Genomic DNA, 128,049 nt, shown 5'->3' with positions numbered 1-128,049 from the left:
CTCTGCCCCACCCTCTGGAGCAAAACTACCTGGCTCCTGGCCTATATGACCTTAACACCATTCAGGAAATACTGGTGACGAGGGCTCAGGAGGGGCCACCTGGAGGCTGGTGACCTTGACACTCTCTGCAGCCCGTGTTTTGTGCAGCTCAGTTGTTTGCTGACGGGTGTAGGAGTCCCCACCAAATGAAGACCTGGGCCGTCTGGGTGGAGCTGCTAGGGTCATTCATCAGAACTGTCACTGGCGCCGCCTCTCCTACAGCCAGTGCAGGGCCAGCATCCCAGCTGGGAAGCGAAAGCTGCTCCCTTCACCACGGCCAAGTCCACTTAGGGAAAGGTAGGAGAGATTGTGCCATCTCTCCCAGATGCTGCAAGGGGAAACAAGACTTACTCTGTTGGGTTATGAAGCGATAGATACCTGTGATTTTAATTACTTTGGGCAAAAAGAATTTGATATTATATCAAGTCAGCACTGACAGTTTTTGCATTCAGCCTACAAAAACAGCTTGTACAAGCTGTGCTGCTATGACTTATGTTGGTTCCAGACAATGGAGCATTCTGAAAAGAAAGCAGACAGGATGGTGAGAAGGCTCGAGTCAGCTAAGGAGCAGGAAGAAGAGATGGCTGCGTGCCAGAGGGAAGAAGTGATGGGGAGGCAGATTTGGGCTAGAAGGAAAGAAGAATGTTTGAGAGTTTGACCTATACTGAAAATGGAAGTGGCTTAGTGGTCAAGAAGCTTTGATCGCTGGGGGTGATCAGGAGAAGGTGGATGACCATCCCCCAGGAATGGCAAGTGGGGCTGGTGATGGCCCAGCTGTGCCAGGAGGACGAGCAGCCCCTCAAGTCCCCCACCCTTCCCTCAGCAGCCCTGCTTGCTCACATTTTCTTACTGGGTTTCCCCATAGGATTTCCTTTGAAGAAAGAGACCTGCTCAAAAAAAAAGTTTTAAAACCACTTAGCTAGTTGACCTTTATGGCTATTACCAACTCTGAGATTCTATAGTATTAAATCCTATTTGATGTTTTCTAAGAAATCAGGCTACTCATTGATCCGTTCTCCCGAAGTCTGAGGGGGAAGGCAGGAGTGGCCGAGGGGCTTGGAGAGTGTGGGTTGAAGAGGGAGGGAGGGCGGGACACAGGGGCCCTCCACCCTGTCTAACTCCCACTTACCTGGGAGCTTTTTAATAAGCTCCCCCCAAATCAACTAAGTCAGAGTTGCTGGGGATGGTGTCTGGGGACAGGTGTTCATAAAGCCAGAGAGGTTGAGAGCAGTGAGGGTGTTCTTTTCCATACCTTGAGCCAAATGTGCCAGACAACACAGTGGTTCTGCAACTTGCCCTGCGTCAGAAACCCTGGAAGATTGTTCAGACACAGGTGGCTGTGCCAACCCAGAGTGTCAGACTCAGCAGGTCTGTGACCTCCAGAGTGTCTGATTCAGCAGGTCTGTGACCAGGCCAAAAATGTGTGTTCCTAACAAGTCCCCGGGTGATGCTGACAGTGCTGACCTGGGACCACACTGAGAAGCACCGCTCTAACAAAGGGAAGCACTTCAGACATTGAAAAGGGCATCCTGCCGGCAGTGACTCGGCTCACAGTACAGACCCTTAATGTGACACAATAGTGGCACTTGACCTCTGTGGTCCTCCTTCCAAAAATACATTAACTTGGTCTAATCATGAGGGAAACATCAGACAAATACCAACCGAGAGACAGTCGACAGCATACCTGTCCAGTCCTCCTCAAAACCGTCAAGGTCATCAGAACAGGGGGGTCCAAGGAACCGTCACAGCCAAGAGGAGCTTAAGGAGACGTGACAACTAAATGTCATGTGGTGTCCTGCCTGGCGTCCTGGGACAGAAAGAGGACATCAGAGAACCGTCGAGGAAGAAGGTATCAATGTGGATTCACCACACTCGTACACTCTGGTAGCAGTGTGGGCCGGGCGTGGAGATGGGAACTCTGGGTAACAACTCTGAACTCATTACAACTCGAGATCTGAAACTGTCCTAAGACAAACACAGGTTATTAAAAAGAGAGAGAGAGAGAGAGAGAGAATTTCCTGGTGGTTATAGTGTAAACCATCCCTGATGGTGGTTATAGAGCTTTGTCCCTGAAGAGCATCAAGGAAGAATGATCAAATAATTGCATTTTTAGTTTGAATGAAGCCTTGTCCTGGATAAAGGATGAAGAAGTATACAATGTATCTTTAATCCCTTTGATATATGTGACTGTGTGGCTTTAAATAGATACATGTGTACACATATATAATATATGATACATAAATACACATGCATCTCTCAGCGTCTTTACAGCTGGTCAGAAAGACAAGTGGCTGCCTCCCCTCGCTTCTCACCCAGCAGCCATGCGATGGGAACAGTCCCAGAGGAGAGGGGCATCCGTCGTAACGACTTAAAGTTCCCAGGGAAATTCTCAGGCTTTGCCTGCACTAATCTAGAAACCTTCACAACAGCTCTCTCCCTCTCTCTTCCCTCTTTTTTGCCATTCCAGGAGAGTCACTCAAGCTGGTCTGGAGGAGGGAGAGCAGAGTCCTTCCCAGGCAATATCCCGCTGCTGGCTGTGGTTACGGATTACCTCATTTCACTGGCTTCGAGAGTGAACCTTGCCCCATTCCCACGTGCTCAGTTAAGTTTCCGTGTGTCCTCGGGACACGGTGGGCTCTCAGAGTTTGTGTGGGGAACAACCCCCCACTCTCTGGATGCGTGTGTGTCCAGCAGCCAGTACTCACGCTCCTCCCTCAACTTGGCTTCAGGTGCCCCTGCCTCTGGGTGTTGGTTGCTGACAGTCCCTGCCACAGTCCCTGGCAAGGTTCAAGGTCATAAGCAGCAATCACACTTGGAAAGGAGATAATGAAAATTCAAGGGCGAACCGAGCAGCCACACACAGTTACAGGCCACCGGTCTGAACTGTTCATCTTTTCAGGTGACATAACCGCGTGTGTAGGAGTTAACTGAGGAAGCAAGCGACTCCGGGGACTGGCAATGGTCTAAATGCTAGCTTGAGGGAGGTTGGGTACCTGATTCATCTTCCATCCAAGCGGGGCTTGCTCCCAGGACACAAGACTGCAGGGTTAAATGTGAAACCCCAAATTTGAAGCAAAGGGCTCTCACCACCTGGACTTTCCTCTCCCTAAATTGAGCAGCAATGCTGGAATTAGTGATGACTGAAATTTAAAGGCTCCTCTGGGGCACTAGGCACCATTCTAATGAACTAATTTCATCCTCACCGAGGCACAGAGAAGGTAAGCAATTTGCCCAAGCTCACACAGCTTGGGGTGAAGTCAGGATTTTAATCTGGGTTTTCTGGCTCCAGAGCCATGCTCTAGACCATCAGGCTGTCCTGCCTGTCTTCGAGAGGACACCAGGAGGAGTCCCACTCATGCTGAAGTTCGAATGACATTGTTTCTAAATCAGTGAAAAGACACCTTAAATCAAAGGGCTGAGGCACTGTTGCTGACGTGCTACTCTTGAAACCCTCTCGGGTCGCGGAGGAGCCCTCCTGCTGGTGGACCAGTGTCCTCTGGCCTGGCCAGCGGCCCTGTTGCCGTGGAGCCTGATGGGCGCCGGTGTGTCTTTGCCTGCATCACCGGCCTGGTGCGTCATGTGTGGCCCCAGGCGGCTGTGGCCTGGCTTTTCCCGGGGAAGAGCTCATCGACGGGTCTGCCGCAGATGACACAGGCCCCCTGCCCGCTGTGCTCCTGATGACAGACACGCTTCCACAGCGAGCACCGCGGAGCCTTGACAACGAGGTTGTTTTGGGGGAAGAAAGCCCTCCAGTCGCCAGACTTGGGACAAACCCAGCCTCACGTCACTGCTCGTCGCCACAAACGGCTCTGTGCCTGAGGACGGTCTTCTGCTCGCGCTCTGATCTTGATTTCCTGCAGAACAGCTCTCTCGGGTTACAGCCTGTTGGCAAGCACAGCGAGCACCACCGCTTCCTGTTGCTGAATTGTCCCCACCACCCCGCAGACATCTCCAGCTGTCAGCTGCGGCCGACGACAGCCGGGTCCTCCTGCGGCTTTTTGTCTTCAGCTCAGGTTAAAGCACGGGAAGCAGAGCCCTTGACCGACTCGACAGACAATTCTTAATTCACTTGGTTGAATTTCTGCATGACTTGGAATCTTTTCTGAAAAGAGAGTGGAAATACACGCCCCCATTCCTAAGGCCTAAACAATCAGCGGTGACAAGACTGAAGATGTGAAGATTTTAAAGCAATAAGGTGCTTTCTAGTTTCTCTTCTGCTTGTCGACAGCAGAGGAGGGAAGGGATCATCAATGGGCTGTGAGTGGCAGATGGTGCCCCCACGGGAAAACTACAAGGACAGCGATGGGTCGGTCAGACTCAGCGGGGCTTGTGCATGCTATGAAGGTCACAACATTTGAACAGTTCCAACAATTTGTGCTCACTGTTGAATGGAGTCCATTAGCTTCGTTAACTGTTGAATATTAGTTACACATTGCCTCTGTGTGCCAGACACTGAACCAGGCCTACTCTCTTAAGATCTTATTCCAAAATGATTACAACGTATAATAAGCATTTATAAAAGTACAATATGTTTATCCAGCTATTTGGAAAACGCATTAAAGCAGAGGAAACAATGTCACTCAGAGAGAACCACCATGAACAGGGGAGACAGTGCTCCCGCTTTTTGTTGACCGTGTGTGTGCACTTAGAGCAAAGCTGACGTTATTTATACAGTTTGTTATTCACTTTTTTCTTTTGCTTAATTTTTGTTTTTACATACTCTTCATGAGTAAACTTACTGTTGATTATGTAATGTTTATCTTATTTGAAACACATAGTCTCTTTCTTCTGTGAACGTGCTGCCTGGATAGCACATTTCTTTGTTTCTAAGTCGGAGCCTGTCTCCACCACACTGACCAAGGTTCTCGGGGAAAGTTAACCTCCCTCATGTTTTGCGATGGCTCTATGGTTCTCCTGGAGACGTAAACACACACAGACACACCAGGAAACACACACACGCACACACCCTGGAGCCTGACACAGGCCAAACCCGGGATGTGGGCTTGTGGTCTTCGGTCCCAGTCGAAGGCCCTCACGGCGCCTTCAGGAGCTGGCCCTGTCCTGCCGTGTGCACTGATGGGTGCAGGACGTGGTCCTGACAGTCCCCTCACAGCCATTCCCCCCCCCGGAAGACCTCCTCTCCTCTCTCCCCAGAGGGCAGCTCTAATTGGTTCCTGCTGGGTCCTAACATCCCACAGAGAAGCTTGGGTTCTCCTCATGGCCACTTGGAAACACAAAGATGCTCTTAACTGAGACAGGAAGGGTGGGAGTTTCCTGAGCGGATGGAAAGCCGGGCCTGGATCTGGAGACTTCTGTGTCCGTGAGGAGGTGCAGAGAGTGAAACTACCTTTTTGATGCTTTTGAGTCTCCTCAGATGATGGAATGAGGTACAGACTGTTCTCCTGATGGCTTATATTTTCATGCGATGGATGTGGCATAATTCACCAAACCATTGCCCTCGGGACAAAATCTAAACTACACACGGCCTACAGGCCTGTCCCCTCCAGCTCCTGCTGCCCCCTGAACCCTGTTCCAGCCCTGGGAGCCCCCAGGTTCTTGGGCCAGCTTCTTGCTCTGGGCCTTTGCATACGCTGCTCATTCTGCTGGGACAGTCTTTCCTCTGCCATCCCGTCTTCTGATCACCTGCACACATGCGCACAGTTCAGTCTAAGGTCACTTCCTCTGTTAGGTTCCCTCTACTAGGAGCTCCTGGAGGAAATGTTGTAAGTACTTGACCGGAGCGTGAGACAGGCTCCTGCTGTTTCCGTTGTGCCTTCATTAAGTAGTGAGATGCACATTTTTCATCTATTCTTTTTATTCATTTATATTTACACTAATATGAATTGTCTCGTGTCCTTTGCCCACTTGGTTCTGCAATCTTCATGTTTCCTGATCAATTTTTATAGGCTCTTTGGGTTTTAGTGATGTTAGATTGGCATCACTATGTTCCCTGTAGGTTCCCCTCTATTGAGATGTCTGTGTGTTCATCTCACGTCCTTCAACGTTTTCGTGTGCTCGTGTCTGACACGCTCCCCCTGGGGACACTGACCCTATACTCGCAGAGCCGGCACACCAGGATCCAGGACACATTCCACTGTTTGTTCTTGGCTCATATCCGATTAGATTCCTTCTCCTGTGTGATTGTGATTATGGGTCTGCGTTTACACGCGTGTCCTTGGGCTCAGCCGGTGGGCACTAATCATAGTGGTGGGGGGTCCTCTTCTGCCATTTGTTGAATACACTTTCCTTGCCCTTTTATTTAAGGTGTCTTGTCACTAATTTAGAAACAATGTCATTCGAACTTCAGCATGTCCGCCTGCGCGGGGCCAGGTCCTTTGTCGTCACTCTAGGTTTTAGGGAAAGACTTTCGGGGGCAGAGTACCTTCCTCTGTGTTTGTCCACCCATCATTCCCGGGCTTGGTCTGTGGGTGCAGCAGCGATGCCTCTTGGGGCTAAACTCAGAGGCTCCAGGGCAAAGTCTGAGCTGGGACCTGAAACTGGTGAGGCCCAGGGCATGTGCGTGAAGACCCACCCAGCTAATTCAGTCGTGTTCATGAACGTCATTAGCAGAGCAGAGCTTTAGTTTGTCCGGCGTTGGATCTGAAAACACACAGCCCCACACAGGTGTCCACACAAGGCTGGTGCCGCGTGAGCAGGACATCCACAGCCGTCCTGGTGCCCAGAGACACTGGGCTCCTCGGTGCTGGGTTCTTCTTTGACACAACAGTACATGGTGTACGAAGGGGATGCCGGTCTTAACCAAGATGGTCGATGAAGTGTTTCCTTTACAGGAAACCACCAGCCACGGACTCAGAAAGGTGGGTGGGAGAAGATCTCTAGATTTAGGTAATTTGCTGTCTCTCTCTCTTCCTTGCCTCCTCGCGTCCTTGCTTTCTTGCTCGCTGGCTTTCGATTCAATCACACAACACCATAGTTCTTGCAAGTTGGTCCCTGAGAAAACCAGTTACAGAATCTCACATCTCAAGATGGGAAGCATTGTCAATATCAATACGCTGCATTTTCCATAAATCACGATGCAGAAACAAAGGGAGTAACAGGATCTTGCTGCTTCAGGAAGGGCTTGTAATTTATATCAAAGTGCTACAGGATTTAAACAGAAGCGTTGAGAGTCTCCCCACACCTCGCTCAGAAATGGGGATCTGTGTTTTAAAATGAATTAGTTCAATCTTTATCTTGAATTCAAATATAGCTTTTTTCTGCTCCTGAATCTTAGACAAATCTAATTAGCATTCCTTTTCTTTGTTTTTTTTTTCAGTCGATTACAATTTCTGCTTCTGGGTGTGTGTGTTGTGGAGCTGGGGGTGTTACACGTGTTTAAAATGTCTAAGGTGTTGCAGCTTTATTTGCGAGTCATGGACAGCGGCTGACGGGACTCATGAGCTTGGAGGAGAGGCTGCTGGTCCCCCGCCCTCGCTGCCCCGCGGCGTCCCTCACACCGTCGCTCTGTCGGTTCACTGGTTGTGTATTGTCCGTTGCTTGTCTCCGTCTCCATCAGGAGCGGGGGATTGTCTGTTCCAGGCATTGATGGCTTCCATGTGCCTGATGCCGGATCTGGGACATAATTATCACTCAAGAAATACTCGTTGAACTCAATTTAATCAACTCGGCCCTGAATAGTGCAGGTTTCTGGTGAGGAGGAGCCTTGGGCTCAGCGACACCATTCCCACCTCGTTCTTCACTCTTTTCTCTGTCTACCTTGTTTCTCTCGGTGTCGACTCTGCCCTCTGTGCACAGAGGCAGGCTCCTCCGTGGTCCCTAAAGGCTCTAGCTCTAGGCTTCTTATCCAAAGATGGCAGGAGGGACATAGCGGCTTCGTCTTCACTCCCAGCAAAGGCCTGAGAGCCGCTCTGAACCTGCTTAGGTCACAGACACTGTGGCCAGTGGGACAGACACGCTGATGGCTCAGCCTGGGCCACGTGCCCCTGTCTGACCGCCAGGATGGAATTAGCCTTTCAGGAGCCACCTGGGCCCACAAACGGAAATTGCAGGGCCATGGCAGAGGGGGACACGGGAATGGACGTCCACACTGCTCAACAAGGAGCAAAGACACATTAGCCGAGGGGGGCTCACCATGACAAGCAGACAGAACGTGGGAAATCCCTCTGTTCCTCTATTTTATGCCACTGGAGCTGAGGTTACGCTCAGCTGTGTGGTTACGTCGAGCTCATCTTCTCATTTTTGGGCCAATTTGAGATTTCCTAAGAGTTGGAGGAATCCTCTGAAAGGATTCGGGAGAGCAGCAGACGGAAAGCCGACCTTGTGGCCTCTTCACTCTGTCCGCTGAGAGAAGCTGCTGAGTCTTGAGAGAAGCAGTCACGTCACCCTTTTCCTTCTTGTTCTGCGCCAAGTGCAGCAGTCACTGCTCCTTCCTCTCCAGACTTGTTGTCTGAGTTACAGAGCAGAGAGAGGCTCCAGGGCGTGGCCTGTGGCCGTGAACAAGGCAGCACCTGAGTGGCTCCTGGCAGGGCCGAGCCTGTGGCCGCCCACAAAGGACGGGCTCGCTGTGGCAGCTGGCCGCCCCCCTTGCCCCTCCTCTCCCGTGTGTACCAACTCAGTGTTCAACCCCAGGGAGAATACGGTTAAATCTGGCCGCCCGTAATTCTCTAACAGGGTGGGCTGCAACAGGTGTGCATGGGGAGATGGTGCAACCTGCCTGGATTCAAGCTCTGCCTTCACTGCTTTGCAGCTGTGTGACAAGGACGAGGGACACAAGGCTTCCCTGCCTCAGTTCATTCATCTGGGAGGGGAGCGAACAGTAGGATTGTGTTAGGGCTCAAGGATAGAATATATGTAAAGTTCTTAGACTGCCCCTGGTTCATAATAAGTTAAAATGTTAGCGCCTTCCCCTCCTTCTGTTCCTATCCCCTCACCTTCCCCCAGCTCCCTGTCCCTTTTTCCAGATCTGGATTTTCAACATCTTAGTTGTACAAACTGTCACCGTGTCAGGGGCCTTTTCTGAGCTCCCGTTTGAAATAACTCAGGAGTTACTTTCTCTCACACCCTCTGTCCTGTCTCTACACCCACCTCAATTGCAGTTACATATTTATTTGCTTTTGTTTACTGTTCATTATCTTTGTCCATGAGTAGAATTAAAATTCCATGATAGCAACGTCCCGGGCCCCTTCATCCGTCGCTGCATGTGTTATGTGTCTCTGTACAAAACAGGTAGCCAATAAATATTCAGGAATAAAAACCTGAGTCCTTGAACACCTGGGGAACTGCAAAGAGAAGCCGAAGTTCTTTAGTGACTAGTAATTCGGTAACACACTGGGGCCGAGGCTGGGCGCCTCCCTGGGGGTGGGCGTGGGGGTGGGGAAGGAAGTGATCTTTCTACCTAAAGAGGAGCCGTGCAACTTGGGCATCTCTGATTTCCAGGCCTCAGCTGCAGAAGCAGGTGGACATGCCAAGCAGGAGGTGGAGATGGCCGTTGAACGGCTGGGAGAGACTGTAGACCAGCTTGGTGGAGGGTCTTGTTCAGCCGCACAAGGATGCTTCCTTCTAGGGATCTCCAGAAATATTTGGAAGATGCCTCTCAGGGGTTGAAGGTCCGCCGCCCCAGGCTGTGGGAAGGACCAGGCGAACCTGAGCTGGGGTTGTTCTGTGGAGGCAACTTGAGCCACACTATTAATATTGTCCCGGCCAGGACTCATCCCCGTGTGCAGGGCCCAGAGAGGGGAAAATGCTGCATCAAAGGGCCACGACCGGTTCACTGATGGAGCCTCACCAACAGGGAGGAAGACCAGGCTTGTCAAAGCTCCCGTCGTCACGGTGTGGCCTCCACAGGCCGCAGGGAGTGTTGGTGGGGAAAGTGGATCATTTCCCATCATACCGAACCTTTTAAAAAATCACATTTCCAGCATTAGCCAACAGTAAAGAATGCTGAACATGTTTATCTCATATTGTCTGGACAATGGGGAAAGAGCAGGCTGGTAAGCACATTTAGCAAGCTGGGAAAATGTTCACACTGACGCTTTTAGCGAGAGAGCGGTTACCAGAGACTCAGGAAGTCACACCTGTGCTCTTCTTACCCCTGACTAGTTTCACTTTAAGAACTTACAACAGGAGCGTATAAAAGTGGGGACAGCCCTCTTTGTCCCCCACTGCTGGGCCCATCCTGTTCCTTGGAGGCGACCACTGTTGAACAGGCCTGTGGCACCCTGTCTATACGCACTTCTGTACCCGCCCCATCACTTGCTATGATCACCTTTTTACTGATAGCCATCCTCTTACTGACAGTTGTTTCCAATATTTCTTGACTACAAACAATGCTGCAATGAGAGGACTTGTGCGAACATCTTTGGACATGTTTCAGGGTATATCTGCCGACTGAATTCCTAGGTGTGTAAGTGCTGGGTCGAAGTTATGTTTACTGTAAATTTCTGGGGCCCAGTTCTGATTGCATTTCTGCTGTTGAGGATGGATGTGGGCACCCTGACTCCTTTGACCTGAGTTTGGACCAGAGGATCTTTAAAGGCGCTTCTAGCTCTAACTTAGTTTAAGTCTAAGATTCTTGGGCTCCTCTAGATTTTGGCTGCTTTAGGCTGACATCTGTGCTGTGATTTTGAGAATGATTCTCGATTTAGAAGCAAGCCAGAGAGAGAAGAAATATTAAAAGCAATGAGTGAGTGCAGCTGAAACTGAACAAGTGTTTTCCGTAAATATCAAGAATGGACAGAACTGAGCCGAGATGGACTAAGACCCTCAGCTATCTGAAAAGGATCGAGCTAGAAGCAGTGTTTTCACCATGAGCAGAGGGCACAGGTGATTGAACTGAAAGAGTTCTTGACAGTTAAAGAAATTAGAGTTCTCTGCTGGATGGAGGGCAGAGAGTTGGCCCCAACCCAACTCATAACCTTTGAGTGTTAGGCCTGTGGCTGCATCATCAGCGGTTTCCTAAGAGAACATGGCCAAACCTGCCCCATCCTTGGCCGCCGATCCCTTCAGGAAAACCCAGGGTGCTGCTGCAGGGTTGTAGGTAAGCTGGTAGTGGAGCCCTGCCTTTGAGTCAGGACTCAGTCTCAGCTTTCCCCCGGTTTGAGGTTTAGTTGCTGGAGCTGGTTCTCTAAAGTCCTATTCAAGGACCTATAAAAATTTTTCCATACAATATGTTATCTTGGAAAGGTTGTCTCATCTTAGTTGAGAGACTCATAAGCAATTTCCTTAAGATTCCACTTCAAGTTTAATGGAAGACATTGTTCTTCATTTCCTTTCTAGGAATCACGGTCAGCCCTAGGGAATGGTCACCAGGTTTCCATCCGTAATTCAGAAACCATCAAGATGTCCAGACCCTGAGACAGAGGTTTTGGGGTGTTCCCACGTGAAAGCCAGAGGATCATCTTAGGACAATTCACTCTAATCACTGGTAAAGCTTCTCCTTAACACAACTTTGAACTTCCCAGTTTAATCAGTAGTGCTGAACCCCCATCCATATTACTGAGATTTCTTAACTTCTATGAAGTGGACATTTGAGGAGTGCCCGTATATCACTAGACATAGTGGGAAGGAATACAGAAATTCGAACATTTTTATTTAAACAAGATATGTAAACATACATGTAAGTACAGATGAGACTTTCTCCAAAACAGGAACCCAAGAATAACTTCAACGAATGCTTTGAAGATGCAATCCTGACCTGCAAACCAGCTCTTCTCTTTCGGGCTTAAAGGTGCTCATCTATGATATTAAAGGCTACATGTATTTCTCCAGCATAAATCTGTAGTGTCACCAACCCAGAAAGGTTGGGAAGAAGAAGCAGTTAGATATGCACGTGATGTTGTAGGGCTGATGGTGGGCCATGTCCCATCCGGAATCCCCAAATGATCCATAAATTATTACACGAGAGTGAATTATTATTTTTTTTCAAAGATTGGCCCTGAGCTAACATCTGTTGCCAATCTTTTTTTTTTCTTCTTCTCCTCAAAGCCCCCCAGTACATAGTTGTATATTCTAGTTTTAGGTCCTTCTGACTCTTCTGTGTGGCACACCGCCTCAGCGTGTCTTGATGAGCAGTGTTAGGTCCATGCCCAGGATCTGAACCGGTGAAACCCCTGGGCCACTGAAGTGGAGCGTGTGAACTTAATGATTTGGCCACGGGGCCAGCCCCAGAGAGTGAACTGTTTTTTCTGTTTTCAGCCAGACTCTTGTCCCAGTGCTGACTCTCCGAGCACGTTGCGTGGAAGTGATTAGAGCCCGTCTAAGTGACAGAACACGCTCCTTGTTTCTGTGGCTGATGCAGCAAGTGACCCCCGGAATCTAGCTTTCGTCCTTCCTCACGGCGGGCATCTGGCTGGGTCCGTGGCTCTGCAGGGAAGGACACCGTTTCTCAGCCTCTCTTGCAGGAGGCGGGTCCAGGTGATGAACGTCTGAGTGACGGGATATAAGGGAGCTGCCGCCTGGGTGGACGCTTCTGGAAGCTTCACCTAAAAGACCAGTGGCGTGAGGTCTGAGCCCCTCCTTGTCTTCTTTTCCTTCTCTTGCTACTTTTAGGTCTGGTGACAGGACAAACCTCTTGGGCCAGACCTTTAGGACCGTAGCTTTGGGACAGCACAAGAGAGAGCTGGGGCCCTGAGAACTTGGGGTCAGAGCTGCCATTCGAGACCCGGGTTCCTACTTCCAGACTTTCATATGAGAAAAATGAACATCTATCTTTTTTCTTATTTTTTTGTTTTTTGTGAGGAAGAGTGTTGCTGAGCTAACAGCCATGCCCATCTTCCTCTGTTTTACGTGGGACGCTGCCACAGCGTGGCTGGATGAGCAGTGCTAGGTCTGCGCCTGGGATCCAAACCTGCGGACCCCAGGTCTCTGAAGCAGAGTGTGAACTTAAGCACTACACCACCCAGCCGGCCCCTACTTCTATCTTTTTTTAAACCACTGTTAATTTAAAGCCAATTCCCATTACTCACCACCTATTCCTTTGATGGGCATTGGCTTAATTTTCCTTGATGAAAAACCTGACACTTTATTTTCTGAAATCAGTGTCAAGCTATATGATCTGACGCATGGTTCAGCAAACGCACAAGAGTGTTTCAGATTGAGAATACCCTGGAAAAGTCCAGAGTGGAGGCTTGCCATCTGTTTACATCACACACATGTCAATATTTGGGTGGTGATGTTTTGCTTGGGAGGACCACAATCATTCACGATCCTGGACTAAGCGGAATGTGATGGGGCATCCTGACGTCAGAGCTTTGTGGGTTTTCCTCAGCTTCCCACGTCAGCCAGCGGTCCTCCCCACCGAGGTCTCCAAGGGCTTGGCTGTCAGTCCTCCAACCACGCTTCTGGCTGGGATCCATAATCAGTGCCTACGCTCACCCTCCATCCCACCTCTAATTTACCTGTTTTTTTCTTTTCCAAATCATTTTCATGCCAATAATCCTTGAAAGAAGGGGAAAAAAATGAAGCATAACCTGACAATGAGAAGGAGCCCTAACTCTGGAGAAATCAGAGGCGATAACAATGTGACTGGACTGTTGTGTCACTGATTTACTTGAGCAAAGTGTGTTTTTAATTTATTTATGTCCGCTGAGTGCATCACAATAATACTTTGTTGGCTTTTTTCAAAAGCATCAGACAAGGTAGGTGTTACTGCTCCCTCATCCTCTCTTCCCTAGAAGGACTTTAAACCCCCAAGCAGCTAAATTGTCTGGAGACTTTTGCAGACGGCAGGAGTGGCCTCCAGCCGCTCTGCCTTCCTACAGAGCCCCAGCTCGCCCATGATTTTGCTCCAGTGACGTCCCCATCCAGAAAGTTTCCTTATTTCTATGTCAAATCCGCCCCACATACCCTCGGAGCTCCTTTCCTGTGATTTTGAAATTCCTTTTAAACTCTCCTTGCATCACTTTGAGTTCCAGAACCAGCCGTCTGTCACTGCCCTTTGCCTCCCTGGAGACGTCCCCGAGAGGCGGCTCAAAGGAAGGACCCCTGGGGAGGAAGGGGTTGCCCAGAGAAATGATTCATTCGCTACGGAGATGGATTTTTTTTATGTCATTTCATTTCTGGAAAGTAGGAACCCTGCTTCCTGTCTTTTCCGGTGTCGTCACAAAGCCAGAGCTGGAGAGCAGAGCTTGTAATTCGAGGTTTTAAAGGAACGGGGAAAAGAGCGAGCCCACGAGGGAGGTCTGGGGCTCCCGCCTGCCTCTCCTTCTCTGTGCCTGGTCCCCGAGGATGAGGATGCAGAAGCAGCCTCACTAATGTGCAGCCTTGGCGTGACTCATGGTCAGCTGACAGAGCAGGAAGTCACCTCAAGCTGCCCTGACAGATGGGAAAGTCCAGAGTAGACTGAGCGTACTTTTTAAGAAAAGGAAATAAAGAAGGCACTTTGCAGCTCGTGGGCTGTGTCACAAGGTGAGAAAGCCCAGTTACCCTGAGGGCTCTGTGCGCAGCGGAAGCCTGGGAATGCGTCGATCTGGTGGAAAGTCATTCCTGCAGCATTTGCAAGCTACTCATGTACGTTTTAGTTGAACACATGGCAGCACTCTTGATGGAAGAATGAAATTACCTGGCTTTCCCTGAGATGGATTAAACAGTCAGTTGATTGCTGGGATCGTGGCCGGGATGGGCACAAGCAAACTGTGAAGCAGGACATCTCCCCTCTCCGTGTGGTGGCCTCCTCTCTGGAGTTCTCTTGTCCTGGCATCCAGGCACCTCATGGGGTCCTATTTCTTTTGAAAGAGAGGAAGTGAACTGTTTCAGTCAATCAACAAATCCGGAAATACATGTGGACCCGTGGGGTGCCAAGTGCAAAAGAGGGGGAAGACTGGGTAGGAAAAGACCTTCAAGGAGCTGCGTCTACTTGGGGCCACAAGAGGCAAACGTGTTGAAGGGGTAGCAGAGTAGGAGGCGTTTCAAGGAGACGATGGGGGATTACTTTGCGGGGTTCAGGGGAGATGCTGTGGCGTTGACAGGCCGCGGGTCCACGCGGACGGGGTCGGTCAGGGGGGTCTTTGTGCAGACACTGCATCTGGGACCGTACTCCACCCGAAGCCGACAGTCTGGAAGCCGGCGGCAGAGATCGGATCCGTCTCCCAGGAACGGTGGCAGCCAAGGCAGACACTGCAGCGGGGCGGTGGCGCAGGCATGAGAGTCTGAAGACCTGGTCAGTCCTGGTTCGGAAAGACTGTCGTGCAGCGGAGCCGCCTCCTCTGCAGGTGGGCGTAATGAACACCCCACCTGCATGCAGATCAAGTGAAATAGTGTGAGTCACGGAGGAAACTGTGACCCACGTGATCAACTTAAGTTATTCTTGATGGTGATATGTTCTGATTTTAGGAGTGTAATTTTGCACACAGAGATACCGCTTAACATCAAGGACCGGCGTCTAATTTAAGCGTCACGTGTAGGTTATGAAGAGGAGAGGCAGGTGGGGCTCCTGTAAAGATGAAATCTCGGGTGCAGGTGACCCGTGAGCTGGAGCATCACCTAGGTCTGGGGTCTTGTTAGAAGCGGATGAAGACATTTGCTTTGTAATATCATAGTTAACACGGGTATTATCTTTCTGAGGATTTACCCGTTTTCCCTGGCAGTGGGAATAGTTTGCTCACAATGTCTTGGATGAATACTGCATTTTAAACCTGGACTTACAGAGCCCACACGTTGCATGGTACGTGGTTAGAACCAGCCACTATCGACCGAGGAGCATTCCGGGTTTAGGAAGCAATCTGGTGACCACGGCTTCTAATCTGCAGAGTGGGAAGCATCATTTTCCTCTTGACCTTGATGGGAAGATGCTCCCTGTGTTCGCATTGGGATCAGAATTCACGCAGTGTGAATCAGATGTGCATAAGTAAAACACAAAGAAGGCATCTTTCTTTCTTTTCCTTCCCTGAGCTCACTGGGCTCAGAGCCCCTGTTTGCACTGACGGCGGGTGGGAGTCTTTTCCCTGACAATTTCCATTCTCTCCAGGCTCAGCAAGCTTCTGTGGGGTGAATACTGAGTTCATTCGAAGTTCAAACCCTCCTTCAGGGCAGCTTCTCCCCTGAAGGCTCCCCCTCTTCTCTGTTCTGGACCCGAGGACCATGTGCCAGGCAGAGCGGGAGGGCCCCATGTCCTGGTCGCCCGCTGCGGCCCCCTGGCTTCTGCTGAGGAGCTGCTCCCTGGGCTGTGCCGTTTATAGAGGGGAGACCAGGCCCATGCACCACAGTTAGGTGCCGTGTCCCTGCTGACGTCCAGGGTCCTGCTCCCACGGCCTCCGTGGTTTGGTGCATTCTGCACTCTGTCCCCACGCCTCATCCAGTCAGTCTCCTTGGTACCTGCATCCTCACTTCTGCCCCGTCTCATCCTCCCCTTGTCATCTTGCTACCACGCTGCAGGTTGTGAAGCCATGGACCTGGGGCGGCCGGGGCAGTTCTCCAGGTCAGGATTGCTGGCAGTGTGCGAGAGGCTGGCCGTGTTCCCAGCTCGCACTGTGTTCACAGATTCCCCCAAACCTGTCTGACTCCCCCAGGCCCGGGACTGGCCCTGTCACTCAGCGCCTTCCCGCAGCCCAGGAAGGCTGCCGTGCACTGAGCCAGTTGGTCCCTGCTTGGGCAGGAGCAGCTCTCTCTCCCTCCTGGCCTGGGTCCTGGCCTCCACATCCTCCTCAGACCACACTCGTTCCCTTTGAGCCTTTGTCTCAGCCAGCCTTGGCTTCTGCAAAACAGGAGTGTTTGTTTTCAGACTTTTGTCTGACTCTAATCTTTTAAGACACGTTTGTAAACAAGTGCAGCAGTGGCTCTTGGTCTGGTCAAATTCTGCCCCTGGGTCCAGCGAGTAGTGGCTTCAGGACGATTAGGGAGAAGGAGTCTCCTGAAATCAAGAAAAATCTTGACTCAATTCTCACGGCTTTCGTCCCGTCCTGGGAGTTGAGTGTCTGGCCAGTTGTGACACCACTGTGAAGTGGGGTGATGACATCAGCTCCCTGCTTGGGAGGGGCTGGGCCACTCATTCTGCAACTTAAACGCTCCCCAGTTGCGAGTCGTTCACAAAATATTTGTTCGGCAGCTGCTTCATTCCAAACACGGGAGCAGGAGACCAGGTTTTTACAGCTCGTTGCTAAACAGGCTGCAGAGAAACCACTCAGTGTGAAGGTCGATGGGGTAGGGAGAAAAGTAGAATCTTAGGAGCCCCACACAGCAGAAAACCTTGGAAAAGGAGTGAAGCTGGCCTTGTCAGACTGTGCACCACAGTCGAAGCCAAAGGCGGATATTTCAGGAACCAGAGACAGAGCTTTTCTCCTGCAGGGACCAGCGTGGAACCTGAAAGGCTGTATGAGAGAGAGAGAGAGAGAGGGAGACAGAGAGAGACAGAGAGACAGAAAGACAGAGAAACAGAGAGAGAGACAGAGAGAGAGACAGAGAGACAAAGAGACAGAGAAAGAGACAGAAAGACAGAGACAGAAGTAGACAGAGACAGAGAGGGAGACAGACAGAGCAGATCCCGGGGTCTAGCCCTGAGGGAGGGTGGGGAGCGGGGTGGAAGGACCTGCCTGCTCTGAACCAGGGGCCTGCTGGTACCCAGTCAAGTTCAGAAAAGGGTGCTTTCCTGCTGACCTGTGGCTCTCCTGCTGTTTTGTGTCTTCCCTCTTGCTCTGTTTTTACGGCCTTTGCTTTCCGCTGGTGCGTATTGAGGAGGAAGCAGGAGCCCCCAGCCCCTCAGTTTCTCCTGGTGGCGGCCTCACTTCCTCCACTTTTGTTGAGGGTTCCGGGGAGCCTTGGACAGAGACGTGGGGGCCCTGGCAGGTTAGAGCGAGGACTCAGCGGTGGGCACAGCTGTCCTCCCCGCCTGGGTGATGCTCTGCAGCCGCTAGGGCACAAGCCACACATGTGCTCATACAGTCCACACATAGTTGTCCTTCCAGGCAGCAGGACACCCTGGCTGTCAGGACAACCCGCTGGTGGACATGACGTGTATTTTCATTCCGGCAAAGTGAGCCAGATGCTAAAGCGAAATTATTTTACCTACAATGGGCTGATGTGGGGAAGATATTTTAGCTTTCAAGTTCGGGGTTTGAGAGCCTTTGGTACTTGCCTGTCTAATAGAGTGGCCACATGTGGCACATTAAACTTAAACTGATCTAAAAATTTACGTCATCTGTCACATTGGCCACATTTTTAAGCGCTCGACAGCCACATGTGGCCAGCGGCACGCTATTGCTTCGGGCAGCACAAATATAGCAGATTCACCTCTTCACAGAACGATCTACTGGACGGAGCCAGCACAGACTTCACGGCAACAGCACGCCTGGAGAGGAGCGATTTCAGGACGGTTCTTGTTGTTTTCGCTTTTTAATAAAATGGTTTGGGAGTGGGACTGGAGACTAAAAGAAGAGGAAAGCATCACCATCTTCCCCAGAAAAGCAGCACAATTCCTCCTTTCACTCCAGTTTAAATTACATCAGGTGGAACTGGGAATCTGGAAACTGAAACAGACGCTAGGAGAGAGCATTGTGTTTGAACACGAGCAGCCTGAGTGGGCTCTCGGACTCCTGGATGCGCTGGCCTGACCACAGAGAGGGCAGGGGCTTCAGAGGCAGCGACGTCCTAGAGCCAGGACCCTGGGTTCAAGTCCAGACACACGTTCACATCTGTGTCACTGTGGACCAGCTTGTGTCTGGCTTCCCTCACCCTGAGCTGCGTCACCTCTAAAGGGGAGCCAGTGATGGCCGTCTGCAAGCATTTTGGGGTAGAGCAAATGAAAAAGTGTGCAAAGTATTTGGCACATAGACAGTCAAAAAAACCCACTTTCCAGTTTAGAAGTTTATCTGACTTAAAGAGTAAATGTAAATAGATTAGATTTTTAACTTCACTTAAAGCTTAAGTTATAAAAAGATCAGACCATAAACATTTTAGAAAATGTAGGTAAATATCGGATCTTTGAATGTGGAAGGACTTTTCAGGTTTAAAGGCAATGGAAAACAGAAAATTGATAAACTCGATCACATTTTAAACTTCTTTACAACAAACCAACCACATGAATGAAATTAAAAGGCAAAAGAAACAAGGAAATGTATCTTCAACTAACATGACACAAAAAGTTATTATGCTTAATTTTTAAAAGTCGATGGTCATAAAAATCTATGAGGAAAACCTCAGTATAAGAAAATGAACAGAGCCGGCCCCGATGGCCTAGCAGTTAAAGTTCGGTGCTCTCTCTGCTTCTGCAACCCAGGTCCATTTCTCGGGGGCGGAAGCACACCACCCGTCTGTCAGTTGCCATGCTGTGGTGGTGGCCCACATGGAAGACTTACAAATAGCTTATACAACCATGCACTGGGGCTTTGGGGAGAAGGAAAAAAAAAAAGAAAATGAACAAAGGATATAACATTGAGTAGAAGTAGAAATAAAAACTGTTAAGAAATAGAAAACATTTCAACGTTAGAAATTTAAAATGTGCAAATTAAAATAACTGAAGATCCTTTTACTTAATTTTCTTCTCTTGCCTGTAAATGTGGTGATTAGAAAAGATAAATATATAAATACAGATCTCTCATGCTGCACTAAAAACAATAATTGTGAGACAAAGATAAATTTTTGGACAGAAGAGCAATGTGTTTTTGTTTGGGGTGTTTACCAGTTGCTGGCGATCCCACATGAAGGGCTGAGCCTGGAGGACTCGGACCATGGGCTCCTTCACAGCAGAGAAAAGATGCCCTGTGGCCTCTCTTCCTTGGACTGTGGGTTTTCCTGCCTTGGGGAAGAGGAGTTCCCACCAAGAAGAGGATGTGGCAGGTCGGGTCCTTCCTGCCTGGGTTGTGGGAAGCAAAAACGAACTGGGAGATTGTGGAAGTGAATTGTCAGGGTTCTTGTTCTCCCTAGCCTGGCCAAATTTCTGAGGCAGAATTGTGAGGGTAGGAGCGAGGTGATATATAGAAACTTCCAGAAAGGAGTAGAGGAATTGGAGAACAGTGGTGCCAGGGGTGAACGTGTGGGGTCCACTTTGCCCCAGGCATTAGTGCTGTGTTGGTAGGTCACGGCCGGTCGGCCTGAGGAGGTGGCCATGGTTGCCGACAGTTTGGTAAGTGCTACTGCACCAGGGGCCTCCAGCCTGGGTCTTGGGGCCAGAAGCCAAAGGTCATGGGTGGTAACACCACGCAGTGGGTTGGGTTGGAGCAGAGCACTCAGGGATAAGGCTGGATACAGGGCAGAAGGTGCTAAACACAGGGCTTGGCACTTAGCGTGTATTAATTATCGTAATAATGAGAATAAGGCAACCTCTTGTGTGACCATTAAAATGATTACAAATAGTTTTCCATCCTAGCGGGGAAATGCCTATGTTGTTACATTTTTAAAGAAAGGATAGAGTGTGTATCTTTAATAATAGGTATGCACAAAAGAGACTGCAAAGAACCACTCCACAGTACACACAGGGTATCCCCAAGAGGCGAAATTGTATACACTTTGTGAATCGATCAGAATGTGTCTACCTGTTTTACTGTTGACAGACATCAGAGCCGTTTTCAGTTTGAGGCTGTTAGGAAAATTGCTGCTTCCAACATTCCTGTTCTCCGTCTTTCGTCCACAAATGCACCTGTTTCTATTGGGTTTGAACCTAAACGTAGAGTATGCGGGTCGTGCAGGTAAGGATGCAAACAGGCTTCCAGCGTGGCCGCGTGTATTCACACATGCCCCAGCAGCGTGGGGAGTTCCCCTGATTGCACATTTCAATGAACGCTTGGTATTATCAGTCATTTTAATCTCAGCCCCTCTGTGGGTGTGTGGTGGAATCTCGGGACCGTTATCTGCGTTGGCCTGTTGATCACCGAGGCTGAGCCCTCTTCATGTACTGATTGGCCTTTGTGAGGACCTGGTCAAGGCTCCCAGCCATTTTCTCAGTAGTACTTTTACAATCATCCAAATGATCATTTAAACAAATCAAATCACTTTCTTCCTTGTCGTTAATCTCATTTAACGTAAGCAATGCTGACTGACAGGGAGTGTCTTATCCCACTCTCCAAAAATGGACCCCAACTTTAACTAGAAATTATTTTATCTGTTGCTTTCTGGAGGTGCTTGCCGTTTTATGTATTGTATATTGTTATTTATGCACTTATCTTCCGTCTTCTACTAGGCTAGTAACTCAAAGAATGGCAACATTTCTTTTTTTTTTTTAAGATTGGCACCTGAGCTAACAACTGTTGCCAATCTTCTTTTTTTTTTCTGCTTTTTCTCCCCAAATCTCCCCAGTACATAGTTGTATATTTTAGGTGTGGGTCCTTCTAGTTGTTGCACATGGGACACGGCCTCAACGTGGCCGGATGAGCGGTGCCATGTCCGTGCCCAGGATCCGAACCAGTGAAACCCTGGGCCGCCAAAGTGGAGCCAGCGAACTTAACCACTCGGCCATGGAGCTGGCCCCAATGGCAACTTTTCTGATTCTCCTTTGCATAACACACAACGCACTGTGCACTGGGTACAATAAAAGTTTTTTGGGGTGAAAAGGAATGCATAGCCTTGAATAGCCTTCTGTAGAATCTAAGCATTGGAGGGCAAAATTCAAATAATCCAGGCTACCTTCTCACATCAAAGGTGAACAAACTGAGGTCCATCGACCTGGGTCTGAGAGCAAGACCCGGGTCTGACACTGCACCATCTTCTGAGGGACGGGGAGAAGATAAGCAAAGAACGGTAGGTGCCACTGCCTCCAAACTAATGCCAACGAAGTGCTTTCTATTAAATACTTTACAAGCTTAGGTGGAATAGAATTATTCCAGAGATGGGGCACTTCAGCTGTGCCCACACCAAAAGATGGATCAACTGTCTGCACAGTCAGGGTTTGCCATTGTGTTTTTCTGTTGGGTGGGGTTGGGTTGCAAAGATGTTTCAGGATCATTATCTTAGAAGAGATGCGTCACTGTGACAAAAAGGCAAGTACAGATGATAATTTGAAAATTGTGGGAAAATGGCAAACATTGCAGGGAAAATTGGATGAATTGCTGGATAGTGGGAAATATCTAAAGGGCAAAGGTGAGTCATGCACCCTGTGAAGAGTGACGCGTTCTCCACATCAGGAACAGAGAGGATAAGGGATGATGAGACGGGAGTACAAACGCTGGGTTGGGCCGGGCACAGCAAATGTGAGGTCAGCCATCCTCTTGGGCTCATGCCCACGATCTGGTGCATTTCCCCATGAACATATAGCAAACGAAGCAAGAAGTGAGGGACCTGACAGCCACACCCAGAGGTCATGCCTGAGAACATCCTGGAAGCCATTCAGGCCCAGCCAGGCTTGCCTCTTGCTGGGGAAGCAAATGGAAGATCCAGCAAGGGCCTCCAGAGCCCGTTGAAGGGCACAGAACAGGCCAGCCCCAGCAAAGCCGCTTTGGCACATTGATTGTTTGAGCTGAAGGCGATTGAGAAACAGCAGACGCAGGAAGGGCTCTCTGCCCTCCTCCTTTCTGCCCAAAGCTGGACATAAATTTCCCAGGAGGAAGTCGCCCTCCCACCAGGAAGGGGAGAACGTTCCCATGGCTGGAGATGGGGAGTCGATGCTGAGACGCCATGCACAAGCAAATGTCGCTGAAATGGCCCATCTTCCACCAGCTTCCCTCAGAGCGTTCCCCGTCACTCTCCACGACTGACAGCCCCCAGAAGCCCTGACTCGTTTCCTTCGTCTCGGCTCGTCACTTCTCCACAATTCCTTGCCCTTTGATAAAATGGTACATAAGCCCTCAAGCCTAACTGCCTCTTTGGGGTTTTTGTTTCTTTCCTATAAAATGCCCCCCTCCATACCACGTCACATAAAAATACTAACATCGGATAAATTAGTGTGCATTTCCCTGTGAATCTGTCTTTTCTCATGAAGGAGAGGAAAAATCCTCCTCTAGTCTCCTTGGGTCTCTGGCTGGGCCTGAGAATTGAACTGACATAAGACAAATTCACAGGAGAAAAGTGTACACATTTTATTAAATATTTACACGTCCACGGGAGCTTTCACAAGAGAATGAAGACCCACACAGGTGACCAGAGCAGGCAGCTTTATACCTTTTAGACAAAGAGACAATAAATTTGTAAGGAGTTGATGCAGCAAAAGGATTTGAGCTCTGGGTAGTAAACGGTGAAGAAGTAACTAGGAAGATAAGGTCAGATTAACAAGATTTGTCTGTACAGATTTCTCAGCCTTAAACCCCCCCATCTCTGGCGATGAGAATGATTCCTTCTTCCTGATTTGGGGGGCACCTTTCCCAGAGAGTTTTGTCTCCTGCTTTCAGAAGGAAAAGGAGGCTCAGAGCGTCCTTCTTGTACCTGTTTTTTCTTAAGTGCTTGTATTTTGAAATAATCAATATGCTGGTGACATATTTTGGGTAACATATTCTGGTTTCCTTCAGTCAGTTTAATTCACGGGCTCCAGTAAGTGCGCTAAGAGGGTAGAGAAGTTTTCCCTACCCTGCACCGTATAAAGCCCTCCAGGATCTTGGGTTTTGAGAGATGGGGAGGTCAGGTCAGCCTCTCCTTGCATTGACTTCTGTGATGTCATAGTCAATTTAGAGGGATTTTCCCAAGGTTAGAAGGTCCCTATGATTCCTATGTTGGAGACTTTGAAGGCAGCCTTTGACCTTGGAAAGTACTGGAGAGACCAGTGTCAAGGCTCAGCATTTGGCCTGTGATGGCAGAAATAAAACTACCAGGATCCACCAGGCCACCCAGCCCGGGTGTGGAGACTAGACACACAGCAACCTAAGGTTGATTTAGGAGAAGCTCAGAGTGCGGGTTCAACAACACCAAGCCTAAACGTGGCAAAAATGTGACTGAGGTTTTCTTGAACTTAACACGTGCTGGGATTTTCGTATCATCAAAGTGTGGTTGCTGAGGGTTCATTGAACGCTGGAAAGACCAGTAAGTGAGAGATCACTTTCCTGAATAGGTCTTCATTTTAGTTGAAGCTCTTTCATTTTGGAAAAGAGATGCCTGATGCAACCACAACATACCAAGGCAGGGAGGAAAAGAGTATGTTGAATTCTCGAACAGGAAAGAAGTCATTCCCACTGCCATTTGTTGGAACTACAACAAGAAGCCAGACAGGATTAAACACCTGTTGGTGACCTTTTTTCACTTGTAAACAAAAGGATTGATGAATACACGTCTGAAACCCGAGATGTTTGTGAGTTGAGAACTCCTGGATGGAAAATTTTACAAATGCTGTCCCACCTCAGATACAGAACGGGTCTCACAGCAGCCGCCCACCTAGAACGTGGAGCCACGGATCTCACATTCCTGGTCTCTCCTGCATGTCAGCGAGGTGGCAGGTCTCCGTGTGTACCACTTACTTGCTAACTGTGTGAGAGGAAGAGGCCTTTGCACAACGTGGAAGGAAATGGCCGGAAACAAGGACACACGGGTTCCAGAGTTCATGTAAAGTACAGAACGTTCGGGCAAGAGGGTGAAAGTGCGTGGGTGGGTTTTCAGTTCACAAACTATCTTGCTCTAGAAGAGAAGATAGACGCTCCTTGTTGGTCCAGGAAAGACACAAAGGTTTGACGTAGCAGGAAATGATCCCTTTAAAGAAAACCTTTATCTGACTGATCCCAGGCTGCAAAGTGAGAGTTTTCCAGGAAGAAGCCACCTGGGGGCTGTGGTCTGCAGCTGTATTTTAAAGGCTGAAGTACAGTCTTTGACAAAACTCACTCATTTTTTCCCCTCAAAGATGTTTTAGGGGGTTTAACAAAACTTTAAATTTCACTGAAGACAGGAAAATACAGGACAAACTAGAGCTGCCAAATCTTTGGTCAAGAGAAAGGTTTTTATTGTGACTTTGCTCTTCTCGGCCCTCTCCAACCCAACCAGAAAAAAACCCCAAGACACAGGGACAATGAGGCCGCTGCTCTCTGAGTCCCGGGCGCTTCTTGCTTCCGAGGATACGAGGTGCTGAAAGATGCCGCCTCGACTCCAGACGATGCCTCTAGGAGCCGAGAGCCGTCCCGGCTGACGGCCAGCAAGGGCACTGGGGCCTCAGTCCCACAACCACAGGAACTGTATTTTGCCAACAGCCTCGTAGCTTGGGGAGGGCCCTGAGCCCCAGGCAGGGGCGCAGCCTGGCCAACAGCTTTCTTCAGTTTTGTGAAACTCTGAGCAGAGGACCTGGCTCGGTTGGGCCTGGACTTCTGACCTGCAGAAACTGTGGAGATAATGAAAGATTGCCATTGGAAGTCACTAAATTTGCGGCAATTGTTTATGAGCAATGGGAAACTGATACAGCCCTCAAAAAAAAGAGGTGACATTTCAATCTTATGTCGCCAACTAAGAGTCAGTGGAAGGATAGGACCCAGAGGGCCAACTGTCACAAGCTATCTCTAAGCAACATCTAACGTCCTCAGGGTCCTCAACAGTGCGCCTTTGCTGCAGCACTGCCAAAGGTCACTGCCGCCCTCCGGACATGCACATCAGCGCAACAGATGCTCACAGCCCCCTCGCAAGCTGCCTCGTCCTTATGATGAACCAGGGAGCACCTGTTTCCCTCACTAGGTTATGACCACCGTGCAAAGAATAATCAACTAAAATTCTAATGTTACTGGGTCTCATGCCGCAGCTCACAGTGCAGCAGAGACAGAGAAGAAGGAATTTCTTTATCTTTTGTTTAACTGAACTGGCTCTCCACCCAAGTCCCCACCCACGGCTAAGTGGGAGAAAACTGCCTGTCCCATCTGACTTAAAGCTGCATAGTGAGAGTCCCTTTGGCTGTCCTAAGCCACTGTGGGGTGCGGCTGCTCAGCGGCTCAGCTCGCCTGGCCTTCCGCCTCGCTGCAGCACAGCTAAGATGCTGGGATCTCATCCAGGTGTGGACGGGGGAAAGGCTGCGGCTTGCTCGCTCCCAGTTGTGTTGGTGGGTCACCAACGGACCGCTGGCCTCACGGGGGTGCATGGGTTGCACTGGCAGGGGTCTGCGCATCTCCAGTGGGCACTGCTTGTCCAGGCAGCCCTGTTGTCCTTCCAGGCTGGAATCTTCAGCTGGCAAACTCTGGCTCCAGGGTGTTCTGGAAAAGGACTTGCCCTGCGTTTCCTGCTCCCCATCTCTGCTCCTCTTCGAGTGAGCTGCAGACAGACCCTGGGTTTCTGCTGTGTCCCTCAGCTCCGGGCCTGGCCATATGCTGCAGCCTTCACCGTGGGGTCCCCTTGCTTTGTCACAGCAGGCCTGTGGCAGACCCTTGGGCTCTCAGAGCGGCATCCTGCAGGCGAGAAAAATGGGGGTTCCGACTGTCAGCTGGACCTACCCTGTCTGCTCACACCCGCCCACTCTCTTAAGGACCAAGAGGACCACGCACTGGCCTGGCCCTTCTGTTCCGCCACCTTCTCCCTAAGATCCAAGTCGGCAAGTTGGGCAGGCCCCCCCGAAGTGATCCCCTCACTTCATCTAAAATATGTACAGTCAATCCTCACTATCAGCAGATTTTGTATCTGTGAATTTGCTTACTCACTGAAATTTATTTTAATCCCCAAATCAACACTTCTGCACTTTCACGGCCCTTTGTGGATGCGTGCAGAGTGGCGGCAAATTTGAGTTGTGCACGTTCCCAGTCGAGGACATACGAGGTGACACCCTGCCTTTCATTTCAGTGCTCACACATAAACAAGTGTTCTCATGGTCTACTCAGTGCGTGTTTTCCATAGCTGTGTGCCTGGTGTTGGTGATTTTGCTGTGTATAGTGGCCCCAGGTGATGTGCTGGACGGCTGTGTTGTGTTCCTAAGAGCAGGAGGCCTGCGGATGCCTTACAGAGAAAACCCGTGTGACATGGACTGAAGGTCTGTGTCCTCCAGAAATCACGAGTGGACGCCCTAACCTCCGGGGGGGCTGAATTTGGAGATGGGGCACCTGAGGACAGGCCAGGTCCAGTGGATCAGGGTGGGGTCCTGACTGGTCTTGTAAGAAGAGACGAGAGCACTCTCTCTGGCCTCAGAGGAAAGGCTATGAGAGGACGCAGAGGCCATATAAAAGCAGAAGAAAGCGCTCACTGGAAACCTACGGTGACCTTGGTCTTGGACTCTCTAGCCTCCAGAACTGTGAGAAATAAATTTCTGTTGTTTAAGCCTCGCAGCATGTAGTAACTCGTGGCAGCTGCAGCCGACTTCCTTCAGGCCGGCTCTGTGAGGCCTTGCTGTGAGTTCTACGCCAGCGAATCAACAGGGTCTATTAAAGAAAACAGATACACGCATAAAGCAGGGTTATGCTCTCATTCGCTAATGAATTAAAAACTTCACCTCCGTGAAAGATACTGTCAAGAGAATGAGAAGACAAGACACAGACTGGGAGAAAATATTTGCAAAGGGCACATCTGATAAAGGACTATTATCCAAAATATACAAAGCACTCTTAAAACTCAACAATAAGAATATGAACAACCTGATTACAAAATGGGCAAAAGATCTGAATAGATACCTCATCAAAGAAGATATACAGATGGCAAATAAGCATATGAAAAGATGCTCCACATGGTTTGTCATCAGGGAAATGCAAATTAAAACAATGGGATACCACTACAAACCTGTTAGAATGGCCCAAATCCAAAACAGTGACAACACCCAGTGCTGGCGAGGATGTGGGGCAATGGGAACTCTCCCTCGTGGCTGGTGCGGATGCAAACGGTGCAGACACCTTGGAAGACAGTTTAACAGTTTCCTACAAAACGAAACCCACTCTTCACACATGATCCAGCAGTCATGCTCCCGGGGATTCACTCAAAGGCCTTGAAAACTCATATCTACACAAGCATCTGCGTGTGGATGCCTACAGCAGCTTTATTCATTATTGCCCAACTTAGAAGCACCCTCACGTCCTTCAGTAGGTGAGTAGAGAGATAAGCTGTGTGTATCAGTCTGCTCCAGCTGCTATAACAAAATAGCACAGACTGTGTGGCTTAATAGAAATTTACTTTTTAACTATTCTGCAGGCTGGAAATCCAAGATCAAAGTGTTGGAAAACTCAGTTACTGGTGAGAGAGTTCTTCCTGGCTTATGAACTACCACCTTCTCTTTCTGTCCTTACTTGGCCTGTGTCTGTGCAACCCTGTCTTTTCCTCTTAGAAGGACACCAGTCCTATGGGATCAGGGCCCCATTTATGACCTCATTTAACCTTAATTACCTCTGTAGAGGTCTCATCTCCAAATACAGTCATATTGGGGGCTAGGAGTTCAACATATGTATTTGGTGGGGGCACAGTTCAGATCATAGCACTGAGGTACATCCAGACAATTGAATAATTTTCAATGTTAAAAAGAAATGAGCTGTCAAGCCACGAAAAGACTTGGGGAGACCTTAAATACATATCTCTAAATGAAAGGAGCCCATCTGAGGAGGCCACATAGTGTATGACACCAACTGTGTGACATCCCGGAAAAGGCAAATTTCTGGAGATGGTGAGAGGTCAGCGTGCGGGGCTGGGGGCGTGTGTATGGAGCACAGAGGGTTGTCAGACCGTGAGAATCCTCTTGGATACGACCAGGGAGGCTACATGCCATTGTTTGTCCAGACCCACAGCACGTACAGCACCAGGAGTGAAGCTGGTGTGAACTGTGCACTCAGGGGGAGGACGACGTGTGAGCACAGGTCATCGATTGTAGCAAAGGTACCGTCTTGGGGACACTGATAATGGGGGAGGCCGTGTCCCTGGGAGGGCAGGCGGCTTAAGGGAGCGCACTGTACTTTCCCCTTCAACTTTACTGTGAACCTAAAACTGCTCTAAAAAATAAAATCTATTTAAAAGAAAAAAAAAATGTGACCAGCGGCTCACAAGCACTGACCCTGTATTTCTCCCAGGACAACGGTTCAGGATTTGCTAGTTCAGTGTTTGCAGTGATTTTATAGAACAGACTCCAGTGAACCGGGAGAGTGGACGGGATGTGGTCCCATTCTGGGCCAAAAGCCAGGGCTCGTCGGCCCTCAGCCTCCTGCACTGCACTTCTCCTTTCCTCTCCTTCCCCCTTCTCTGGGGTCAGAAGGAGACAGGCCCTCCCCCGTGCACACCCTCCTTCGCTGACCCATGTCCTATTCCTGAAGGACCTCGTGTGAAGCTCTGGGATCTGCTGGCCCAGGCAGGCTGACTGCTAAGACCCAGGACAACGTCCTCTCAGGTGTCAGCTGAGTTCACAAAGTTGTGCTGGGCATCAAAGTCCTACAGTGGGTGCGGGAGATGATGCTTGTCTTCTCTCTGGATTCCTTCCTAGGGTCTCCCTGGTCTCCTTTCCTCTCCCCTGCCTTCCTCACCTCTAGAAACTCCAGGCCAACGAGGAAAATGGACATGCTGGCAAGGCAGAAAGAGCAAAGTCCAGTGATCACCTGTAACAGGTGTCCTCATTTGGTAGACCCTGCACTCTGCCTGTGTGCAGGGCTCGGTGAGGGACCGCACCCAGGTCAGAAGCTGTCAAGTTAGAACCACGGTGCGGTTGCCACACCCCAGAGGTCAGGCGTTGATTGTGTCTTTTCCCTTCCTTCTTCCTCCTTCAGTTGACACACCTCAGTGACCCTGTAACCAATATCCCATCAAGGATTAACCCCCACACATGCAATCCATCCCGGCCGCACCTTCTTCATCCTATTCTGGAAGACTGCCCGCTCCCACGAGCTACCAGCTTTCCAGAAACCACGCGGCTTTCATCAGATACCCTCACGTCCTTTCCTCTTGTCAGTGGCACTTGGAAAAGTGCCCCTAAGAACCTGAAATGAGACAGCACCCTGCACATTAAATAAAGAAACCAGCACACAGAGCCTCACAGCCAGAGAGTGCAACCTTACTGCAGGACCATTGCTCAACTCCAGGGAAAGAAGTCACCCAGATAAAGAAAAAAGGGGTGTCAACCAGAAAAGGAATTAATCAGCCGTGAACACAGAGGGAAAGGAGACTCAAAAGGCATGTGCCAGAGAAGGAGGGACTCCGTCAGTGACTGCGCGCTGGGTCTGTCTGGCAAGTCCATCTATAACATGGAAGTGGATCCACCAGGCCATTGGAGCCTAATGCCACTGTGCCCAACCACCTGGGTTGTCACCCAAGCTTACTGAGCAACTTGGCAATTACGTAGCTCGTCTAAAGGAAAGAGTGGGCTGCTGTGATTGTGAAATGCTAATTAGCTTTCTAACTTTGTATATTGTCATCTTCCGGGCCTTCTTTGAATGAGTCAGCATCTCAAGTCTGGCCAACCCTGGGACACTTACCAGAACGTTTCTGTACCTACAAGATTTGAACCAGATTTGGGGAAGTGGTGAGTTCTCCTAGGTAAGGGTTGATCTGTGGGGTCTCCCCCGGGGCTGGCCTGTCTCCACGTGGCTCTCTGAAGCTTCCTTCCCTGACTCAAGCCTGCGGGGGCTCAGCAGCATTTCTTGGGTAATGTGCAGAAGGACATTTCCTTTGCTAGAGGATTATATTGCTTCTTGATGCCAGTCTGGCTGGAAATACCCTGGGGGCCTTTTATCCCACAACACTGGACACTTCTGCTTCTGGGGAGACAGAGCTCTCAAGAGCAGTGTTCGTAAGACATAGAGTAAATTCATAAAAAATTACCAATACTTTTACAACTTCAGGCAAAAAGTTTCTGGGGAGTTTGGGTTTAAGAGGAACTTCTGCTCCACTCCTGCCCGGTTTCCCTACCTAGATCTCATGGGGGCTGCAGGCACGCTGGCAGTGTGGGGTTTCTTTATGTTTGGTCGTGTTACCATGTAGCACACAGAGGTGTCATTAGTCAAAGGAGTGGGCTGAAGTCGTTTCCCTTCGAGAGTTGGCTGAACCTACCATTTCTACTATCAAATTATACCTATAAATGAGTTTAAAATATGCCCAGATCTTGGTTGACTGCCTTGGCCATTTTCTAGCAACTTCTCTTCCTTTCTGGACAGGTGTGGGCGCCCTGCCTGAGATCTTTGTCCTTGTGCAGGGAGCAGCCTGACTGCTTTCCTCCCTGAGCATCACAGCAGAGGAGCAGCAAGTGTGAGCCGCAGGTATTTTAAAAGGATTTGGTTCGGAAAGTGATTCTGACCCCATAACCAACCATCAGTCCTGTGGGGTTCTTCATTTGTTGTACGACCCACGTCAGCCTTGCTCTTGATGATGAGGCTCTGGCTGTGACTTCCAACCGTGCCCTAGAGACTCCAGCTGGCCTGTTTCTTCCCGTTCCACTGGAAGTCAGGACCCTATTGCTTGGATTTTCTTCTATGATCTAGATGAGGATCCAGTCACACGAAACCTGTGGAAATCATCGGGAAAGGCTAAATGTTAGCTACCTATCAATTGGTTGTAAGCCCTTGTATCTTTATAAACAAGAAGGGGCCATCTTGAGAATATTATATGTCTGTTCCTAGGTAGGAAACTTAACAATGTCTGGACCATTTTAATAATTGGTGTTTGATGTCCTCAAACACCTGCTTACATGGGCCAACATTAGCTTCTGGTTAGTTAAGAAGTTTCACCTTATCAGCCTCTTAGGCGCCTAAGTGAGGAGCTGGTGCACGGAGTAACCTCTTTTTGTTCTGGGCTGGTTCTTTGCTCTTGCTGCCAGAATCCCTATTTCAAATTTCGAGGAGGTGCAGGCGGTCCACCAGTTCTCAGCTCCCATGAGGGAGGTTAGCGTGGGATTCCTTGCCCCTCCACCCACCCGACTCCCATCGGTCACCCCAGCACTAAGTCAGAGCTCACTGTCAGGTAACTTAGAGGACCCTTGTTTGAAAGCAGAGGTGTTATCAATGCGTATCTTATTTTTAGGAAAATTTTTAACATCCTTGGAGGAAAAATGGCTGACAATAATCCCTTTATAGTAAGATCACAGTTGCTGCCACCTGCAATGCCATTAATGTTTAGTCTGATAATTTTCCAGGGCAGAAAAACCCTCCTGTAATGTACCTAATGTTCTATGCAGAGAGGGGAATCTTCCCTGACCTATGGAATACGATAGTGACTTATTCTTATTGTGCTTAGCTGTGAAAGTTACTTCTCTAAGCTCGATTGGAATGTATGTTTATGAGAAATGGTACCCATTTAAGCAGATTATAAAACAATACTAATTTTATCATTTCAAATCTAGGGTTCTACGTGAGATGTCTTCTAAAGATTAAGTAATTTTATGCTTGATTTATTTAAAAAGTACAACTTTATAAAGGCAACACAAGGAATTTTTAGAAGATGTAAATATTTTCAAAACTCATGATTTTCCTCCAATATGTGGTTTTGACAAATGAAACAACTTACATGTTTTCCAAGCTGAGGAGTTGGCCCATAGTATAAGGGAGCAAACAGCACAAGATATTTTCTTTGACAGGTAAATTTAAAAATTTTATTTCTGACTTTTGGTTCAGCTCAGAACTTATTTTTTTTTGAGGAAGATTAGCCCTCAGCTAACATCTGCTGCCAGTCCTCCTCTTTTTGGTAAGGAAGACTGGCGCTGAGCTAACATCTGTGCCCATCTTCCTCTACTTTATACGTGGGACACCTACCACAGCATGGCTTGCCAAGCTGTACCATGTCCACACCCGGGATCCCAACCAACAAACCCCGGGCCACAGAAGCAGAACTTGGGAACTTAACCACTGTGCCACCGGGCTGGCCCCTCAGCTCAGTACTTGATTAGCATCTTTTGGCCAGCGTTTCTGGGAGCAAAATAAATTCTGCCACAATGAAAGAAAGTGAACTGTGGTTTTAGATTAAACTTTATTGTTTTGAGTGCTCAGATCCAATGTGGAGGTCATTTGTCTGCCTCTTTGTGTCCGTCTCAAGCAGGACACATGGGAGGGAGTGGAAATGATTAAAATGGACTCAGTTTATTGGTGGGTCAGAGGCCTGAGATGTCAAGCTCAGGTCCCGGTGGAAGCTGTGGGCTGGCGTGAGGCAGAGCTGTTAGTCCAGATCTCGGCGCTGTTCTTCTGGCTGTGTGGGGGGCACGATGCTGCCCACCCTCGACTCAGCTGCAGGAGGGGACACGTGCTTCTCACAAGATACAGTGGTATCCCAAAACTTGGAGTATGGAAAAAAAGCAATTCATAGCTCTTTTGGTTTGGGGAACTATTATTGAATATTTAGTATCAGGCGTGATCAATTTGAATGGCAAAATTTTATGATCAAAGGACTAGATATAGTTTATCCTAGTCCTGTACTTATTGTCTATGTAAGTGGCGCTTAAGAAAGGAAGACATTCTGTGACTTCTGCCCAGCTCAATGGTTTGCAGCATCCAGCGAGAGGCAGCTCACGTGACTCTGACCTTGGAAAGGCACACACAGCCACGCAGAAGAAGTGGCTTGTGAAGCAGGTGTACAAGGAGAGGCGTTAGGCAGCTTCTGGGCTTTCCAAACGGTGCTACATGGAAGAATGGACAGAAGCAAATCAGAAAGAGCGGGGGCGAGGCAGAGCCCATGAGGGCTTCCCCAGCCCGGGTCTGCCTGCAGCACAGAGGGCGGGAGCCAACCTCCAGCCCTGGAGGAAGCCCAGCCCCGCACCCACCTTAGGAAGGGGCACTGCACACTGTGAGTGTGCCCAGTCCGCTTCTTGGCGTTGGTTTGCTGAGCAAGAGATGGAGGCCCAGGACAAACAAAGCCTCTTATCCTTTGCTCTGCGTCCAGGACTCAAAGAAAGCAGGGCTGTCTTTCAAAGTAGGAAGTCTCGGACACTTTCTTGGACAGGTTTTGAGGTCCTGCTGTTCTCCGTTCTGGCTTCTGGTTGCTAGTGGCAGCCCCACATCCTCTCAGGCTACAGGCTTCGGAGGAACTGCCCGACACCGTAGCTGAATTCCCCCAGGAATTCAGTACAGCATCTGCATGTGTGTGTGTGTGTGTGCGTGTGTGTGTGTGAGGGGAGGGGAGGGGAGGGCAGGCGGCCACCATCGCTCATCAATACGCCTAGTTCCAGGAAAAATCCCGGAGGAAGTCCGTGGCTTATTGCTTGGGAACTTGTAGAGAGAAATACTCACTTTGTAGTAAAGCATGTGGCTGTAAATTACACCTGGCAGAAAATGTGCTTTCCTCCAGCTCAGGGTGTATCGAAGTGTTTCCTGCAGAGGAGCACACAGGAGGCTGCAGTATTCCTTATTGCTGACTGAATTTCTGTGTTGGAAATGCAAATACGATGAAGGTTCTGCCTGCTGGAAACAAGCACTTAGAAGAGAGAGTGAAAGCAAAGCGAACGAGGGTGCTTCCTTTGGGGCAGAATGCAGCGGAATGGTGAGAAAGGAGCCACCCACCTTCCACCACCATCACCACACACACACACACACACACCCGCACACACGCACACACCACAAGCACAAACGCGCATCCTTGTGAAGCGCCACCTCCCCTCTCCACCAGCAGCTCTCCTGGCTCACGAGAAACAGAGTTACGTGAACACATCCTGCAGACTCAGCTTGGTGTTCCTCATGGTTATTATGTATTTTATTTACAGTAAAATGAACATGCTAAACCTGGTGAGTTTTGACAAATGTAGACATCTGAGTAACCACCACTATTGGGATATAGACCGTTTCCATCACCCTAACATTTTTCCACTCTCCTTCATGGTCCATCTCCCTACCCCGACCCCAGGCACCAGCAACCACTGATCTACTTTCAGCCAGTGTAGAGAGGATTTGCCCGTTTCGGATTTTCACATTAACAGAATTATACAGTGTGGACCTCATTGTGTCTGGCTCCTTTTACAGAGCGTGATGCTTTCCCCAAAATGTTAAGATCCATGTTGCTGCATAAATTAGTCATTCATTCCTTTTTATTGCAAAGTAGTATTTCATTGAATGGATATACCACAATTATTTATCCATTCACCCCTAATAAGCATTTGTGTTGTTTTTAGCTTGGAGCTGTTATGAATAAAGCTCACTTTGTGTGGACATAGTTTTCATTATTTTTTAGATAAATACAAAGGAATAACATTGATGGGTCATTTGAGTTCACTGATTTTTCTCTGTTGTTTATGCCTTTACCGTTGCATTAATTTCTGCTCTTTATGATTTCCTTTCTTCTAATTGCTTTGAGTTCAATTTGCTCTTCTTTTTCTAGCTCTTAAGGTGAAAGTTTAGCAACTGAACTTGAGAATTTTCTCATTTTCTTTTTTCCCCCAGCTTTTCTGAGATATTATTGACATGTACTGTTGCAAGTTTAAGGCGTGCAAGGTGATGATTCGATACATGTACAGGTGGCGAGAATTTTCTTATTTTCTAATGTAAGCATATAAAACTACAAATTTTCCCTTAAGGGCCTCTTTAACTCACAAATACAGGCACTCCTTGCATTAGACAGTCGTGAAGGACCATAAAAATGACCGTGCAAGTTGGAATCATGCAAAGCTATCTTAATAATCAATGGAAAAATTACAACTGTTCCACGACATTTAAAATTTTTTCTCATGACATTAAAAACTCTGCCTGCTATAATTGTATAGGAAAATGAAAAAAAAGCGAAACTAACATTTATTTAGTATATTGTAATTTAAAACATTAGAAATATAAAAGTGTTTCTAATAAACACTTTGAGAATTAAGTGTTTTGCCTCTTTGTAAAAAACCTAGGGAATGGATACAGAGTTTCACTTTGGGGAAATGAAAAAGTTCTGGAGATGGACGGTGGTGATGGTTGCACAACAATGTGAGTGTGCTTAATGCCACTGAACTGTGCACTTACAAATGTTACAAGGGTAAATTTCATATTATGAAATTGCTACCACAATCGACAGAAACTTTCCAGCAGTAGTGTGAACGGAGCTGGCTGCCTCCTCTTTGTGTAATTTGTCAAATGGAGTGAGCGCCTTTTCCAGGCCTCTGTGAATTGTCATGTTCAGAACTTTCTAAGGTTGGGTTAGCTTCCAACATTTTATCCTTTGCACATTCAGTGGTGTGAAATATCTGAGATATTTAATGTAAAGTTTTTGCCAGAGTCACTTCCTCTGGGACACCTTTATTCTTTTCATTATGAGCACTTTCCTCATTTATGTCACCTTCATTCACTATGCTCCTGTGACTGTGAATCCAGTCTCTCAAACAGTGCCAAAATTAACATTCCCACATTAGCTATTTCTTTTATATTTCCAATTCATTTGACTCAGATTGCACTTCCAGCAGGATCGCCTCTCGTTTGTTTGAAGCACTTTCTGTTGGCCAGCCCCTTCTTTGGGTCACTCGTTTTTGTAAAATGTCACATGGTTTATCAGTGGGCGAGAAGGAGGAAACAGCTTTGTCATAGGTGTGTGGGCTGAATAATAGATGCTTAGCAACAGATCACCAACAGATTTGGAAGAAGTATGCGATTGGTCTGATCACGGTGCTCACCTGTTGTTTACATGGTGATTCATGGGCTGATGAACTAGCAATGAAGTTTATACCTTATGTAATTACTGATGGTTATTTAATATGCTGTGGAACCGAAATGTGGTAACTGGCATTTGAACCTTGCTGGTCAGGGACTGGCATTATTTACGGCAACTGAAATCTGTGCATGTGAGAACCTGTGCTGCGTTTTCTTTCTTTGTGATTCCTTTTTGACCCATGAGTTATTCAAAAGTGTGTTTAACTTCCAAATATTGGAAGATTTTCAGATATCATTTCATTATTGCTTTTTATTTTAATTCCATTTTGAGCAGAGGACACACTCTGTATGATTTAAGTCCTTCTAAATGTACTGAGTTTTTTTTATGGCCCAGCATGTGGTCTATATTAGCTGATGTTCCATGTGCGCTTGAGAAAATGTGGACGATGCCGTTATGGAGCGTGGGCTCCTATCAGGTCAAGCTGGCCGATAGTGTTGTTAAGCTCTCTAGATCTTTACTCATTTTCTATTGACTTTTTAATCAAATACTGAGAGAGAAGTATTGAAATCTCCAACTATAAATGCAAATTTGAATATTTCTCCTTCCAATCCATCAGTTTTTGTTTCACGTATTTTGAAGCTCTGTTATTAAGTGTCTGTATTTTTAAGATCGTTGTGTCCCCTTGGTGAATTGACCTTGTTATTATTATGAAATGACCTTCTTGAGGCTTGATGATATTCCTTTTCCTGAAGTCTATTTATCTCACATTACTTATTCTAACTTTCTTGGGATTAGTGTTTACATAGTATAATTTTTTCCATCCTTTTACTTTCAGTCTATCCTTGTCTTTATGTTTAAGGGTATTTTCTGTAGCAGCTTGTGTGAATCTTGCTTTTCATCTATTCTGGCAATTTCTGCCTTTTAAATGAAGTGTATATAAATGCACAATCCAAATGTAAAATGGAGACCATTTTTATTTATTGTGATTATTGAAACACTCATTGTGTTTATATTTTCCTTTAAATATGTGAGCGTATTTAAAGAGCTGTTTTAACATTCTTGTCTGCTAATTCAGTCACCTGAGCTGGCTCTGTTTCCGTTGACTGATTTTCTTCCTGGTTATAGGTTTTCTCATGTTATTTTGCATTTCTAATAATTTTTCATTGAATGTCACACAGTATTAATACTATGCTGTTGAGTGTTTGGATTTTGCTGTCTTCCTTTGAAGACAGTTGAACATTATTTGGCAGGCGATTAAGTTACTTGTTATTAACTTGATTTTGGAGACCCATTTTTAAGCTTTGTTAGGAAGGGTCTACAATAGTCTTTACTCTGGAGCTCGCTTATCCTGACTGCTGAGACGCGCCCGTTTTGTAGTTTCTGCAGAACGCACCGGGTGTTTCAGGAGCCCCTTCCTTCTAGCTGGTAGGGGCTCAAATTTCTCTCAGATGTGTATGAGCTCAGGAAGGTGTTCAGCTTTAGTACACGGGCAGTGGTTCTAATGGCAATCCAGCCCACCACAAGCAGATCAGTGTTCAGACAAGGGGAGTTAGTGTTCAGGCCTAAGGGGGTCCTTGGAGCTCTTGTTTAACTCCTGCCTCTCTGGAACTCTGGCCTACAAATGACATATTCCTCAGTCTCCCACATCTGTGTCCTCCAGGCAGACAGACCACTCAGCTCTGCCTGAGCCCCACTTCCTGTGGTTTGGAAATGGCCTCCATGCAGAAATCTGGAACAATCAGAGGGTCACCCCGCCTGTTTCCCTTCCCTCAGGGGCATCTCATATTTACAGGATAAAGTTCTAGCTCCTTCACATAGTGTGGCATCTGGAACAGATTTGTTTTTCCTTTTTCCCAGTACTTCAGACTTTTTCCTCAGTAGCCTTTATACTATGAAGACCTGGCCCCTGGTTTCTGGTTTCACAGCATGAAGAGGACACAAACAGCTGTAACAAAAAGCTGTTTGCTCACTTTGAGTTTGGATGTTAAACTTCAGAGAAGACAATAGTCTTGAAAATCAAGCTTTCAGGAGACAGAGTTCTCTGAGAACCCTCACAGCCTGCTTTCTACATATGGAGAAACTAAACATGGGAGGCCGGCCCGGTGGCTGAGTGGTTGAGTTCACACGCTCCCCTTGGGCGGCAGCCGGGGGTTTCGTCAGTTCAGATCCTGGGTGCAGACATGGCGCCGCTCATCAGGCCATGCAGAGGTGGCGTCCCACATAGCAGAGCCAGAGGGACCCACAACTAGAATATACAACTAGGTACTAGGGGGCTTTGGGGAGAAGAATTTAGAAAAAGAGGAAGATTGACAACAGATGTTAGCTCAGGGCCAATATCCTCACCAAAAGAATAAATAAATAAATAAATAAAGTAAAATAAAATAAAATAAATGTAGAGGGCCCCCGCAGAGCAGATCACAGATAGGGGAAGAATTCAGATGTGAGGAAACTCCCTCCCACAGCAGGAGAGAAGCACTAAGGAAGCTGCATGGACAGAGGGCTGGGAGGAGGCCAGAGAGAGAATCCTCTGGCTTCTGCATCAGGTTGGAACCTGGTGGGAAGCAGGGACAGGGAACATAAGGCTGTTCTAGAACATTCTAGAAAGGCTTTCCAAGGGATAGCCGGAGGGGCTGCAGGCCTTGCAGAGAAGCAGGCATGGGCCTGGCGCTCCACCTGCGGGGCTGGGCAGCTGAGGGAAGGAAGTGGACCCACAGCAGCTGCACCGAGCTCCACACTCAGGTGAGGCCAGAGCACAGGACCAGGTCCCACCACCGGGGAGCCTGAGGTTGCCAACAGGGTGGGACCCTGGTACCTCCTTAGATCTTGCACTGTGACCGCCAGGCCACCAGGAGAGATCCCGGCATCCGAAGAGGACATAGGGCAGTGGGCAGTGAGCAGGGCTCTGGAGCGTGGCCGTCCCTGTCACAGGACCACACGCTCCCTGTCCCCCGTCACAGAGACTCAGAGAGGGGCCACTGCAGAGGGCCTGGGGAGAACCTCCACTTAACTGGGTATTTACCCCAAAAGGGTTATGATGGAGCTTGACGGTGACTGAAATAAAACACACGAACGTGGCTGGAAGAGTCCGGCCCCAGACTGAGCACTCCAGGGAGGGAGGGACTTCTCTGCCCTCCCAGGTTCGTGACTCAGCCCGAGACAAACTGATAAGGACAGATTCGCAGGAGGAAAGTGCACTTTCTACCTGACGCTGACGTTCTCACACGGCACGGGGGCCTCTGCAGAAGAGAAATGAAGACCCAGAGAAACAGCTCGGCCTGAGAACTTAGACGCCATTTCAGCAAAGCACAGCAGCTCGTGGAGACGTGATGACGTGGAGAGAAGGAGGCTGGGGCTTCCAGGGGTGGTGGATGCTGGGGAAGCGATAGATGTCTGAGGGAAACTAACGGAAGACGGGGCATTTAGTACCGTTTGTCTCGGTGTCGGCTCCCCAACTCCCATGGTGAGAATGTTCTCCTCTTCCCTCCACAGCGAAGGCACGTCTTTTTGTGGGGAATTTATGCCTTGTTTTGGGGCGGAAAGGGGGAGCTCAGAGAACCCTGCCTGCGTCTACTGTTTCTCAGGGGCCTTCCGCTCAAATAATCCACATGCCAAAGTGGGATATTTGGGGGCAGCCTGTTCCGATTCCCCTTGGGACACTGAGTGGGGTGGAACCAGGCCTCCCCCGTGAGCAGAATGTGAGGTTTACAGCGACACTGAGTCAATTTTAGGAATAAAATCAGTTGTGCCTCTGCACATCTGTGCTGTAGTGGCTCAGCTTTCACCTCTTAGAAAGGTTGAAAATAAAACTCTCTGATGCCGTCCCCCTCACCGCCTGCATTTCCTTCTCCAACGTCGTTGCAATGCTTCATCTCTCCCCCTGGTCACTGCTCTGCGAGGGTCTCCTCTGCGGCTGCCGGCCCCAGGAGCCGGGAGCTCCTCACAGCCTGGGGAGGACCCCCTTCACCCTTGGGTTCCCAGACCCTAGCACGGAGCCTGTCGGATGGCAGGTGCTCAGTAAACATGAGATGGACGTGTGGACCACGAACACCCTGACAGGCATGGCCAAGCCACAGATGGGAAAGGCGAGGGGCGTGTCACTGAAAAGGTCTGCATACGTCCCTGGAAGCTTGTCCTGGAGCCTCACACTCTTCCGCGGGGGGCTCGGCGTTGGGTCCTGGTGCATGCTCCTTGCTACTCAGCATCGCGCTGTTGGCAGCAGCACGTCATCACAGATGAAGTCCCCTGAGTGGAGCGAGGGCAGGGTTCTGGAGGAAGGCTCCATGGGCGCTGCAGGAAGGCAGTTCCCCTAGAGCCCCAGGGCGAGGCTTCCTATGGAGGCTTAGGTGTCAGGAGACTGAGGCGGTTGGTGAGGAGTGGGAGGCAGGATGGTTTCATGGGCCTGAGACCAATGCGTTTGCACAGGCACCCCCACCTAAAAGGGCTCAAAGGGCTCATGTTTGGTTTAATGTTCTGCTGTTGTCATCTTGAAATGCTTAATTTTTGAACAAAAGACACTGTAGTATCATTTTGCACTCGGCCCCCAAAATTATGTACCTGGTCCTGGTTGGGGGCACCACCTGCAAGGAAAGGGCATACAGAGAGAGAAGATGGGAAGGGCGCAAGAGGAGTTACTCCACATTCACGGTTTTGCCCTGAGGTCAACATAAGCCAGGAGGGTGGCTGGGAGGACTGAGGCAGCTGAGAAACCTGAGCGGGCACCAACCAATATTCCCTGTGTCTCATGCGTCAAGGCGGGCTTCCGAGTCACCGGGTGCAGGCCTGGGAGCCTCATCCGCCTTGCTCACCAGGGTCTGTAGCCTCCTCTGCTGCCGGGGCCCACAGTGATGCCAGCTGAGTCGCGTCGCTGGCGGCTCAGGCTTCCTTCCTCTGAAGCAGAGAGAGAGCTCGATATCCTTTGCTAACGTCATATTGCTGACCTTAGTGATACTGCAGGAGGTAGCCTGACACAAGGGTCATCACAGCCAGGCTGTACGTGAAGAAACAATGGCAGGAGAGATGCTGGGATCGTGCACAAATCAGCCACAGAGGCGGACATCTTCATCTCCTATTTTGGTAGAAATCCGTGGTTACAGCCTGCTGGGAAACAGTCGCGATTGTCAACATCTCATCTGAGAAGCCATAAACCTCCTGGTTGACAAGACGGTTAGGAGTGCCCCCCCTACCCCGTTGCAAGGTTTGAAACAGCAGATGAGAATCTTCTTCATTTCATGTGTTTCCTCAGTGAATTAATCATTAGGGTCATCATCTTCCTTTCCAGATAAGAGTTCTTCACGTACAACCAGTCAAACATTTATGTCTCTACGTCTATTTTTTGTCATCCGTACAAACTGGAACGAGAGTTGAGTGAACACTTTGTTCTTCACCTATAACTAGAATAAGACTGAAACATGACAAGTGTTGCACGAAGGAAAGTCCCCTTTGTCATTTTTACGAACATCTTTGAAAGCATTTAATATACTTGGCTCTGTGCCAGACTTGGAGCAAATCTGAAGGTAATCCTTGTCCTGGGGGAAGTAACATTATATCCAGAGCGGCCGGAGAAGGCACACACACCTCCTCCCGCAGCAGGTGGCAAAGGCCTGTGAGCCGCGTCACCAGCTCCATTACGCCACAAGCACAAGACCTGAAAGACGAGCTTGTAACTCTAACTTGAAGGAGCAGGACAGAGACTGCGGTTTTGCTAATCCTCAAATTAAATAGCAGGACTTTTCCAGAGTAACCTAAGTGTGAACAGCACCGCGCTGGCTGCCCGAGGGAGCTCCCGCTCGACGTTCCTCTGCTCTTCCGTGCTGTGCCCTCGGCACAGCCTCCCACTCTGTCTTCACTACCCACATCGCCAGCACCAGGTAAATATTTGTTTAATGATGTGAATTAAATCCTGGCTTCCAAACAGAAATGTTCTTTGGACTATTTTAGTCCTTTGGAAAGGATCGAGGACGTCTCCTTTCATCGCTTCCTCCGGTTACCATCTCCCCCGCTCCTCAGCCAGGGTCCCTCCCCTTAGACGGGGAGAAGGAGGCAGCTGCAGGGTTCCATCTTGCTGTGGCTGGAGCTGGTTCTTCATAGTCCCCACAGGTAACCAAAAGCATCAGTGCCTAGAGGCTCTTTATTCGTCTTCTCCCGCCCCAATACGATGTGCTTTTAGCCTGGCTTGAACAGCACAGGACAAGAAAGTTCACTGTTTCCTGCAATAGCCTATTTAACTTTGGAAACAAAAGTTTTAAGAAAGTTATTCCATGTGTTGAATTGAATATGTCTCTTTTCAATTCCTATACACTGGTTTGAACTTCTGGAGGGCGTTCCGTCTTCTTTATGTCTCCAGCCGAAGCGCTGGCATGACAAAGAACAATGTTTGTGGAACAACGGGAAGCTGGAAGGGCCCAGGTTATGATCACGCTGGGAAGCTGGGACGCTGTGCCTGTCACAAAGATGATGCTCAGAATCAGAGGAGCAGATGCTAGGGGAGGTCGATGTGGTTGGGTTTGATATTGTAAGTAACCCCAGCTATAAATCACAAAATAGAAAAACCCAGTAGGCAATCAGGAGTTGAGAAGAAAGTGATAAAAACCAAGGAGTAGATGAGATCATTCATGACCAGTGTGTAGTGAGAGAAGAATGAGACAATTATCGTCAAAGGAGCCAGGTTCATCAGGTTATAAATAAGTTAGGATTATGACATAATATTGGTTATAATAGGATAAAGGGTGATATTATACTAGTAAACCAACCAGAAAGGACTAAAATGTAAGGTTTGCCTTAATGACTGACGCGGAAGTGAAACAAGAGTGTAAGTAGGAGGGAGAGAGCATGTGTTGCCAGCAATTGGCCTGAACCTGAGACCCAGCCACATGGTGGAGCCCAGCAGGTCAAGAGGTGGTGAGGCCACATCCTCCTGTTTCATGGAGGATGACAATTTGCCTGGAGAGAGGGAGCTTGTGTCTTGCTGCTTCCCCGAGACACCATGCTCTTTCCCTGGACTGGGAGATGGGATTTCCTGGAAAGGTGTCAGCTGACAGGATTTAGGGAGCTCTGCTTCTTTGCCTGAAGCCTAGTGGGGCCTGGGCTGGTGTGAACAGCGGAGGACCAGATGGGTGGACAGACAGGCGATAGGCCAGCATCACCAAAGGGAAGCTTTCGCGATTGTTGGGGGATGGAAATACGGCCCTAATGACCTTTTCCTGTCACTCAGCTGCCCCTTTGGTCTGACCCACAAGATCTTTCATGGGAGTCCGAGGGGGAGGGGCTCCAGAGGAAACCTAAAGGGCCACTCTCCCGGATGACACGAGCCCTGGAGCATGGCTTCGGGTCTGTCACATAAGTGGGGTTGGCTCCCATTGGCGAGAAGAGTTTTCACTTCCTCCAAGTCCAGACCCTGGCGGCGCTGGCTTAGACGGCCCTGCACAGGAGCGCTTCCGGTGCCGAGTCTGCGGCTCAGGGCGTCAGCTCCAGCTCCACAGAACACCTGGGAGGGATAAGCCAGACGGTGCTGGTGGCAGACGGTCGTAGTGTCCCCGGAAGGTGACCTCATAGAGAGTTGCAAAATGTACACATCACTTCTAAACTACGCAAAGAACATACAACTTCAATTCCCATAGCTGATTTGAACTTCTGCAAGAGTCCCCACTACTTGGCAGCAGATATCGGGGAAAATCGTGAAAGACTCTGGAATGAGCAAAACAGATGGTTGGTATACCTTTCTGGGTTATTGTTGCCTTTCGTTGACTTTGAGCTATTTTATAACTCTGTAAGTTGTGGAATACTGATAGCAATATAAACATCTGCAAATTGAGTCTGGTGGAGATGCAGTTAATTACCACCCTGTGGATATTGACCAATTTTTGGTAGTCATTTCAGTCTTCCTGATGGCCTGTAAATATGGATGTGTTTGAATTCTCCTTTGAATTGGCTGTAAAATCTTACAGTTTCCGCATAACTTGAGTTAATAAAATCTTTAATACACGACAGTCATGGTTTTATCTTTAAAAAAATTTATCTTTTAACACAAGGGGAAATCAACGTTAAGCTTGACAGTTTATGACCTCGCTATCTCCTGGGTTAGTGTGTTTCAGGGACCTGCTCCATCTTTTTATTTTACCTGCCACCCACTGCTCCTGTCAAGGTGGCATCTTGACATGAAGGGTACGAGGTTCATGTGGCTTGTTGTGGTGGAGAGACAAGATCTGAGTGTCACATGGTACCTGTGTGGTCGTTGGCCATCATCCTGGTACCTTGCACAGGACACAGTGGACCCAGCGTCCACAATGTCTTCATCTTCATGCCAGGTCTCAGTGTCCCTCAACACAGCATGTGGAAACCTCCAGCTACAGTGTGTGTCCTGTGCAGGCCCTGAAGCACGTGCCTCCTCACGTGCTCTGTCTGACCGCTGCCCTCCACCAACGCTGTGCTGCGGCTCCTTCTCCAGGCTGATGCGGCTGCATCCCAGACATGCTGTAGGCCCAGAGTGATCCCAGCCTTTCCTCTACCCATGTGGGTATTTCTGCCACTGAAGTGTTGGCTTGCAAGTCTGAGCCTTCTGCCGGCTCTCTGTCTCTTTTCTCCTTCCATCATCCACCAAGGCCAAACGGGCAGGAATTCCACTCGCTGTTGCTCCCTGAGGAACCCTTCCTGGCACTCCACCCTGCCCAAGTGTCCCTCGCTCTCCTCCTTTCCCCTTGGACTGTACTGGCAGAATGGCCGTTATGTTCATGATGTATAAAGAGAGGGAATGACAAACCCATGACGTAACAGCTTCAAAACATCACCACTATTTCACAGGGTATTGGAGTTCTCGAAAGTAGAAATCATCAGGGGAAGGAGAGCCGAGGAAGAGGGGAAACTCGAGGGACCAGAACAGAGGTGAAGGCGGCTCAGCAAGGAAGCTGACACCCTCCGGGCCGCTGTGAGTTCCAGTAGGGCAGTGTCCTCACGAAGACTCTTGCATAGAGGGCGATCACTCTGAGTCACCATTAAAAAGGCCTATTACTTTATTTTGGGATTTTGTGCTTCTGAAAGCTTATATTGGCCCCGAGGGATAATTGCGCTTAAAAAAATTGCCTCTCAAACCACATGCTTAATATTAGGCTTAGAAAATTTTCCAAGAATAAACGTTAGCTCACTATTCTGTAGAACTTGGTTTCTATCGTCTCCTCACTAAAAAAAAAGATAGAGGCTGGCCTGGTGGTGGGCGGGTTAAGTTTCCGGGCTCTGCTTCGGCAGCCCAGGGCGTGCAGGTTTAGATTCTGGGCATGGACGTAAACAGGGTTCATCAAGCCACGCTGTGGCAGAATTCTACACACGAAAAATAGAGCAAGATGGGCACAGGTGTTAACTCAGCGACAATCTCCCTCAGGCAAAAAGAGGAAGATTGGCAACACATGTTAGCTCAAGGCCAATCATCCTCACCAAAAAAAAAAATAGAGGGATAGCATTTTACTATTTGAGTTTTCTTGAACTTTTCCTATTGCTCCTAATACCAGAAAACGAAAGAGACTGATTCTGATATTATACTCACTCTCAAAAGGCAAATAATATTCTCAAAAAGTATGAATTTCCATCAAGTTTCGAGGACTCAGATGATGTACGAATTCAAGTGCAGTGTGTTGAGAAGGTTCTAGGTTACTGGAAGGTATCTTCGCCTTTTCCTCTCGAAGGGTAGGAGTCTGCGGCTCTGGATGGCAGCTATGACCACACTTCCTCAGACAACTCTGTTGACAGGTACAGGCAAAGCAGCTCCTTAGAGAATTTCACAGCAAGAACTGGTGGAAAATGGGATTGCAAATTGAACCAGTAAATGATTCTTTAGTGCAGTATAATCAGTCTTAATCCAGATATAATTTCCTATAAATTACATGACCTTATAAAATAAACTTACACACATGCGTACATGCTTAGTCATCCTGGAAATAAATGCTTGGCTCTTCTTCACGTAGAATGTACGTGTTGGACTCATCCTCAGAGGACGTCAGTGGCTACTGGTTCTTACCATTAATGGTAAAGAGACACACAGGGCAACTGGTTCCTCAGTAGCTCATGCTGTACCAGTCAGTCAGTCACTGTCGTATAAAATAAGCCAAATTTATACATTTATTGACTATACCCACATATGTGTACTCAGGTAGGTGTATACTATGCCTACATATGTCCTTATGCACACCTCTCCATATAAGAACATTAACTCAGAAATCTTTCTTGTTAAAAACTGTGGAATATCTGTTCTCATCCTCCAACATTTGTGAGTGTCCACTCTGAGTCAAACCCTGGGAATATAAAGATGAGAAGGAGGCAGTCTGTGTGGTCCAGGAGGATGGATCTAGTTGGACATTTGCTTATTCTGCTGGAATTTGGGTCTTCGCATCCTGCCGTTCCTTGACCTCAGGTCTCTGCTCCACTGCACGGAGCACAGAGTCCCTCCGCCCAGCCTCGCCCCGGCGAGCTCTGTCTCCGGGACGCCACGGCAGGATCGCCAACGTCGTGCAGTCGTCACAAATTGCTTTCCTTTCAAGACACACTCTGAATCCTGTTGATGTTGGTCAGTCTCCGAAGCTCTCCGCTTCGTGTGGCAGAGACGAGGGTCTCGCGTCGTCTGATCCTCCCACAGCGATTTGTTTAGAACTTGGCAAGCTCAAGAAATGCTGAATTTGAACTCATAGGAGAGCTCTAAAAATCACAGACCTTGTTTTCATAAACACCAAGCTTGTTTCAAGGTCACCTTCACCACACCAGGGATCCAGGGTCCTCAGTGATCCCAGGGACAGTGGTGTGAGCTGTGCTCCAAGCAGCCCTCATGAGACCAGGGCCAGCTGTTGGGTGCCCCTCCTCAGGCAGCCTCACGCTGAACCCACAGGAGGGGTGGGGGGAACAGGGGAGGCGAGCCCTGGATCTGGACGCGTGCTGCTGACCTGGGGACCACACCACGCCAGCTGCAGGAAAGGTCTGGCTCCTGACAGCAGTTCAACTGGAGTTGTTTGGGTGACTGGTCACCCACAGGGGAGGGAAAAAGCCCTTTCCTCTGCACTCCCGGGCTCTCCAGCCGGGGCCTGCAAATTACACTGACACAGGCGTGTTGGCAAGACAAAAACAGAGTTCATTAATGCACGCATGGTGCACACACGGGAGAACTCAATGAGGAGAAACTCAAAGGGGCGGTTAGAACTGGGGCTCGTACAGCATCTTAGTGAAGAGCAATATCTTCATAGAGAAGCAACAAGACGAAGGAAAAGGGGTCTAGGCTTTTAGGGGCAGCAAACTGCGGGAGAGTAAATGTTGGGGGAACCAGTGGGAGACGAGGGCTTTTGCGATGCGGTACCTGGGTTCCTCTGGTGTCGACCCTGCGCTGCCGAGTCGAGAGCCGTCTGCTGTGACGAAGAGTCAGCCTGCCCTTCCTGGTGGAGACCGGGAGCCCAGAGAGCTGCCCTGGGTCTGCTTCTTCTCAGCCGCCTTCAGCTCAAGATAAGCCCCATGCCAGAGTGGTGGGCTTGGGGCGCATGTTCCGATCCCCGGCACAGCCTGGGAAGGGGGCACCATGGGACAGCGCCGTGTGCCCTGGTTCTCACCCGAGGAGCAGGAACTCGGGTTTGAAGAGGGGTTAAAGGGCCTGCCTCGAAGAATTGGCCCTTCTGTTGGGAGCCGGTGGTCTGGAGGACGGCGTGGTGCTGGCCAGCACTTCCCGAGTGCTTTCCTGTGCCAGGGCCTGTGCTGAAGGGTCACACGCGTCGTCTAATCCTCAGGTGAGACCCTTGAGGTCTAAACCAATTTACTGCCCAAGGACCAGAGTTAGTGGCGGCGCCAGGCCTGGAACCCTGACAGTCCCTCCGTTACGTGAAGCCACTGGGCAGACGCTCCCAGCAGCACTGTGCCATCGGACCTCACAGCCCGGTTTCTACAGACCAGGAAAGGAGGTGAAGAGGGTTTGGAACCAGGCCCTGGAGGGTGCACCACAGAGCCCAGGCTCTCAGACACGCCGGACCCAGAACTGCTTCCTCCTGTCTGCACAGCGCTGTGCCGGCATCTGAGATGTGCTTCACGATGCTGGCCATCCTCGGCACAAAGCCACCCGCTCCTGCTCCCTGCTGACGAAGCCAAAGTGTGTGTGGGATCAGGTGCTCTCCTCGCCCCCCGCCCACGCTGCTCTCCAGGCACCATTCCGTGCCTCCTGTTTCCGTCTTTCTGGGCTTCCACTCAACCCATCTCAAGTCTCATGTTCTGGGCACCTAGCAGGGCCTGGCGCGGAGCATGCTCTGAGTACACGGGCGGTGACCTGGGCAGGAAAGACAACAGGCCAGGTGTTGCCCTCCCAGAGAGCTTCGTATCAACGTGGTCACGGGTGCAACCAACCGAGGGGCGATGGAGTCGAGACCCGCAGGTGAGTCTCTGGCCTCCCCTCCTCAGAGGACAGCTCTGTGGAACCGTGAGGGAGCCTCGCCGTGGGGGCTGGGGCTGTGCCGTGCATACAGAAGACATCTAATAGGTGCTTGGCATCCCAGAGGCAAGTGTGCTGCAGCCTCTCATCAGGCAGCGTTCTCCCGCACTCTCCGCCCCGCCACGCGCACACCTGACGTCTTTTATAGAAGGAGCCAAGGAGAGAGGGACGCCTACCCTCCTGGTGCTTCTTGGCTATGTGACCTTACAAGTCGCTCAGCCACCCGATCATTCGTTTTGTTATCTCTAAAACAGGAATTATAATAACACACCGCCTGACAACCTCATAGGGTTTTGTAGATCAAAAAAGAGTGCAAAGCTAAAGACCTTTGTACACCAAGCAGTGCTTGTCTGAGGTGGTGTCCCAGGGTGAGGAGTGCTCACGGATCCCTTCCACAGTCTCGGGGAACTTCGGCCCTCCTGACACACACTCTTGTGTCTGGGTTTATGACACGCCGGGCAATTCTTATAAAATTTCTCATAAAACCTTCAGTCTCTCTGGGGCTTCCATCTGTAAGATGAACACGTGCTGTGCCTTCAGCCCAGTGAGCAAAAACCGCATTCCTCTCGTCGCTGTTCTGAGAAGGAGGTCCAATCACATGGCCCCCAAGAAGGGGACTTCTGAAACCACTGAGCCAGCGCAGGGATGCGCGGTGTGAGGCAGGGGCCACTGCAGCTCCGTGATTCGTGAGGGGAAAGAGTGGCTCCTTTACAGGCACGAAGGACAAAGAGGCAGGATGTGCCAGGGGCCAGGGAGGGAAGCAGGGGCCCTGCTGTGGTGTCTGGGCCGGGCCCGGGGCAGGGAGGGGCTGGGAGCAGCGAGCAGCTGGGGTCCTGCCCTCACACCCCTAATCCCCATTAGTAACGACCTTCCTGGCTCTCGTTTTCAAGGGTGTAAAAAGTCATTGCTGTTTTTGTGCCATAGCTGGTGAGGGCGCGAGGCCTCCCGGTTCCTGTTCGAGGCTGATTCTTGCCTGGACCGTCCAGAAGGCTCGGTCCCCTCATGCTGAGTCTTACAGCACCGGGTCCTCCATGAGGGAGGCTGTGGGCAGGGCGCCAACCTGGCCGTAAAATGCAAGCCTCGCCTCGCCAAAGCTATGTACGAGAATGCTCTCTTATCTGTCCCATCCCAGGAGCCTGAGGGAACTCTGCGCTTGGCTCTTTATCTCTGCTTGGCCCAGCATGGGCCCTGGGCTGGAATGCAGTCTCTCTGACCCTGAAGGCAGTTTAAAGACCTGAAAGAAAAAAAGAATCACAAATATTTTAGGATTATGAAGGAATTTAGAGAGTTCTAACCCAACAGCTGTTTTTTTCCATAAAAGGAGAATGACTTTCGGAGACATGACTGCCACGTAAGGTTGAACAGGTTGTTCACTGATCAGTTCCAGGGGATCCCAGTTACACTGTTGTCTTGGAGACTTTTTGCACTGAGTGTGGTATGTCCTGAGGAGCGGGTGCCTTTCAGTGTGCGCATGGGCTCTGTGTGGACTCCAGGGAGAAATTGTCTTATTCAAGGGACAAAAAGAAGGAAACACTCCCTATTTACTTAGATGGTTAAGTAATGCTTAGTTGATTAAAGTCATTCGAACTATGGTTTAGTAACATTCACTGAGCATTTTCTGTGCAGGCACAGTCACCATCTCTCACACACGGCAAAAATGAGACACAGAGAGGTCCAGCAGTTTTCAAAGGTTGCACAGCCAGTGAGTGGCAGAGCCAGAATTGGAGGCTGGGAAGTCTGGCTCCAAGGCCTACACTCGGAATCACCTCAATTATCAAGACGGCGTCTTCACTTAGTGAGGACGTGGCGAACCTGGAGAGGTCTCTGCTGGGAGAAGCTGAGAAGCCGATGGTCACCCGTGACCCCACCACATCCCACGTTGTCCAGCAAAAGGAATGAAACAAGGAGGCCCCTTGGGCTGCGTCCTCGCCCACACCTGTCCCCAAGCTGCCACTTGGTCCTGGTTCACGTGTTTCCGGGCACGGCCACAGCATCAGAGAAAATCCAGGTTTTCCATTGTACTGAGTTTTCTTGTCATGATGGATACACGTAGACGTCACGTTTGAGTAATTATTTAGTTTACAAAGTGCCTTCCCGGCGACGTCCCCTTGTGAGCTTCCTGACACCTGAGGTGCGGACAGCTTTGTCATCCCCGTGTCACAGACGGGGCCTGAAGTCTTGAGGGTTCCAGAGGGTTCCGGAGGGTTCCGGAGGGCGCAGCAGAGATGTTGCTCAGCTTCTTCCTCCCACGTTCTCCCTGGACACCCGCACTGATGTGCCTTCGCCTATCCAGCCACAGAATTGTCTCATGTTTTATTTTCATTGAAAAATGTGATTTTTGAAAATCACTTTGCCGGATATGTGAGGATTTCCATGCGGGTTTTGTCAGGTGATCTGGGGTAATGAGGGTCCAGCCTGTGGGGGTTTATGGTGACACAGCTTTGGGATGACCTGGGAACTGCGTTTTCCCGCTCCATCTGCTCTTCGAGTTTACGTGCCTATGGGGTCAGTTCCTCAAACTTGAAGACTGATTGTTTTCCACCCGGGTGGGACCTGTGTGAAATTTCCCCCATTTTCTCTTCAGGGAATTTCAACTTAGTCACTGCCCTTGCCTTGGCTTTTGAGATTTCATGCACACTGTTCTCAATGGCACAAAAAGAATGCCCACAGAGGAAGCCCAGGGTCGGATGGCCGCACGCCAGGCACTGCAGCGACTACACCATCGGGGGGAGTACAGTGCAGTCTGCAGCCAGGAGCCTGTGACGCCCCTCGGACCCCCAGATCCGGGCTCTCCTGCACACCCCTCCAGCCCTCCAGTCGCTTCCACCAGCAGCTGGAAGACTCAGCACTAGGAAGCATACACGGGGTCAGGAAGGGAAAAGCACACGCTTCTATGTCCTGGTCAGAGTCGTCCTGGTCACTAACCGATCTCCCCTCTCGTTCCCCTCCATTTCAGGGAGCGCTCCTGACCACCTCCTCTGTCTCACATCCATTGACACATCTCTGGAGACATAAAAATGCCCTGTGGGCGCCTTGTAACTCCATTTCTTCTCAAAGGCTTAATTGGATTGGGGCTCATTTCTACTCCAGTGGACGGGGTCCAAGGAGACTCCCAGAGTTCAGGAAATGCTGTTCCAGTGACTCAAAACTTATACTGACTGACGTTATTAAAGTGTTTCTAGTTTGAAGCAATTTGTACTTTACCCGGTCTTCATGAAAGATCGTATTTCTTCTCTGGCGTGGGATGCCTCTTTGTGATCCGGGGTGAGTGACTTCTGCTGTCTCCCTCCTATTTCCTCAACTGCAGAAAACATGGCCGGACATGTTGATATGTGGATCTGATTACTCAGTAAGGAAGGTGACTGAGTTCTTATTTATAACGTATCTTGAAGATCATATACTTACAGCATAATTAGTAATACTCTATAATATTTGGTGTAACCTATGGAGCTCATGGCCTTGAGTTACCATGACTCATCCGTGCGTTGTATTCAATAAAGTCATTCTCAAAAAGGAAAGTAGCACAAATAAAGCATTGGCCCAACATTTTGACCACACAGCAAATTGAAATAGGACCAGAGGAAAAATCCTCTTGAGTGGTGGATGTGGTTTCATAGACACAAAATAACCAAAAAGGCAACCTGCAGGGAAGACGAGGGACGTCCTCGGGGCTCCGAGGCTCCTGGATCAATCATGCTTTGCCGGAGAGCCCCACATCACGCAACTTATGCAAATCCTACGAGTGGGACCGTCTACCTGCTCGGGCACGCAGACATCTCTGAGGAGGCAGGGCGGGAAGAAGTACCAGAGGCCAGGAAGGGAACGGCCTTAGGAACAGAATGCGTTGAGGGGAAGGACAGACGCCTTGGGCAAAATGGGTTGTTTATTTTCAGAACTTTCTTGTCTTGATGTTCAACTGGATAAGGACGGGAATCCCTGAGCTCAGTCTGTGCCCCATGGAGGGGCGTCCTCTGTGAAAACGCATCTCAGCAAAGCCTCTTCAAAAGGGAGCTTTAACCCTAGGCCACTTTTAGCATGGTCAGTGAGAACAGAGGGAACAAAGTGTCTGCAGCAGCCGTTGCTAAAGGAACCAAACCCTCAAGCATGAGACAGAATCATCGCGAGGCAGAAGCGGCACCGGTGAGCTCAGGGCCTTCCTGTGCCGTCTGCCACTGCCCACCGCTGCGGGTGACCCGTGTGCCGACTGCCCAGTCCTGCTCACCCAGCTCTCGTCGTTAAGGGGTGCACACATTTAAGCATGCTTTTTGCATCCATTCCGATTCCCTCCTCATCCTTCAGGGTAGGAATGAAAACAGTCCACCAAGGATTCCTGGGACACACATCCCTAGTAGATCAAGAGAGACGTCAAGTAGAAGACGTCATGGACTTGTTAAAGTCCAAGAGACTCTGTGTGGAGGAGAATGGTGGCAACCGTTTCTACTTCGTTGAACTTCTACTTTATTAATCTGATGACTTTATTTAAAAACTGACTTTTTTTTTTGGTGAGGAAGATTCACTCTGAGCTAGCATCCGTGCCAATCTTCCTCTGTTTTGTCATTGTTGATGAGTGGAGTAGGTCCATGCCCGGGATCTGAGCCTGGGAAGCTGGGCCGCCAGAGAGGAGTGAACAGAACTTTAACCACTCGGCCATGGGGCCAGCTCCTAACAAGCAACATTCCTTTAAATATTCACATACTTCTTGTCCCAATAAATCAAAAATATAGTTCCCTCAACTTTCATACATTGATTATAAACTTAAACATATCTAAATGGTAAATTAAAATCACAAATCAAGTATATTAGATTTTCTCAGTACGTCTCTGTAGCAGGCTGAATTATGGTCACCCGGAGATATCAGGTCCTACTTCCTAGAACCTGTAAATGTCACCTGATAAGGAGAAAGGGCTTTGCTGTTGTGGATAAGGAGCTCATGTGGGAGGATTATCCTGGATTACCAGGCTGGGCCTTAGACGCAGTCACCCGTGTCCTTTAAGACAAGAATCATTTTTCTAGGATTGGAGCGACTGTGCCCTCCCAAGTAGAAGACATTTTCAGATCAGCTGTGTTTGTCGATGCCTCAACTCAGTTGTACGGACGAGGCGATTCAAGCCTGAGCCACTGTTTACAGGCTGAGGTCCTTCTGTGATAAAGCTCCCTGGTTTTGTCATAGGATTTTAATTGCCTTTCCTATTGACTTCATTTTTTTGTGACTTGGTGTCTTGAAGTTCGTTTGGCCTGTGTATGGTGGCATAATCTGTAGGATAATTACGGGTGTCTTACGGGAGTTCACTACCCCAATAAGGAAAATCTAGCAGATTCCTTTCCTCGGATGGGCTGTGAGCTCTCTTCTGAACTGTCTTGAACGCCTTGTTGAGATTGCTTCTGAGCTGATTGCTATACACACCTCCTTGCTCCCAGCTCTTTCTACCTGGTGGTTAGGTGAGACCAGCAGCAGCGATGGCTCTTCCTGTCCCCGACACAACTCCAGGACTCCCTGGAAAGTGTGCTCACCCACAGTTTTATTCCCACGGTCCTGATTACTCTTCTACGAAGTCACTCAAGATTGAAACATTTCCTCCCATGGACATGTGCCACATGAAAGGGGGTGGCATTGGGTCCATCCCTTGAGGCCTTTCTCCCACTGTGTCTCCTTCGGGTGTTGACTCTGTGTTTGTGCCTAGGGCTTCATGGATTGCAGATGACTGTTGCTCCAGGTGCTATGCAGGAAGAAGAGTGAAAACGGGCCACTGCCCCAGTGCTACCCTTCCATTATGAAGGCAGAAGTTTTCCCAAAATGCCCTCCCCAACAAAGCAGACTTCCATGCACCTCTCATTGACCAAGAGCATGTCATATGACCTCCTGGCTTCCAAGGAGACTGGGCACAGGTGCCTGGAGATCCCAGTCATTACTGGAGTGGGAGAGCAAAGGAGACAGGCTGGGAAGCGTGACTGGTTAGCCAGCCCCTGCCACCACGCACTTCCCTCTCTCCCCAGACCTCCCCCCTCTGCTTCACCATTGACGTGGCTAACATTGCCCGCCTTAGCGCTGGAGAATCACCCCATCCAGAGGCCTGTTTCTCAGTTTGTGGTGCATGGCCTTTCTGTGCCAGCTTCACTGGGGACACTTGTTAAAAGTATCCTGTGCTCCAAACCTGCTGCATCTGGCCACTGTCAAGGTCAAAAGTCCATCAGCCCCCGTCCTGAAGGTATGGCGGGGGAGCTGGGGGGGTCTCATGTGATTCTCACGTACACTCAACTTGGAGAGTCGGTGAACCAGAGTCTTGTGTCCCAATTCCAAACTCCTGGGAGGGGCTCCTGATTGGCCTGTTTGGGTCTGGCACTTGCAACCCTCCATCCATGAATTTGAGGGGGCCGCTGGAAGGCAGGTGGGCTCGGGGCCCGTGGCTGCCCTCCCACCAGCTACGTTGGGAGCAGAATCTCTAAGGAGCATGGCCCGGGCAAGAAAAGCAAATCCACCAGGTTCTCCACTGCAGGGCTTACAGTTCCCAGCACACAACCTCTCACCTCACAGGTACCTTTGGTGACCCCGGCGTTTGGCCCACTGGCAGGTCTCTCCTTGTGCACCTCAGGCACTGCCTAGGACCGGGTGCCCTGCCTCCCCCTCTTCTGGTTGGGCCCAGTGTGCCATGGAGACCACCGCATTTTCCTTCCTTCCCAACCATGCCCTGCACAGTCCTGGCCTCACTCACGTCGCTCAACGCTGAAGGCTGCAGGGCTCCTGGTTGGTGCATCACAATTCAGCCCACGTAGCAAGTTCAGAATGTTACAGCCACAAATCGGATGTGAAGAAATGTAATATTCTTTGTTTTTCTGTAATTAAACTCAGTTTAGTCCCATTTGTAGACTTGATTTTTACCGATAGCCTAAGGCTCTTAATCCTTCCATGTCAAGGTAACTCCTTAATTCTAGTTCAAAATTTTGCCCTTTTCGTAAGATGCTGTCAAACTCAGAGTTCTCCGTTTATCTCCCCAGCAGTGGCCTCAGGGTGCAGGAGGCTGAGGAGTACCCTGGGTCCTCTTGCAACTCTCTGGGCTTTGGGGACTCGTGGCCGCACCCAGGAGGCCTCACCGTCCTGCCCGGCCTTTGACACAGGGGGCTGGCAGCTGCTGCTGCCTCTGGTCTCTGCCGTGGTGTGATCAAGTGTGAAGCCCACACTGTGTCCTGCTCCGCTCCTAGACTCCTTGTGACTCACCAACTCCTACAGCCCCTCCACACCCCTACTTGGGATTTCAAAACTCCCAGTTGCCTCTCCTCATGATTCTGCAGTACGCAGGACTCTGCAAGGCTGGGCTGGGGCCTGTCTGCCTGCCCCCCTCCCTCAGGCATTGCTGAGCCCTGATGTAAGAGCCATGTCACTCCAGCGCCGTCCAGGATCAAAGCTTTTCCACGAGACTGGCTGCTCTCTCAGGTTCTGCCTTGGAAAGTGCTATCAGGGGTCCCATGAACACACCGAGGGTCGTGACCACACTCCCCCTGAGGGTTGACGGCAGCAGGAACAGGTTTCACCACCCATGTCTTGTTCTTATTCCACACCCGCCTTATTCTCTCTGAATCTCTCCTCTTGCTATGGCTAAATCTTCATTTCCTTTTTGGGTGGGAAGACAGATGTATCAGCTGGCATTCTCCACTCTTCTGTGGTGGTCGATGCAAGCTCGGCGCTCAGTCCACCAAACTGGGTTCTTGATCAGTAAAGCCCAGCTCGTAGAAGTCCATGGAGCCCTTTGCTTCTCTCAGCAAAGGCTGATTCTTCAAATAAAAAGCCCTTTGGCTTTCAGGGTACAGTGTCTACTCTGTGTTTGAGGAGTCCAGTCATTATTTTCATAGACTTCCCTGTTTCAGGCTGATAGCAGCTCACATGGAAAGTATTTTTGGTGCTTGAAACGTCTGGAGAACAAGGGGGAGCACGTGATTGACACAAACCCTCTTGCCACCTTGCCCTTAGTTGGGTCGTCTGTGTTTCGCGTGTTATTCTTGTCTTTCCAACAGCCTAGAAGCTTCCTGACGGCAGATCGTGTGTTTTCAATCCCCCCCCAACCCCTGCCACTCCACAGGTGTCCATTCCATACTCTATTCAGTGCCATGTTTTCCCCATTTTTCTTTTTTTGGTTTTTGCTGGTGATTTCACGTTTAAAATGACCCCTGATCAGAGGGCTGAAGTGCCGTCTGCGTCCCAAGCACAGCAAGGTCGGGATGTTCCTCACACAGGAAACACGTGTTGGGTGAGCTTCATTCGGGCACGAGCCTCAGTGATGTTAGCCATGAGTTCAGTGTGAGTGAATTAACAACGTGTATTACATGAGAAGCCTTTAAAGAGAAAGGTACACAAAATAAGGTTATGTACTGGCTGGTCAATGGAAATGTTGTGACCAGAGAGGCAGGAACCTGATCCCGTATTTCCTCTAGGAGCAAACGCTCAGTGTTTGTTAATTCAGCGTTCCCGAAACTTTATAGAGTGCAACTACTGCAAATAACGGGGGTCAACCGCCTGTGCGCAGTCGTTGGGACGATGGTCCTTTACGTCCTCAGCTCGGTCCATCCTCATCATCTTCGTGATGCTGATTGTACTGATGGGCACCAAATAATGGACCAGGCAGAGAACTACATTTAGATACGGACACAGCTGCATACGAACCCAGGTTCTATTTCTGGGCAAGTAACAATCTCTTTGAGTCTCAGTTTTCTTATCTCTAAAATGAAAAACTTTCAAATTTGTTTGGAAGGTTAAAACAAGATAATTTATAAGCCTGGCGTAGAGGAGACTTTTAATCAATGGTAGGCATCTCTGTAATTAGCCATCAACAAACAGTTGATTTTCAAGACAGACCTCACCAGTGTTTGAGTAGAAGCAGGTGACTCCGTGAGAGCCCAACGCTCACATCATCTGTGAGGTTGGGTATGTAGCATAGTGATTGCATTTGTCACTTAACATCACATCTCTGAGTTCATGGGACGGGGTTATCTTTAGGACTCTACCAGAGCAAGATAGAGGAATTTAGCCCAAATCAGTTTATCATAATTGATACCATGCCAGCTTGGACATCATTCGATGCACCAAGAAAAATACAAGTCTGAGGCTGCCTCTCTGTTTTTTTTTCCTTCCAGAAGAAACGATTTTAACTACACCCATCAGAAAACACGAACCAGTGAAGCAGCATTTTATCTAGCATCAGTGACTGCATGCTGTGAGAATTTTGTTGCTGTGGAAACCGTGTTTGTGATACTGAAACTGAATAATGACTTGCTCTATCAGGTTTTGATGATCACAGAGAAATTACGGTTTTTACTGAGCAAACCCTTGTATATCAATAAAGGTAGGTTAAGACTCATTTAAATAAAAGTTTTCAAGAAGACCTAATTTCACAATAACAGTGAATACCACCTGTTAATACTTTTTTTTCAATTTGGTAAAACTGAATTGGATGTTTTACGTAACGTGAGCTTACATTACACTTTATACAAATACTATCTCCCAGGTCTGGTCCTGATTTCCAGACTGTAGGTCCAATACCCGCTTGGCATCTCCAGGCAGCTGTCTGACAATCCTGGCACAGCCGTCCTCCCCTCCTCTTTGCTGTCTTAGCGATGGGGTTACATTCAGCCTGTCATGGCCTGGGAATCAGCCCTCATTTCTTTCTTTCCTTCAGATCCAATTCTTTGGGACATCCTGTCACCTCTACCTTCAAAATACGTCCCCAGTCCAAGCACATCTCGCCCGCTACGGCTACAAGGCTGGTCCAGGGAACTGTTGTCTCTCACCTGAGCTGCCCCAGCTACCTCCTGACTGGTAGGCCTGCCTTCGTGCTCTCTCCACCCCTGGACTCGCTCCTTCCTTCCTCAAAGTCAGACAGAGTGTTCTTTTTACAGACCCTCTCACCCCGCTACACACACACACTTAAAACCCTCCTAATATCTCCATTGTAATTCAAATAGGATCTAAACCCTGTTAGGGCCCAGGGCTTACCGGAGCTGGTTCCACCGCCATCTTGGACCTAATGCTGTACCCCTCTCCTGCCACTTACTACACCGGGCCTCCTCTTTGTCTCTGGAAAATGCAAAATTTGTTCTTATCTCACAGCCTCTTCTCTTTGCCATTTCCTCCAGCTGCAAAGGTTTCCCAAAACCTTGACCTGCTCTGCCTTTCTTCCTCATCATCCAGCACTTGGAGAAAACATCACCTCTTCAGATGGTCCTTCCCTGACGGGCCAGCTGGAGTAGCTGCCCCCTGCAAGACACCTCCGCCCCGTTCTCCTGGTGTTTGTTTTCGGGGAATACCCCTTTCTGGCTCCCCTCACCCCAACCCAGAGCCCATCTTCCTCCTCTCCCTCTTTTCCTACTTGTTTGTTGGCTGCTTGCCCCAACCCCAGCATAAATGTCATTAAGATGAAGACTTCTCTCTTCCCTGCTTTAATTCCTGTGCTGGAATAGTGCTGGCTCATTGTAGGCGCTCAGCTAACCAACACCATTTACTGAGTGGCTTCTGTGTGCCGGGCACTGTGGCAGCTTTGTCACCGGTCTGTTCCCTAAGCAGCTCGAAGGAAGTTTGAAGGTGCTTAACGCTCCCTCAAGACTGTTTTCCAGAGCTCTGCTGGGAGGAGATGCCAGCCCCGACTGGCCTGAGCCAGCCCCAGCCCCACTGCAAGGGCAGTGCCTGCGCAGACGACCTGAAGATGACCAGAAAATGCCCTTTTCCTCATCTTAACACTGAAACCTCCACCCCAGGAGGAGCCTAGGCCTCGTTAGCATAACATGCGATGTATGTGAGAGCACGTTTCAGACGCCTCCTGCACCAGGTCGTACCGCCTCTGTGTGATGACAAAACTTCCCTTTCAAATACTCATTCCCCACCCGAAATAAAGGACCCGCCTCCTTCTGTTCCGGGAGCCACGACTGTGGATAGAATTCTGTGTCGTCTCCTAATTTGCTGCAAATGTGCTCTGCTTTGTGTGATGACTGCCGCTGGTGGAACGTCTGACTTATAACTCACTGGGGAGCAAACTCATTTTGGTTACAAACTGGCCTCCATTTTTCAAAACAGGCCCTCAAAGGCTCCAACATGGAGAAGCCGAGGCACAGGAGGCCACGGGACAGCGCTTGTTCGTGGGGGCCTAGGCTGAACCCCTGTGGTCTGTCTGATTTCAAAACCCGTGCTCTCTGGTTCCACGTTGCTGTGGTCCACTGAGTTTTCAGGCCCCACCTCTGTGACTGAGCATCCTCGTGCTTCTCTTTCTTGTTTGGTTTCATCAAACGGCTGCCTTCCTGCAGCTTCTGGTTTCTGGTGTCACTTTTGCGGAGAGTGATATTGATAAATTTGCGAACAGTTTGGATTATTTTCCTTCATAGATATGACATAATTTTTATTTAAAGATTGGCCCTGAGCTAACACCTGTTGCCAATCTTTTCTTTTTCTTCTTCTCCCCAAAGCACCCCAGTACCTAGTTGTATATTCTAGTTGTAGGTCCCTCTGGTTGTGGCATGTGGGAAGCCGCCTCAGCGTGGCCTGACGAGCGGTACCATGTCCGTGCCCAGGATCCAAACTGCGAAATCCTGGGCCAGCGAAGTGGAGTGGGAACTCAATCACTCGGCCACGGGGAGGCCCCAAGACGTATTTTCAATGAAACACAATAGTACTGACTTAGTGGAATCATGGGAATGAGTTTTTCTGAGACAACTGTGGCTACAGACAACAATATTTGCTAGTTTCCCAGGTGACTTTTCTTGTGGCTGGCTCTGTTACAGTAATTGAACCCACTTGTATCTGTGTTTCCCCCTTTCTCCACTTGGTTTTCATTTTCTATTTCCATTTGTATAGAACATCAATTTACAGACTTCAGATCCTTTTTAAAAGTGGGCGTGGGGAGTGAGGGAGTTGGAAGATAAGCCAACTGTAAATGAACACTCGCCTTTGGAACTACCCTTGCGCTCGAGTGACATGCTCCTGAGCGCCTTACAGACAGGTGACCAGGTGACTGGCGTGAGGGGTCATGGGGAGAGGGAGCCGGGCTGACCGAACTGTGGCAGATACTCCAGACTAGGGCCTCAGTACAAGCTGCGTTTTGATATCTCTACTTGGGCAGTGGGGGCAAATCCCAACGCCACTCCTGGGCGAGAATCACTGGAGAGCAGAGGGCAACGGGGAGATTTCTGCCCACAGACCACCCCCCACCCGCCTTGCCTTCAAAGTCCACAAACACCCCAGCATCTTCCCGCTGTGCCCATCCTGCCACCAGCAGGCAGATGGGGCCCAGAGCCCAGGATCCGTGCCCCCGCCATGCCCCGGCTGCCCACTCAGGCCTGAGTTAGTTGTTGATCTCTTGGGGCAGAGGGACCAGAGGAAATAGAAGGGAGGAAATACGGAAGACCCAGGACTTACTCGTGGGCTTGGAAAGAAGCCACGAGGCTACACTGTGGGCTCCCCAGGGCCCCCGCTCCGGCTTCCGTGACCCACGGTGATCCAGACCCTCGGCCTCTCTTCTCCCTTCGTTATCCTCAGCTTCTTGGCACCAGTTCACACCCTCCTTTCCTGGACTCTCCGAGGTTCGGGGCACCCCCTCACCACTCTGGGACCTCGTATCTCTGGGCTGACCCTTCCCGGCAGGGTGTGAAGGGGCCCAGCGGGCCCAGCTGTGCCGTCTCAGTGAAGCCCACTCTTCCTTTGATGCTGCCATGCCTCCCCATTGCCTCCATCAGACTTTAAGACAATCAAACCAGTTCTGTCACCTGCAGCACTCGCCCTCCCCAGCCACCAAGTGCCGAGGTGTGCCAATGGGACTTTTTAGGGCCCGGAGCCCGAGCCCTTTAGTTTCATGCATAGGTGCGTGCACAGGATGTCAGGCAGAGCTACACCAAGCGTGGGTGGCTCCCGCCTCCACCTCAGGGTTTCAAAGTCTCGGTAAATTAGAATTTACCTCTGCTTGGTGGGTTCTCAGTCTACACTGACGGAAGGTCTGCACAGCTCCAGGCAATTTAATTATGCTCCAAGAGCTTTCTCTCTTTTCCCTGCAGGTAGTTAGATCAGATAACAACTTAACACAAATATTTAACCCCTTTTGATGGAATCTATTAAAAAGAAAGTTCAATGGGCATCAATCAGCTACATGAAAAACTTTACACAAATAATTATAATTTCTATGTAGTAATTTTAAGTTTTACAACTTTTATTTAGTAAGTAAAGGAGAAAAATAAACCAAGTTGTTGAAACAAAGAAGGATAAGAATTACCCTAAGTTATTTTCAACATTTCTAGGCATTTCGGCCGACAGGCTTTTAAAAAATAAAATCCTATAGAAGTGTTATGAAAGTAAGCACGTTTCCATGCTTCGCACATCTTGACCATTCTTACAGTGTAACAACACTGTCACTGTCACACGAATGGAGGCCATTTATTTACTGTAAAACGAGTCTCTATTTTTCAGAGCACTTTTGCCATTGACAAGAAACATAGTTTTCCCCAGCAAATCAGGAGCACATTCTGGCAGGTTGCCTGCTTTTTGTCACATCCTTGGATTTCGAGCATGTCCCTAGGATAGGAAATCCTATTGTGATTGTGATGACCGTGCACTATTTGATCAAATGATGCTCTATGACTTTGTTGACGACATCTCATGAATTTTGGTTCTTTCTTATTTTTCCATATTAAAAAAAATTTAGCATTAAGATTTCTTGAGCTCAAAACTTATTTCCTCCTGACCTGAAAGAGCAAGGACTGGAGCCAAGCGGAGGAGGAGTTTACGAGCTGCTGGGGGCACTTCTGTCTCCTCGAGGGGGGTGCTTCCCTTGTGGGTGGTGGGGGAGGTTGTAGGTTTTAGGTCTCCTGTCAGCCTTGGCTTGCTGCTGCTTCCCCTCCTGGCAGACAGCTAGGCCACCTGACCACAGCTGGGCCAGGATGGCAGACACAGGCCCAGCTGGGCTCCGCGAGGCCAGGACCAAGCTGGAGAGAGGGTCAGTGCGTCGTCATTCCGTGCGTGGCCCACCCCGCCCCTGGTCTTCCGCTCTCGCTCCCTCTGGCGTTGGAGCGGCCTCCCGCTTCTCCCTTAGCCCCGTCCTCATCTCAGGCTGTGGTTCTCATAGCCTGGTTCCTTTTGGTTCCTGTTCTCAAACTCCTCCTCTGGTAGTTGCACAGACAACTGTGACGTGGTGATTTGTAATACGAAATAGATATTTGGTCTTCGACCCGTTTCTGGCACAGAGCCACTGAAACTCTTGGAATTTTCCATGTTGAGAGCCATAAAAGTGTCTTTTGTGGTGACAAAACGGGTGACAATTGGACCGCACCTAAGGCTGGAGGCTGGTTGCCTGGAGAACCAACCATGAATAGAGTGTTAGAGATCTCAGTCCCACCTGCTGATTCCTGGGGAGGCGAGAGACGCTGCAGCTTGAATCAATTGCCAATGGCCAATGATTTAATCAATCATCCGTATGTAAAGGAGCCTCCATAAAAACACAAAATGACGGGGTTTAGAGAAGTTCCCGGTTGGTGAACATGTGAGGTTTGGGGAGAGTGGTGCACCTGGAGAGGGCATGGAAGCTAGATGCCATCTCCCCATATCTTGCCCCATGCATCTTTCCATCTGGCTCTTCCTGAGTTATGTCCTTTTATAATAAACCAGTAATCCAGTGAGTAACATGTTTCTCTGAGTTCTGCACAAGAATTGAACCCAAGGAGGGAGCCATGGGAACCTCCAGTCTACAACCAGCTGGTCAGAAGCACAGGTGACAACCTGGATATGTGATTGGTATCTGAAGTGTGTGGATCGGGGTGGACCGCCTTGTAGGATTGAGTCTTTAATCCATGGGATCTCATGCTATCTTGGGTAGATAGTGTCAGAATTGTAGGAGACCCAGCTGGTGTCAGAACATTGCTTGGTGGTGTGGAAAACCCCCACACATTAGAATTATTTGCAGTCAGAATCTTAACAACCCAGATTTGTTTCAGTACTGGAGTCCATGTTGGGCTTTGCCATTCCCTCCTTGGGAACCAGATCCTGACCTGACAGCTGGGTCCTGCTCTTGGCTGAAGTCCTGCCTGCCTGCCAGACCCAGAGGATTGCTCCTTCACAGTCTATCCACCACTGTGATCAACTCCTATTTACTAAGCTCAATATTCTTGGGTCTTAGTCTTCAAATATTGTCCTTTCTCTAAAAAAGGGGACTCTTCCAGTGCTGGCCACCTTATCTGTTCTCTAAGTACCTGTCCTACACCAGTGGTCAGAACTACCTCCTGGTCATCATCCCTTCTGATCCTGGCTCCGCCGTCCTCGGTGCCTCTTCCACGTCTTTGCTTGGAGAGAATGATGGCGTTTGCTTCACAGAGTGGTGAGGATGCAATAAGTTAACATGAGTAGAGTGCAGAACCCTGACGCAGAGCGTTTGATACGTCTTAGCTTTATTATGTTAGAAGATTTCTCTCCAAGCACTGTTATCTCCAGTGGCCTCAGACCAGGGTCCAACTGCAGGGATGGACGAAGGTGGACAGGGGCCAGCTCTGGAGCTGCTGCTTCCAGGAAATCTCCAGGAAATCATGGATGGCATAGCAGCCCTCCTACCAGGCCAGGCTAAGCTGTGATGTTCGCTAGGTTGGGAGGGTTACATGCATTTTCAACTTATGATATTTTCAACTTACCATGGGTTTATCAGGATGTAACCCCATTGTAAGTCAAGGCAGATCTGTATGGCCATCCCCATAACCACGGCTCTGTGTTGAAGCCTGACAGGAAAGATGAGGTGGGAATGGTTTTCCTAAGTGTAAAGAGACACAGTTACGTGGTGTTTGTGGTTCCATGATAATCATTCCTGATTCATTTTGTTCTGTTTACAGTCTTTTAATCCTTTCAGATGTGTGCCTAAATTTCTTGTGCTGAATTAGAAAAATAAAAAGTTGCCACGGGAATATTCTAAAAATGGGCAGGAATGATCCTTTAAGTGCATACTAAGCACAATTAGAAGTCACACAATGCAAGTGACAAGAATTGGAAATGACAAAGAAGCCCGTCAAGTGGAAAAACTCCCAGTTACTTCTGATCTTCCCATGGTGCCAGGTCTGAGACAGCACCAGAAATAGCAGCAGGTCCTGGAAGCTAAGCTCGCAGCCTGAATGGGACGCGGAGATGGGAGGAAACAGCGATGAGGCGGCCGGCTATGCCTCACCCCTTTCAGCCGCTCTTGTGTACACAGGAAGCAGCAGCAGGCCTGTCATCATTCAGGACAAAGGATGATGATGTAAAGAGAGTCCGAAACACAAAGATCTCCAATAATCATCTGTAAGTCATGCAAACCGCCCATCTGACACTTCATCTGATTTATCTTTTGAACTTCAACTTCTCATGGTGTAATTTCCTTGGCCGTGTACCCCCTTCTGTTCCCTGAGAATGAGACACACTTTCTTGTTAATCAGGGTCCAGAGGTCAGTCTGATGAGGCTGGAATCCCTCCCCCAGGGACATCGCAGCTATTATTTTAAGGCCTTTTCTGACTTGGCTCAAGGACAAAATTTTGAACTGGTTCTAAATCCACTTTAAACACCAAAAAAGGGAAGGTCTTCGAAGAGACAGATTTTTGTTTGGTTTACTTTTTTCCTTTTTTACAAAAACAACAAACATTGAAGCAGGTTAAACAAGGGGCCTTAATGTCCCTTTGAGATCACGTGCACTCTGAGACTCTAAACGTCGCCTGTCCCGTGCCCTCACTTGACGCTGGTGTTGGCACAGATAACACATTTAAGCTGCTGGTACTGCTGAGCTTTTCTTATCTGTAATTGCTTCAGCCACTTTTTTTTATTTATTTATTTTTAAAAAATTTTATTTTTTTCCTTTTTCTTCCCAAAGCCCCCTGATACATAGTTGTGTATTCTTCACTGTGGGTCCTTCTAGTTGTGGCATGTGGGACGCCGCCTCAGAGTGGTTTGATGAGCAGTGCCATGTCCGCGCCCAGGATTCGAACCAACGAAACACTGGGCCGCCAGCAGCGGAGCACGTGAACTTAACCACTTGGCTGCGGGGCCGGCCCCCTTCAGCCACTTTTTTTAAACTTACATTTTCTCTTATGTTTTGGGACATTTTTCACTAAAGACCAAATAAGTTAATAATAAGTTGAACGTTTTGAAGCTCTCTTTATAAGGATTATTCAGTTCTAAAGAATTGCTTTTTCTTTATATGCATCTTTTTAGAATTTTCGGTGTACCCTGACCAGTTACCTTTGTAACTGTGCATCCACGTGGAATCACCTGGTATACGTATACTTTTAGCATCTGAGTCCTTGCAGAGCAATTTTCTGGATCACTTTTATTCACTCCTTTGAGAACTGAACACGGGCAGCCCTTGTTGTGCGCACGTCGTGTTCACGGAAGCTGGTTTGTAGCTGAACCGTGAAACGCGAGGGCTGCCATGGGCTTTCTTTAAACCTCATCAGGATTCAAACACCACTTTTGGGGACTGGATTACCTTCGTATTCTGATAGCAGTGGCATTTTTCTCGAAGATTATGGAGAAGTTACTCAGACTGCCTCTAACAAGCGTACGTTCCCTCTGTTGATACCTGCCTCGGCGCGCAGGACAGACACGACGGCCCCTGTGCAGTTCAGGACCCCACCAGGTGGTTCAGCTGGAATCTGGCTCCTGGTCAAGCTCTTCCCAGTGTTCACAAGAGCGGGGATAGCCCTCTGAGTGCCCTTTTGTGCAGCTGACTTCTTCCAAGGAGCCTGGCCAGCCCACGCCGCCAACCCAGGTGCTCCTCACCAGGAATCTGCGGCCTGTGCATCTGAATCAGGGAATGGGTGAGGCTCTGGGGCAAAATTCCTCCACATCTGTGGACCTAGAAAACTAGAAAACAAGTTCCTTGCTCCTCAAAGGTAGTAACGGGACAGGCATGTAACACCAGTTCTGTGCATCACTTACGAGTTCTGCCCTGTGGGAAGGACACAATTCCACGTCCCTCACTTCTGATGATCTGTCACCCGTGGTGCTCTGTATGTCCACATTTCCACTGATGTTATAAGATTATGAGGATTTCCGTATGTTCTAAGATGGCATAGCTTCTCTCCACTATGTTCCTCACTTCCTTCTAAACTCTCAGTGGAAGTCAAAATCCACATTTCTACAAAAGTCCATTTGAGGCAATCTAGGCTTCTTCTGCCTCACTCCCAACAGTGCCCCCAGCCGCTGCTGGGCTCTGGGGCCACTTGCTCATCTTCAGGGGTTGTCACAGCTGCACGCCACTTCCAGGCACCGAAATCTGCATTGATTTCTTACTGCTGCTATAGCAATCACCACAGAGCCAGTGGATTAAAACAACACAAATGTGTTACCACCCAGCTCTGCAGGTCAGAAGCCCTAAAATCAAGCTGTCAGCAGGGCTGCGCTCCTCCTGGAGGCTCCAGGAGAGAATCGGTTTCCTCGTCTTTTCCAGCTTCTAGCGGCCACCCACGTTCCTTCATCCTCAGAGCCAGCAGCGTGGCATCTTCCGATCTCGTCTCGCTCTCTGTGTGCGGCTCCCATCACCACGCCTCCTTGTGACTTTCACATCCCTGCTTCCCTCTTCCAGGAACCCTGTGACGATGTTGGGTCCACCCAGATAATCCATTCTGGCTCCCCATCTCGCCGTCTCAAGCCCACAGGTGTTGGGGATTAGCAGTAGAAGTAATTGGGAGTCCATTATTCCGTCTACCCCAGCCACTTTTAAGATGTCACTAGATTTCTCATCTTCAGTAAAAACAAAATACTAAGTGACATTGGAATTTTGAAGTCAGGTGACGCAGAACTATCAAAGCTACTGATTCCCAGGATTATTTACAAGTTATCGTGTTTTGGAAACATCCAGACAAAAACTCTGGCAGAAATTAAGAGTTGGCTGATCCATCGCTCACTTCTAACCCTCTTGTCCCCTTATTGCCTCCACAGAAAAGGCCACACTCCCTGGACCAAGTGACACAGTTCTTGCCAATGAGATAAGTAAAAATCCGCTGGGAACTTTTGGGAAATTTGGCTTGCATCATTAAAAAGGACTTATATCTTCCCTTTTTTGGATACTGACCTGATAATTGGAGCTTCAGCAGCCATGTTGTAATCATGAGAGAAAGGCCGGGCTAGGGAATCTCAGACGTGCAGGCCCTGCCATTGCTGAGCTACTGAAACAGCCCCAGCAGCCGCCCCAGCAACTTCCTGTTACGTGAGAACAAGTGAGCTCACCTTGTTCCACCCACTGCATTCAGGGTCTCTCTTCCTTACAGCTGGGCAAATAGAATAGCAGTTTAAAGAAGTACCTACCTAACCCTAAGTGCCACATCCCCAGAGGCCATGTGTAGGCCTAATGAACATTTTAATGGATAATGACTTTATGCTATTACTTGATAATTTTTAGACTTATTAATGGACATTTTCAGACTTATTAATGGAACCCCCCACCCCCACCTTGAGTCAAACCAATAACTCAAACCCACAGACCAGAAATACATTGTTGGCTAATATAATCTGGCTGAGGAAACCTTGCCAAGTACTTTTCTTTTTAAAAACATCTCCTATTTTTATGTTTGATCCTAGCCCCTGCTTGTCCTTATTTCTGTAATAAAAAATCTTTTTCTGTCTCTGTTTACACTGGACTTGGTTTACTTATTTTCTTACCATTGTTTTTCTCGGGTCATCAAGTTTTGGTCCTTTCAGTCCTGAGATGTCAAGGTTCTGTGTCACTGGAGAAGCAGAAATGTCTGTTTTTAAAGGCTGACACCCCTTCTCTCAGAGGGGCTTTCTGAAAGGATTGAGTGGCGCACCAGGGGTGCGAATGGCAGGCAAGCCGCTTAGCTCCTGCTCCCCCAGCGGCAGCCGGTTTCCATGGAGCATGGACTGCAGGCTCATGGACGGATGTGCACGCTGACTTCTGAAGACCCCACGGCCAGAGGCTGGGTGGTCTGCGTGGTTTATGTAGAATTGTGTGCATTGTGGGACGCTTGAGCGGGAGCCTGAGAAACAGACAGAAGGTGAGAGAGGGGTTCAGTCGTCAGCCAGTGTGCACGGAAGTTTTAATCATAAACGTCTTCAGTCCTGTCTCAAACACGTTAGTTAAACTGTGAGAGTTCTTCCTAATGTAAGTCTCGTGATGCTAGAAAACGCATGAAAAATTTTAGAATTTCAGCCCTGTTTCCAGCAGACACACTTCAGAGCTATTCATGTATATCCATATGCATGTACATATTTTTAAAAATCGGCCCTGAGCTAACATGTGTTGCCAATCTTCCTCTTTCTTTGTCTTCTTCCCAAAGCCCCCAATACATAGTTGTATATTCTAGTTGCAGGTCCTTCTAGTTGACATATTTTTTTAAATTTTAAAATGCCACAGATTTTAAAAGCACCATCAATTTAAATACAGCTCTTTTTTGTTTTTGGTGGAGGGAAAAAACCCAAACTACATTGATTGGACAAACCAATTCTTACACAGCCTACTTTCAGAAAGATTTAAAGTATGAAGGGTGAGAATTTTAGTCTTGAAGGAAAACTGCAGTTCTTGTGGCTGCACCAGAGAGCTCTGGGCTCAGATTCCTCATTTCGAATGTGAGGAATGTGAGCTATGGTGTTGGGGGGTGGGTTGATGGGGGCTGCCAGAGAGAAATGCCGAGAGAATTATGAGAAAGGAAAGGTCAGATCACACTTGCTCAATATTTACAACAGATTTAGGACTTGGGTGTCTTCAGGGAACCGTAAGAATTTCCTGAGTACGTTTTACTTGTCCCTGTTTATTTGAAGAAAAACGGAACCTGCCCCTGGCAATATTATGAAAAGATGAAAACATTATAGCTTATAAAGGAAAAGGCCCAGGAAATCTGGAACGTGAGTTTGGGTTCCAAATTAGAGTTAATTTGTGATGCGACAGCAGCACGTTATTTCAGCTTGCTGGTGCACAGTATTCTCTTTTGCAAAATGAGCCTGGATAGACTCCTGATAGCCCGTGAGGCACCTGAGCCGTGGGGAGCGCAGAGCTGTGTTTCTTTGGGATCATCCGTGAGTTGGGGGCAGGGGTGAGATGGGGGGTCTGAGCCACGCCCATCTGCGTCTGTTGTTGGCGCTCCCCAACCAGTTCTGACAACTTTCCTTCCACCCTTCACACCAACAGCTTAACTCACAAGCTGCAACCCTTCCACCAGCAAACTCCTGGACTTTGTCAAGGTAAAGCGCCATTTTTATTGTAGTATTTATGCATTTTGCATGCTACTGTTTTTATGAGGTTATATCCATTTTTTTACATGTCACTGCTGACGTCGTTGAGTGCTTTGTCCCAGCCATGTTTCTCGTGTACGCCCCGTGGCTGTCATCCCGTGATCTTGCAGGGCACAGGGATTTTTAGGGATGCTACATTGTGTGACAGCAAAACTGACCCTGTGGCGTTTTAGACTGTGGTCCTGGACGACATCACACACCAGTGATGAGTGTAGATACAGAAGAGGCCTGGTTGAGTCCAGGGGCACTCCACCCCTGACAGACAGAGGAGAGGAGGAGCTGGCAAAGGAGGTGAGATAGGAGGAAGCGCGAGAGACCAGGGTGTTCTAGAAGCCAAGAGAGGAGAGTGTTTCAAGGAAAGTCTTCATCAACGCCCAGTGCTGCAGAGAGGTCAAGACAGAAGAGCAATGACTGAGAAGGGACCAGAATTCAGTGACATAGAGGTCTTAGAGATTTTGATAAGCGCAGTTTGGGTGGAATAGTGGGGATAAGCCTAATTGGAGAAGGTTTATAGAAAAAAGGAAGAGAAGAATGTATTTTTTAAATAATCATGGAGTAAATTTTATTTGATGTTAACACAAGTCTTTTTCAAGTAAGCTCTGTCATTAACGTGCACATTTATCTCTTGTATGGTGTCTTATAGGTTGGGATTTACTTATAATTTTTAAAGATTATCATGGAGTTCCCACTACGTGCCTGACAGTGGGATAGAAGCAGTGTGCTTAAGAGAGCAGATGCTAGAATTGAGACAGGCTTGATTGTGAATTCTGGTTCCACCACTCCCCAGCTGTTTGAAGTAAGCCTCGCTCTTCAGATGTCTAAAGTGGGGTTAAGATGCTATCTCAGGGGGCTGGCCCCGTGGCCGAGTGGTTGAGTTCACACTCCACCTCGGCAGCCTGGGTTTCGCTGGTTTGGAGTAGCGGACATGGCACTACTCATCAGGCCATGCTGAGGCGGGGTCCCACATAGCACGGCCAGAGGGACCTACAACTAGAATATACAACTATGTACTGAGGCTTTGGGGAGAAGAAGAAGAAGAAAAAAAGAAGAAGAAGATTGGCAACAGATGTTAGTTCAGGGCCAATCTTTTAAAAAAAAAGATCCTCTATCAGTGGTCAGTGTCAGGATTAGGTAAGAAATGTTTAGCATCTCGTTGACACACAGGTTGGCTCATAAATGTTATTATCAATATTTTTTTTACAGTGATATATAGTAAAATTTGGCCTCAAGTTTACAATGAAGTTAGGGAGAAAAGGCAGATGCAAAAAAATTAAGTATGTATCGACAAGTATAGTCAAAGTGACCATGGAAAGTGAGACTTAAAGTGGAACATGAGAGGAAGAGCTCTGAGAAGGACTCACTAACACCCGCCTCTCTGCCCGGTGCTGATGCCGTACGCACAGTCTCTTGTTTCATCCTCACAACCGTGCCGTGACCAGGCGTTTCTCCTGGGGGAGCTGGAGACAGGCTGGCAGTGCTCGTGTCCAGTCCTTACGCAGTGGTGACAGAGCAGCAGAGAGGCGTGGTGGCTGGCCTCTCTGCTCTCCGCCATATGCAAATGCCAGCCAGGAAGACAAAACCAAACCCATGGCAGCCAAAGCCTCATTTTAGCCTGAGACTTCATCTAAAGAACTACATCTGAGCAACAAACCCAAGAGACACTGGTTGCACATTCTTCCCTTTGACCTTTTCTTCTGGTAGAGTTAATTGTGTGCCAAAATGGGTTCAAGGAAAGGTGAGAGAGAGGACAGACAGGAAGGGAATGGTCAGCAAGTGCATATCAAGCAGTGATTGTGCTCACGGGAGGGTGGTTACACCCACTAAGGTGTCTGCTTCCTGACCCGTGGGCCCAGGGTTTATTCCTCGGGGGCTGTGATGCGCAGCCCTGCCTCCTGTGTGGTCCCTGCTGGGATAACCAACAGGCGGGCGGACATTGGATTTTAGGTCTCCAAGCTGGCAGAGCCTCTTACTCAAGCTGGTAGGGCACCGGCAGCTGGCATCCTGTGGGGTACGGTCTGAGCAGTGGCCCAAATCGCGGTCCACTAATTGGCCAATATGGGTCCTTAAAGTGCTTCCTTAAGCGGACAGGAGAGCTTAGCTGGAAGAGACGTGCTGTGTTCTGGGCATCACGCGAGCTGATGGTAAAGCGTCGGCAGAGTCACTCAGCCTCCTTGCCTCCTCTCGGTTGGGAAAGGCTGTGACCTTGAAGGGCAAACGCAAGACAGATAAGCTTTGACGGGTGGAGAGAAAATGAGACCTGAGTCTTTGTAGACCTCTGTGGGACTTTGAAGGAGAGTCTTGTTGGAGAGATGTATTATATTCCTAGGGCTGTCGTAACAAGTTACCACAAACAGGGGGCCCCAAAACAGCAGAAATTTATTCTCCCACAGTACTGGGGGCTGGAAGTCTGAGACCAAGATGTTAGCAGCGTTGGTTCCCTCTGGGCGTCCTGAGAGAGACGTGTTCCACGCCGTTCTCCCAGCCTCCGGTGCTTGCTGGCAGTCCTTAGTGTTCCTTGGCTTGTAGACGCGCCCTTCAATCTCTGCCTCCGTCTTCACAGGCTCTCTTCCCTGTGTCTCTGTCTCTGTGTCCCTCCCCTCTTCTTATGAGGACACCAGTCATACTGGACTAAAGGCTCACCCCACTCCAGGATGACCGCAGGGAAACTTAATCACATCTGCAATAACCCCACTTCCAAATAAGGTCACACCCTGAGGTTCCAGAAATGACATGAATTTGTGGGGTACACTAGCCAACCCAGCGCAGAGAGGAGCATGAAACCATCAGGTGTCACTGTCTGGGGAGAGGATGGCGGGACGGGAGAGGGGGCTGAAGGCTTGGAGGACTCAGGATACCAGTGACGCAGGCGGCCTTGTAACAGGAAGCAGACGTCTGAGTCGGGACACTGAGGAGATTTTAAAGAAGGACTGTTTAGAAGGAGTGGCAGGGTTAAGTAGAAACAAACAAACGGAACACCGAGAGGCTGGTGAGGAACCCCAGAGGCAGCGAGAGCAGGGCGCCGTCTTCACAAAGGCGTTCCGTGGACTCTGGCCTCCGCCGGCTTCTCTGCGAGCGACCTGCTCCTGACGCCTCTCTGATCCTGCCCCGGGAACCCTCTGGCTTGGTGATGTGGCTGCCTAGGGACTCTGCCTGGCATTCAGGCGGGCACAACCTGGACATGGGCGAGCTCCTGCCAGTGCCACCCGGAAGAAGATGGCGGAAGCCAGGACGCCCGCTTCATGCTTCTTCCAAGCAGACTGCTCTGCCGGGTATTTCAGAAGATGCTGAGGACTGAGCACCAGCCGACGATGGCAGCGGCCTCTTCAACACCTCGTCCTTGTTTTGGCTTTTCACTTCCTTCTCCTTCGCTCTCCCCGCCTCTCCTTCCTGCTCTCTGAGATACGTTCCCAGATAAACCACGTGCACACGAGATTCCCTTCAGACTCTTCTTTAAGGGAAAGCGACCACTCGAAGTCGAGGCTAAGCGACCACTCCGAAGTCAGCAGGTACAGGTGACTGAGGGTCACTGGGAAGAGAGACAGACAGACAGACAGACAGAGAGCTGAAGCTGAGGAAAACAAGCTGTTTCTTCTGAGGAAGAATGCAGTCCTGCCGACCCTCAGGCCAGCAGGCACTGGGGAGGCGAGATCCACAGCCACACAGACGTCCTCCGGCACCCGTGTCCCCTGTCAGAGCCGTGTAGGGCTGAACCACTTCCCAGAGGGAGAGGAGGGTCCCCTTGGGGGAGTGGTCTTGGATGTCAGCCTCCCAGGGTGCAGAACAGGTGGGAAGGTGGACAGTGCACCTGGAAGCAACAGAATTTCCAGCACAGAGAGGCCCATTCACGGATCAGTTTCTCTCCGGCTGACCGTGGGTCTTACACAACTGGCTGCAGCATCGCCGCGCTTCACACGGCCGCCTTCTCAAAGAAGTGGATGCTTCCAAGATGCGGTGGCTCTTCCGACCACACAGGACTAACTCGTCTGCCGCACCGATTATTTTCATTTCTCACGGCTAAGCACGCAGGTCGCACACACTCGGTCATCGTCTGGATTAAGCAGCCTGGTGCGGCAGGAAACCTGTGAGCTGGGTTCCTCCCCTGGTTCAAATCCCAGCTCTGCTACTGACAGGGATTGGGCCCCTCAGTGAACTTCCTAATCTCTCTGAGTCTCAGCTTGCTCATCTGCAAAATGGGGTTAAAATAGCAGCCCCATATCACAGAGTTTTGTGAGAATTTAATAGAATAAAATGTAAACGGTGGCTGTATTTCCTAATTACCACTTCAATTTTCTTCTTACATCCATAGATGTTGACCAATGTTATTAACAATTTATACAGAATTGGTGTAATAGTCTCAGAAATCTAAACATTTTTCTAAATATCTGAGGATTTTTCTTAAAGTGATAGTTGGATGAACTGTAATATTTTGTCATTCTTCCGTCTTCTTGCTCTTAACTGTATAAAATATCCTAGAGTTAATTGTAAGTGACAAACGAGCTAGCTGTTTCTCAACCGCATTCAGACTTCAATGGTCTTTAAATTGGCCTTAAATTAAAACCAACAGTGATGAGGTAATTTATGCTCCGACTCTGGGCGACAGTTTATCCGGCTGCTGACAGCAATGAATCACCGAGGGAAAGGCCCACATTTCTGGGCTGCTGGCGGCTTTTATTTAATCTCTGAGTCGGCTGGGCTGCATTCAGGTTCCCTGGAAAACGACCCCTGCCTGGAAGCCGGGCTCCTCGGCCGCGGGGCAACGGTTCTCTGTGAATCCCTGAGCTCTGCGTCGATGGAAGCGCATGCTTTCTCTGAGGTGTAACTCATATTCTGGTATCCAAGAATTTGTGGCTGTGAAACCTAACATGTAGTTCTTTCTTGTCCTTTGAGGAAAATCTACTGATTTCTTCTGGAGTCATGGTGCTATGCAATGAAATGTCCCTCTCCTGCCTTATAAACTATTGTTTCCTCTTATTTTTCTCTCTTTCCCAAATAGGATTTCTTTGTTGAGTGTGAATGAAGATACAAGAAAAAGAGAATTTAACGAAAAGAAAAACATGGTTACAAATTTATGATAATACTAGCCTTATTTTTTTTTTAAATAAAAGGTAAATAATGAAGTTGAAGAAATTGGATAATGAGAAAAAATCAGATGTATTGTGAAAATAATAATGTCTATGCTTTCTCTCTGGATCATGTAGTTGTTAAGCCCTATATTTAATTTGTTGACTATTTTGTGGTTATTGCTCTGTTTATAAAAATGATTGCCAGTTCCAGCTCTCACTCAGGGGAGCGAGCCCGAGGGCACTGAGCAGCCAGGCACTAATCCTAAGGCTGTGTTTGAACATGAGAGCCAGGCTCCTTAGAGGGACTCAGGTGTTACAACCCAGGCTTAAGCCACAACAGAATTAGAAACATATCCTACATGGAAACTTTTTTCTCAGGGGCATACATTTTGAACCTGTTTTCAGTGAACAGAGCAAGAAGGGGCTATGAAATGCACCTGGGGAATTTCAGTTGAGGAGACGTGAAGGGGTTCATGGAAGGAAGCAAGTTAACAGATGAATCAAGTCTTTCCTTTGAAAAAAGAAGCCAGGAAAGCCGTGCCCGGGCTGGGCTTTGGGGATATCCTTGCCTTTAGGACTCAGTCAAGGGGGATTTTTAGTCATAGGTCCTTGGGAAAATGACCAGTCTACTCCTTGCCCCACACTTCTCCTTGTTGCTAGGCAAGTGTCTGCCCGCCGTGGAATCATTGAGGCCCATCCTCCTGCTCCTGGAACGTGAAGCCCCTCCGGGAGGAGGCTGGGTTTAGGGAAGTGCTCGCTCACCCTTAGGGTGCAAGTGCAGGCCGGGCACCTGACAGCAAGCTTCTACTTGCATTTGCATCCTAGGCGCCTCGCTGGCCTCTTCCTAGCCTTGACCCTGAGAGGTACCCAGTGTGTGGGAGAGGTCTGAGCTTTAGGCAACGCAGTGGTTGGGGTGTCCCCCAGGCACGTGCAGAGATGTGAGAGCACTTGGGGCTGCATGGGCTCTAGCAGAGAAAGTGCTACTTGCTATGCCTCAACCTCAACTGTGCAAAGAGACAATTTACTCCTCTGACTGAAATGCACCTAAAATGCCAAAATGTGCCTGTGACTGGTCAGATCCCAGAGGCAGCCCAGGCTGGGCTGCCAAGCAGCTGAGAATGTGGGTTCCCAGAGCTGTCTCATTTGACCGTTTCTCGGGTGGCTTACAGATGGCCAGGTGGTCTTCTAGTAGATTCTCTCTGGCCTGTCCTCTCCAATTCTGACCTTCTACCTGCACTCTAGGGGTCCCAAGACCTTCCACCTGTCCTTTTAGGTGATCTGGCCGTGACCGTTGACGTTCCTGTGATCACAGTGCCAAACGCAGGTTCCCAGCGGGCTGTGCCTTCCTCAGTGCAGCGGCACGAGGCTGTTCCTGGAAGAGTTCTGGCACCAGGCGTCTCGACTTCTTGGATTTTGCATATGTAGACAAAGCTTTTCCTTATGACTCCCAGATACAGCTCCTTCCTATCTGCTCCCGACCCACCTGCCTTGCACCTCTGTTTATTGCTGCCTCTGCCCTGCCCTCCCCAGGCAACAGGCCCTGTGCATCCACAGACAGTGCCCCCTCCAGCTCCAACTCTCCAGAGCAACTAATTCAGCACCTGGGACTTGGGATGTGTCCCCACAAGAATTCCTAAATGAATGAATGAGTGGGTAATTGAATTTATAACTTTCAAAAGGAAGTCAAAGAAATTTTAGCTTCTAATTGGACAGAAAGGTACTTTTCTGGGTGCTCAAGCTTCTCTTTTCTGGCCAAAGTGCTACACTGGGCAGACGTTGTGGTAACTGAGGGATGGCCAGAGGGAGCACAAAGACGGATCCAGAAACGAGACATCATCATGAGTCAAACTTAGGCGCTTATTTAGAGGATCCAGGGTAATGCCAGAGTTAGTAATGAGGTGGACCAGACAGTTACAAAAGCACAGTGTGAAGAAATAATTGATAGTTGGGATCTTGTTGCTTTACAATGTCAGTTGGCAAATTGTATTTGTATTGGCTAAGATCCTTAGACTCTACCATTGCAAATACATTGCAGAGTTTCTATGATTTGGAACAGTGCAATCATGGTGTCGAGTCAGGAGTATCACGATGTGGTGGGGAGACCCCTCAGCGTGCCCCCCAGCCACTGTCTGCTTGGTTGTTTCCAATGAGGCATTTAGGTTATAGATCAAGTTTTGTTGCAGAAAACAAACAGAGCAAGCTAAGCAATGCCTAAGATTCTCCAATCTCTAAAATGTTATGATTTTATACTTTCAAATGGTTTTACAAAACACACAATTGTTCAGTGCTCTTTTCTTGAGGAAAAAAGAAAGATCCAAACGTACATCTCCCCGTGAACATAATTTAAACACTTAAATGTAACTGGCTATATGTTCAATGATTCATTTGAAAACATTAATTTTAATTAATATCTGTCACCAAGAGCTCAAAATGTATGAGCTATTTGATTTAACACAATACCTACATTTTTCTCAAGAGCAAAACAGAAAAATGTTTTGCTAGAAACTCCACAGCACGATGATGTTCTCGTCACAGTTTGCGCAACAGCGTTTTGTCGGGTCTGGTGAGAGGGGTTGATCCTACAGCCCTGAGAGCCACAGACGCCTCTGCTGAAAACCCTGCTGGGAAAAGTGGGGAGCCCGTGGCCCACCGGCGCAGGTACAGAAGCGAGGGAAGGTGCCTGGTTCTTCCACTGTAATCGTCCTTCCACCACCAGCTCATCCGTGGGGCCAGGAGGAAGTGCGGGGAAGACGCTGACTTACCTATGCATCACACACACGTTGAAACCCACCAGTTCCCCTGGCCCTCTGCCATCCGTATTTCCCAGCACTCCCAGCTTGAAACAGGCTGAGCTCACCTCAGACGCAGAAGGAGGAAAGAGAGTTTGGCACTGACTTACAGAAAAGCACCCGATGAAAATGTAATTCCTTTTGCTTTGCAAATATATAAAAATTGTGTATGTGAAAAATTCTTCGTGGTCTCCTGAGCATTAAGTTCCAATGATACACAGCACGCTACTTTCTTTGGTTCACAGAAGTGTGTTAAAAATGAGATTTTGCGCCTCTCTGAGCTGGTTTAATAATGAGGAAGACGGTCAGGCTTGGCTTTTCTCTGTTTTAAGCTAACACAGTTTCTGATAAAAACAAACCAAACTTCCCTTTTCCTCTTTCATAGCTTTGGATCCTCCCAGAATACCTATCCTCTCAGATTAGGGAGGGCCGCGTTTGAGGTTGCCCCGTGCAGGCGAAACGAACCTCTGATGGTTTGACGTATCAGGGGAGCGCTGAGGGCTTTGTGTTCACAATCACCAAGCAAAGATCTTTACGTGGAGTGAGGTCTCCTTATTGGAACCACAATCATCTGTTCTTGTCTATCTCTGCTTGACCGTAATCAGAGGGAGCCTGGGCTGCGCATACACTCTGTGGGAAAATTTGCCCTGAAATCCCAGAAAGTCCAAAGATGAGTCATCTGGTATATGGCTGCCGTGCCACATGAATCTGTGGTCAATCTGGTGTTATCTGGTGTGTTGATTAGAGTGCACATGAGGGTGGGTAGGAGGTGGCAGATGTGGGAAGAAGGGAATTTGATGGATGACAGTTCACAAAACAAGGCAGGAACAGCCCTGAACCCGTGGTTCAACCGACTCTGCGTCTGCCGTGCGAGGGGCTCCATGCTGGTAGCTACAGGCTCAAGGAAATGAACTGCTAACTTCCGAAGCACCGAGGCTGGGCAGAGTTCTCCCTGAATAATAAAAACTTTACAGCACCACCAGCGTTGACTTGAGACAGTTGGATGAGTGCCCAGAGGAAAACTGAATCAATTTATACACTTTCCCAGCTAGCCTAGACCACCCCGAGTAGACAGCAAAACCCCTCCTTGAGAAAAACCACACATGCTCCTCCATCTTCCTGACTTATTTGTATTTTCTATCGACTTTCTTGATAAGTTTGGTTTCTTCATCCTTTATCACAAGCTTTCTTTCCCCCTTCATTTCTCTTGCAGAGTAAAAGAGAATTAGGAGGAAAAGGAATATCTCAACTTTTCCTTAAGACACAGCCCTAAAGCTGGTTTTTGAAAAAGGCAAGAGTTTGTCAACTTCATGAAAAAGAATTTTTTTCCGAGTCTTTGCCAGGTTTTTTTGTTTTGTCTTGGGTGAGTGTGTATAACGATAGAGAAGGACTTCACACGAGCTTGCAAGGTCGCTGGTTTGGGTGGGAGGATATCGTGCTTTTTCCCCGACTTCTGAGTGGGGTGTGCAGTCCACAGCCCTGGGAAGGAGGAAAACGAGCTGGAACAGACAGAATGACACGCACGCCTTTGTGTAAGCTCTGTGACTCTCAGCAGTTACTCATTCAGCTCCAGGTCATCTCTCAAAACTGCTCAGGTATTTCCTTCTTAGGCAGACTCCTTCCACACACACTCCCTACTCTCTCATCCCCACCCCCCAAAGTATCACTTCCCTATGGTATTGCTAGACTTTGTGAGTATTTCAATGTATTGAGACCATCGATTTGCATGTGTTTACCTGCGTCTCTCTCTCTTCTACCAGTGTGTGAACCCGACAGAGAACAGATGCTATTTCACCTGCAGCCCTGCACCCATTGAGAACGGCAGATGGAAGAGGCAAAATAAATGTATTAATCAACATGGTGGGAGTCATTTTGAAATGGACGTAGGCAGCCCGAGGAATTTACTGTTCTCTGAGTGCAGGATCTATCTCCCCGATATTTTATTTATTTTCTGGCCCAGTAAGGTTCCCTCAAAGCCAGTTCCTGCCTATTGTGAAATGTCCTTCTCATGAGCTACTTCCCCTTCCATCCTGTTAACACATATGGACACACAGTTCAGACAGAATGTTGCTTTGTGGATTCTAGGCAGTGATGGGGAAATGAAAATACTGTATTGCATTAATCCTAAAAAAATCTTTTTTTCACCTTTGAGTTGAAATTAGGGAGTATTTGACAATCAGTGACATCTTACACTTATGATTGGCAGTGCTTTTTGCTTTGTGAATGGTACCTAAAATAATGCATCTTTCAGTGATGATGTCTTAGATTTGTTCAAACGTGGCACTTATGAGAGAAGTTCTACTGGTGCCCAGCCCTGCCATGGCACATGGTGAATTCTGGATATGCTCCACAAGCTACGTTAAAAACATACCAAAAACAGGCTTTGCCAGAATAGAGTGAGAGGGTCAAACTTGAAGGATCAGAGCGCAGGGTTCACAAGATGGTCATTGTTAATCTCTGGCATCTGGCCTGCTACATGCCTGGCACAAATATGTATTTAATAAGTAAAAGTAGTTACTAACAGCTTTTGAGTCTTCAGTCTGTGTTAACCATTGTGTTCCACTATGTTAAGTGCTTTTCATATACGAGTTCATCTAATTCTCGGGGCATCACTTTGAGTGGGTTCAAATAGGATCCCCATTTTTCAGATGCACAAAGTGAGCCTGAGGGTAGATATGTAATGTGCCCTGGGTGCCATAGTAAGCGATGGAGCTGCGACCGGACCCCAGGTCTATCTCACTTCAAAGGCCAGGTTCTTGTGCTCCAGGCAATGCTTTCTCCCAGTGGATACGACTTTGAATAAATGTCATTTCTACTGATCTTAATGGCCATTTGCTTGGTCAGAGTTGTCAGTTCTCAACTGTCTTTTCAAATTGTCCACTTTCTGATCACTTTTCTGGGCCCCATAGTCTCTACTGGCCATTAAATGACCATCTTAGATTTGATACTTAGATGGATATTGCTAATTTGTAATAAACAATCCAATGGAAAAATATTTAATGATCATAGGCAAAACCCTATCACAAGCAAAAACCCTCTAATAGGCATTTGTGACTGTGACGGTGCTGGACCTCACAAGTGCAATATTGTGGAGGTAAAAGGAAATTTTGCAAGTAGAAGAAAAAGATGCAATCTCCATTTTGTAGGATAGTCATCCTTGAGGTCATTGAGAGAAAATTAAGTTCAACGGGCTGAGACCTGTTTTCTCCAACACCGAGAATCCCAAGAATAATCTTAAGAAATTATTGAAGGCTTTCACTTTGGGTACAAAAGGCTCTGTTGGACCAGTCACCTCTTTCTCTTTCTGTTCATTGCAGAGGTCAGAACTAGGCGTGGTGAAGTGGACGCTGTGCTGGGCCTTGAAGAGGACGGCCTGGACCAAACGTGTGTGCGCGTTGCAGTCACACAGAGGGCTTGTGCAAACGTAGAGCTGCTGGTGTGTTAGGTCTGTGATGGGCCCTGAGAATTTGCATTTAAAACAAATTCACGGAGGCTGCTGAAGCTCCCTCTGAGGACCATGGGCCTCCCCGGTGGAAGACCTGGGGCTGAATCCCAGATTCCTTGCTTTACTAGCTGTGACTGAGGGAATTTAGTTATCTGAGTCTCGGCTCCTTCTCTGTAAACTGAACTGTAAACTCCCTGTTTATCCATTTTGTTAGACTTGTGTGAAAAGGAAATAAAATAATATATTTGCAAATTACTCAAAAGCTGACTGTTATTATCACTAAGATTATTGTGAAAGAAGCTGTAGATTTTTGTCGCCCCAGAGAGGAGCCGGCAGAACCTGTGAGTTCCACAAGGCCTGGGGGAATGATTCAGAGAATTCAAACTGAATGTGGCACCCCGAAGTGTGGACACTGAGGCGTTGGGAACCAGCACAGAACATGAGTGGAAAGAACACAGTTTTGCTGTCCTCCAAGCCTGCACACGTGTGTTCCAATCCTGGCTCCACGGGACCTGAGTCTGTTTCCCATCTGGAAAATGGAGATGAGGGACCCGCCTTGCAGGCTTGTTGTGGAGCCTGTACCCCAGACAATGAATTTAAAGAGCTGGCACAGTGCCTGGCACTCAGTAACATTCAATAAATAGAGCTCCTAACAAAGATTCCAGCTGTGTTAACAAAGCCACGTCCCCATGAGGTGGCCAGCTCCCTGAGCCTGGAGGATGATATTGCAACAATGCTGCTCAGAAAGAGCAACTGGACTCACTGACCTCCACGGTCCCTTCCAAATGAGATTCTAATGTCAGCACAAAGCAAATGGAGCTGGTCAGTTGCCTGCAAGCAGGACTGTTTTCCTCCGTCTTTTCCTATGACTGACAGCCATACCACTCATTTTGTTGCCATGATTTGCTGCGTAATCATTAAGCATTGGTTTTTGGAATTCCCTAGCAGGCGGGGTCCTAACAATAGGAAAATTGGAATTACGTGAAGATCGGTGCACAGAGCTCTTCATCTTCCCCCTGGATTATGTGACAATTGGATCCAGTCTAAACCAGAGCATGCATGACAGTGCGTGAGCCTTTAGAGCGAATGCCAGAGAAGCCTCAGCAATCTGCTCGGGGTGGGTGGAAGTTCCAGGCTTGCAAAACCCTGCAGTTAACAGAAGCAACAACTGGAACACAATTGCTGACCAAGTGGTGGAACCTGATTTCATGTCATGGGGCTGGAATGCAGCTTGTGGCGCCATGTTGGACAGACTTTCCTTTTATACCTCGTGCGGATTAGAGGTCATCCACCCAGGCTGTGTGTCCTCCTGCACGTTACACGGACCAATGCTTTGCCTGTTGGAGTTGATATCACAAGTGATACAGATGGGCAGGGTGAGACAGAAGCAAGCCTGTTTCAGTGACAGCAAGTGATCAACTCAACAAAAATTGGAGAGAATTTGCTCAGCTTCTCTCTTTCTCTTCCTGACTGGGTTCCAGTAGCCTGAGTGGGTCACAGGACAGTGAGGGAAAGGCATTTAAATCTGGATCTGACAGCATTAGGTGGCTCTCTTGATGCTCCTTGCCAGCAAATATGGAAAATGCAATTCTTTACATGACTGTCTAATATTTCATTTTTTCCCTCATTTTAAGTTAGGAGTGAAATGTCTTTGAATTTTATTTTTTTCTCATGGAACTACCTCCTATGACTTCAGGATAATGCACTATCTATTTTTTAGACAATTTTTTTCCTTACTCACAGTAAACTTCTGACTTTTCTGCCCTGCATTCTGCTTCCGGGTCTAAGTACTTTTTTCTCATGTCTCCAATGTCTCCGCCTCCAGGGCTCTGACTTCCTTTCCATGTGATTCGCTGCAGCTTCCAGGGTGACTGTCAGACGCACAGTCCCTGGGGTCTCCCCCTCGGATGAGCTCTGGTTACATTCTCCCTCAGCCCCTCCCCAGCAAGGCCACGTCTTACACTTGGTCACCACTCAGATCTGCTCCACTCCCAGCATGGCAAAGCCTGCAATCCCCTCCTTCTCTCGCCGCCCCTCTCCTTTCCTTTCCTCTCTGTTGGAAACTCTAGCCCATGACCAGGCCACCTACTCCCTCACCTGAATTTGGTTTCATTGCTCCTGCAGCTCTCTGAACTCATGGGTCAATTGCTCCAACGCAGTGCCACGGACGACCCCCTCTGCCCTGGCTCTCAGATCCCTCTCCCCTTTCCACGCTTGCTGGTTCCCCTGAGAATACTGCAAGGACTCCTACTGGGTCTCCCTGTCTCCCAGCCTGCTCTGCTTTAATCTGTCCTAGTCACGCTTTCTAGAACGATCATCCTGATTTAAAGACTCCACAAGTGCTTGTGGGACTCCTCTCCTCCAAACACCTGCTTTTTCTTCCATGTCTTGCTCATGTCCTGTCTCATCTCTCCCTGAAAAATACCATCTGTTTTCTTTAAAGTCCATCTCAGATAACATCTCCAGTTTCTCTAACCTCACTTCACCTCTCCTCAGTGTTATATTTCTGCGCTGGCTGCAACGGTTCGTAGATTTGTTTCACTTTCTCTGCAATGGGCTTTGGATTTAGAGAGAGATCTGGGCTAAGGTGCCAGCTCTAGGATTGACCAGTTGTGTGATCTTGGGCAAATCTTTGTGCTTTGTGGAGGCCGAGTCCCCCACTCCGTGGCGGGGGGTGATACTGTCCCCTCGTGGGCTTGTTGTGAGTGGTCAATGGCATGAGTCGCCTGCCATAGAATAGCCACTCAAGAAATATTACTCTCCCCTTCTGCCCCATTCCCTGTCCTTGAGGTGGAGGTCTGTCCTCCCCATCTTGGACTCTGTGAAAGGTCAGCAGTGTGTGGCCCTTAGCTGGCCACCAATAGACATTTACTGAGTCCACGTGTCCATATCATCTGTCTTTTCTTCCTGCCAAAATTTGGAGTTCCAGAGAAAGCTCATTCTTCATATGCAGCCAATGCTACTTAATTTTGGTAAGTTTAAAGCAGATTATTCTTTATATGTTGAGCAGACACTTAGATTACCCTAGTGCTGATAATTCTGTCTTCTCCACTGAGAAAGCCATGTGGCTATGTGCACTGTGTTCTGCCTGGAGTTAAGGAGACAATTATTTTGTGAAAAACTCAGTCATAGGAATGAGATCTGAGAAGCTTCCCCGTCAGGTTGTCGACTCAGCGTGATCCATGTGGTTGTGACCAATGGCGGTGCTCCCCCAGGTGCAGAGCTGCCATGAAATGAGCTGGAGCGCGGGTTCCCATCCTTGTATTGGAGGGTTCCCCTTACAAAATCCGGTGGCACTGCAGAATTCCTGGCAAAGCAAGTGCGTCTTTCAGCAAAAGCCAGGCTCCCAGCCGCATGTTTGCCAGCGGCATCACCATGTCGTAGAAAGATCACTCACTCAAAACTCCGCTCCACTGCGCAGTCACTGCACAACCTCGTGCCAATTACGTGGGCCTCTTCCATCTTCAGCGGGTGGCAATACCTGCACCACCATTGCTTGAGGATTGAATGGCGCACACGGGGTGGGGAGGCACCCAGTAGCGCGCACGGCAGGTACAGAGGGAGCAATTAGCAATTGTCAGTTTGAATATCAGAGAGCAAAGAGAAATTTCTCAAGAAAGCAAGACCCAGCTGCTCACGTTGCAGGCACACAATAGTACACACTGTGCTGTCATTGACAACCTATGAGTCTGAGGGATGGTTTTTAATGTGTCAACTTGACCAAGCTTTGGTGCCAAGAGGTTAGGTCAAACACCAGTCTAACGTTGCCGAGAAAGTATATTTTAGATATGATTAACATTTGCATCAGTCGTCTTCGAACAAAGTCAATTACCCTTCATAATGTGGGTGGGCCTCATCCAACCAGTTGAAGGCCTTAAGAGAAAAGGACTGAGGTCCCCTGAGAAAGGGGCAATCCTGCCTCCAGACTGCCTTCAGACTAGAGCTGCAACATCAGTCCTTCCCTAGGTCTCCAGCCTGCTCCAGTACCAGGGACTATAACTCATCTTTGTGTCCTCAGTACCCAGCAAAGAGCCAGATCCACAGTAAACACTCACACTGGTTGAACTGGAAAAGAACAGCTCACATTCATACGTTATCTTGTAGAAAAGGTGGCCTCCCATACTGTTCAATTAACTCATTCCTCTACCTAGTTATTCACTCATCAAACATTTCGGGGGGAGCCTATTTGCTATTGCTGTGCTTGACACTGACGGTGCCGAGGGATGAGACAGGAGACCTTCTCTTGAGACACTCGGTGGTGGGTGGGGCGGGAGTGGGAATGGACGAGCAGATGCACAGATGGAGGGTTAAATCGGGGGCGGGGAACCAGTGTGTGCAGGTGAGAGAGCCCGAGAGCTGACGTAAGGCAGGGGCAGCGGGCAGAGAGAGGAAGGGCAGATTCAAGAGAGATTTGGGGGTGGGAACAGTGGGAAGTGAGAGGGCAGCAGTCTCCGTGCCTGCCGGTTCTGGCTGAGGTGTCTGGGAAGATGGAGGAGCAGAATTTCTCATTGTCTTATCTGATCCTCACATTCCTCAGCTTCAGGAAACACAACGCCCTCCTTTTAGGGATGCAGACATCAGGGCTGAGAGGGCAGCAATACGGCCCCAAACCTCACCAGTCAGGAGCCAGCAGAGCTGGTATTAGACCCAAGCCCGTGCTGCTCTGGCTGCAATGTCCCCTCTCCAGACCCCGCAAGGCTGCCTGCCAGACTCCCTGGGCAATGAGGGGTGAGGAGGGGCCCCGGGAGACCCGGCTATTTCTGCGTGGAGCAGTTTCACTCTCGCAAGCCATCAGGTGGCTGACCTGCCCCCGTCCTCTCTGACCCCACAGCGGCACTTTGTAGATGACCCGGGCATCGCTCGCTTCCTTTCCCACTCACTGCAAAGAGCCGAGAGACTGGCTCAGCTGTCAGCTGCCTGTCCTGCATGGAAAGGGAGGGACATCTATTGGGAGTTCTGGAGGGAGAACATTAATTGGTAAAAATGAAAGCACATTTTCTCTGAAGGCCTGAGGCCATCCTATTTTCCCCTCAGAGGTGCCCAAGTCTCACGTGAGAATCGTGCTGCCTCTCTGGTAAATGACAGTCCTGGGCTCCTGGCCCTTTACAGCCCGCCCGTCTCCCTGCTCGCCCAGCTGGCCGCAGGGGCCAACTCAGGAGGCCCAGGGCCAGCCTCAGAGAAGCAGCTGGAGCCTCCTGGCCTGTGGCAGCAGCTGCTAAGGAGGGTCGCTCTCACCCTCTGAGACGACGATGCGGAGCACAAACCACTGCCAGCCTCCACACCCTCTTTGCGCTCCCTCGGCTCTCTCTTGTCTTGGCCCCTAGGTCAGGGCCACCCACAGCCTGCTGACCACTCTTCGAGGCACCTGTTCACACTGCTGGCCTCTGTACCCTCTTTGCGCTCCCTCGGCTCTCTCTTGTCTTGGCCCCTAGGTCAGGGCCACCCACAGCCTGCTGACCGCTCTTCGAGGCACCTGTTCACACAGCTGGACCTTTGCCTGATCTCAGGTTCTGAGCTCTCCTCTAAGCCCTCAGGGCGCCCATTTTTCTGGCCCCTCCCCGACTCCCTGCCCTGCAAGACGGCCCTCATGTTAGACACACAGCACAGTGGTTACCAGGTAATTCAAGCGGAATTTGGAACTCTGCAAGACACAGAGGTCGTGCCCAGCAAGCGTTGGCGCTCCCTGCTGCGGCCTGCCCTCCGAGCCTCGCCCACCTGGGACGCTGCAGGTTCGCTTCTCCCGCCATTTGGGACATCCTCAAATTGTGACTCGGGCCGGCTCTGCTGTCACAGAGGCAGTCGTGTGTGAGGGGCTGAATCGGAGGTCGGTTGGGCCCTGACACAGCACCAGACTCGTTCCGAAGGCAGGTAGTCCCAGGCCAGGCCTCAGCCCCCACCCCCTCCCCAGCCGTGTGCAGCTGTAATTTGACAAGCATGACTTCCTGAATCTCAAGGGACGGTGACCAGGTCCTTGCCAGATGGCCAGGCAGCAGGCTGCTAGTTTTGTCTGAGGTCACTGCAGAGCCTGTAGCCATTAGAACTGCCACTTGCTCGGAGACGGGCTCAGCCTTTCTAACTCGGCAAATCCAGGCCACCTCCAGGCATTCATCCAGTCGATGAAGTTGGTTCTCTCCCACCGTGCAACGTTATTTTGAGTGTAAATTCATAGTTTAGTCTCTGCTGGCGGATTCCTGAGAATTGGGGAAAGGCACAGGAAATACCAGCAATAACCTCCAGCGTCAGATTACTTTTTGTGAACTAACACTTGTGGCCAGAAAATAGTTTGGAGAGGCTAACACTTAGCCCCCTTAGCTGCCTTGGCCCACATTTTTTTGCAATTTAAAACCACTGCTACAACTGGACTTTGATATTGTGCTCGTTAATCCCCTGCTTCCACCTCAAAGTTTCAGCTGTTCATTTCACCCAGGGTTTCCAGTCTGGGCAATTGAGAGTTGCCACACTGTGCATGAGACCCCGGATGTGGCCCCTGGTGGAAGGTCACACGCTGCCCGGCAGCCTCGGCTGAGCCCCTCTCCACTGGACTACCCTTGGGTGTTTGTCTGCCATCTGCTAGGCGGTGTGTCCCATGAGGTCAGAGCCTGTAGCTGCCGTGTCCCCGACTCCATCCCCAGCACTGACTCAGGGTCTGGGACACAGACACTGCAGCATAAATATTTACTGAGTGGATGACTCTCAACCACCACCAGCTGCGTAATGGCATCCTTTGTCCTTTTCTACAACAAATGATTCTCAAAGGTCAGGAACCAGGCAATGACAACAGCATGGAAGCAGATGAAACCGCGGCACAGCATCAGCACCCAGATCTTATCATCTGCTCGGATCTCAGGTCCTCTGCAGAGCATCTCTCTCTCTGCTCTAAAAAGAAGGCTAGAGAGCCCTGTGCAGTTACGAGACAGAGTGGAAAAAGAGCAGGGAGAGGGGAGTTCAGAAGAAAAAGTCCCAACATCCTCTTCCCTGTGGAAATAATGATAATAGTAAAAACAGCAAGACCACCTGGTACTGAGCTCTTCCCATGCGTCAGGCACCGTTCTTTACATTTATTGTTTGATTAATCTTCACAAGAAGCCTACAAGGCGGATATTATTATCTTCATGCCCCTTTGTAGAGGAAAAAACAGGAACCCAGAAGAATTTAAATAACTTGCTGAAGCTGGTAGGTGGAGAAGCTGGAACTCCACCCCAGGTCTGTGCAGAGTCCAGGGCTTAGTGACCAGCCAACCAGCTGCATAACTGTGGCCTTTGTCCTCTGCTGGTTTGAATATTTACAGGCAAAGTCCAAGTGCCATTCATCTTTGCGTAACTCATGGCACCTGGCCCAAGGGCATGCACGCCGTGTGAAGACAGTCAATATTTGTTGTTTCAAAAGTAGAGATAGTCAAAAGGCACTGGGAGAGGGTTATTTGACTGGAAAACAGAGTGCAAGAAAAGAAATCCCAGAGCCCATGGAGGGAAGGCAGGGTGGTACCAGCAGAAGACAGAGGTGTCATCAAAGATGTGTGGGATCCAGAGCATCAAGTTAAAGGAACATTTTCAAGTGGCTAAATTATAAGAAATAATAATGCCAGGAACAGCTGGAAGGTCCTGATTTTTGCATTCCTTCCACGAGTCTCACAAAGTACTTTTCACGTGGTAGGTTCCTCAGAAAGAGCAAATTAATTTTAAAAATATGAGCCATCACTTATTGTTTTTCCTAGGTCTTGAAATAATACTTAAATGGGATAAGCATCATGAATGTGCACAGTATCCATCAGCTAAGTTAAAAATCAGAGTCAAAATTACCTAAATATTGTCAACTCCTTCGCAAGGCAAGTCTTTTCATCTTCTTTATGTTTAGGTTCTAACACAACCCAGGCGCTTTTGTAGAGAATGAGGTACAAACATCTGCACTTAGGGCTGCCCCATTTCCAAGTCACCACATCCTCCTGCGGTTCCTTTACGAAGAGCTAAAACCCAAACAAGCACCGCCTCGAGCCCATCACCCAGAGCCCGCGGGCTGTGCTAACACTCAGGGAGTGCGTCACAGAAGCCCTTGTAATAGTATCTCATTGAATCCATATGAGGCCCCAGGAACCGGTAAATGATTACCCTCATATTATTGATGAGGAAACTGAGGCACAGAGCATTGACCAGCTGAAGGTCCCACAGCTAGAAATTTGCTGGTGGTGGGAGGGAGGGGGATTCACACCCAGGGGTCTGGCTCCTGAGTCTAGCTCTGAACCACCAGGCAGTGTCCACAGACAGCGTGGACATGGCAAAGGCCAACCTGTCCGCCCTGTTTGCTTGTCACCTGCAGCATCTTCAGCTTGGGTTTTCATGTGACAAATGACCTACACTAAGCCCGGACATGTTGAAAAGAAAGTGTAGGAAGGCCCTTAATCCGTGGTCAAGGTCAGGGAGTGACAATTTCTTTACAGTCCCTTCCCAGCAGGAGGCAATGATTTCATCTATCATTGTTAATACCGGGGATACCTTGAAAATCAAATTAGGAGGGGTGACTTTCTCTTTTTTTGGCAGTTAGTTATAGTAGAAAGTTTTCCTCCGTCGTTTGAGGCAACAGCAAAGACTGCTGAGGGAGTGCCTGTAATTATGATCTTATTACTCTACCTAAATTCCAGAGCCTTTATGACACACGGAGTCTATGACCACAGCAAACAGTTGAATTGAAGTGTGGATAGCACTTCAATGGCTCTGGGGACGCAGACAGCCGGGCAGAACCACTGAAGCCCGAAGGTGGTAGTTCATCTTTGGATTATTCTGGTCCTCTGTCCCAATTCATGTAAGAATTCCACTCTTTTTTTTCCCTTATCTTCCCAAATCCTGACTCTGCCATTTTCTGAACCAATAAGACCTCTGAGAAGTCTCAGATCGTCTCTAATGCAGGCTCTTTCTTCTCCAAGAGATTATGGCTATGACTTGGCACTGAGTGAGTTGACACCAGAGGGCTGGGCTGTGTGTGCCTTAAGATTTTGTCACTGGCGGCCGGCCCTGTGGCCAATCAAGTTCGTGTTCTCCGCTTCAGCAGCCCAGGGTTTCGCAGGTTCGGATCCTGGGTGTGGACATGGCACTGCTCATCAGGTTATGTTGAGGTGGTGTCCCACGTGCCACAACTAGAAGGACACACAACTAAAATATACAACTATGTACTGGGGGGATTTGGGGAGAAAAAGCAAAAAAAGAAGAGAAGAAAAAGATTTTGTCATTGTTCTTAGAGATGTTTTTCTCACTTCTACAGCCAGGAAGCACCAACTACTTTAAATGTCAGTGAATTAACCTAGGCAAGTTTGTACAGAAAAACTCACAGCCCTACTTCAAGTTTTTGCCAGCAGGAATTTCAGTTTTTAGTAAAGAGAGAGTGTTGCCCTTGAGTTGGTCTGTTGCCCACCGCTGGCATTGGTGTGGCAGTTTTCTGTGGGGTGCGCAGTTCTTAAGTGGCATACGCTGTGTCGGTTGCACAGTGCCTTTCACTCCTGACATCCTTTCTGGCCTGCTCTCCACTCTTGCTCTTGCCACAAGTCCTTTCTTCCAGGAAGCCCCTCTGCTTCGATCACCCAGTTGCGCAACCAGGAACCCAGAATTATCCCCGTCTGAAGGCAATAAATAACCAGGCCCTGCAGAGCACTCCTTCAGAATAGATCTCAACTCTAATCCCCTTTCTTTCATGGCTCTCCTCTGGTCCAAGCCTTCCTGATTTCTCTGTGTGAATGTCAGCCCGGGAGACAGACACCTGGTGGCACTACTTGGACCACTGCAGTGGCTTCCACTCCTGCCTGGCCATCCATCTTCATACCAAAGTCGAGAAGTGGCATACATCACTCATTGTCAAATCCTCCCAAGGATCCAGTTGACCTTGGAGTACAATAAACCCACGTGGATGCGGCTTTTCCCAGCCTCACTGAATCCTCTCACTGTGCCCCAGCCGCACCGAGCTTCCCCCTGGTAGTCCAGCAGGCCGGGTCCTTTTCCATTTCCCGGCCTTCTCCTCTACTCTCTACTCTGCCAAGAGACCCTCCCACCCACCCACCCACCACTGGGTTTTTAAAAATACATCCTTCAGGTCTTAGTTCAAATACTACTTCATCAAGAAGCTTTTCTAAACTGACATGTTGAATTCCATGCTAATGCTAGAAGGAAGCTACGCCCCTGTTCTCATGGAGCTCTTCCTCAGAGAATACCTCATGTTAGTGTGTTTATACTGAGCTCTTCCTCTCGCCGTGGGGTGTAACCTCCATGAGGTCAAGGATCGTACATTTTGGCCGATCACTTAGCATTGGGGTGAGTCCATGATGAGCCCACAGTTATTCTTTGTCTAATAAGTAAATCAATGTAATCTGTAGCACAACCCCTTCTCATGACATATGAAATGGATGTCTCTTTGGAAAACAGAAGAAAACATCCACGGATTCTCAAAGATAAATGACATAATTCAGGGGCAAGTTCTTGTGGCTAACGCACACGTTAATACAGGATTGTGTCCGTGAAATGAATCAACAGAAGTGGAAATATTAGTATCCTTGAGGGGCCATGTGACAAAACTACTCTGGAAAGAAGATGTCGATGCAAATACCAGTGTCTGCCGTAAACAACGAATACAAGCCAGCACAAGTTTCTTGATGATCTGTTTCAGCAGCGTCACGTCTGCGCACCTAGCGGCGTACCAGCTTCTTCAAGGCCAAGGCCGCTAAGCTGGGCAGCAGCGGCTCTGAGACCTTCTGTCCAGAACCAGGAGGTGAGATTCTCTAGCCTGGGAAAACGGCCCACCCGTCAGGGCCTCGCATGCGGTCCCCGTGGCCAGGATGCTGCTGGCCTCTCCCTGGGTGCAAGTGTCCAGAACAAGACGGTGAGGCGCTTTTCCAAAGTTAATGCTGGAGGTTAAGCTTGACTGTTCCTCCTCGTTCCCATATACACACGTTAGTGGTTAAAAAGCAGAATATTAAAATCCTTGACATCAAGTCACCCTTTACTCCAGCCCAGATCTCACCTTCCGTAGCCGTTGAACTCTCTCCTTTTGGTTCTTAGTTGTCTGTCTGTCTGTCTGCTCAACGCTATGAACATCTCCAGGACTCCACCTCCAGGTAGCCAGCTCTGGCGCACTTCCAGACACACCCTGACCTTTGAGGCACGTACCTTGTCCCTGCTTTACTGCGTGGAGTGGTAAATGAACCGTTCTTTCCAGCTCCAAATCAACCCATTTATAGCCTGTTTTGTGATTCTGGGTCACTGAAAACCCTGTTTTCCCTGTGTCATCTCCCTGTTGCGTTCTGCCCAAAGGGACCCCGAGGAGAGATGGGGAGACGGGAGGAGGAGGCGCACCAGGCCCTCACGTGGCTCCCCTGCCGGGCAGCGCCAGCGGCTCCTCAGCCAGGCAGCAGCTGTTCCTTCCGGCTCCCAGCTTCTTTCCGCTCCCCAAGCCAGCCTCACTGCACCCCTTGGGGGTCTGGCAGTGCCCCCATTCAAGGGTTTGAAATACCACTCTATAATTCTAGAAAGCTGTCTTACTCACTTGCAGATAGGGCCCTACTGCAGCAATTTTTCAATACATATCAAGTGCTAGAAACGGGAATGAAATGTTTTCCTCGTGTGTTGACTGCTAGGCGAATGAGCATGTGCAAAGATGGGATCTGCATTGCCCGTGGGCTGTAAGGTGACGACGGAACTGTCTGGACCCGAGCTTCAGGACTAGCCTGCATCTCCCACCATGAGCTGGAGTCCTTAAAATCTCCCAGCGCTTTTCTCCACTCTAACTGCTGGGAGATCTTGTCCACAGAGTACACATGTGCACATGAGGGCCTTGAAACAGCACGCAGTGCTCGGTTACCAGGTCCTTATCCAGAGGCTCCAAGGTGACCTGACGGTGACGTGGAGTTTAGGTGAAGACTTAGAAAAGAACTACGGGCTTCGGAGAGCATGGCCGTGGACCTCTAAGCATCTGTGAGTCCAACTCTACTTATTAAATGATGTGTGGCTCTCAGCACGTCCGCGCTGTTCCAAGCACTGTGCAACTCCCAGCTCCATTAACCCTCATGACAGCGACATGAGGTGGCTGCCACCAGTGTCCTCATTTTCAAACATGAGGAAACTGAGGCACAGTGAGGGTGAGTAACCTGTCCAAGGTCACACCACCACAAGGGGTGGAGCTGGAATTTAACCCCTGGACGTCTGGGCCCCGAGCCCACGCCTCTGACTGCCAGGCTGTGTGGAGAGTCATCCGTCATTTTGCTGAGACGATGACTGAAGCTCAGTTTGTGGCCCACCGTTGCGTCACTAACAGATGGCGGGAGCCACGTGGATTCCTTCCACGCGAGAGGGAAGGCAGCACAGAGTCCCATCATCTAGTTACACGCACCGAGGTCCCGCGGGCGCGGGGCTGGGCTCAGCACCTCCCAGACATCTTTTTACATAATTAAATTCCTTCTCTCATGATCTCACCCTGCACTACACAAGCACGTCCCAAATACCTCTGGGAACTTTCTCAAAGCACGCCTGGCACAACGTGTTTCTCCACCTCTAATTAGTGCTCGCTTCATTTCACGAGGTTCTTCCTTTTGCAACATTCTTAGTCTGGGAGAGGTGCCCATAACAGAGGCCACCGGGTCACCTGTGCTCAGGCCACTGTCACACTATCCCTCTGCTCCATGAGCCCTGATTCCGCCTGGATTCATGGCTCAGCTTGCTCTGGTGGAGGCAGGAAAGCGGCAAATATCCCGTAATTTCTTCTTCTTCGTTGTGTCTCTTCTCCCTGATGTCTTGATGATTGGATGTGTTCTGATTTTCCTGAGTTTACATTCTCTAGCTCCACTACTCAGCTTGACACCCTTCCCTCCTCCAAACAATAAATTGACTTCTGAGCCATGCTGTTCACTTCACATGCAGGATGAGACTTCGCATCTTCTGATTTGGGGGCCTTTCCACTATGTGATGTTGACTGTGGCGCTCTTTACAAAGGGCTGGAGTCTCGCTCCTCAAAAAGCGACCCATAGAACAGCAGCATCGGCACCCGTGGGAGTTTGATGGAAATGCAGAGTCTCAGGCCCCGTTCCTGCCTGAGTGAACCAGAATCGGCATTGCACGATTCCCACGCACCTTAAGAACTGAGAGACACCGAGGTAAGGAACATCAGATTGCCTTCGTGTCTACAATTCTTGTCCGCGCTGACCTGGCATATGCGTTTGTGATCAGCTAAATGAGCCTAATCATGCTTACCTGGTCGCTAACTGCTCTGGTGTCCTGTGACACAAGCGTTGACAGCAGACACAGTAGGAAAAGTCTGTTTGAAAGACTCTCTCTCACCTGAAAAATAACAAAGCTTGCGCTTCGTGATGCTGCATCGAGCTGTGGGTCCACATGAGAGAGAAATATTTGCCAAAAGACTTTCACGCTACATTTTGAGTTAAAGTAAAATTGTCGAGAGGCTGTCACCCAGCCTTCTCTGTGCTGACTTTACGATTCTCGTCCCCTCTCTATATTCCTCCGTCCTTTCCCCGAGGCTTAGATTCTTGGGTTCATCATCGACTCTTCCCCTCCTCACTCCCCACATCCAATTTCATAGAAAATCCTCTTTGCCCCTGACGTCCGGTGGGTTCTGACTCCTAGCAGCCCTGTGCACAGCGGAGCGGAACCTGCCCTGTCTTTTTGCTCCATCCCCTCACCTTCCGGTTCTGCAGCCGGTATGTACATACGGCTCTGCCGCTGTTCCTAGGGTTTAGGAGGGTGGCCAGGTCCATCTTCTTAGTCCGTCTTTGTCTGGAAGCTCCGCTGAAACCTGTCCACTGTGGGTGACCCTGATGGGATTTGAAATCCCAGTGGCATCACTTTCGGTCACAGCAACATGCAGCTGCCACAGTGTGACAACCGACAGATGGATGGCGTGGTTCCCTGACTGGGACACGAACCTGGCTGTGGCGAGAGCAGTGGATCTAACCACTAGACCGCCAGGGCTGGCATCCTGTCGGCTCTACTTCAAACTAGATCCAGAATCTCACCCCCTCTCACCAGCTGTGCTGCTCCACTCCGCTGAGCCACCGTCACCTCTGCTTGGATCCCTGCGGTTTCCCCAACTGGCCTCCACCTCTGCCCTCTAACCTCTCAGAGCAGCAGCCAGACCGATCACATTAGAGTGTAAATCCACCGCTCTCCCGTGCAAACCCTCCAGTGGAAACCGTTTCGGAGTGAAGCCGAAGGTCTCACAAGGACCACGGGGCCCCGAGCCACCTCCCGCTTTGCAGCCCACGGCTCTGCTCACCCCTCTCTGGCCGCCCTGGCCTCCCTGCTGTTCCTGGAGCTTATCGGAGAAGCTCACGCTGGGCTCTTGGCACGTGGGGCTCCCCACGCACCGCGTGATCTCCTCAGCATACCTGTGTGTCCTGCTCCCTCAGCTCCTTCAAGTCTTTGCGCCAGCGTTCGCCTTTCAACCAGACCCTCCCTGGCCACTCTGATTAAAATGCTCCCCATCAGAGGTACTGTGACAGGCAGTGATCAGTCTTTGGTGGTGAACATGATATAGTCCACATGGAAATCAAAATGTAATGATGCACACCTGAAATTCATATAAGGCGATAAAACATTACCTCAATAAAAAGTAAACGAAAACATTATCAAAGAAAAAAAAGAAAGTGAAATAAATAAAACCCTCCCCATCTCCCGTCTGTGCTCTATTTTTTATGCCGCCCTTTTCATCTTTGTCACACGGGAGATTATTTCATTGTTGTGACAGCCTGTATGTCCACAGCCAGGCAAGCTCTCCCACAAAGGCTCACAAATCAAATTACGATGATTGAATCACACGGCTTATTAACTCCACTAAAACTCACACTGGGAGAATAATGAGGTAAGTCAGCACACTTAACAAGGTGAGCAAATGGGTAGAAGACCCACAGGGCCGGGTCCACAGCCACAGCAACGTCCGGGGTCTGTTTCTTCCTCTCCACACCAGCCCTCCCCGAGAGTGGCCAGGACCACGTTGGACTTGATCTTGGGGTCTCAGCAGACGGGGAGGGTGTCTGGAACCAGCACATGCTGTGGGTGCTGGTGCCAACTAGCCTGCTGAGCAGCTAGGATTTTATTTGTGTTTTTGGGCCATGGTTACTTGGGGCCACAAGGAGTTTCCCAAATGGGTGGCCACATTAAGAACTCACGAACACTGAGTGTCTTGCGTCTATTTTAGTGTCGTGAATGCTACGTGTCCTGGCCCTGCCATTTCTTCCTATCTTCATCCATGCACACAGGCCCTACTTCATCTTTCTAACAGGTGGCATATGATGCTAATTCACTTACCTGTGCTTCCATGTGAGTGTCACCCATCCCAACTGTTTTCTTCTAGAGCAGAAATGAGTCTCAAGAAACCGTGCAGATCACGTTGCAGCCTTCTAGCACGTCACCCGTTCTTGACTTTGTCCATTGTCTGTACCGCCCACGTAGAACAGAAGTGCCGCGAACGCATGAATTTTCTTCACTGATGCATCTCAGCATCTAGACGTGTGTTTGGCACAAAGCAAATGCTGAAAAAATAATTATTGACAAATGAATGAAATTCTGAACCATGCAGATTAAATTAAACAATGTTGGAACTGCACCAGGAGGACAATGACCTGGAACAGGAAAGGAAGAAGAAAGTAAAAGCTAAGTGTCCTGCAGCCTGTGTCTTGCGGGGGCCAACCCGTCCAGGCCCGAGGGGCTGCGAGTGACCAGGAGGCTCGTCCCGAGGCCAGGGCGGTCGCCTCTTCAGGACGTGGTCACCTTTTCTTTCTGTGATCTCAAGATGCTTTCCTTCTCCTGCTTTACGCACTGGTTTTAATCATGTTCAGTGAGTAAATATCCTGTTGCCGTTGTGCTGTGACTTCAAAGCCATGTGAGGCTGGTGCTTGAACCGACTGGGGCCCTCACCCCTGAGCAGGTCACGCTTCATTCAGCCCAGAGCGTAACTGGGGTGGAGCTTGTGACCGTGGGGAGCATGGGCACGTGCAGGCCTTGGGCCTCGTATCAGAACGCTCTGGCCACTGTACCCAAACTCCCCAGACTGGGCAGCTTAAACAACAGAAGTCCATGTCACAGTCCTGTAGGCTGCACGTCCACAGGCAGGGAGCCAGCCGGCACGGTTCCTGGTGAGGGCTCCCTTCCGGCTCGCACACGGCCGCCTTCTCCTCTTCTCTCGGTGCCTCACACGGCCTCTCCTCAGAGATGCAGGGAAATCTCTGTTCCTCCGCTTATCAGGCCGCCAGTCCTGTTAGATCAGGGCGCCCTTGTGACCTCATCTAACCTTAGTTCCGTCTAAAGTGGCCATCTCCAATTACAGTCATGTTAGGAGCTGGGGCTTCAATGCACGAATTTGGGGGCAGGGGGGGCACCATTCAGTCCATGACAGGCATGGTTTCTGCCCAGCACAATATTTTTTGTCATTTTCCCTTTTTTAATATTAGTTTTCAACGTAAGAAATTATCTATTTCCTATGAAATCCACATTCACCCCTTCGCTGCTCCTGGCCCTCTTCACTCCTTTATTCACCTGCCCGGCTCCTTCAGACGCCTCAGTTCTGATGCCTGGCCTCTCCGCTGAATCAGTGGCTAGATTTTTCCAAACTGCAATTTAGGACATAGACCACCATGAGCGTGAATGTGTTTGTGGAAGAACAGGACAGGATGCCCGAAATTAGGACTGTTTTGGAAGATCACAGCTACACGGATGATGGTGACGACGGATGACCTGATTCTCCATGTGCGTGGACACAGTCGGGAGCCCCTGAATTCAGCCTGCTGTCTGATGGCATCCCCCCACCCAGGACTTACTACGTCAGACTTCTGGATAGTGAGGCACTTATTGGTGTTGGACGATAGAAAGCACACAGGTTGAGAGCAGACGCAGCCTCCACAGAGAGCTTTGCAGGTTTCTTTGGCCACAACCCAGAGCGAGAGATTTTACCTCAGACCCCTGTACACAGGGAGGCGCTCTGACGGACAGTATTGTGCCCTGCCTGTCCTGTCTCATTCTGCCCTGTCCTGTGCTGTCCCGTTCTGTCCTGTCCCATTCTGTCCTGTCCTGTCCTGTCCTGTTCTGCAATGCTTGCTATGACCTACATAGCTGATTTCCAAAACACGACTCAATTGTGACCTGTGGTTTGAAAACACTGTTCTAGTGGGCTGGACTTTGGTTTCCTTTCTATTAAGAAATACTTTGGTTAACCTGAAGGGTTTTTGTTTTGTTTTTAAACACATATAGGTCTAGCCCTGGCTACTGTCAGCTCAGTGCACATCACTCGAACGTCAGTGTCCACGTGAAGGTTCTTGACCCTCAAAAGGCAAATCACAAAAATGCCGCCTTTGACTCTTCTGAACTGAACTGGCTCCACCTGCCTGCTCACAGTGTGGGTTTGTTTGTTTTGTGTTTTGTTTCCTGGCTGTTTTTCCAGGTCACGGTTCCACGGTTGACTTGGTGATTGTGGTTTGAGGTCCAGGGAGGGAGGGAAAGAAATCGAGGTTTGCTGCACACCTCGCACGGCCGTCTGGCTTCGGGGAGCTGCGACGGGCAGGGTTTGCTGGACACGGTCCCCTGGGAGTGGAGAGCTGGGCTGAAGTCGCTCGTCTGCTTTGGACAGAAGGCGGGTCCTATGCTGCCATCTGCTGGGGATGCGACGAGGCAGCCGTGCTGAAGTGCTGGCAAAGTTTACGGCCTCTTGCCCCTACAAAAGTCTAGTTTTGGGGGGACTAAGGTTAGTTTCACCTATTCTCCAATATTTCTCCCCAGGCAGCCTGGGCGTCCAGTTAGTGTCTGTGCATGGGGATGACCCGTCTGTCACCCTGAGGCCGTCTGTGAAGCTGACCAAGGGGAGGGAAATCCCCACCTGCCTCACCCTGTCCCAGCGCCGGCTTCCCCTGCAGGAGGGTCTGGGGAAGGATGGACTGTCTGCTCCCGTCAGAGCCATGAGGAGGACACTGTCCCCACCCGGTACATCCCCAGGCTGCGCCACGGGTCTCCCGAGGTCACCGTGTGTTACGTGCGAGGGCGCTTTAAATGAACCTGGGCCCCCGCCTGTTTGGATTCCTGTTAGCTCTAAAGCCAGCAGGGTTGTGAGCCGTCCCGCCCGGGTTTACCTATTAGTGGCGGAAACCGGACATCAAGGCCCGGCCGCTTCCATTCTTAGAGGGTCCCTGTTCATGGCAAATGAAGACACGTCCACACAGAGTTATCGGAACAGTATAACCAAAACGCTTACCCTGAAAAACATTATCACTTTTCTGGGCAAATGCAATGCAATTTGTGCCAATCAGTATATAATTGTAGGGTTTATTTAAAGCGTTAATTCATAAGGCACGATAGCAAAGGAATGAGGAGCTGGGTGACACATTTAGAGCAGAGAGCTCCCCCGTGCTGCCCTCAGAGCTGGGCCACGTCAGCGCACGAAGAAGGACGGAATCGCAGACCCTGGAGCACACGTTCTGGGGGATACGCAGCCGATAAAAGAAATAAGTCAATTAAACATAGAGCACAGGAAATAGGGACAAGTGCTGTGGATGGGATGGGGTGGTGACCTGTGTTGAGGGTGGCAGCAGTGTCGGAGGGTCAGCGTGCGCCCTATGGAGAAGCTGGTTTCTGAAAAGACACTTGCAACTCGAGGAGGAGTTAGCCATGTGGGTCTAAGAAGGAGGATTCCAGGCAGGGAACAAGCAGCTCGTGCAAAGGCTCTGAGGCAGGCATGTTCTGGAAATAGTGGAGGAGGCCAGTGTGGTGGGAGTGAGGGCTGGGACTAGGAGGAGACGAAGTCGGGGAGGAAGCAGGCGCCCGGGCTGTCCTTGTGCTGTCCTTGTGCTGTCCTTGCGCTGTCCTTGTGCTTTTGTTTTTAGTCTCCCGTGCACTGGGAGGCACCGGAGGTTTTGAGCAAAGGTGGAATGTGGTCTGCTATAGCTTTTAGAAGAATTGTGCCAGCTCTATTTGGAGACTAGGCCCTGTGGGCGAGGGCAGAAGCCAGGAGATCAGTCAGGAGACTCCTGGAGTGACCAGGTGAGGGGGCTGGGAGCTCCTGGGCTCACAGGGGAGATGTCGAGAAACGGCCAGATTCAGAATATGATCTGAAGATGGAACAGCAAGGGTCCTGGCCAGACCTGTTGTGACCTGTGAGAAGGAAAGGACTCAAGGATGACCTGCGGCCTGTGGCCTGAGCCCTGGGAGGTTGGGTTGGTGTCGCCCGAGACGGAGGACCGAGCGTGAAGCAGCCATGGGGAGACTGGTCAGCGTCCCTCAGTCCTCTCAGGGGCTCTGGGTCTGGATGTACATTTGGACGTGATCCCAGAGTCGACGCTTACAGCCTCTGACGGCAAAGCCCCGCAGTTAGGCCTTCAGGACCCCACTTTCGCAGGAGGGTCCCGGTCCCCACAGCAGCAGACGCCCCATTAGCATCCCTCAGAGTTTCTACTCCTTCCGAGCGTGCCTCTTAGTTACCGTTTATGATGTCTGCGTGATTATCTGCCCACTTCCCATCCCCCACGAGCCTCTAAGTGATGTGCGAGTGGGGACCACGTCTGCTCCTATTTCCATCCTGTCCCCCGTGCTGGGCAGGCCTGGCCGGTGAGAGGTTCCAGGGGACACTGGTTAAGGAAAGGGTGACTCGCAGTGAGCTTTCAGGGCCCTGGCGAGACTCCGGGAGCACATAACTTTTGATCCCTCGGCACTGCCCGGCCACCCGGGGTTTATTTAACCACCTGGCTCACGGATTTTGATGTGCTGAATGGGCAGCAGTGAGGTGGCCCTGTTCTAAGGGGCAGCTCTTCGGGGCTGGGAAAGTGCAGGCCCGGGTCCGTCCGTGTTGAGGCAGCGACTCTGCTCTGCCCCCTCGCCTCTGTGCCTGACGGCTTCCCCACACCCCTGCCCTCTTCCTCCTCCTCCAGAGCCGTCCTGCCGTCTGCCACTGGCTCGGCTCGTGCACTCTGGGATCCAGGAGGAAGGGCGCCAGCTGCCTCTGCCCCCAGCCTGCTCCACACTTCTGCTCCCGGGGCCACCACAGGCCTGGCCCGGGCTCTGCGTCGTTTCTGCTGCCGAGGACCGACTGTGGGGCCTCAGAACGGGTGGGAGGGCTGCGGGTTCCCATGAGGAGTGGTCCTCCTCACCCTCCTTCGCTGACTCAGAATGAACACCTTCTTGGTTTTTCACACCTAAGTTCAGTGCCCTCCAGCTCATCACCTCAATCTCGCTCCCAAGTTCACCCAAACACAGGGGTTTTCAACGTCCACACTGCTGGCGTTGGGGCTGGATAACTCTGTACGGTGGGGCTGCCTGTGCCCTGCAGGGCAGCTGTGTGTCAGCAGCACAGGATGCTCCGCGGTGTCTCCAGCCTCCACACTCCGGATGTCAACGGCACCCTCTTTGTCAGAGTGACCACCAAAACTGTCTCCAGACGTTGTAAATGCCACCTGGGCAACATCGTCCCCCGCTGAGAGCACTGGTCAGTGTGTGGCTGTGCTCTGTGGGATGTTTGTGCCTTTTGACCCCCTGCCCTGCAGGGTCTCCCTTCTCTTGTCCTTCCCCCGACCCCGCTCCACCTGCCTAAGGAGTCCTGTGTCCCCGTGAGGCTTTCGGTTGACCAGAAGGGAGGTGTTGGCCTCTGGCCCCACTGGCTGCTTCAACTCTGAGCCCCCGGAGCCACCTGGAATCCCCACGGCCCCATCCCGGCTCCCGGACGGATTTACGAGGTGAAGACAGCCCTGCTCTTTGAAATGCCGCCCGCACTTCCACCCACGGAATGATCAGTCTTTATCGTCTTTATTCAGTATTTTCCTTGTTAACTTAAGAAATGTTTTTTGTTGATGATAATACTGATGATGGAAACCTCAAAAAAGTTGTTAGACGCCAAAATAATCTTTGGCAGAAAATCCTGGGAAACTCCCAGACTAGTGGGAAAGTTGCTGACTTTGTGTGAGCTGACAGCCTCCACAGATCCCAGGAAGGGAGCCGTCAGCAGGGCTGCAAACGGGGATGAAACAAAATGTGGTCTGAAACGGGACCCAGAGTGACCGAGTCGGGACAGGAACAGATGTCAGTTTCCACGTTATAATCAGAGGCACAGGATCTCAGGGAAGGGCAGACCAGCTGTCAGAATTCCCTCGCTCAGGGGAGAGCAGAGCAGAGGGCAGGACGCACACAGCATCCAATTCTGGACGTGAACTCAGGTCTCCTGATTCTCTGTTCTGATTTGTGATGAAGTTCCCTCCGTCCACGGAAAAATGAGAAAAGTCAGACAATTTGGAAAGGTTTCTACAAATGTGAATTACTTATGTTTCAAAAGTGTCCTTTATCCTGAGATTTATGCCCTTTTGGTCCTTCTACCTTTTTTTGGTGATAAAATATTGTCTCAATGAAGAAATAATGACTCTAGATGTATTTGGAGTTTTGGGGGTTTTCTTAATGCCCTTATTTTGGCAATCCCAAAGCAATTCACCGACCCTTAAAAAAAAACAAATCTGGGAACCACTGGGAGAGAGTTCTTACATCCACGGACCAGTGGCGATTTTCTCTCTCCTGGAGAGCAGGGTGGGGGCCATGGGCCTGTGGGTGAAGGAGCTGGGCCCCAGGAGCCATCTGCAGACAGGGGCAGCCCAACCACCGGACTCGACTTCTCTGGGATCTCCCTTCTTCCTCCTCTCACTCCCTCTCGGGGACTCAGAACTTTCTGGAGTCCTCGGGCATGACTCCTGATGTGGGACCCTCCTGACCCCAGGCTGCTGTGCCTGGTCTCGACCAGACTCCTGGGTGCACCTGGGTTGGGGGGGTGGGCTTGGACTCAGGGCCACGTTGTTCTTCCTAGCCGTGGCTTCCTCTAGAATGCAGAAGCATCGGGATGTTAGCTCTCCAACGCTCTTGAGTGCTCGGCTTGAGAAAAGAGCACGGAGACCCAAGGAAAGCCTTTCCCGGCGTTGCAGGAGCGGGACTGGAGCTGCTCCTCTGTGTCGCTGGCCCCCGCTCACTCCTGCCCCCAGGAATCGGGAGGCCCAAGCTCCTGGAACAGTTTCATCAAGCTTCAGTCTCCATCCCTGTGTCCTGGACACCAGTTCGACCAGACACTCAGAGTCCACATCTACGTCTTAGCAGACGCTTTTGAAGACACCCAAAAACTCATCTGAAGCAGCATGCAAAAGGCAGCCCCTCGTGGCTGGGGCTTGGCACACCCTGAGCCATGAGTGTCTTCAGATCTTGCAGCCTCAGCAGTTGCCACCCAGCAGAGAAGGACGTGAGGGTGCAAAAGAGGAAGGTGGCAGGGGGCATCTCAGAGAGTTGCAAGGGTTTTGAGGGAAAAGGAAACTAAAAAAGGAAAGAAATATTTGGTCATCACGCATCTGCATGTCCTCATCTTCCAGGGAATTTCTCTTCATCCCCCGCCTCCACGAGCAAGGGGCCAGAGAGCCCTCCGCTGGTCTGGACTGTCAGTCGGGTTGTCAGTCGGCCCAGGAGGAAGTGGCCTGTACCTTTCGGCCATTTCTCGGGCTGCTCAGATGGTCTCGAGGGAGCTCAGCGGGAATGGCCTGGGACCCCAGAGGCAGCGGCTGCAGACAGAAGGGACGGGAATCAGCAGGGACCCAGCCGCTGGGCAAGAGGCCACACCTAGAAGCTGGGCACATGCTATCCCATTTACTCCCACAACAATCCCACTTGGGGAGGGCCGTGGTCCTCATTTTACAGACAGGGAAGCACCTGCTCAGATAAGTCAGGTAACTTGTCCCAGACCACAGAGCTGAAGAGGATGGAACTGATCCACATCCAGATCTTCTGTCTCTGATCTTCTTACAGGAGGGCCTGTGGGGATCGGGCCTCCGGTGCCTTTGGGAGATGGGGAGCACGGTGTCTGAGCCATGATGCAACACAGAGAATCTGGGGGGCAGGCACAGTCACCGTGAGCCCGCGGGACCGTGGCACCTGGTGTTCCCCGTGGCCCTGTCTCAAGGCCTCCTGGAGAGCCGTGAGGGCAGTGAGGCGCCTCAGCTTAGGAAGGATGGGGACTGGTATTCAATAGGAAACAAACGGACTCAGGCCTGCAGTGCTCCATCGCAGCCAGCGCAAAGGTGGACATTGAGGAGCTTGTGTTTCCAGCAGTTTCTGGAGTCGGGAAACGTGCGAAGCCGTTTGTATGACGTCTTTATTACAGAATTATGATTCAGTTGACTCATCCTTTCGTTGCAGATCATTAACAGTAACTGACGTCAGAGATATTATATGTTTAGAGACTTAAAAAATTATAGCTAACGAGGCAAAAAAAATCTTAAAATTTAAAAAAAACCCTCAAATCCTTGGATCCAACGGGTGTGATTTTGTGACAGCTCAGGAAATCCGCTGGCTTCTGCCTTGGATCTGAAGATTGTTGACATTCCAGCGGAATTCCTGGGAAAGTCCAGAGGCTCTTGCTTTGAAAACAATGGCTTACGGAGATCAACTTCCCAGCTGTGGGGGGAGGTCAGAGAGGGCCCTGTGGGGCGGACGGCCAGGTTCCTCAGGAGCCCTGTCTGTCTGCTCCCTTGAGCAGAAACTAAAACTGGCTGGGAGGTGTGTACACTCCTGGCTGCTGAGCCCCGGCTGGGCCCGGAAGAAGATCAAGACTTCTTCAACAGCATCAAGAGCAATTACACAACTACAAGGACCCACAACTAAGAATGTACAACTGTGTACTGGGAGGGTTTTGGGGAGAAAAAGGAAAAAAAAATTTAAAAAGAGCAATTATTGCTGACAACTGCTGCACATTTTCAGAGTCCAGCCATTCCCTGGACAGGCTAGATACTCATGAGGTATGGCCACCTTTTTCACCCCCTGAGGTCACGGAAACAGAGCCAGCAAGTCAGCTGACGCTACACTAGACCCCTCCGCTTGCGGAAGAGGAGACCCAGGCCCTGAGAATTCAATCAATTCTTTTTTTTTTTTTTAAACATTGGCACCTGAACTAACAACTGTTGCCAATCTTTTTTTTTTCCTTCTTCTTCTCCTCAAAGCTCCCCGTACATAGTTGTATATTGTAGTTGTGGGTCCTCCGGCTCTGCTCTGTGGGACACCGCCTCAGCATGGCCTGATGAGTGGCGCCATGTCCGTGCCCAGGATCCGAACCAGCGAACCCTGGGCCGCACAGGTGGAGTGTGCTAACTTAACCACCTGGCCCCGGGCCGGCCCCCTCCATCAATTCTTAAAATCACACAGTGGGTCGGTGGCAGGGCCGAGGCAAGGTGTCGAGCCCTGTTTGTTTATTCAACACAGATCAATCGCACTCTATGCCGTGTGCACCTGAAGGAATGGTTTCTGTCAGAAAAGGAGGGAAGGGGTCGGGGGCTAGTCTGTCTTGCAATTTTCTTCCGTCATCACCCTCTTCCGAGACGGAGGCTGAGTCTCAGCTCCAGGTTGACTGTGACTAGGAGCCAACGTGGAAACCTCGTTCCTCTCGCCAGGGCTGATTTAGGACGGGACGTGTGACCTGGTTCTGGGCAAGCAGGTGTGAAGGGAAGTTTTCTGTGGGTCTTGCAAATATTTCTGGGAATGTTTTTTTCTTCCCCAAAGGTTGTCGTCTGTGAATGTAAGGCCTGGAGCTGGGAGCTAGACTGCCGATGCGCTGAGGCCAGCGGAGAAGGGAGGTGGGCAAACCTGGTCTTTGACGACGTCATTGAGCTGCTGGAATGTCAAACACAGAGGCCGCACAGCGAAACTTGCTGACGTGGAGCAGATCAAACCATCTTACTGATTAAACCAGGGGTGTTAGGTTTTCTAATACTGGCAACTGAAAGCGTTCTTCAAAAACATTAAGTTTTACTGCCAAGTCATTCCTCCATCTAACGACTTCTCTTACCTCTTAGGAAAGTAAGAGGAAGGGGGAGCTGAAGAAAGTGAAGAATTGGAAAGCAGCTTCTTAGGAAACCTCAGAAGGGATGCTGAGCTGAGGGCGCAAGAGAGGATGGCAACACCAACCTGTTCACGCAGGTGACGCTGCTCCAACCGTGCTCGTGGCCCCAGACAGCAGTGGAGACGACGGATAATGACAACCAGCAGGTTTGGGGTTTTCCAGGTGGGTCTTCTCCCTCCCTCTCTTGCCACATCATCTCGTCTTCCAGGCTCAGTTCGGTTCACTATTAATAAATGTCTAACCTGGATGAGGCACTCGCAAGTCCCTGTGAAGACAGAAAAATATTCTTGTGACTTCCAGGTTGGCCCAGATAAAGCCAGAGGCTCTCCGGGGGGGGGTCCATGGCTTCATGACGTTAAACCATTGTCAACTGTGAGACCGTGTATTGTCCAAATGGGAAACAAATTCACAAGAAAAAGAAAGTCCCTGTGGACTACTTTTGAGGGTCTTTGGGTTAAAAACAATGGGAATATGGTGGTTAGATGTTCTAGGCTTACTTTAAAACCACAGGACAGCCCGGTGTTGATAAACGCATCCATTCCTTCGTGCAGACTCCATCCCTGGGCGTCCACCACGTGGTGAGTTCCTGTGCTGTGAGCTGCAGACCTGCCCTCTGGAAGTCGAGTGGAGGAATCAGACAAAAGCTGATGTTGACAGCACAATTCAGAATTACACCTGGTGAGGGGGCCGTCAGGGGACGTTTTCTGTCTTCCCTGGACTGGAGGTATGACAGCCCGTGGGCGGCTGGCGAGGATTTCTCGGGAGGCCTAGTAGAAACTCTCCAGGCGGGAAGGGCAGGCAGCATGTTTCGAGCAGCAGAAGCCCGTGTGGAGGCCTGGGCTGGAGCAGCCTGGCCTGTTCCGGGCCTGCTGGTGGTGTCCTGGGGCTCAACAGGGGCGGGGGGAGCTTTTGGAGGATTTGGGGTAGAAGGTCACGACCCTTTGAGAAGCTTGAATTTGATACTGCTGGAGAGAAGGGGCCCTGAGAGGCCAAGGAAGGGAAAGAATGCAACCAGATTTGTTTCCTGGAAAAATGGCCTGTGACAGTGCACACGCTGAGCTGGAGGGGAGAGCCCCAGAGGGAGCGAAACAGGGAAGGCATCCTGGCCTGCGCGAGGAGCACTCCGATGGGAACGGAATTGGAATTTTGAAATAGAACGGGCCCTGGTACTGGGGAACAGGGAATCCATAGACATCGCATTTGGACTCACAAGTTCCAAAGCATTGTCTGAATCCTTCATCACGTTGAAGTCTGCCTCTTGCTCTCCAGGACTGCTGACGTCCTGCAGGAATACAGTCCGCTCGCCAAAAGAAAGTTTTGAAAGATTAGGTTAATCATTGATTTGAGAGGCTTTCAAAGAAAAAGCACCAAAACTGTGAAAGGGATCCAAATACACAAACACAAACACTCCTGCCACAATCACCTTTGGTCTGAAACGCTCCACACACCTGCTGCCTCTCCACGAGGTGCTGCATCTGCTCCCCACCCTCAGCCCTGGGGGGCTCGTCCCTCCCCTCCATTCCACACGCTCCCTCCGCGTCTCCCCTGTCAACTCTCCTGTCAGAAAGACCCCAGCTTCACCAGGAGGAAAAATGGCGCCAGCCATGGGCGAGTCCTCTTGGATGGGCGGGAGAGGGGAGGAGGTGGGATCACCCCCAGACTGATGATTTTCCATCCCGTCGTAGGACTTTCTCTTTTTAAATCCGTACTGATTAGCCAGGACCCAACCATCAATAGGAAATAAAAATAGAGACAATTATCTGAGCAATTTCGAGAAAGGGGGCAGATTTCTTCTTTAATCATCTGTCCATGTTGCTTTTCCTTTCTTAAGAAATAAACTATTTTCAAGAGCCATTTTAAATCCATAGCACATTTGTTTTAATGGAAGATAAGTGACCACTCACTTATCAGATAAGTTCTGACCTAAGCAGAAGCTACAAGGATTTTACAGGTCATGAGGTTTCCCAAGAAACAAATGGAGAGAGTCGCCTTGATGCTGCCAGACGGGCTTTACTGGACTAACTGACATGACGGTCATTGTGTCACGTGAAGGTGAAATCTATTGAGCGTTACATCTGGGCCAGGCCTGTTCTAAGGGCTCTACTTGTTCTAGCTCATTCGACCCTCACACCCCCAATTGCTCTCAGCATGTTGTAGCTGATAAAGCTGTGGAACTCAACTGGCACATGGTGGAGTGAGCCAGCGTTCACATCCAGGCTGTTGGACTCCAAAGCTCAGGGGGTTTTTCTGTTTTTTTGTTTTTTGTTTTTTTTGTGAGGAAGATTAGCCCAAAGCTAACATCCGTTGTCCATCTTCCTCTCCATTGTAGGTGTGGTGCCTCCACAGCATGGCTGATGAGTGGAGTAGGTCCATGGCCAGGATCCGAACCCCAGACCCCGAGCTGACTGAAGTGGAGTGCATGGAACTTTAACCACTCGACCATGGGGCCGGCCCCCTCCTAAGCCCAGTTTTAACCACTAATCTCCATCAACGGCCGTGTGCAGAAACACTGAGCTTGTATTTCTCTCGAGGACATGCTCCCCTAGGTAGAGGTGGAGGGAGCGTCCGGCCTGGGTGCTGGGACGTCTGGCTGCTGGGATGAGCTGTGAGAGAGGATGGGCAGAGGCCTGACGGTCCACGCATCTTGTAGCTCTCAGTGTCTAAATTCCCGGCATGTCTGTCTTTCGTTGCTGCTGTTAAATGCTCTTCTGGGAGAGGCTAAGGCGTCGGGCACTGTCTCTGCCCAGACAAGGCTGTAAAGGAGGGGCCGGGGCTGCCGAGGCCATCCTGGTGGTAGCCGTGAGGATTAAAAGAAGCTTCCCAGGAAGCATGTCAAAGCTGCAAGGTCCAGCTGCCTCTCTGGACAGAGGATTCTTACTCCGTCGCTGACACTGGACAACCTGGTTGTATTAAATCATGGTTGGTGGAAGTGGCAGTTCTCTGTCAAAGGATACAACACGGCACCAGAAACTACAGCGCTTCTCGTTGGGTGAAGAGCGGGCCTAAAGCCGGAAAGCTCTGCAGCTTTCTGCTCCTCTAGCCATGCTCCCGCCCCATCTGCTCTTGGGGGCACTATGGTGTGGATACTGAGATCCGCGTGAATGCCATCGATTTCTTCTCTTCCTCTTGGCCTCTGTGAGTCACTGGTCCCGTAAGTCACTAACTGCCCAGTTTAGTGGCCCCTTGGGTTCGCATGGCTGATCATGGGCCTCCCGTGAGCCTGACCCAAAGCAAATACTCAATAAATGTTAGCGAATTCATGAGCAACATCAAAACTAAATGAGGAGGAAATAATGAACACTGAACAATCAGCTCGAAATGACTTTCCCGAAGTTTTTCTAAGTATGCTAAAAATAGCAGAAGTGAAAATAGTTTCCTGTCTTTTTCTTTGCTGAAGGATCTTCTCCCATATGCAGTTCGTTAGCAGTAGCTCCCCAACGGTCCGAGACAGAAGACCAACAAGATTAGGGTTAGGTTAAGATTAGGATCCGGGAGTCCGAGAGCCTGCACTCAGCTCGCGGACCGGCGCTGAAGGCGACTCCAGTCTGACGCCGAGGCATCCCCTCTGCCTTCAAGTTCTCGCAGCGAGGTTTCCCAGACCTGTTCCCACCCACACAGAGATGCTGAAGGTTTTCTCCTGACCTTTCTACTTCAGTTACTTCCAAACTAGTTTCCTCATTTCTGCCGCTGTGCGATACTGTGCTTATCATTCGGCTCGCATCTGTTCTGGTCACCACTTGCCTGGATGGTGGGGATCCCGTGCCTGTTTCCTACAAGCCTCTGGAGAGCTCTGCCCAAGTGTAACTGATAGGGGCAAGCATAAAACGTCCCATCCAGTGCTGACCTTTGAGTGTCCACTGGCACAACTTGCCTCCCTCCACCGTCCAGTATTTGAGCATAAAAATATTTCCTTGTTTCGCAGACATTCTGCCTGCCACAAACGAAAGGCTAATTCAGGGGTCGTGCTGCCAAACAAAACCAGGTACGTATTGTGTTATAATCTGCCATTGGTGATGCTCCCAGACTGCCCAGGAGCTTTTGGCAGCCTATTCTCGTGGAAAAACCCTGTAAATGGATTCAAAGGGGAGACTGAAGAGTGAATGAAAATGAGAGAGGCGCTCTGAGCTGTGAGCTGGGAGCTAATAAGAATTGAATTCAAATTTTTAAAATAGAACAGAGCCAGCCCTGACGGCCTAGTGGTGGAGTTCATGCTCTTGCTGCTTTGGTGGCTTGGGTTCGGAACCACACCCCTGCCCCAGTCTGTCAGGAGCCATGCTGTGGCAGCGACTCACCTGGAAGAACTGGAAGGACTTACAACCAGGATGTCCAACTGTGCACTGGGGCTTGGGGAGGGAAATAGGAGGAAGATTGGCAACAGATGTTAGCTCAGGGCAAATCTTTCCCTGCAAACAAACAAAAAAAGAAAGAAATTGTTAAAAAAATAAAATAGAACAGACCCTGGTACTTGGGGAACAGAGACTGTATAGACCATCACATTCAGATTTGCAAATTCAAGAACTTACTCCTTAATCCTTCATCAAATTGGAGGCCAACTGTTATCTTGGAATGGTGACATTGTTTCAAAAATACAGTCCGGTGACCAAGAGAAAGTTTTGAAAGTTCGCTTAAAACCGTGACTTGAGTCGGGGGGGGGGGGGGGGACAGGGAGACTTACCTTAAAGATTTTTGATAGAAAATCTGCAAACAAAAAGAGTTCAGCAAAAATTTCAGGTTTCTTCAAAGGCCATTTTAAAGATTTTATTTTTTTCCTTTTTCTCCCCAAAGCCCCCCAGTACATAGTTGTATATTCTTCACTGTGGCATACGGGACGCTGCCTCAGCGTGGTTTGATGAGCAGTGCCATGTCCATGCCCAGGATTCGAACCAACGAAACACTGGGCTGCCTGCAGTGGAGCGAGTGAGCTTAACCACTCCGCCAAGGGGCCAGCCCCTCTTCAAAGGCCATTTTAGCACTTAGACATTGAAAACCAAGCATAACTCCTCCTGGAACAACCAGGAAGGAGACAGAGACAGAGACAGAGAGAGAGAGATAGATACAGATAGAGATATGTAGAGATAGAGATACATAGGGACAGAGAGAGAGATTTGATGGATGTTGTATATCCAGCTGTGGGTAAGGCCTGACCTAAGACAAAAATCCAGAGAAACAAACTGGTTGGGAGGTGAGGGTTGGCGTGGCTGTATTTCACAGGCTGCCCTGAGGACTGAGGAAATCGAGCGATGGGGCACATGCTCTCTCCACTGCTTCCTGCTTCTTCCCTGCCACCTGGTAACGCACACTTGGCCCAGAAACTCACAAGTGTGTTTTGCTCAACAGGAGGTTTAGTTCCAGCCTTCTTAGGAGAGGAGGCCTGTTCTGTGGGATCAGGTCCACCTTGAAGAAGACATGGCAGCAGGCGGAAAATGAATGAGGAAACGAGCAAAGAGAAAGTGAAACATGTAGTGATGAATGGTTAATGCAAATGGCTATCCCCACTCAAACCCAGACGGGTGGGCATTTCTCATCGGAGGAAGTATGGAAATTCAAAGAAGCATTTGAAGAAGCAAAACCTTTCAGCTCAGCCCTGAATCTGGAAACGAAGGAAGACTAGTGATTATGAGGAGCCCAGCTCCAAACCACCAAGCTCAAACGTGTCCCTCCACGTCCCAGGCGTTGTCGAAGGAGCTCTGCTCTGGCTCTCCATCAACTCCAGGTTCCTCAGAGTTGAGTACTCTAGGATAAGAAAAATTACCCCTGTGATCTAAAAGATAGACTATATTTTGGAACAGGAAGCTAAACACGAGAAGAACTGAGTACAAAGGGCTGAAATGTTTTCCAAATATTTTTTTATCATTAATAGTGATTAACACCCAACCAGATGGAGGAACGATCCAAATTGCAAAAGGCGAGATGTGGCAGTGACAGGGTTCTGTGAGCTCACAGCTACGTTCATCGGAGCTAAAAGCAGAAGGCTGGCTCATTCTTGACTTAGCTGGCTGGGTGTTGAGTCTCCTCAAAGGAACAACAAATTTTGAGGAACTTCTACCCTGAAGGAATTATGAAAAACAAGTGAAAACAGGTTGGTGATCTGAAGGGGAGAGAGGGAAGGCAAAGAGGAAAGGCACACGTTTCCTGACTGCTCGCCATGCATCAGATGTCCATCAAGGCACTTGAAACGGGGCATCTTGGTCATCCACCTGCATGACTCTGTGAGGTGACCTCTGTGAGAGAATGCATAATTGTCTCCTCTGGGCCTCAGAGAGATCAAGGAACTGGCCTGAGGTCGCCCAGCTGGTTTGAGCAGGTACAGGCTTTGAGCAAAGTCCTGACTTGGAGTGCTGACCTCTTCCATTGAGAAAAAATGTCCATGTCCCCTGAAGGGCATCAGGCGTTTAAACTAGATCTGGGAAAGCATTTCAGAAAGAGTTCCTTGAAGGTGGGTATTAGCCTGTGACTCAACTATAAAATAGAGACGACTTAAAATGCTTGGGTGACGGATAATCTCTGCAAATAACCAGCCTAAGGGAAGCTGGAGAGGGCAGCAAAGATGCTGGTGTGGCACTCGAGGAACTCGGCTCAGATTTTAGAAAGACCCATGGGGAAGTCAGAGAAGCTCACAATGAAGGAGGAATGTGCACTTGGGGTTGCCTGCAGCGTCTGCAGTGCTAAGCTTTAGTAGGAACTGAGGCTGTGAGAGGCAGAAGTGCACAGTGGGGGGATCTGGGGTGTGTTTGAAGCAGAGAGCAAAGGAGGAAGGCAAGGACCTGCTCTGGGGCAGCGGGGAGATGTCTGTAGGAAACAGCGAGGAAAACAACTCTTCGCTGCTATTTGCTTCCGTTGTCTTCATCCATGAGAAGAACTTCAGACCTGCAATGTTGGATCCAACTTTGGCAAAAGACCCTTGAAACCCAATTGCCTTAAGTGTGTTTAAGTCTCTTGGCCCAGATGAATGAACTGCCTGAGAGAAGTTGCCAGAAAGGGCATGGTGCTGTATTAATCTATCACAGCGAAGACTGGCACAGGCTCCAAAAAGGCAAAGTTAGGCCTGTGCTGTCTTGACGTCCAGGGGGAGGAAAGGGGAGTCTCTGAGCCACAGTCTGGCAGGGCTTCCGGGAGAGATCAGGAGTCAGCACAGATTCGCAACAAACAGGCCATGCTGGACTCATCCCATCCATCCATAGAATCCTTACTTGGTTAGACCAAAGGATGGCTGCCAGCAGACAATATTTAGAGTCTTTAACATCCTTGGAGATGAGAAGGAAAAGTCTGGGCTAGAATATAGCGTTAAGTGCATTTGTACCTAGTAAAGGACCGTATCCAAAGAATTGCTCATGAAACCGTGTCATCCCGGAGGAAGCTCTCTGGGAGGTTTCACCCACAGCCCTGCCCTATCTAACGACCCTGTTTTAATTAACATGGACAGAGCTGGCTTTTTAATTAAAGTTTCAGATGATTTCAGACTGAGAGGAATTACTAAAACACGGATGTCAGACTTAGGGTTCAAAGGGGCCTTGATGGGTGAGAACAATGACCTGAATCCAACAAGGAGACCGGAATGTGGTTAATACGAAGTTTTACACTTAGATTCTAAGGTGAGCTGCACAGGTGTGCATGTCCAAACAGTCGTACGTGGTGTTCACTTCTGGGTACACACTCCAAAAAGGAGAGTGACGATTGGGAGCACGGCCAGAGAAGAGGAACAAAGAAGGGGAATGAGAAACAGTTAAAGGAACTGAAAAGGTTTGGCCTGGAGAAGAAAGTTGCTAAGAAATGGGGTTTCTACTATATAGTCCTAGAAGGTTGAACCAAGGCCAACTAGGAAGGTTTGGGGCTAATTGTCAGGAAAAACATTCTGATAATTACGATGCTCAGTCAAAAAATGGGCTGCCTCAGCAAGCTATGTGTTTCCTCTCATTCTCATGCTCCAAGGACAGGTCGGACTGTTGCTCGTTGAGGATGAGGGGGAGGCTACAAGACGTTCTTGCCTTAGGGCTATGTCATCCCCTGTGGCTGGTCGACCAGGTTTTTCTTGAACATTTCTTAGGAGAGATCACCACCTAATGACATTCCCTAAACACGTGAATCAAAGTTTAGTAAATATTATTCTCACCTTTTATGTTACTACAGATCTTAGACAATTGCTGTAATGCTCTCCAGAATTTGGAACCGTCCCTTGGGTTGGGTCTAAGACAAATTCCTCTCTCCATTCCCTGCTCCAACTACCTATTCAGACCACCATCATCTTCTGTTCAGAACGCCGGCAACTGTTTCCTGAATGTACTGTCCCAGACTCTAGTTTACGGTCCTTGTAATGCTCTCATCAGTCTGCCCACAGTGCTCCTTCTTAAACATATATTTCATCAAGTCAGCACCATCTGTGAAACCTTCACTGGCTCATTTTCCTCAATAAATTCTTGGTATAATAAGGTGGGCTGGGAGGGGGGTGCTGGGTTGCTCTGTAATCAAAGAGACTTAAAGGCCTAACCACAAAATGCAGAGTTTGGACCTTGACTGGATACTGATTTGTACCAACCAACTCAAAACGGTTTTATACACCATAACGGAGATCTTTTGCCTCATTTTTTAGGCTTTCCTCTGGCAAGAAACCATCCTACTTTGCCTTTCCCCACAAACAATCTAAAGCCAATGTTCTCCACCTTTCCGAGCAAAGATGTGAACTGGAAGCACTAATTTGACTCATCCGTCCAATCGATCACTTGCGAGCGCAGGGGAGGGTGGTATCAGCTGCTCTGAGGAGCTCTATCCTGATTTAAGACACGACCTCTAGGAGAAAAGTCGCACAGTCAGTTCTTGATTATTTGCTAATAGATGGAGGCAGATGCCAATGTAATTAATTGATGGATGCTTTACCCAGTGTGTTCCACTGTCATAACAATGTCTAAAAACATGGCTACAAAAAAGTTTAAGAAAACAGGGAGATGAGAAACAAATTTTGAGAAATGTTTGGGAGAAGATTTGGTGGTGAACCAAGAATGTTAAATTCTTTTTCTTTTGACAATTGTCTTTTAAATTATCTATCCCAAACTAACAGCTTTACCCCACCCTCACAAAGAAAATTGGGATTCTCCTTCTGTGGGAGGTTGAAATTACATGTAACTTCTGGAGCTATGAGATTGCCTCCCCATGGACCAGGGACGCGGAGGAGGGTGTGCAGCAGGTTTCTTGAGAGAAACAGAGGGGGATCCGGAAAGGAAGACTTGGGGCTTTACCAAGCCTTTCCAAACCGGAGGCCCAGCTGCCTGTCTCCTCTGGAGTTCTTAGGACACACCTCTGTTCTTCTGACAAATCTCCCCTTGTTGACAATAGAAAGAGAAAGTAAAAGAAAAACCAAAGCGAGGCCTGATCGTGATCTGAGCATCCTTAAAGCTTTTCTACAGAAGCTTCTCTGATCACATCAGCCTGAGCAACGGTGTCTTCTCAATTCCTATAAATGTCGATTTTCTCCTCCACTCACTGTACTCTCATCACGAGTGCGGGCTTTGTATGTTACACTATACATCCCCACACGGATGACACATTATTTGAGAACAGGAATTATGTCTTTTATTCCTTTGTATTCTCCCCAGCACCAAGCAAAGCATATGGTAGGCAGACCCTCAATAAATGTCTATTGATTTGATGAGAATCACACGAGCTCAGCAGGTCAACTCACCTAGCTGTCAGGTAATTGGAAGTATCTTGGCTTGTGGTAAAAGAATAGAGACTAACCATGTAGAAAATGAAAACTAGGACACTTAATAACTCTAGGGGAATCCTGCATTATGTCCTAGTGCAGAAACAGTTTGAAAAGACACCCCAAAAGAGAGTGCAAGCCTGGATTAGCCACCCCAAGAAGTTAGAAGGATTGACCGGCTTAACAAATGTAATCAGTTGATGACTCATTGCTGTCATTGATTTTTTCCTGTGATAATTTGCCTATTGAGTTGCCTGATTTCATGTGTTGACCATTATCTTTGCTAAACCTTTCTCCATTTACATCACTCAGAAAAATTAAGAACTTGCTGTGCCTGTACATGTTTGGGGAAGTCTGATTTGGCAGAATTCTTGTGAAAAAGATCTGGGGGCTTCAGTTGATCTCAAGCTTGATACCAGTCAAGGGCTTGCTTTAATGTCTTAAAAAGGCTAATGCAATTTTAGACCAAATTAAGCAAAGAATCATGTTATCTTGGAGACAGTGTTTTGGTTATCCAGAAGTCCAGCCTCTGGCATTGCGTGGGGCTTTTGCTGTCTAGAATCACCCAGGGCCTCTTTTGACCCGACTAGTGACCCCTTAAACAGTTCCTTCCACGTAGCTCAGCTCAGACGTTAGGAAATTCTTCAGTATTTTAAGCCTTTCTCTACTATCTACTTCCCTGGCCCTTTCACTTATGGAGCTTAATTCTTCCCCTGGAGCCACATGAACCATTTCACTCTTCTCCTTTGTCACAATGGAGGGGCCCCCATCATCCCCCCCCCCACTCACGTCTGGATTTAACATCCCCTCAGTTCTCTCTCTCTCACTTTTTTTCTTTGTTAAAGATTGGCCCTGTGCTAATGTCTGTTGCCAATCTTTTTTTTCTTTCCTTCTTCTCCCCAAAGCCCTCCAGTAAGTAGCTGTACACTCTAGATTTAGGTCCTTCTAGTTGTGCTATGCAGGACACCGCCTCAGCATGGTCTGATGAGCAGTGCCAGGTCTGCGCCCAGGATCCAAACTGGCAAAACCCTGGGCTGCCAAAGTGGAGCACGTGAACTTAACTACTCAGCCACAGGGCCACCCCCCTCTCTCTTTTTTAAGACTTTATTTTTAGAACAATTTTAGGTTTACGAAAAAATTGAGAGGAATGTAAAAATTGAGATTTCCCATATATCCCTGCCCCCACACATGCATAGGACCCCATTATCAACATCCCCACCAGAGGGTACATTTGTTACAATCGATGACCTTACATGGACACATCATGGTCACCCAAGGTCATAGTTTACATTAGGGTTCCTTCTTGGTGTTGTACATTCTGTGGGTTTGGACAGATGTATAATGATGTGTATCCAGCATTATAATATCATAAGGGTAGTTTCACTGCCCTAAAAATCCTCTGTGCTCCACCTGTTCATCTCTCCCCTATCTCCCATGCCCTGGCAACCACTGATTTTTTCCTGTGTTCATAATTTCGTCTTTTCCGATTGGCTTCTTTCACTTACTATATGCATTTAAGGTCCCTCCATATCTTTTCGTGTCTTGATAGCTCCATTCTTTAGTGCTGAATGATATTCCATTGTCTAGATGGTAAACCACAGTTTATTTATCCATTCACCAACTGAAGGACATCTTGGTTTCTTCCAAGTTCTAGCAATTATGAATAAAGCTGCTGTAACATCCGTGTGCATGTTTTTGTGTGGACATAAGTTTTCAGCTTCTGTAGGTAAATACCAAGGATCACAATCGCTGGACCGTATGGTAAGAGTGTTTAGTTCTGTAAGAAACCCCCAAACTGTCTTCCAAAGTGTCTGCACCATTTTGCATTCCCACCAGCCACGAGGGAGAATTCCTGTTGCCCTGCGTCCTCATCAGCATTTGGTGTTGTCAGTGTTTGGGATTTTGGCCATTCTCACAGGCGTGTGGTGGTACCCCAGCTCTCTTATCAATTCTCTAAGTCACCTGGTTTCCAGACCCCCCACTGTTCTGCTTGGCCTTCTTGGGAAGCTCTGTTTTCTAAAGAAACTGAGTCTCTAGGAGATGAATCATTTGCTCAGAATCATACAGTCAACAATATCAGAGCTGAAATTTGTACTCACCATTGTTTGCAATGAATTGACTCAGAATGGAGTGACCTCTTTTTATACTGTGAATAACGCTGTACTATAAACACCAGGGAGCCCAGGGGCTATGAGAAGAATGAGACGACTTTCAAGATTTCCACACCTTTTACATGAAAGCCTGCCTGCCTTTCTGACCAAAAGGACTGAGCAGGTTAGAAGGAATTGGTGTTGCTTCTGTTTCCCAGTTAATGACATGACAGCTTTTGGAGAACACGCCAAGCCCTCTCAGAGCTGGGAAGTCCAGGGCAGTAACGAGCGAACTGGAGCTTTACCGTCTGATACTCACATCGAGACGATCACACGCAGTCCCTTTACCCTGGGCAAACGCTTCTCTATTGGAACGTGTGCTTAGAGCACGTGAACACCACATACAGTCCTGAGACGCAGCTTCGCGCTGTACCGCACGTCCATCTGAGAGATGAAGCGTGTGCAGTGGTCTGGTTTACGTTTGCTGTCAGTGGTAAGACTGATGAATTGCCGAGTCAGCCCTACCAAGAATCCTGGAAATGGCGATCCTGACCTGACTGTGATTTCTCCTTGTGGTCAGCGCTGGGTCACCGCATTCTGAGGCTTCACGCAACTTAGTCATGATGGGAATTACAGTTGACCGGGATTTCCCCACCGACGTTTCCACTTGATCAGCCCTGAAATATAAAGTCTATGGATTCTGTTTCGTTCTAGACTTAAGTAGCAGGAAACTTCTGCTTTTCTTCCCAAACACACTCCCTCAAATTTAAGGAGGTCAGAAGTCCCAGTAGAATCACATAACAGACGTTTCTGGCTTGTGATTCGCCCATAGGGACCCTGCGGGCACCAGGATAGGAATTCTTCCCAGGCCCCAGGGTTCTACGTAACAAATTAGAGCCGTTTCATACTAATTCAAACTAATGGACAAAGAACGGTCTGAATCAGTATAATCCTCAAACACAAGCTTCAGAAAACCTTTTAACTGTGATAATTTCAAACTTACAGAAGAATTATAAGAATATACAAAATTCCCATCTATCTTTTATCCAGATTCCCAGATTTTTAACATTTTTACCCGTTTGTCTTATCGTTCTATTTGTGCAGGTCTCTGTTTATTTTTTCTGAATCACTTGAGGGTTATCTTTTTATACTTCCGTTTACCTCTTATTACTTCATAAGTATTTCCTAAGAATAAGGGCATTTTCATATGTAACTACAGCACAGTCATCAAACTGAGGACACTTAACATTGACGCAATAGTTTCATCTACCATCCGTATTTTTTCAGTTGTCCCAATAATGCCCTTTATAACATGTTCCCCAGGATTCGGTGCAGGACTGTGTGTCTCCTTGCCTTTTTAGTCTCTTCAACTCTGGAGCAGTTCCTTAGTCTTCTTGTTGCCTTTCATGGCAAAGGTTAATGATTATATGGAATGTTTCTCCGTTGAGGTTTGCTGGTATTCCCCATGACTGGATTCAGGTTATGCATCTCTGGCCAGAAAACTACACAAAGGATGATGTGTCCTTCTCAGATATTCCTGGTATAGGATATCTATCTGCCCCCCCCCCCATTCTTGATATTAATTCTGATTACCTGATTCCTTTTCTCCCTAAACTTGATGATTCTTGCCCTAATCCATCCCTGCTATGATGGTTGTAAATGTTAATCTTCCGTGTCCACCCACTTTCTCCACATTTATCAGCAGATGTTCTTTTCTTTTGTAAGAAATGCCTCTCTCTCTCTTCCCCTCCCTCTCACCTATCTATCTATTATTAATATGGATCTATAGATTCCAATTTCATTCTATGAGGTATAATCCATTCCTGTCATTATCAATTTTAGTGTTAAAATTGTCCCAGATTTGGCAATTTGGTGCCCCTTTTAGCTGGCTCCTATATGCTTTTGATATGTTCCCATCATTATTTTTAAAACAATTTCTTATTTTCTAGTTGAACAGGATGTTCCAGACTCATTGTGTACCTTCTCTGCCCATCTTCCCAACCCTACAACACACATGAAATAGCTTCAGAATTGTTCTACCCAAATTATTGTGTACATCATGTCTGCTAAGAAGAAATTAAGATGCATTTGCCGTTCTTTATTTTCCCCTAGTGTTCTGAAGTTACTTGAATTGGCACTCTGCCCTTCAATGTAGTCGTGTTATTGGTTTCCAAGAGGAATACTCAGAGATGCACTGAGTACACCCACTTGCGCCCTTCACCCTTTGTGGGTAACCACTTACATTGTTTTCTGGGTTTTCCTTCTTGTCTTTCTTTTCCCAAGAATAAGCAGATTTACCTGTTTTCTTATTTCTTCTGCTTACACAAAAGATAGTATATTGTAGATATTCTTGTAATTACATTTTTTTTTAAAACTTAATACCTCCTGGAGTTGGCAGAAATCTTATTTTTTTACAGTAGTGTAGCACTCTATCTTGCGAAGTACTCCTAGGTGTTTGGATAGTTCCCAATATTTTGCTATTAAAAATAATGCTGCAGTTAAGAACCTTGTACCTATGTATTTTCATATTTTGTAGGTTTATCTTCAGGGTAAATTCTAGAAGTGGAATTGCTGTGAGTTTGCTCGATGTTGACAAATACCCCTTCCTTGGGTGTTTTTGTATTTTGCATCCCTACCATCAACGTATGAGAGAGCGTATTTACTCACGTGCTCGTCGATAGAGTGCCTCGTCAAGCTTTTGAATAGTTGCCAATCTGATGAGTGAGAAATGGTACCTCTGAGCAGTTTCAATTTTCATTTGTGATGAGTGAAGTTGTGCGTCTTTTCGTAAGTTCAAGGGCCATGTTAATATCTTTTCTGGGAATGGTTGATTTGCCTATTTTAAAGCAGGATTTTCAGTGTTTTCTCAACTTTTAAAAGTTCTTTGTTTATTAGGGATATTAATCCTTTATCTGTGATAAAACCTCAAGTATTTTGTCCCAATTTGTTATTTGTCTTTCAACTTTGCTTAGGGGTTTTGCCGTTTTAAATTTTTTGGTAGTCAACTTTATCAGGCGTTTCTTCTGCGGCTGGATTTTGAGTTGTGGTTGGAAATCTTCTGCCTACGCTGAATTTTAGAGGAATCCACTCACGTTTTCTTCTAGTGTCTGTACAGTTACACGAGTTTACGTCTGGATCTCTCATCTCTGTGGAGGTGATTCTTGAGTGCGTGAGAAATGGATGTAACTTTCCCTCTTTCCAAACGTCCATCTGGTTGCCTCAGTACCTTTATTAAAAAGTCCATTTACGTGCCCAGAGGTCTGAGATACGCCTTTATCACCCGTGTTCTAGGATACTGTACGAGTTGGCTGTGGCTCTGCACTTTCGCTTCTGTCCCACCTGTCCACGTCCCAGCGCCGCACTGTGTTCAGCGTCGAGGCTTTGCAACAAGGGTGAAAGTCCCTCTCCAGTCCTTGACTCCCACCTCACCCCAATCTCTTCCTTTTCAGTGGTTTCCTCATGTGTTTGTTTTTCCATATGAACTTTAGTATTAATTGCTTAGCTCCAGAAAAAAAAAACCTTGTTTTATTGGAATTGCACTACATTTATAAATTATTTTAGGGATACCCAACATCTAAATATCGTTGAGACATCCTAACCAAGAACCCAAGATCTCTCTCTCTTTGTTCAATTCCACTTTTGTATCTCTGAAGAGTGTTTATAGTTTTCTTCATTTAGGTTTTGAACATTTCTTGTTAAGTTTATTTCTAAATATTTTATATTTCCTATTGCTATTGTAAACAGAATTTTTGTCTTCTATTATATTTTCTAAGTGATTATTACTTGTGTATATGAAGTCAACTGATTTTTGCAATTGATAAGCTATTTAAAAAGTAATAAGCTTTATTGCTCGCAAGTATGTAATCTAACGCTTTTAATGCTTCAGAGTTCATAAAGTTTCTTGCAATACACATTTCAGTTAAAGCATACAATAACCTAATCTAGTAAAACAAAATACCTGCTAATGCAATATATGGCTTCAATGAAATGATGTATAATTAACACATTAATTGCATATCATTTTTAATGACTGTAATCATTATTAAGCATAGTTTTCTTAAGTACTTTAAAATCATTTACTTCAACAAATTGCACAGAAGACAATGAGGAGCTGGCTTTTAAATGCATGAACATGGCTTGCAACGTGCTGGAGAGTGTCTGTAGGAGCACACGGTCAGCAGAAGGCTGCAGATCTCCTCCAGCCTCAAGTGTGGACATCCAGGCAGATTGGACCGTGTTGTCGGCTTGAATTCACCACTGCCCTGGTGAATGCAATGACATTGCTGAGAAGGCTCTTTCATGGCAGTGTCCGCCTCTCTGGAACAGGAGACTCGACTCGAACGAGTTTGGGATAGATGGATGCCCAGCATCCCCATTCTCTCACACCATCAGAAAGTCGGACGCTGTTGGGGCCCAACAGGACGATAAGGGACACAGAGCGCCTATTCCCATGCCCAAAGCCACCTGTCGAAGAAAAAACCCGCTCTCCAGAGACATCATGCCATTGTCACTCCATGACATCATTCCTGAAACAAAGGAAAGTGCTGGAAGGAGACTTTATCAATGGTCCCAAGGCGATCGAGGGGCCTAGGAGACAGTACGATCATGTGGTGGCTTTCCCTCCCCCTGGTGGGAGGGGTCGGGTCACTTTGCCATCTGGTGCCAACCAACACTTCAGCTTCATCTCTGCCCTCCCCACAGGCTATTATGAGACGCTCAGGCTTCATGATGAAACCAAACAAGCCAGTCGACACAAAAAGGGCATTTGTTAAAGGATGTTATTGTATCTCATGGGATCCAGGGAGGAGGAAAAACTCCCCAGCCTCTGGAAGATCCAGGAACTTCCACAAAGGGACGTTCCACCATCTGCCGTTAACAAGGCTCAGCTCCCAGCAAGCCTCAGTTCTAAATTCCAGAATCCTGAGAAGAATCCAAATGACTCAGCCAGCATTTCCTTTACACCCAGGCATGGCAGATCCCGCCGTGCACCCCACGCTTCAGAGGACCCTGCATATCACAAACCAGGAGAAAAATAAAACTTCCTAAAGAACTCGCGGGCGTCTTTGTCCCTGGGATCCTGCCTGTAGCTGGTGCAACACAAGCTGTGATCCTGAACCCTCGGGGACACACTCCTCTATGTGTCTTGCATCAGGACCTCGAGTAAAAGGCCCCACATCTGGATTACATGAGGCTCTGTGGACTGTGCTGCTGTTGATGCTTGAGGCAAACACTGCCTTAGAGCCCAGGGGAATTTGAGCGGCTTTTGCACCTAGGAAGGAGGAAGACGCACTTGTCAAATCCTTCTTCCCAGATGCCGTTAATAACACACATCCATCTACAGTGAATGTTGTTCCTCAGCAGTACTGAGCGCTGTTCTCCTGTTTCCCTCTCGGGACCATCTGCGGGAGCAGGGGCACTGCTGGCTGAGTGCGGTGTTCATAACAGTTGCTGGGGCAGCTGAGACACATTTGCAATGGTAGGCAAGTCAGGTTACTTTTATTTTGATTGATTTATTTATTTTCCTTCTCTCCAAACTCCCCCAGTACATAGTTGTATATTCTAGTTGTAGGTCCTTCTGGTTGTGGCATGTGGGACGCCGCCTCAGCATGGCCTGATGAGCGGTGCCATGTCCGTGCCCAGGATCCGAACCATCCAAACCCTGGGTTGTGGAAGCGGAGTGCGTGAACTTAACCACTGGGCCCTGGGGTGGCCCCAGATTACTTTCAAGTTTGTATGTGAAGATCTATGACATCGGTTAATCCTAGTGCCGACTCATCACTGGCCCCACATTACTTTCAAATTTGCATATGTGAAGATCTATGACATCGGTTAAGCATAGTACTGACTCATCATTGGCCACTAGATGGACACTGAATAGGAAAATTACAAATCATTTTATTTTTATAAAACAGTAAGATTTCATTAAAACTATAAAAATTTTTAAAATCACCTTGATTTAACTAGTTTTGATTAAAATTATGGTATCAAATTGATTACAATTTGTATTTTGCTTTTTAATTTTGACAGATGATTTAGAATACATTAGGAGAAAAAGAACTTTTGGAGAAAACATGTTTTATGCTTTATAAGTTTTATAAGAATATTTCTAAAGTATTCTACATTTAATTAAAAATTTTTTATAAGTATTTTGTTGAAATTTTGGATGAAAATCTTAAAATTACATTTAACTTTTAAAATTCTTAGATCCTTAGGAATGACTACAAGTTAAAATCATGAAAGAAGTAGAAAATATAAAAGTAAACTCAAAGCAGAAACTAGGAATAAAAAATCTTCAAAGGGGTTGTTTTCTTCAAGTTTTTAAACTCACAATTGAGCACACGTGTATTATTAAGCTCAATCCACATGAAATTTACGGATCGGATATTGCAAATTATATATTTACTGAAGTTTAATTACTGATCAAGACAAGAAAATGAGCAAGGAAATTGTTCCAGTCAAATCCACAACTCGAATATGCCAGAGAAAATTCCCGAAACTGAAGGATTCAGAATTCATATGAAGACTATGGATATTCTTTACTAAAAGAAGGCTTATTATTTATCAAAACAAGGGATTAAAAAAGATAATTACTCATATCAATATCACAACCCAGAAATATCAAATGCAAGTGTGTTTCCCTTTAAAACATGAAAAAAAAAACCACTCGTCAATCTGCCCCTTCGATGAGAAAGATGGAACCTTGCGCTGCGCTGGTCATGAGATGATCCGGAAGATGACCCGTGTGGTTTCTGACAGCGTGAGAACGTTTCCAGCAAAACACATACTGAGGAAACAAATGATTCTGACTTTCCATAGCCTGAACATCACAGAACATGCAATACTTCATTTTCTATCAAAATTCTTTCAAATGGAGAAGGAAACGGCAAAAACTGCCTGTTATATTCTAATTTCAAAAAATATTATCCCCCTACTGTCAAATGCTTCACAAACAATCTTCAAGATTAATGTCAAAATGAAGGTCTTTGTTGCTAAAATTTCTCACGGTCTCAGAAGAATGCAAAGTGTTGGTTGTGCGTACACACACAGCACAGACAAGCGATGTGCGCTTACCAGAACTTTTTGAAAGTTTAAACAGCAAAAAAACGGGCAGTATTCAGCCAAGAAGTTAACACACTGGTGTAGGACGTTAGCGTGATGTGCCTAGAAGAATAACATCGTGTTGTCTGTTTTTATCCCAAACTTTTCATAGCACAAAATTTACAGAAAGTAATTGAAAATTTCTAGTTTCATTAGAAATTATTTAGAAATTTTATGCTATGATGGGTGAAATGTAAGCTGAGTAAAAAATAAAGAAGAAACAAAATAAAATTTTAAAATCTCATGTATAATAAAATGAGAAAAAAATTAATCATCCAAAAAATAAAAATCTAACATTACTGATTTCAACTATATTGCATCAGAAACAAAAGTCATGTTGAAAAATAACTTTCATTATACAAATTTTTGAACTACCAGAAAAAAACAACAAAATTGAAATTAAAGAGTGTTTAATTTGTTTTATATATGTTGGAACAACTGTGGGATTTAAGTGAAGATATTTAAAACACAATTTTCTGCTTGTGTCCTACACTGGTTGTTGTGTTGCTCAGCTCTGCCTAGCTCTCTGAGTGGGCAGTATTGGTTTCCGACCCCAGATGGTAATGTTAAATAAATCACACTTCTTCTTTAAAAAAAGAAAAAAACCTCAAAATTTTCAGTGTTAGGCATTGACCTGAAAGATTACCTAGGCAGATCTATGATAATAGAGCAACATCGTTGTTTAAAAAACAAGTGTAGAGATCAGCTCCATGGCCGAATGGTTGAGGTCGCACGTTCTGCTTCAGCAGCCCAGGGTTTTGCTGGTTTGGATCCTGGGCGCAGGTCTAGCACTGCTCATCAGGCCACGGTGAGACAGCGTCCCACACAGCAGAGCCAGAAGGACCTGCAACTAGAATATACAACTACGTACTGGAGGGCTTTGGAGAGAAGAAGAAAAAAGAAAGAAAAGATTGGCAACAGATGTTACCTCAGGTGCCAAGCTTAAAAAAAAAAGTGTAGAAACCAGAATTTTGGCCCAAATTCAAGGAGCGTTCTTTGAACCACATTGTGCATTGTTCAAATTTGTCACCTGAGACAAGGTCTCCACTGTGTCGATGGCTCAGTAGTGACGACATTCCACGGAACAATTCAGTTATTGTGTCAGATGTTTTCTGGGTCGGCTCACCAAATATACCTTTAACACTACACTTAGACACACAGTGAGAATGTCAGTTAAATGCTGCCACGGCAATCATATTTCATTTAAGCAAAATATATATTTCCTGGAAGAGGAAAGCAGAATAACTGAAGATCCCAAATACAGAGGAATCAATCTTTGACAAAGAATGAATTAATCTTGTATTTGGTTATTTGGTGTGAACTATTATTTACTACTAATCATGTTAGCAAAAGCCTACAAGAAACTCGGATGCTTTTAGTCCACTTTCAAAAATTTAAAAGCATATTTTAAAAAAATTTAGAGAAAACTTCTTTCTGACTCGAAACTGCATGTAAGATAACAGAAGTAGCAGCACAGTAAAGAAAAGAGGAATGAGGCTCTGCTCCTCTGTGAGGGCAAGGATTCGCAGGCCCATGGTCCCTAAGGCAATTTCTAAAGGGATTATTTTCTGAACATATTGTAGGCTCAGATATAGCCTTGAATGAAGAGAGATTTCAATAAATTGAGCAATACGTCATTGCTGTTTTCATTTTTTACAACATTACAGCATTGAAATTTTTTAAAGAAGAAAAACTTAAGAGGTACTGTGTGGATACAGCTGTAAAAGACCGTGAACTTTGTAAAGTGACAATGACAAATGAAACTAAGACAGTTTACAATAGATTCAGTGATTAGGGTAATTTATTATATGTAGCTTCGTTACAATGCCCAGAATCAAATGTAAGTCAATTATATCTCAATTTTTTAAAAAGTAAAAAAAATTATATGAAAATTTCATCATTCGTTCTGAATCTAAGTATTGCTTTAAGAATTTTGTTGCCAATTCCTGTTGCTACTGCCCCAGGAGAGTTAAGTTGACACAAACTGGAGCCAGTAAAAGCCACACACTATAATGACCCAAGAAACATGCATTACTGTTGCTAGAATACAAATTTGGTGAAAATCTGAGTCATAACAACGTAATTATTAATTTGAATAAAGTGGAAGGAAAGAGAAACGTATTTTATGAAATAAATATGTAATAATTCATGAATTTGTCATTTTATTATTCATCCAAACATGTCTGGCCCACCAACTAGATGCATTGACATACATAATAATACCTCATTGTCTTTAATTTTTACCTCCACTCAATTGTATGAAGATCATAGCTTTACATACATGTGTATGTTTAAAATGTTATTGTTAAGAAAGTGTATATCTGTTCTAACTTAATGTGGCCGGGGTGGAGGCGGGGGGAGGTGTCTTATAATCTAAGCATGGTTCCCAGGAGATCAACTCAGTGCATCTGGGAGCACTTTCCAGAGGAAGTGAGGTCATTGTAAATTAATCTGATACCCTCAAAAAGTTTATCCCATTCTGTGCTAGACACTTTGATGTCTCTATTGTTTTATTCATGATATTTATTCTGTCTGGAATGTCCTCACCCATGTTCTCTGCCTGGAAAAGTTTCTCTCCTTCAAGCTCTAGTTGGAGCGAGCTCCCAGGAGCCCTACCTGCCTGCCTGCACACAGTGTGGCCTGCATCCCTCCATACAACACAGCTCTCTTGGACCGCTTCTCATGGTATATCAGTCATTTCTGTGTATTTACGCCAACGGAGTGTAAGCTCTTCAGGAGTAAGGACCATGACTCTGTCCCGTCCGCTGCCCTGATGTCTGGTTCAGAGCCTTATGTGTGGGATGTACATAAACACTTATTGAACGAATGAATGAATTCACAGAGACTAGACTTCTGACTTCCCAGAGCCTCCACTTTTCATATTACATATTAACGTTGTCTATCATATATAATATTACACGGTAACATTACATAGTGTAAGGTTCAGGACAATTCCTTTATATCCTAATGTCAGAAAGAGCTTAGTGAGCCAGTCGATACTGAAATTAAAAGCCATGACATTCACATTCCTGCTAAGTGTTAATGCTGTTCACACCTAGAGAAGCTGTGAGTTAAGAGGGACACGCGGTGTTTGGAACTCGGATAGCCTTTTTCT

The 128,049-nt window shown here is 48.5% G+C and overlaps 3 long non-coding RNA genes across 7 annotated transcripts; 1 reads left to right on the top strand and 2 right to left on the bottom strand.

Moving 5' to 3' along the window:
* Positions 1–29,447: 29,447 nt before the first annotated feature.
* LOC139041810 (uncharacterized) lies at positions 29,448–59,602 on the top strand. Its single transcript, XR_011497772.1, has 5 exons — positions 29,448–30,234; positions 30,852–42,098; positions 57,794–58,002; positions 58,336–58,475; positions 58,793–59,602. It is a non-coding gene; the product is annotated as an uncharacterized lncRNA (long non-coding RNA).
* A 2,234-nt stretch (positions 59,603–61,836) lies between these two features.
* LOC139041796 (uncharacterized) lies at positions 61,837–98,046 on the bottom strand. 5 transcript variants are annotated; one of them, XR_011497738.1, is made up of 5 exons: positions 96,473–98,046; positions 95,554–95,735; positions 94,849–94,980; positions 94,403–94,489; positions 91,238–94,290 (listed from the first exon to the last, which is right to left on the bottom strand). It is a non-coding gene; the product is annotated as an uncharacterized lncRNA (long non-coding RNA). The 5 variants fall into 5 exon arrangements; XR_011497740.1 differs by having other exon boundaries at positions 94,849–95,735; positions 96,473–96,696; positions 96,787–98,046; XR_011497737.1 differs by lacking the exon at positions 91,238–94,290 and adding an exon at positions 61,837–68,633 and having other exon boundaries at positions 94,849–95,735.
* A 7,347-nt stretch (positions 98,047–105,393) lies between these two features.
* Positions 105,394–110,592, bottom strand: LOC139041795 (uncharacterized). Its single transcript, XR_011497735.1, has 3 exons — positions 107,263–110,592; positions 106,550–106,665; positions 105,394–106,317 (listed from the first exon to the last, which is right to left on the bottom strand). It is a non-coding gene; the product is annotated as an uncharacterized lncRNA (long non-coding RNA).
* Between the last annotated feature and the right edge of the window lie 17,457 nt (positions 110,593–128,049).

The sequence above is a fragment of the Equus asinus genome, chromosome 24 (genome assembly GCF_041296235.1).
Source record: "Equus asinus isolate D_3611 breed Donkey chromosome 24, EquAss-T2T_v2, whole genome shotgun sequence".
NCBI classification, from domain to species: Eukaryota; Metazoa; Chordata; class Mammalia; order Perissodactyla; family Equidae; genus Equus; species Equus asinus.
The sequence above is the reverse complement of the archived record's forward strand: the minus strand, read 5'-3'. Positions and strand labels throughout refer to the sequence as shown.